We start from the raw sequence: 108334 nt of genomic DNA on the forward strand, positions 1-108334 counted from the left end.
ATTAATCTAGTAATAATACTTAGTGCATATCATAAAACATTACCACTCTTTTCGTGTATATATGTTCAAACTTGAGATTCTTGGACCCTTCGAAAATGAGATTTTCGTTCCTTTTAGGGAACTGCTAAAAAACACTTGAAAAAACCACCGCAAAACGTATGCAATATCCAGATAGCAACACCCAAAATAAATAAACACACTTGCAACATGATTCTGAAAAAACAGATAAAACATTTGTAACATGCGCTTACACATGCGTGTATGACCATTGCAACATATGGAACACATATCCAACATCTCAATCTACTTTTATAATATCGATGTGAAAACACTTGCAACACACGACTGAAACATCTGAAACACTTGAAACATACGGTTGCATCATACGCTTTCAGCGCAATGTCACCAGGCTGCTTGGATGAATGGAGGCCTCGTCGTTGCGGAGCTCGCGATGGCGGCGCATAGAGCTCACCGGTGATCTAGCGGAGGCACTACGCCACCCTGGGCGAGCACGGTGGCTTGGGAGAACACGTGCACGAGGCCGCGACGGGCGAGCTCAGCGGCCTGCTCAACGAGCACCCCCTCCTAGCAAGCACCCCTGCCTGGCAAGCACTGCTGGGTAGAGAGATTTTTTTAAAGGGGCGTGGACGGGAGCCAACGGATAGCGCCCTAGTGAGTGGGAAGCCGCGTCCGTCCTCGATAGAGCACTGTCGTTTCGCGTATATATGTTCAAACTTGAGATTCTTTAACTCCTCGGAAACTAAGATTTTCATTCTTTTTTTTTAGCAGGAAGGTAGTACCACCTCGTATAGGTTCGTGTACTCCCTCATTTCAAAAATAATTGCACATCTCAATTCTCAAGCTAAGTATATAAACTCGTGTTTGGATTTTTCATGATTTTTTTCTTTTTTCCATGTTCAAGTAATAAATATGATAATAGAAATAGAAAGACGAATAAAAATATAATAACGAATATATATACATATACACCTTATTAATATTTAAAAAGTCATTATTTCCGTCGAAGTAATTTTCTTCTACCTCTTCTATCCAACTCGGTTTGTTACCCACGTCACCTGACTGGCTTCGTCTCGGTTTTTCCCGAGCCTACCCGCACGTCCATCTCGTTGGCCTCGCGTGTTTCGCCAGCAGCGCCCCCCCCCCCCGCCTTCGCACCGCGCTCCTCAAAGTCCGTTGTGTCAGCCCTGTGCACCGCACCATGCCCGCGCTTTGTCGGCTTCGTGCCCTCACCATGCCGCTCAACTGCGCGGGTTTCGGTCCCCACCAGCTATGCATGCGCCGAGAGGCCTAGACTCTCTGGCCCCACCGGCCGCACGCGCCCCGTATAATGCAGAACCACCCGTGGCCTGTTCATGGCTATTCCGGTGAGGATGGACGACTAACCCATATGTTTGTAAGATGCTTTATGGGTACCAATACATATTGTCGTCGAGGGTGTCGATATACATTATCGTTGATGGATTTAAAGATGATAGAACCGTGAGTGTGAGGAAGGTGTTAACAACTTACACTAGTAGAGAACAAACATTTGATCCTCGGCCAAAATGGGCTCTAGTCCCGGCATTTTTTGTGCCCGGGACTAGAGATACCTTTAGTCCCGGTTGGTGGCTCCAACCGGGACTAAAGGTCTCTCCCAACTGCTACTGCGCCAGACAGAGGTGGCAGGGACCTTTAGTCCTGGTTGGAGCCACCAACCGGGACTAAAGGTAGACTTTTACTCCCGGTTGGTGGATCCAATCGGGACTAAAGGTCCCTGCCACCTTTGTCTAGCGCAGTAGCCGTTGGGAGGGACCTTTAGTCCCGGTTGGAGCCACCAACTGGGACTAAAGGTCCCCCCTTTATATCCCGGTCGTCTCCTTCTTCCTCCCCGAGCCCGAGCTCAGCACATTTTGAAGCTCACTGCACTAGTGTTCTTGCTTCCTCCCTCCATCGTTCCTCCATCCATTTTTCGATTCCTCCGTCGATTTCTTCGATTCCTCCGTCGGTTCTTCAGTTGTAAAGGTTACCAATCTCATACTCTCATTTTTCACCATTGTCTTATCTTATTTTGTTCACTATATATATATGGTTCTTTATTGTGGTTTTTTCATTTGTAAGCAATTTGAGCTCAAAATCACTTCAAGCTTGCATATTTACATGAACGAAGGTTAAAGTAGCTAGTTGAACTTGCAGACCGTGTTCATCTCGGCGAGCATGTTCTCTGCCAAGCGGTAACAGACGTCAAGGAGGAGCTTTGATTCTACGAGGGAGAGCGGCAACGGTCGTGGAAGACCGTGTTCCCTTCCTCGTAGAATCGGAGCTCTTCCGTGGCCAAGTACGGTGCCGTCCGGTGGAGAAATGCTCGCCGAGATGATCACGTAAGCAAGGTCAACTAGTACGGATGGTTATTTATTCACATGTCCCGATATCGTCATAGTAGTCTGTCAATCACCGTACCTAAACGTAGTATATATATAAATATAAACGATAATCGATTGTTATGTGTGTACACTCCCATTCTTCTGTTAATTTGCGAAAATATCATGTGAATTACTTACCTACCGCAGTAAAAGACGAGAACACAATGACCATGGCCACGGCCATGAAAAATGCCAACGACACAACACTAGCAACTTTCTCGACAAGCAGAGTAATGTTAAACGCTCTAGAAACCTTTAAACTTCAAGCTTGCATATTTACATGAAGGAAGGTTAAAGTAGCTATTAAAAACTAGTATTCCCTGTTCATTTGTAGCATGCATAGCACACTTCATTGTTTAGAGATATAGAGAATTTTAGAGTTTTTTTAATTTTATTTGTTTATAAAATGAGAAATTTATAGTGTATTAAAAAATGAGTATAGAGAGTAGATGGTAACTGCTTCCGGGTCCTCGGCCTCTCATGGGTTTCCAAAGCGACTTAGGCCGGGCCTCCCACTCATTGCATGCGACAAGTGTTGTGATGAGACGAAGATTGTGATGGAGTACCGAGTGAAGAAGGAGGGTCCCAACAAGGGTCGCATTTTCTACAAGTGTCCGGATCGCAATGTGAGTTATTTTATCGTATTTAATGACTATGGTTAGTTTATACCTATTTTCATGATGATTGTAATTAAAGTTCTAATTTTCTGTTTTAATTTCAGTGGGATGGCACTGGATATTCAGGCTTCTACTGGGAGGAAGAGTATGTTGAACTCGTGCAAAAATATCTTGCACAATAGGCAGATATGGCAGCTAATGAGACAGTGATCCAGCCAAAGAAGCCCAAAGATGTTGAACAAACGGGGGATCTGTCTGTTTTAGTTAGGATTGGTCGCGAAATCCTTATGCTGCTGAAGTGCATTTTAGCTTTAGTGTTTTTAGTGGTAGTTGGGATTGTCTACATTGTAGCGATGATTTCTTAAATTTATAGCTTTTGTGGTGGTATGCATGTTGTATAATTAACTAATTATGTTCTAGGTTTTAATACGGTATTTATGTCATATAATGCAGATGAGTTGGCATTGGATGTATAATGCTGATCGTCGCTCCCAAGACTTCATGGACGGCGTGCATTCTTTGTTACGTGCGGCCGAGGCAAACAAACGCAATGGTTTCATGTGCTGCCCATGTGCCGTATGTAAGAATATGGTGGAATATCCTTGTTCAAGGACTCTTCATTCACACTTGTTCAAGTCAGGTTTCATGCTAAACTATATTTGTTGGACGAAGCATGGAGAAACCAGCGTTGTAATGGAAGAATGTGAAGAAGAACAATGGGACGATAATGATATTATTTCCGATGGTGCATGCTTCAATGATACTGCAATGGGAGAAGCTGAAGAAGAGGTAGCCACAGAAGATAAGTCTACTAATGATCTTTGTTAGGTCATTCATGACGCACAAAGAGAATGTGAAAGTGAAAAGGAGAAGATCAAGTTCGAGCAGATGCTAGAATATCACAAGAAATTATTGTACCCAACTTGTGATGCAGGGCAGAAAAAGTTAAGAACCACACTAGAATTGCTGCAATGGAAGGCAAAGAATGGTGTATCTGATAAAGAATTTGGAGAGTTACTAAAAATCCAAAAGAAGATGCTTCCGAAGGACAATGAATTGCCCGCCACTACCTACGAAGCAAAACAAGTTATCTGTCCTATGGGGCTAGAAATCGAGAAGATACATGCATGTCCTAATAACTGCATCCTCTACCGTGGCAAAGAGTACGAGAAATTGGATGCATGCCCGGTATGCCATGCATCGTGGTATAAGATCAGGCGAGATGACCCTGGTGATGTTGAGGGCGAACGTCTACGGAAGAAAATCCCTGCCAAGGTTATGTGGTATGCTCCTATAATACCACGCTTGAAACATCTGTTCAGAAACAAAGAACATGCAAAATTGTTGCGATGGCACAAAGAAGGCCATAAGGTAGACAATATGTTGAGACACCCTGCTGATGGGTCCCTGTGGAGAGCAATCGATAGAGAATTCCCAGAGTTTGTAAATGACGCACGAAACTTAAGGTTTGCTTTAAATACAGATGGTATCAATCCTTTTGGAGAGCAGAACAGTAGTCATAGCATTTGGACTGTTACTCTAAGTATCTACAACCTTCCTCCTTGGTTATGCATGAAGCGAAAGTTCATTATGATGCCTGTGCTCATCTAAGGCCCGAAGCAACCTGGCAATGACATCGATGTGTACCTGAGACCACTTATTGACGAACTTCTCATTTTGTGGAATAAAGAAGGTGTACATGTGTGGGATGAGTACAAACAGGAATACTTTGATCTACGAGCATTGTTGTTCATAACAATCAATGATTGGCCTACTCTAAGTAATCTTTCAGGACAGTCAAACAAGGGATATAATGCATGCACACACTACTTCGGTGATATTAGAGGTATATTCTTGAAAAAATGTCAAAAGGTCGTGTACCTTGGCCATCGTCGATTTTTTCCTGCAAATCACCCCGTAAGAAAGAAAGGCAAGCATTTTAAAGGGAAGGCAGACCACCTGACCAAGCCTCGCAACCGAACCAGTGAGGATGTACTCGATATGGTCAATGATGTGAAAGTCATCTTTGGAAAAGGATATGGCAGCCAACCTGTTCCGAACGACGCTAACGGTCACGCACCCATGTGGAAGAAGAAGTCCATATTTTGGGAGCTACCCTATTGGCAAGTCCTAGAGGTCCACAGCTCGATCGACGTGATGCACCTGACGAAGAATCTTTGTGTGAACCTGCTAGGCTTCATGGGTGTGTATGGAAAGCATAAGGATACATTTGAAGCACGACAGGACCTACGTTGTTTGAGAGAAAGAGACAACCTACATCCAGAGAAGACAGATGATGGACGCCATTACTTACGTCATGCCAGCTACACTCTAAGCAAAGAGGAGAAGGAAATCATGTTTGAATGCTTAAACAACATCAAGGTACCATCTGGATTCTCCTCGAATATAAAGGGTATTATAAATGTGCCAGAGAAGAAATTCTGTAACTTAAAGTCCCATGACTGTCACGTTCTCATGACGCAATTACTTCCAATTGCATTAAGAGGAATTCTACCTCTAAATGTACGTCTAGCCACCGTGAAGCTATGTGCATTCCTCAATGCAATTTCTCAGAAGGCAATTGATCCAACTGATCTAGCTAAACTATAGAATGACGTGGTTCAATGTCTCGTCAGCTTTGAGTTGGTGTTCCCTCCTTCCTTCTTTGATATCATGACACACCTCCTAGTTCACCTAGTCAAGGAGATTTTCATTCTCGGTCCTGTGTTCATACACAATATGTTCCCCTAGAGAGATTCATGGGAGTCCTAAAGAAATATGTTCACAACCGTGCTTGCTCAGAAGAAAGCATTGCCAAGAGCTATGGAACAGAAGAGGTCATTGAGTTCTATGTTGACTTTATTCCCGACCTTGACTCGATTGGTGTTCCTGAATCGAGACATGAGGGGAGACTAAGCGGAAAGGGGACACTAGGGAGGAAAACATATATTGGTACGGAGGATGATTATTTCAATAAAGCGCACTACATAGTTCTACAGAACTCCTCTTTGGTAGATCCATATATTGAGACACACAAGGATCTCTTACGATCTGAGTTTCTAGGGAAGACTAAAGCTTAGATTACGCGTAAGCACATGGAAACTTTTGGCGGTTGGTTGCGAAAAAAATGTCAAGGTGATGAGAGTATCCATGAGCAACTGTATTTATTGGCTATGCAACCATCATGGCATATCGTCACATATAAAGGGTACAAGATAAATGGGAACATATTCTATATAGTAGCCCAAGATAAAAAGAGTACCAACCAAAATAGTAGTGTCCGCATAGATGCCACAGACCTGAATAGGAATAAGCAGACATATTATGGCCGCATAGATGAAATATGGGAACTAGAATATGCACCTACTTTGAAGATCCCATTATTCAAGTGCCAATGGGTCAAGGTGACCGGAGGTGGGGTAACAGTAGACAACGAGTATGAAATGACAACAATAGACCTTAGTAATATTTTGTACAAAGACAAACCATTCGTCCTTGCCAAGGATGTGAATCAGGTGTTCTATGTCAATGATATATCTACCAAACCAAAAAGAGGGAAAAACGATAATGACTCAACCAAAGAGCCAAAGCATCACATAGTTCTTTTAGGGAAAAGAGTCATTGTGGGAATTGAGGATAAGTTGGACATGTCAGAAGATTATAAAAAGGATGATCAAATTCCGCCCTTCAAAGTGAACAAAGACCCTAGCATCTTGGTAAATGATGAGGACACTCCATGGTTACGACGCAATCATAACCAAGGGACATACATAAAGAAGAAGTTCACTGTTGTGCCCACTTGATGATATAGTGATTTCATGTAGTGTGTGTTTGAGATATTATGTAATAATTGTGAATTCAGATGTTTATTATGTCGTGTTTCAAATTAAATCAATGTTTGATTTGGTGGGATTTCTCTCTCGAAAAGTTAAATTAGGATATTGAGTGATGAAAAATTAAAATATTAACGTTAAAATGATGTGAAAACAAATTTCCTGTCCAAAACCAATAGTTTTAATAATTTTAATTAAACACTACATTTTTGCATTAACGAAATAATAAATATTAGTTACATTATGTTTTATAATTATAACAAAAAATAAAAAAGTTAGGTTATAGATTTTTCGTATATGCAATAAAGAAAAAGAAAATCCATATTTTTAACAAAATAATTTTATGCCATTTATTTAATTTACTATGTATTTAACAAGACTATTGCATTTCTATTAAAAAATTGCTCAAAACAGGCGGGAAACGAAACTGCAGCCCACCTTTACTCCCGGGTGGGAAGCCCACCCGGGAGTAAAGGTGGGCTGCAGTTTCGTGGCCCGCCAAAATAAACCTTTGCTCCCGGTGCGTGTTACCAACCGAGAGTTACTCCTGGTTGGTAACACGCACCGGGAGCAAAGTACCTTTACTCCCGGCTGGTGGCTGGCACCGGGAGCAAAGTACCTTTACTCCCGGCTGGTGGCTGGCACCGGGAGTAAATCTTCCTGGTATATAACCGCCAGTGCCTGGCGCAGATCAATCCCCTCGTCTTCTTCCTCGTCAAACACCGCTGCCCTTTCTCTCTTCTTCCTCGCGCCGCCGCCGATTGGTCTTCCCCTGCGCATCAGCCCATCGCTGTGACACCGGAGCCCGCGCCTCGCCTCGTGTGGCCCTCCACCGTGCGCGCCCGTGTGGCCCTCCACCGCCGACGACCTCGTGCGGCCATCCACCGCGCGTGCCCGTGCGGCCCTCCACCGCGCCCACCCGAGGTGAGTTCTCTCGGCTTTCAGCGGCCAGTAGTGTCCGCGGGGTGGTCACGTCGGGTGAGCGAGCAGCTTTGACGGCCATGGGCGGGACTAGGCGGATGGACGGACAGCTCGCCACCCCTGCCCACGCGCATGACGCTGCGCGTGATGCACCGAGTGGGGATCGGGTGATGATGATGCGCTACACGCTTTCCTAGACCTGGAGTGCACGTGTCTCCCTCCCTGGCTCCTAGGCTCCCCCGCCATCTCGATGCGGCGTCTCCGCCCCATGCTGCCGTCGCTTTCTCGGCGCGCCCATCTATGTCCGTTCGCTCGTTCCGAGTCCATGGCGAGCGGCGAGCCGTCCCTGTCCGGCTGTCCGCTCTCGATGCTCGTCTGCTTGCTTGGCAACTCCGGTGCCTTCCTGTTGTCTGCTCTCGAGTCCTTGGCGAGCGGGAGGTTGCGACGATGGTGGTTGTTATTGTTGTCACCAACGGTGCGGCAGCAAGTTTAGTGACCCCGGCCCCGGCCACATTTATGACCAAAGGAGTACAAAACATGTGTTGCATGTTTTCTTCATGCTAAAATGTTGGCTATTCAAAGTTTTGTTCTAATTCAAATTGTTATACATTTTCTGTAAACATGTGTTGCAATTTTTTTTTTATTTTTTGTCGGTTTGCAATGCTATATATTGACGTTTGTACTGTGTTTTGCAAAAAGAAAAAAAAACATGTGGACATGCATGCATGATATATAATATATTCCTTTTGATCACAGCCCCGGCCTGACGCACGGGCGACACCCTCCAGTGCATTGACCGCAGCCCCGGCCCGGGCCGCTCCGCGCCGACGACGCCCTCCACCGCACCGACACCGCCCTGGCCCGCCTCATGTTGTCGTCGTCAGCACGCCGGCCCGCCTCATGTCATCGTCATCAGCACACCGGCCACCGTGCCAACACGTATATATACGTCATTTGTATTCATATGCATGTATATATACGTCGTGGAGCACCGCCGCCCTCGTTCGCCCATGCATTTCTATGTATACGGCAGAGCACCGCCGCCCTCGTTCACCCATGTGTACAAACATATATACGGCAGAGTGGAGCACTGCCCTCTCTCGTGGCCTAGTCGATCAATATTCGTATTATCGTTATCGTTAACGCTAAACAATCACACTAGGGCGAATTGTGTCGGTGACTAGGGCGAACCGCGTTGTTGATGTCACCGACGTGGTTAGCCCTGGTCACCGACGCAATTCGCCCTCGGCCGTTTATGTATAGCCCTAATTCGCCCTAGTACCGACGCAGTTCGCCCTAGTGTGGCGAATTGCGTCCGTGACCGAGGGGCAAGATTTAATAATGCATATTGTTCGTAGATTTTATGCATGTAAGCAAAGATTTGACGTACTATATATTGGTTTTGTTTTTTGAAGCTAGATGGCCGACCCAAGAAACATGGATGAGGAGGAGTTGATGATGAATTTGATCAACACTGGCACTCAAGTTGCCGGCGATGATGGTGCTAAAAATAAGGTGCAAGAGGATGCAGATGACGGGAGTCAGTACTTAGCTCTTGAACAAAATGAGCAACAACATATTGGCCAAGTATATATTTTTTATTATTAGCTATTTATATTATCATATGTCTTATGTGTGCTCATGACATTAAAAATAATGTTTATGTTTTGTAGCCCTCTGGATCGACATCAACAACTACAACGAAGAGTAAAAATGTTCGAGGTCCCAAAAAGCCATTGGAGGGCCGCTTCATCATCTCGGAGTTCAATGTGGATACAGGCGAACCGGGGGGGGCAAATAAAACGAAATTCGTGCACCACTGTGGTTACCTTGTATGGGACCGACTCCCGATCAGTACCCGCGAATGGAAGAAGAAGACCAATGCTCCTCATATCAGTTTTGTCTCCGATTGTGACAAGACGTTAATTTGGAATGATGTCTTGGAACATTTCACGCTCCAAACAGATGGTTATGATGATATAATAGATGGTGATGAATTGAAGGAGCGAGTTAGGGATTGGGCAATGAAGAAGATGGCCACCCAGTTTCAAACTTGGAAGAAACACCTATACACGACGTATGTCAAGAAGAACATAGCACCAGATTTCACTGTCCCAGGCCTGATCTCAAAGCAGAGACCCTATTGGGATGAGTTTGTACAGTACAAGATGTCGGAAGAAGGTGTGAGTCGGGTGATAAAGAACCAACGTAATGCCCAATAGAAGACATACCACCATAACTTGGGATCAGGTGGCTACCCAACTGCCATTAAGAAGTGGAACAAAATGGAAGCAGACCTTCTTGCCAAGGGTATCACACCAGAATCACTCGAGTGGGGTGAGCGTGCAAAAATTTGGTTTTTCGCTCATGGGGGAACACTGGACCAAGAGACAGGGAAGTGCGTTTATGGCGCAAGACTACAAGAAGCAGCAGAAAGATTGTTTTATGCTCAGAGAGCTACTGCAAGTAGTGCGTTCAGGCCCAACAGAGAGAAGGATGAACTGACATACACCATCGGGACTATTGAACACAGTGGCCGAACTAGAGGCAAAGGAAGTGTTTCATGGGAGCATGGATTCCCTCAGGACAGACCTTCCTACAGAAGCCGCTAGAGAAAGAAGGAAGAAGAGGCACAGCGGCTCCAGAGGTTAGAGGAAGCGGTGCGTGAAGCACAGGAGCAGGAAAAAACCTTGAAGCGAGAATGTAGAAGGAAATCAGAAGGCAAGTGTAAATAGCCATGAGTGTAAGCAAGCAGGCATCAGAGCCAGGAATCAACATTAGCCAATCTGTTCAGTTGAAAAGCAGCTGCACTTCCACGGAGATACCAAATCAAGGGGACACAAGACTGCGCTTCCCTATGGATGATGTCACTGAACCTTGTACATCGTGTGAGCTACACATTCCGAAGGGGAATTCCACAATCAAGGTGGCTATCGGTCTTGTTAATCCTATTGACCGAACCAAGACACCAAGGATTCATGGGAATATAATCCAAGAAGGATATGCTACCATCTCGGTAGATAAAGCTAAAAAAGGTTTTAGTGATTTGCCTCTTGACATTCCTGGAGGTGATGGCGAGAAGACTCTACGAGAAGCAGAGAAGACATTCATTCTATGGCGCAAGCGCTACATCATCATTCCCAGGATGTCGCCTCCACCTCCTCCTGAACTACCTCACCATAGGTGCGGATGAAAACACTACATCATTAATTTATATTAGCTTAAATAATTAACAATCTGCTCATAATAATATGTCATTCCTTTTTTTGTAGCAGATCCTCCCTAACCTAAATCCAATTGTTGAATCGCCAGATCATCATAGTGCTCTGTACGATAACAATGTGTTGGAAGGCGAGGCTGCATCCACACCATCTCCAAGGAGGTCTCCAACGCCATAGCCGCCACCTCCAAGGAGGTCTCCAACGCCACTGCCACCACCTCCAAGGAGGTCTCCAACGCCTCCCCCGCCCCCGCCTACCAAGAAGCCAAGTACTAGCAAGAGGCTAGCTCCGCAAACAAAGAACCAGTCCTCGCCGGCAAAGAAAGCCACCATGAAACCAAGGGCTATTCCCAAAATAATATCTGAAGAGAATGAAGAAGTAACTGATGCATATAAAAAAGATATGTCCAGATTCTATGACAAACTTAAAAAGGATCAAGAAGCAAGGAGAAACCCAGAGAAACCGTACTTCTTCGTAGCTCCAGATATTCTAAGAAAAAAGGTGGCTTCTTACCAGCAACAACAGCGGGAATCTCGTAAGCCGTCCAAATCATCGTTAACGGACTATGACCGCACTCTCACCAAGTCAATTGAGGTGGCACAGAAAAAGAAGCGGGTAGGGAAAGGAGTTGCACAACTCGAACAACAATCGCACTAATCAGTCCCCCCGCTAGTTGTTGGTAATGAATATGGTTCGAATTTAGGATTAATGCATCAGGCAAACATACCTCCGGATGTCGATTTGGATCACCTTGGTGAATTTATTGAAGAGACTGGTCTCGACCTTTACCAGATGTTTGGTGATAGAAACATTGCGAGTGCGGCAGAGCTTGATATTTGGAAGAAAAAATTTGTACTAGGCCAGAGTCTATACAACCCTCAAGCCTTAGGTGATCTGGGGACACAAATATACCTGCTAAACAAGTGGTACATGCAGGTGTCTACTGGTGGAGACTTCTGCATTGGTGTCAGAATTAGAGACGAACATTGGTTCCGTGGCGATGATGTTATGTCTGTTGACTTTGCAGAATTTCATCAACTATGCCACCTGACCTCTCTGGACAAAGTTATCATTAGCTGTTATTGCCTATAAGTAATAATTCTTTTGATCTATTATTAAACTCATCATATGTGTGTATATGCATATATATTATCCTAACAAGTACTATATATATATATGTAGATTTACAATGACAGAGCGTAGAAAGGAAGCTTGCAATGAAATTGGTTTTGTTGATCCCCATATAGTATTCAAAGACCTAGTTACTCCAAAGCCTAATTGGAAGTCTGAGTCAGAGAGTAACCTCATGAACTTCTTAGTGAACCAACGCTACAAGAAGGATATACTCTTTCCCTACAACTTCGAGTGTTAATAATGTCAATCATCCTTAATGGCTCATATGTTGATTCTAGTTAATTAATGAGTGTTATGCGTTATATCCTATAAACACATGCAGCAATCACTGGATATTGATAGACATCGATCTGGTGAAAAGTCACTTGATAATCTATGACTCGATGAGAAAACCACAACAAGACTACCAAGATATGATAGATATTATCCAGAGGTAATTTCGATATCTCTAGTAACTATATATACACACAAACATGATGATTAACTATATCTGATAACGTGGCAAATTTTTTGTTGGGCAGTGTTTGGAAAACCTTTATTGAGAAGCAACACATGGAAAAATGCAAAGCGCCACTGAATGTAATCCCTTTGAAAGTAAGTCCCCTAAATCGCATCATCTTTATTAATTAAACATATAACTTTCACCGGATCACCAGATTGGATGACAAATCTTTTTCTCGTAAAGTGGTGTCTAAGGCAGGAACATGGGAACAACTACTGTGGTTACTATGTTTGCAAGTTTATCAAGAAGGTCTCCCAAAGAACTCCTACAAAGAGACTCAAAGTACGTTAAAAATACACTATATATTTATTTAATTATTATTATTGATTGTGTTACTATGTCTTTATATATATATATGTACATATATTAATTTATTTTCCTTTAATTCAAACCTGTAGGCTCGATGGTTGGAGGAAAAGGTCATACGACAAGACCAAATCAAAGCAATTTAAGAGTCTATAGCCGGATTTTTTAATGACCAGGTCATCGATTGCAAAGGCGAGTTCTACTTCGACCCAACACTACCATGGAAGCCAAGCTAGAGGATGAGAGAAAACTTGTTATATCACAACAACTGTAATGCAATCTTTTGTAATATATGCACATAAAATAATATAATGTAAAATACACATATGCATGCATGCATGTAAATATATATATGATGCATGCATGCATATATATATATATATATATATATATATATATATATATATATATATATATATATATATATATATATATATATTTCTATGCTTGAGTTGTGTGATTTAATACGTTCATTGTGCTTGAACCGAAACATACTATACGCGCGTATTAATGTATTATTAGCAGCGTACAATACGACTTCAAAAATCTATTTTGAAAAGAAAACAAAAAATGAAAAGAAAAGAAAAAAGAAACCTTTAGTCCCGGTTCGTATTACCAACCGGGACTAAAGTGTGTCGGCCTCGTGGTATGTCAGGAGGCACCTTTAGTCCCGGTTGGTGTTACCCACCGGAACTAAAGGTCCCCCTTTAGTCCCGGTTCCTGACCCGGGACTAAAGGACCCCTTTAGTCCCGGATGCTTGCTCCCGGGTGGGGAACCGGGACTACAGGGGGTTCCCCACCGGGAGTAAAGGTCGTCTCTGTACTAGTGTTAAGAGTGAAAATAACTAATCGTTGCAACACACGGGCACATTTGCTAGTAATTATATTTCTAAAAATCATTATAAAATATATCCCATCATCATTTTTATGATAATTGTTACATATCATAAATATTAATATTTTCTATCTATATTTGGTTAATTTTTAAAATGGTTGACTACAAGGAATAAAGTGTGCAGTTATTTTAGAACGGAGGGAGTAATTACTCGTGCAAATTGTTGAAGATTGGGTGGCCACCTATTTTATATTCCAATATAATGACAGTCATAATCCTAACTATTGATAGTTTCCATAACTACTACTAAGAAACTATTTTTAAAACTATATCTCCTAAGACAATAGTATCTTACTATATATATGCCCGCGCGTTGCACGGGGTAATGAATTTGTATCCATGTGTATAATGATGCACATGTCTTATGGTTTCGATGAACATATTAACAAATTTTTATCCATGTCTATCACGATGCACATGGCTTGTGTTTTCGACGAACATATTAAGAAATATACAAATTTGATTACATAAAGCATATTTTATGATCTTTATGACCTATATCGTGTAGATTTGGTTTATAGAACCTAATAAAATTGGTTTTGTTTTTTAATAATTATTTGTGTGTTTTATTTTTTACATTTTCAAAATTTAATAAATACTTTTTCTTTTGGACCCGTAAACTATTTCTAAATGCTCGAGGTTTTCCTTCTTCTATGTGGACGTAGTAGACTAATGGGCCACGTTGTTACGTGCGGGCATCAAGCGAATCACCACGCAACAGACTCGTCTGTTACGTGGGGCCAGGAGGTCCGTCCGTTCGTCCCACGGCACGTCGTTCCTTCGTTCCTGCTCCCGCAGGAGGGCAAGCGGGGTGCAGGCGCGCGGCCACACACACACACGAGGCAAGCGGGGGCGCAGACGCGTGGGCACACGCGCACGGGCATGCACTGATGGGCGAGCGGGGCGAGCGTTTGCAGGTGCCTGCAGTCGCTGGCACAGGCTAGAGCTAAGGCGTGCACGCGCAGGTGAAGCGGAGCACACGGCAAGCACGTCGCAGAGCGCGGCGAGCGCCGCGGCCGCCACCAACATATACTGGCATCGCATCGCTCTCGTCCATGGCGAGATGTGTGCTCCCACGTCCGCCGGGACTACGCATGACAATAGGTCGCGGTTGCCCGCCGGCGTCGACACAGGCTAGAGGTAGGTCACGCGGGGGGCGTGATTTGTTTGCGGGGTGGTGGGGCTCGACGAGGACCCATGCGGCGTGGGGCGAAGCGGGAGCGTGTGGGGTTCACGTTCCGAACTCGCCATTAAGCTGTGGCGAAGCGAATAATACTTGGCATTTGGGCAACGTGGACTCTCGGACAGGGACCCACGCGAGCGGGGTGACGCGGGAGCCATAGATTAAGCTGGGCGAAGTAAATTATCTTGGTGTCCGATGATGGCATTAGGTTTTTTTTAAGCGTAGAGATGTAGAGATAGAGAATAATAATTAGATTAGATTTGCAATTGTAGAACATATTTTATATAAGTAGTTCCGGCCCGTACTCGTGATTGGTTATCTTCCACACGTATTAGGCCTTGTTTAGTTGGTGATTTTTTTGGCGAAATGGTACTGTAGCACTTTCGTTGTTATTTGGCAATTAGTGTTCAATCATAGTCTAATTAGGCTTAAAAGATTCGTCTCGTGAATTTCGTCTAAACTATGTAATTAGTTTTATTTTTTATTTATATTTAATGCTTTATGCATACGTCTAAAGATTCGATGTGATAGAAAATCTTGAAAATTTTTGCAAAATGGAAGGAACTAAACAGCCACTTGGCCGGACAGAGCAGGGGCAAAAGCATTAAGAGCTGGGGGACCCACGCGGCAGAAGGGCAGAGCGATTAGTACATCCGACGATAACATTACTACTTTTTATAATAGACTAAGGCCTTGTTTCACCCCAAATTATCAAAAAGTGCTACAGTACCTGTCACATCGAATGTTTGTGGCCTATGTATGGAGCATTAAATATAGACGAAAAAAAATTAATTATACAGTTTGGTAGGAAATTGCGAGACGAACGTTTTGAGTCTAATTAGTCCATGATTAAACACTAATTGCCAAATAAAAACAAAAGTGTTACAGTAACCCCAAATTCCAACTTCTTACAACTAAACAAGGCGTAAGTAGCGTGCCCGAAAGTTCGTACGAAAGCTTGTTCGCTTGCTCATATACGTGGATTATAATTTAGAATATTATTTTTCTTTCATACTAAATCAGTCAGTAGTAAATAATCCACGATCATTTACAACGAAACGAACAGACTGTAAACTTGTGTATTAAAAACACACGGATCACACGATAAGATAATAATATTGTAAGACATTAAACTAATATTTAATCCAAAAAGCAAAGTTTGTAAAATTAACAGTCACTAAGAGCACGGCACCGCAGGCTCACAAACTCTACTATATAGACATTTCCGTGATACGACTAAAATAATGTTTTATATCGGCAAGAAGTCTCCGATATTACAAACTAAATGAAGCAATCAAATATGTTAGACAAACATTGCTCAATCTACATATTTTGAACCTGCTTGACCAATAAAAATGCACAAAATGATTATTATATTAAACTAAATTCATATATATCATCTGTTCAAAGTGCATGTCACAAGCGTGTAAATAATTTTAATATTATTTAGTTCTCTAAATCTATGAGATGCGACACGGTGTCCTTAGTGAATTCTTGAACTCGGTGACGTCTGACTTCATCAATAAGTAGACGATTACGTAGGCCTATAAACAAATAAAAAACTTTTGATAAACTGTGTGCAAGTAGGCAAGATCTTTTATGGCTTGCTGAATATCGCTTCGCACCTATATTTTTCTAATCAAGCTGCAGATATAGAAACTCAGTGACTGTTTATAAGGTCTCAACCTGCACAAACTTCTACTAACCACAATATTGTTAACTAATCTGACGAAGGCTACAGTTAAATAAATTAATTTGAACTCTATGCAAGCTTAATTGAACAAACAATAAAATAAGATAACTAAAGACAAGCAAGAAATGATTATCTAAAGGAAGTCACTGTAGCAGAAAGTGAAAGTTCAGAATCTAAAGTCTGAAACGTGGAACTTACATACTTACTTGATGATAAAGATGCAGTGCAGACTGTAATGGTGAATGATCTGCGCCTCCACATATACGAGGAATATAGTAGCATCTATAGAGTGCGGGATTAAAAAATTATCAGTTTTCCTACATTGATAAGATCATCAGAAATGCAAAGTGTGCAACTAATAACTAAAAACTTACACCAGTGGCACCAGCAAAAGCACAAAAAATCGAAAGAACACCAGTGCAACAACCCACATCCAAAACTACCTGAAGTTATCATTTTCATAGACCACAAGAGTTAACTGAGCAGAACAGAAAGCTATATCATATATAGGAAAAAATCTACCCAAGACTTATACATTGCTGGCCGGCCAGGGGTGTCGGCCAGTGCCGGCTGTGACCAACAGGGTGCCGATTCCATACAGCAGTAGCTTCCCGGGCCATTGCTTCCGCATGCTTGGCAGCCAGGACGGCTGCCCCCCTCATCTGCAAATAAACAGAAGCAGAATAGAATTTGTTACAATCCAGAATTCACATAGAACTACTCACGCAACAGTGATTGACCACCAAACCTATCTCCATACCTCGGTTGATTCCCTCCCGTGCCGGAGTAGGAGGTGCAGCTCGTCCACATCCATTTCCGGCACCACCAACGCCATGATCCATAGCCGTCCTAGCAGTATTACCTCTTTCACGAGTTGTACAATATTCAAACCAGGCAATCTACATTGTCATGCACCAATTTAATATGAAATAGGAGACTGAAAAGTTCCACTAATTTTATTTCAACAGCAAATGAGACTATTTTCATTATTCAGAGATTTCACACAGATGTGATACAAATATATATAGCCCACACACTAAGCAACACCCTGTAGTTAGAAGACAAAATAAGGACATCCTATAACCATCTATGAACTAAATAACTGAAAAACTTAAAGCAATTGTGCCTTGATGATGAACATGCACTTCTTTTAAAAACTAAATCATGAAACTAATAGTGACACATATGTGGTAAATTGTTGTTGTCCCCTCAACCATTTATTTCATAAGAATTTCTGCTACTTACTGAAGGTGCCCAAGTAGAGATAAAAAAAAGGATGTTTATATAGGGGAAAAAAGAAACAAACTAAATTAAGTAGTTGGATCCAAATCAAGTGAAATTGCGTATCTAAATAGACGTAGATTCAAGAATTGATTTCAATAAAACAAATCATCACAACGAATCCAAAAAATGATAAAAGCAAAGTAATGTCAGTAAATAGATAACAACATTATGGAAAGATTAAATTTATAAAAAATATACATATTTAAAATAACAACCTTGACGACCCTTACAAGTTTGTTCTTCCCTTCTGCAACTGTTGTACAACAGATGTGCCTCATATCTCCCAGTGCATCTATGCCTAAAATAATTCTAAAGTGGTAGCTTTTTGTTAATTGTCTACTGCTATACCAGTATACCACAATAATGCCCAATACAATGGCGCTCCTAATAATCAGCGAGATCATCAAAGCCTTCGATGGGGTCGGCACAGGGGCAAGTATTTCGACAGGAAAAGAAGCCTAATGCAACTAATACTTTTTATGGACACCGTCGGCTGTTAAAAATATAGATTTGCAATTATTCAGGGACACCACGTGATACGAAAGAATTGGACAATTTATATAGTAGATATATAGCTGCATTATCAAATATTATATTCTTTTGTCAGGCAAGCCCATCTAATAGAATAAACAAGAATACAAGATGACTATATACTGCAGGAACAAATATATTCTTTGTGCAGCTATACCAAATCGATATCATAAAAACAAATGACTATCAAAGTATGAAATGCAGGAACAAACATCTTTTAGCAAGGCCAATAAAATATTCTAATGTATCTAGTAGCAAAAGGACTTAAGTTTAACGAACAGGCAGAATACAGAAGTAAAAAGAACATGTTAGTTACAGTAGAGTTTTTTATAAAAAAAATAATCGAGAGTTTATTTCAGTAAAAAGCATTGTACCCAGCAAATAGTAAAAGACAAAATTAATCTTTACAGTTCTAAAATGAAGATACCAAAGAGCGCTAATAAAAAAGAACCAAGAACAATGATAGACAATAGACATTTAGATACAGTATACTACAAATTTTATTTAGCAGTTCAGATCTTTTGAAAAATCAGGAAGAAGTCATGGTGAAAAATCAATTCGTTATTTCTAAAACTTTTTTTACTAAACTATTAATGATTAAATTGAAAGTAAGGCTATCCGAATATAAATGCCTCAAGATACTAAACATTAGACAACTTGGCTTGCCTTTTTAATTCATTTGACTCAAGATACTAATCATTAAACAACTTGGCTTGCCTTTTCTAAAATTAAATAGAGTCATGCAGCAAGGTCAGCAATACATGTTACTTATGGCTCGAGACTGTAAGACAAATACATATACATTTGCATCAGAACCAAGGAATTGAAATTAAATTTTTCTAGATTTGCTGATTTTTCAGAAGTGCATTTTGAGATGAATAAGATAAGAAACAGTACAGGAAATCAATATATTGCTGGAAACAGTACATCTTCATGAGTGTTAGAACATCTTCAATCTCTACAAAAGCAGCAACTAAGCCGAATGGAGATCATTTCATTCCAGAGTCACCTACAAGGAAGTGTTAGAATGTTACAACCATAAGTTGGTTTTAGAAGTAGAAATGGATCATGTCAGGTAAATTGGCACAGGACATGTCAGGTAAATAATAAAATAATAATAACACAACATGTGTTTCATGTTACAACCATTGGTTGGGCCTTGTTTAGTTCCAAAAAGTGATACAGTAGCCATCACATCGAATCTTGCGATACGTGCATAGAGCATTAAATATAGACGAAAAAAACTAATTGCACAGTTTGGTTGGAAATCGCGAGACGAACGTTTTGAGCCTAATTAGTCCATGATTGAATACTAATTGCTAAATAAAAATGAAAGTGCTACAGTAACCAAATTCCTAAATTTCACCCAACTAAACAAGGCCTTGGTTTAAAAAGTACAAGATGGTATTAGACCTAGGAATATATACTCACTCTTAACCAAGGGATTATTGGAGATTCATTGTGCATTCCACTGGTACATCTGAAAAAACAGTGATCTTTAGAAGGAAAATGATAGGACAAAGAAATCTTATCATGGTGACAACAAGAGGCCATCTGTGTACATGTAATGGTTTGACGATGATGGAGGCCATCTGTGTACATCTAATGGTCTGACGATGATGGATTCCTCAAACACTAATGCATTTACTATCCAGCAGTACCGTGTACATCTCTTCAACAAACATGAATATTACTGAAAAAAGGGTTTGGCGAGGAGGGGGAAAGCAGGAGTTCCATGTATCGCCCATGTTTACCTCATGAAGAAGCCGTGCCCTGCACTCAAATCTGAATCAAAGCTCGACGGGATGCATCCTGCACTGGAACCATCAAATTGAATCAAGAAGGGGAAGGAAAAGTGAAGGGGAATGACAAGAAGATGATACGGAGGAGATGGAGACGGGATCTGGAGGAGGAGCACCTGGATCTGCAACCGGCGTTCAAGGAGCACACACGGGAACGGCGGCAGCGGTGCACTAGCAGCGGCGGCAGCGGTGCGCTAGCGGCAGCGGCACCGTTTCTTTCTTCCGCACGACAGGAGACTCGCTATGCATAGGCACGGAAAGCATGGGAGGCCGCTTGGGATCCAATGCTGCCGACTTGTTGGGGATCGGAGAAGCCTGCATGGGACCTCTCGTGCCCCCGTGCAGGTACGGGCGTGCGCCCGTGCCCTCGCGCGTGCGAGAGAGATGGAGAGCGAGGACATCAAGGAGCGACGCATAGAGCCACCGAGAAGGCTAGACGGGGGTTCCCTAGCTCTACGCGGCCGGCGGCGGCGCGCCCAGATGCGGGCGGGCGTGGGCGACGATGGTGCGCTTGCGGCGGCGGCGCGGCCTGCTGCGGGCGAGCGCGGAGCAGGGTGGGCGTTTCTTTCCGTAGGGAGACGGGCGTAGGGTGCGCGGAGAAAGATCGCACGGGCGGCAGGTAGGACGATGGACGAATGTCGCACCAAAAAATACCGTTTTGTTCTTTTTAGTTGTAGGTGATGTGGACTCATCCTGAATATTTTATTCAATTATTAACGATGTCCTCTTTATCTTAGGGCGTGCTTGGCTTCTCCAACAAGATTGACTCGCCTCGTGCCAATTTGGCTATCTCAGCTGGACAAGGCAAAAATTGGTCGCACAGACTTCGAGGTCTATAGGTAGGACATCCAAACAAGCCAACCAGGGCCATGTTTAGTTGGGCACCGATTTGGCGCCGCAGATTTCGTGACACTGTAGCGCGCACTGTAGCGTTTTGTTTTTATTTGGTAATAATTGTCCAATCATTGACTAATTAGGCTCAAAACGTTCATCTCGCAAAGTACAACAAAATTGTGCAATTAGTTTTTTATTTCATCAACATTTAGTACTCCATGCATGTACCGCAAGTTTGATGTGACGGGGAATCTTCTTTTTGCATAGTGCCAAATTTTGGAATTTGGGGCATCTAAACATGGCCCAGCTTCCTATCCTCGCTTGGCGAGGCAATAGATCAGCAAGAGATCCAAGCAGCCCCTTACACTCCATTCTATCCGTGAACCTTTTCTTAAGATCACATCTCCGGTCAATTCTGTCTCTCTTTCTCAGTTCTAACAAACACTTGTTCCCATTCACGATAAAAACGCACTATCACAGTAACGTTATCACCACTCCAGAATCCTCCATTACCGTCGAATTTGGCTTCAGAGGTAAAATGTCAGTAGTGACAGGCTGACAGCCATTATTTCTAAGTAGAAAGAATCAATTTATGGGCATTTTTAGTAACATTCATGCATACAGATCCCTACAAACCAGTTATCAAAATAATCGAGTACTCTTTAGGGCCCATTTGATAGGTTCGTGAGAAGGGGCAGGAGAATTTTTTTTTTCTCCGGCTCCTTTATACAAAATAACAAAGTTTTGGCTCCTTCAGGCTCCTTGCGAGGAACCATTTTTTATGGGTGTTTAGTAGGACTCCTTGCAAGGAGCCGCAAGAAACCGGAGTTGAAGTCCTGCTAAATATGACCTTAATCTTAACAATATTTATTTTCAAATCAATACAGAGATGTTTTTATGAAGCAAAAATATTCTCCCTACACCTAGAATTATATGATCCGTCTTTGAAACATCCTCACAAGTCTGATATAAGTTGGGGTCCTATTCAATTTCTCTAAAAAAATCTTCACACTAGCGCCCTGTTCGTTTGGGCTGGTTTGGCTTATAAGCCATGGCTAAAAGTATTGTTGGTTGATTTGGTGTGAGAGAAAAATACTATTCGTTGGCTAATAAATCATGGCTTATAAGCCAAATACGACCAAGCGAATAGGCTGTAGATTGGTTTTGAACACCAACTTGTAGTTCGTTATTACTGCCAGTTGACTAAGAACCCCGATATTGATGCTATTTTTTCTTCATAACCAATTGCCGATTTGAAAACAAACAACGGTGATATAGTTACCTCTATCTGTAATGGTCATTTCTGTAGCAGTGGACGCTCCATACTCCAAGCTGCTTTTACCACCAAAACACCTATTGTTAGGCTGATCTCTACCAACTTAGCCCAACAGGCAACTGAGCCCTTGATCCGCACCCTGATGGGGGACGTCCAACCCTATCTATGGTTGGTGGCCCCCCGTCCCACAACGCCATAAAAAAGAGGTGGGGACTGGGGCACAAGGCACGAGGTTCACCTAAGCCGCCACAAACCCCACCTATATCCTAACCCTAAGCCGATCTAGAGAGGGGGCGCTGCCAGCGACGGGAAGCCGCCACCGCCGCGTCTTCATCGCCACCTCTACGATCGCGCCTCCACTGCGACGTCCACACTGTCGCCGAACTCCACTGCTACTCTACATCAACACCATGGCCAGCTCCTTTGCTAAGCCTGCCGATGGTCGGTAACGCCTCCCCACTCTCATCCTCTCTCCCTATCTCTCTCAGTTTTAGTTTATGTTCCAGGGTTTACTATATCCTAAATGCAAGTTTACACCCGCTAGATCTACTCCTAGTGATCTTAAGTTCTATCAATGGTATCAGTTAGCCTACCTAGCGTGTAGATCTAGACCGAGGAAGAATTTAGAAGGAGATGATTCAAATTGATTCGGGAATTCCTCAAACCCTAACCCTAACCCTAGCAGAAAAGTAGGAGAAGGAAGGGACCTACCCGATTTCCCTCACCGCTAGCTGTCGTCGACACCGAGCGGGAAGAAAGATCGCATCGTCGTTTCGCTGGCGCGCGGGAAGACCATCAGAGCTATGGGCTCAACGGCGCTTCAACACTCCATGTGCGAACACCTAGGGCGTTGTCCCTAGACCGCTCGATGACGACGCACTCCACTTAGAGCGAGCGCGCGCACCGTCGAGGGGACTGGCGGCGATGCTACCATTTCCTCTGGCCACCATGGGCGGCTGCCACTGCTGCTTGCAGCGTTGAGAGAGAAGGGGGAGGGAGAGAGTGAATTACGGTTTGGCGGGATGAAAGGTCCTTGTGTAGTCTTGGTAATTGAGTGATAATCTAGGTGGACTAATTGTGTTTATGTGAGATACACAGATGATTAGCCCATAGGTACATGTGTGTGAGCAACATATGCCATGGAGGTGAAAATGGCTCGGAGATGTTGCAAAGCTCACACATGTGATGATGAAGGAGCTCATTGCAAATGAGACATGACATTGAGTCATGTGATCAAGGTGGAGAAGATCAAGACATGACTTGGCTTGATGGACCGGTTGCAAGCGTGAAGGGAAAGTCGGAGGCTGTGGAGCGATGGACCGCGTGGCGGTGAAGCTTGAGCAAGACTTGGCGCCGATGGATGAAGGCAACGGTGAAAAGCAAGTGAAGTCAAGATCGATGAACCAATATGATCACATGATGATATGAAGTGGATCATATCATTGTTGATCGTGTTGGTGCATGTGTTGCATCGATATTGGAGGAGATGGAATGGAATGCGCAAGGCAAAGGTATAACCTAGGGCATTTTATTTCACCGGTCATAGGTGTGTAGAGAAGTTGATGACCAGGTTTAGGATAGATGGCCGTATTATCAAGAGGGGCAAACTTATTTGCATATCGGTCATCTAGTGCCACTTGAGTGATCTAACTTTGCATCGTCGCTAGGATCGAGTGGTGTGGCAAGTTGAGTGGCTAATCCTTTGGAAAATGTTTGTGAAAAGCTAACACACATACACATGGTGGTGTACACTTGGTGGTGTTGGCATATTTGCAAAGGAGAATAAGTTGGTGAAAAAAGGAGTTAGTCGCGCTGGTCACAGAGTGACCGGACACATCCGGTGTGTCTATCGGACGTGTCCGGTATTCTATCTAGACTTCGAGTTGTCAGATAGAAGTGACCAGACACGTCCGGTATGGTGACCAGACACGTCCGATATTTGGACCTAAGGTGAGTGACTAAGTGTTAGCGACTAGACGCGTTCGGTCGCCATACCGAACGCGTTCGATATGAATCAGCGAGTGTCGGTATTCAGCGTAACAGTTGATCGGACGCTGGGAGCATCTGGTACAGAGTGACCGAACATGTCCGGTCAGCCTAGAACAGCTTTGCGAGCTCTCTAGACTCGATCGGATGCTGTGTCTCTTGCGTTCGGTCTGGAGTGACCGGACACGTCCGGTCGACCCTAGGAGCTTACTGGACTCGACCGGACGCTACAGCTCAGCGTCCTATCTTTATGAACAGTGCGTCTAATGCAACATGTCAGAGAAAGCCATTGGCGGCAACGACTAGTTTGAATGGGACATGTGGTGGGTCAGCTATGACCAGACACAGGAGATCGGACGCGTCTGGTCCAAACGATCTACGCGTCTGGTCGTCCTGAAATTTGCCCAGTGAAGGGATAATGGCTAGTTTAGCCCATGGGGCTATAAATAGAAGGTGGTCTTGGCCATGGCTTGTGCTGAGCACCTCGGGGGACTTTGTGTCTATGCTTGAGAGTGCTTAGGAGCCCTCCATCTCACATATGCTTGATAATGATCATCCGATTACATGAGTGAGTGATTCTAGTGCGATTGCATCGTGAGGTTGCATCGAGTGGCACTAGGTGGTCGTCTTACAAGGCAGTGGTGCTTGTTACTTTTGGAGGTTGCCACCTCCTAGATGGCTTGGTGGTGATCTAAAAGCTCTAGTTTAGTTTTGGTAAATTGATGAAACCCTAAGCGCTAACCTAGTTTATCAAAGTGATTATGAGATAGGTAGCACTACTCCAAGTGGTGAAGCAAATGAAGATCATGACATGATGATGGAAATTCCATGGTGATGATCAAGTGCTTGCACTTGGAAAAGGAGAAAGAAAAACAAAAGGCTCAACGCAAAGGTATAAATGGTAGGAGCCATTTTGTTTCGGTGATCAAGACACTTAGCGAGTGTGATCACATTTAGGATCGATAGCCGTACTATTAAGAGGGGTGAAACTCATATCAAAATGCGATTATCAAAGTGCCACTAGATGCTCTAACTCATTGCATATGCATTTAGGATCTAGTGGAGTGCTAACACCCTTGAAAATGTTTGTAAAAATTATGCTAACACACATGCACAAAGGTGATACACATTATGTTTAGCACTTGAGAGCAAGGGTAAGAAACTTCACCGATGCCCTATACCAGATTTCATAGAGTGGATCGGACGCTGGTCTCAACTGGACCGGTGCGTCCAGTCAGTGGAAGTAGTGAAGATGCTGGCGTCGGTCTTCGACCGGACGCTGACAGGGTGCGTCTGGTCCTACTGATGTGGTAGCACACAGAGGAGATAGAGTGTGACCAGACACTGGGTGAGTCTAGTCAGGCATGACCGGACGTGTCCGGTCGAGAGTGGAGGCTTACTAGAAGTGACCGGACGCTGGGGTCCTGCGTCTGGTCATGATCAAACTGACGTGTCCGGTCGTAGCTAGAACCTTACTGGAAGTGACCAGACACTAGGGTCCTATGTCCGGTCATGGCACTATGCTACGTCCGATCATCACTTGACTATTAGGATCGGGCGCTTAGTATTTGAAGAGAGGGATGACGTGGCAACCATCCATTGACTAGACGCTGGCAGGGTGCGTCCGGTCGATCTGACCAGAGCATCCGGTCACCCTAAGTTATGCCCAGTGAAGGGGTACAACGGCTCTATTTCATGGGGGCTTCTATTTAAGCCCCATTGCTGGCTCTAGCTCACTCTCTTGGCCATTTGCATTGACATAGCAACCTTGTGAGCTTAGCCAAAGCCCTCCCACTCATCTCCATCATAGATTTATCATCTTTGTGAGATTGGGAGTGAATCTAAGTGCATTGCTTGAGTGTTTGCATCTAGAGGCACTTGGTGTTCGTGATTCACTGCGAGATTCGCTTGTTACTCTTGGTGGTTGCCGCCACCTAGATGGCTTGGAGCAGCGAGGATTGTAGAGCGGAGGTTGGTGATTGTCTCCGGCTCCGATCGTGGTGCTTGTGAGGGGTTCTTGACCTTTCTCTGGGGGAGAGCCAAAAGGTAATCTAGTGGATTGCTCATGGCTTGTGTGATCCTCATCTTGTGTTGGTTGTGTGGCACTCTATTGAGGGTTTGGCGTGTGATGCCAATTAGCGCATGAACCTCCAAGTGAGTGAATCGCCACAATGAGGACTAGCTTGCCAGCAAGCAAGTGAACCTCGGTAAAAAAAATCATTGTGTCATTATTTGATTCTGAGGAGATTGATCTTCATTGATATTCATTCTTGTGATTGATTGTCTCTTTCCTCAACACAGTGGTATAACCATCTTGCTCACTCTCTCTACATTACCACAAACTAGTTGTCAAGCTCTTTAGTGTAGCTAGTTGTGAGAGCTTGTTAGTTTGGTTAGTATGGTTCTTTAGTTAGCCTTTGAGAGCACACTAACTTAGTGTAGTGACATAGTTATTGTGTGTATAGAAACTACATAAACTAAAATTGTGGTAGGTGGCTTGGTTTTTTAGTAGGCTAGCACAACACTTGCTTCGCCTCATAATTGTCTAACTAGTTTGTTAAGTGTTGTTGTAGAAATTTTTAATAGGCTATTCACCCCCCCTCTAGCCATTAGGACCTTTCATGGCCTTTGTCGAAGCCCGCAAGAAGCTTGTGCGGTGCTCTAGAGAAGAGCTTTGTGAGGGGCATTGTGCTCGCCCCATGCAAGCCGCGAAGAGCAACTCTAGTAAAGCGAGACGCGAAGGGTGACAAGTGGTCTGGCCAGGTCAAGTGCTAGAGCTTGTGGTAAGCACTCCACATGGGAGAGTGTGACTTGCGGGTCACCACTAGCAAGAGGACCAGCGGCAACCTTGGAGCTTGTCTCAATAGGGACTAGCGTGTTGGCAAGCACGTGAACCTCGGGAAAAATCATCGTGTCATCCTTGTATTCCCATTGGTTTCCATCCTCGTTACAAAAGCTTGTAATTACTTTCATATACATTGTGCTTGTGTAGTTGCTCTTCTAACTAGTTAGCTTGTGTACCTCACTAGTTACCTTATTACTTGTGTAGCATAGAAGTAGCTCCCTTGTGTGGCTAATTTGGTTTGTGTAATCTTGTTAGTCATATTGCTTAGTTTGTGTAGCTAAGTATTTGCGCTCTCTAATTTGGTATTGGTTGCTTTGTTATTGAGCATTGCTAGTGAGCTTAGTTGGCTTTGTGCTTTTGCTTACTAGCATGTGTAGGAGCTCCCCCATTGCTTGAAATACTAGTGGCATTGGTTTGTGCGACCTTGCTCTTAGAATTGGTTAGGTGAGCTCTAGCTAGCCCGACACCTTTGTTGCTTAATTAGGATATTTGCAAGGTGCTAGAGAACATAGATAGAGGGGTGTAGTCTTAGCTAGACCAATAGTTTTAATTCCACATTTGTTTCGGTTAGCCGACGTGATTAAGTTTTAGAAATGACTATTCACCCCCCTCTAGTCGCCATCTCGACCTTACAAGTGGTATCAGAGCTAGGTCTCTCATTTTTTTGTCTTCACCGACCCAAGAGGATGGCGTCTAGTGTGCTAGATGTTTGTGAGACACATTTTTTATGGCACAAACTTTGCACTTTGGAAAAATCACATGCTTGATTATTTCGTGCAAAGGGACCTAAGTTTTGGTGGATTATCACTGGTGGTCTCACCCATGTCTTGGACCATAGAAATCTCACCAAAGCTCAAAGAGTTCTTTATGAACTTGATGCACATGCTTGTTGTTTTTAAATGGATGCATTGAGTTTTGATTTGATGAAACTAGTAAACATCACGGGAACTGCTTGTGAGATATGGGAGTCCATCAAGCGCACCTTCGGTGATTCCTCCACATGGAATGATGGCAAATTCAAGAAGGAGGATGATCATAAGGTGGAGGCACATGAGCGTGTTGAGCATGACCACAATTTGGTAATTGTGGATGATTGCTCCACCTCATGGTCAAGTGATAAGAATGATGATGCTACCACAAAATCACTTGACAAGATTAATGGTGATGCCTCAAGTGATGTACATGATGATCCTACCCCATGCACACTTGATGGTGATGATGGTTCATGCTCAAACTATGATTGTGATGCTACTACAAGCTCATCCACTACACCACATTGCTTCATGTCACAAGGTGACACCAAGGTATCAAATGCTAATGTGGTTGATCATGTTGATTCATATGATGAGCTTGTTAGTAGACTTGCATGTCTTTAGAAAATGAGAAAGCTAAAATAATGAAATTGGAAAATGAAAACTCATTTCTAAAGAACTCTTGTGGAGAACATAAGAAATTATTTGATGCTCTTAACTCTTCACATTGTGACCTAAAATTGAATCATGAGACACTACTTGCATCTCATGAAGAATTATTAGAACAACATGCTTCTCTCATTAAAGTGTTTACAAAGAAACTTAAAAATAATGAGAGCTCATCACATGGATCAAATGATAAATTGCAAAATATTGCTAACCCTTATGATGTAGGCAAGAAGCATGTATCCACCTCTTGTGATGATTTATTAGATATGCCATGCTTTTCATATATAGATGCTTGTTCTACTTCTATATCTTATGAGACTAACCTTTTGAAGGAGAACAATGAGCTCAATGAACAAGTGAAGAATTTAAGCAACAAATTAGAGAGGTGCTACAACACCAAAGTCACCTTTGAGCATATGATGAAGAATCAAAGAAGCTATGGTGACAAGAGTGGCATTGGCTTCAAAAAGAGAGAGGGCAAGAACATGAAGATGCAAGAAGAAAAGATATCTCATCTCATGTGCTACCGGTGCCATGATATGGGACATCTTGCCAAGTATTGCCCAACCAATAAGCCTCAAGTTGAGCCAAAAGCTAAACCCCAAGTTCAAGTCAAGATCAACCATCAAGATGGTGATTTGGGGATGAAGAAGAAGACAAGAAGAGGTGGTAAAGCAAGAGCAAGGCATCCAACTTCTAATCAAGATGCCAAGATGATGAGCAAGAATCAAGATGAAAAGAAAGATTATGCTCACATCAAGTGCTTCAAGTGCAAAGATATGGGACACTTTGCCTCGAAGTGTTCTACCAAGCTTGAGAAGAAGATTCAAGCAAAGGAGAAGAGGCAAGGCAATGAGAAGCAACACATGAGCAAGGAAGAGAAGGCTCAATCAAAGAGAGTTTGCTACTCATGCCGGGAAAGGGGACACATGGCTCATTCATGTCCCCTAGGTAATAATTCTAAGCCTATTTCAATTGATAATGATAATATACTTAAAAAGGATGGTAATGGTACCTCTATGGTTACTATTGCAATACATCCCGCTACTCATACTAAGGCTATGCCTAAGTATGTTGCTTCTAATTTGAGAGGACCCAAAATTGTTTGGGTACCATCAAAAAGTGGATGATTGATTGTAGGTACCATCGACATTGGAGGCTTGATTCAATTGATCTCATATTGATCATCATATGTTGAATCAAGATATGAAGCCTAGTGCACATCCAAACCCAATGCCATGATAATTGAGTGAAGTCCAAATGTGCTACATTATACAAGTGCTATAATTCAAGTTGTTGGTAATTCATTGGATAAATTAGATGGCTTGCAAAATATTTGAGTTGAAGCTTGCTAGTTGAATGATCATGAGCTAACCAAGGTATATCTCTTGTTGATCATTTCATTTAGGTACATATGAGTTGATTGAATTGCATAAATATGCAATGTTGCTTGCTATGAGATGTTTGAATGGATAAATAACTTAGTAATCACGTTTGGATTGATTTGTGTTGGATAAATTTATGAGATGACTTTTAGTAAGTGGATTGAATGGATTTATGTCTTATGAAAGTATTCAAACAAGTTGATTTCAAGTTCGATTCACATTTGATGAAGTATAGCTCAAGTGGTTGAAATCTGTCCAATATTGAAAATCTGAGTGAGCTATGATCTTAGCCATGTTTGAGTGACAAAACTTATTGTATTGGCATAAAAATTTGTGTACATGCTCTAGACTTATGGTATAAGATGCTGTACAAATTTCATGAGAATTGGATAAGAAATGCTTCGGTTTTGGAGTAGATCTTATTAGCTATAGTGCAGCAGTTTTTAGCATGTAGCAGTGATGGATAAATTGAAATCTAGTAGCAATCTAGAAGTCAAACAAAGCTCAAATTTTTATAGCTGCTAGATAACTTAGTGAATCACATCTCCACCAAATTTTGTGGTATGTGGATTTGTACTTTGAGATATATGTTTATTTCCTTGAAGGGTACAGAATCTACCAAAAAAAGGTGACAAATATTGGATTGATCTAGAGTCACTTTGATTGAAAGGTCCTCAAATTGGAAACATGTTTATAAGTAACTGAGGCACCTAAGTTTGGTTTTGAGATGATCTAGAATTATGACAAGCAAAGAGTACAATACCATTTGATTATGGAGTGTACTTTGCACACATTCGGTACTCAAATTGGAAGATCAAGATCAAACTCAAGACGAAGATAAAGTTTAAGTTCTAGTGACTATTGGAAATCATTTGATAGAAAGAAAAGGACTTAAATAAGTAGAAAGAAAATGACTTAAAGAAGGAATCAAGGTTGCTCATCAAGTTAAGTCCATCACTTGGATCAATCAATCAAGTTATTTCAAGTGAGTGTCAAGAATGGTTCTTGGAGAGAGGTCACTTCCCCCTAGTGTAGGGGCTTACCGCCTATGTGTAGGTAAACCAAGTGTGGTACTTGGAAGGCTAACATGAAAGTGGTGATTCGAGGGACATTTGAGATGCTTAGTTGAAGCAATAAAAAGAGTTGATCAAGAAAAGCAAACAACACCCAAAAGAGAGTTAATCATGTTATTTCAAGTGGTACTCTCACTTTGATGCTTTCATGCAAGCATTGATCAAAAGATAAAGCAAGTCAACCACAACAAGAAAGTGCACTTGATCATAAGTGGTATTCATTTCATATGGGTGAAGAATAGAATTCAAAATGGTGTCTATTGGTCTTCACCTAGCTTATAATTGGACTTCATATTGCTATTGAAGTAATGAATTGGAATCTATGTGACTATCATCTACTCCAACATAGCAAAGGTATCATTGTAGTATGCATGATCATTTCATCCCTTACTAGTATGCGATTAGTGCATATAGTACATGCTTCATAGGATCATGCATAACAAATGAAATATTTAAATTCATAGCCTATCACTATTGCTTGAATGATTAATTGATCTAGTGATTAGTATATGAATATGTTCATGAGCTAGTGAACCCAAGTACTTGATTTAAATTGGATTGCTAAACAAGTAACAAGTACAACATTGGCAAGATAACTCTTGCAAGAGGTGTGAACAAAGCTTGTCATTGGTTCAAACCAAACTTGGAAGCTTAGGCAAATCAATTTAGTTCAAGTCAACCATAGAAGCTCATGATAGTGATAAGAGTACAAGCACAAGACAATAATGTAAATGGATATCTAGTTTATTTGTTTCAAGTGGTATCTAGACTTAAGTATTTCATCAAGAATTCACAAGTGATGTCTAGATCAACTCACAAGTGATATCCTATAAGTTGTACTCATAAAGATAGTGAATGTTCAAAAAATGGTTTTTATTGATAAATCCAACAAGTGGTTCCATACTAGAAAATTCCTTCAAGTGGTATCACATCTATACATGGTATCAACCATGTAAGACGATGGTTCCATAAGTGATCCTCAACTTTAAGTGATCATCAAATGTAGAATGCATCCCTCACCTATAAGAGCTCAAGTGTATCAAATAGATGACCCATGCTATCACATAGGGGGAGGTGCCACACAAATTGAGATCAAGATCAAAGATCCTATGTGTGGTATCTCAAGAAGCCCTACACAATATACAAGTGGTACAAGTTACAAGTGGTTTCTACAAGTGGTGTCATTCCAACAATCAAGTAATGTCCATAAAAAATGCAAGATTCAAGTCTCAACCATCTACCCCAAATGCATACCTTTGCATCAACAAGAAGCACACCTTTTATGGAAATTGATGACAAAAGGGGAGAGATTGTACAAAGATATGAAAGCTTTGAGATTGAGATTGTACAAGGGGGAGAGATAAGATATGAAAGATTTGGGAGAGATTGAGACAAAGAAGAGGTTGTACATGGACATGGACAAAGAGGGAGCAACATTGAAGAGAAGAGATGGATCAAAATTCTTGGATAAGAGAAGCACACAAGTAGGGGGAGCAAGCTCATGAACTTTGATTGGTTGCATTTGATATGTGCATATTCATGTGATTGCTTGCATTGCATAAGCGTTTAAATTCAATATGCATGCTTGTGTGGTGTATGCTAGTTGTAGAATTTGGTTGACGAAATGATAACTAGCATGAATAGGATGATAGCTAGACACTTGGTATGCTTTTCAAGTAATGCTAGTACCTTGCTTTTAATGTTGATCTCACGAGGTATCTAGTGCTTTTATTTCCAAGTGATATCTAGCTAACCATAGTGCTAAGGATGAACTTAAAGGTGCAACTCTGATTGGTATCATACTTTAAAGGTTTACTCTATACACCTTAGCATCATTTGGTAGTAATTACTCTCCCACAATTTCAATCTATGCATATGTGTGAGCTTCAAACCAAACACTCTAGCACATATGTAGGGGGAGCTAATACTACCATTTTGGGTTTGTGGTACTTGTTCAAAATTATTTATACATGGTAAATTTGCTTGGGCAAGCAACATGAATCCAACAGAGCTTAATTTCAATATCTTTGTAGAGTTGTCATCAATTACCAAAAAGGGAGAGATTGAAAGGTCCTTGTGTAGTTTTGGTAATTAAGTGACAACCAAGGTGGACTAATTGTGTTTATGTGAGATACACATGTGATTAGCCCACAGGTATGTGTGTGTGTGAGCAACATATGCCATGGAGGTGGAAATGGCTCAGAGATGTTGCAAAGCTCACACATGTGATGATGAAGGAGCTCATTGCAAATGAGACATGACATTAAGTCATGTGATAAAGGTGGAGAAGATCAAGACATGACTTGGATTGATAGACCGGTTGCAAGCATGAAGGGCAAGTCATGAGGTTGCATCGAGTGGCACTATGTGGTCGTCTTGCAAGCCGATGGTGCTTGTTACTCTTGGAGGTTGCCACCTCCAAGATGGCTTGGTGGTGGTCTCCGTCGAAGCCCGCAAGAAGCTTGTGCGGTGCTAAGAAAAGCTTTGTGAGGGGCATTGTGCTCGCCCCGCGGGAGCCACGAAGAGCAACTCTAGTAAAGCGAGACGCGAAGGGCGACAAGTGGTCCGGCCAGGTCAAGTGCTAGAGCTTGTGGTAAGCACTCCACGTGGGAGAGTGTGACTTGCGGGTCACCACTAGCAAGAGGACCGGCGGCAACCTTGGAGCTTGTCTCAAGGGGAACTAGCATGTTGGCAAGCACGTGAACCTAGAGAAAAAATCATCATGTCATCCTTGTATTCCCGTTGGTTTTCATCCTCGTTACACAAGCTTGTAATTACTTTCATATCCATTGTACTTGTGTAGTTGCTCTTGTAACTAGTTAGCTTGTGTAGCTCACTAGTTACCTTCTTGCTTGTGTAGCATAGATGTAGCTCCCTTGAGTGGCTAATTTGGTTTATGTAACCCTGTTAGTCATATTGCTTAGTTTGTGTAGCTAAGTATTTACACTCTCTAATTTGGCATTGGTTGCCTTGTTATTGAGCATTGCTAGTGAGCTTAGTTGACTTTGTGCTTTTGCTTACTAGCATATGTAGGAGCTCCCTCATTGCTTGAAATACTAGTGGCATAGGTTTGTTTTGGTTAGCCAACGTGATTAAGTTTTAGAAATGACTATTCACCCCCCCTCTAGTCGCCATCTCGACCTTACAGGGGTGCGGCGTCGGCCGATGTTTTTTGTCTCACCGAGATCGACACCCAGCTGTCCGATTAGATGGACGGCTGTGAGCAGTCAGGCCAAATTTGGCCCAGGCTCAGGTTGCGGCCTGGGCGCGGGACCGCGGTGAGCATGGCTGGGCCACGGGCTAGTTTCGCCGCTGGGCCGCGAGTACAGTACGAGAAAGCTTAGTTTTATTTTTTTCTAGAAGCACTTTTTGATGAATTATGTTAAGTTTTGACGTTTAAATCTCTGCTCAAATTTGAACCAATGGAATGATTTGTTTAGAGAGTACTTAAGTACATGGAAATGCTTTTGATAATATCATTTTAAGATTATTTTTCATGCTTCCGCTGCAAAGTTGATGTTTATTATCTTCTAATTAAATTCGAACCAATGGGAGGATTTAATTTTGAAGAGTAGTTATAGTATTCAGTAAATTATGATATCGTTATTTTTCTGACCAACGTTGATAATAGTAATATTATAATCTTTTTTTCATGAGTTTTCATGCATTAATTCTATTTCTGCCCAACGGTGATGTAGAATTAGTGTAGAAGAATGTTATATGTTGTATGTTTTAATTTTGACTAACGTTAAATTAAGGCATGCAATTATTAAGTCATATTTTCTTACTATCTCTGATGGTGTTTTTTAGGACTCAACCTTATGGCATTTATCTCACACATACCGCCTCTTGAAGGGAGCAACTATCGTGTGTGGCGAGAGAAGTATGAATTAGCACTTGCACTATCTGAAAATGACCTAGCGCTTACCTCTCTGTGTCCTACTGAGCCAGTGGACCAGGTGAGGGAAGAAAATAAAACAAATGCTGATTTCACTACTCGGCAGCGAGATCATGCAGAAGTAAGAATGAAATATGATCTTGAAAGTAAGAAATGGGAAATTTCGAACCGCAAGTGCTTGATGGTGGCTAAGTCCACTATTTCAGATGCAATAAGGGGGTCTATCCTAGATTGTGACACCGCCATAGAGTATCTCAAGAAAGCGGAGAGTCAGTTTACTAGCTCTTCAAAGGCTTATACCAGTACCCTGATAAAGATTATTCAATGAGAAATACTATGGTGGAGGGAAAAGAGAGCACATACTGAAGATGAGCAACACGGCTTCCAAGCTAAAGCCAATGGATTTGGGGCTCAAGGATGAGTTCTTGATTCATTTGTGTGGGGGATATACCCCTGGGTACCACAAGATGGTACATGGGCCGCACCATCCGAGGTGGCCCGGCCCGTAAGATCAAGACGTATACGGCTAGATTACAAGTTATACCAGATATTGTAATAGTACCAAATAGGATACTTTACTTGTAACCCTCCTCCTCCAGACTATATAAGGAGAGGCAGGGGTCCCCCTCAGGGGGCACAATCATCTAGATCTCAATACAATACACCAAAGACATAGGACGTAGGGTATTACGTCGATCAGACGGCCCAAACCTGTCCAAATCGCTGTCTCTGCGCCTTCTGTCACCATCTGGTTCTTGATTACATGCACCGTCTACCGATAATCTACCACCACGGGCACCCTCCTTGGTGGACTACCGACCATATTTCGTCGACAGTGGCGCACCAGGTAGGGGTCCCCTTTTAGGGGTTGTGCGTGCTGATCTTCCGGCGAATCAGATGGCGATTATCTTCATCAACGTCCTCCGTGGCAACTCGACTTTTTGTGGTGGGTGTTCTTGAACTACAGTATCTACGGTGACTCATCGTAACATGGTCGGCTATGGCGATAGCATGCACCATGTGTCCCGACAGCACCACCATGCTCCTCATCATCGACCTGCACCTAGGCCATAAGCCGATCTACTACTATAGCACCATCCAAGATGATGTGCGATCTACATGCAAGGCAAGCCAAACCAAGATTGACTTGGTATGTATCACGTACAGGCTTGGCGTTGTTGGCGATCTTGCTGCTTGTCACGTCTTCACCGCTTCACACCTCCATGACTACTCCAAACGAGATGAATTATCACCTACGAAGCTCGACGACTCGAGCACAAAGCGAGCTGATTGGCGATCCATCATCACAATCATATTTGTGCTACAAGTTACCAAGGAGGACACGTAGACATACAAGCCAATAGCAAGTTACATGTCGGGCAAGCAAGACCCTCCATCTACTCGAATACGTGCAGACCAGCAATAATTAATCAAAGATATTTGATGCATTGATTGGCTGCTGCATGCTACGCATGCATGCATGAAGATTTCATCATTCCAAGCGGAGGAGTACGTGTGCATCCTATACGCGTATGAAGCAAATCTGCATGCCACATACAAGCCATGCACTAGGTTTTGAGTTTGTTTTGGCTACGTGACGTACCTACCATCAAGCAAGAGACCGGACTCGTCGAGCCACAAGCGAGCCACGCCGAGCCACAAGCGAGCCACATCGAGCACGCCGAGCCATCAAGCGAGCCATGCCGAGCTATCAAGCGAGCCGACTAGCGAGCCATGCCAAACGGCTCCACTGAGCTCCGATCACGTCAACCAAAGACCACGCCAACCATGTCCCGAGTAGCTCCGTCGAGCTCCAACCACGTCGACCATGGACCACGTCGACCACGTCCCGAGCGGCTCCGCCGAGCTCCGACCACATCGATCACCAGACCACGTTGCAATGATGATCACCGCGAAGAATGGCGCTATGACAACCGTGACCACCGTCATGACGACAGGTCAGAAAGCTCGAGGACCGGACGACTTCATCACCGCCGACCAGATTTCTATCAAAGATAAATACACTTCTAATATTTATATTTAACACAATTTTCATTACGACATTTCTCCACAACGTCCTCGTCATGATTATTCTTCAATTAACGTTTGTCCATGTATACCATTTTAAATAGAGATAATTCCTTATTTGACACCAGACAAATGACCTATTCCTTCCTTGGCCCTCGAAATTTTTTTCTTCCTTATTTGACACTGACTTCAACTTTCGTTCCCAAATTGACATTCCGTTGGAATTCCCGTCGTGGAACCGTCAAATGCCCTGCGAAAAGACAAAGTTGTCCATGTGGGTCCCACCACCCTTCTCCCTTCTTTCCTCCCCTTCTCCCTCCTCTCCTCCACACTGGAGCCTCCCCCTACAGCCACGCCGGAGCTTCCCTCCTAGGCGGCCGCACCTCCCTGCGACTCCTCGGCGGTCTACGCCTGCCGACGACGCTCGGGCGAGCACCACCGGTGCCTGGACGTGCATGGGCCTGGCGCATGGAGGTGACTCACTAGGAAGGACAAGGCGAGCCCGGTGGCATGGACTCGTCGGAGGAGGCCAAGGCGGCGCTGGTGCACAAGATCTCCGGCCTGGCCGCCACCATCGCGAAGCTGCCGTCGCTGAGCCTGTCGTTGGAGGTGAACGCGCTCTTCACCGACCTCGTGATGGCCTGCATCCCACGCAACACGGTGGACGTGGAGCACCTAGCCCTAGAGCTACAGCGCATGCGCGCGTCGCTCATCCGCCTCTGCGTCGACGCCGAGGCCCTACTGGAGGCGCACTACTCCGACCTGCTGGCGACCTTCGACAACCCGCTGGACCACCTAACGCTCTTCCCCTACTTCAACAACTACCTACTGCTGAGCCAGCTAGAGCACGGCCTGCTAGCGCACCATGTCCCGAGCCCGCGTCGCCTTCATCGGCTCCAGCCCGCTCCCACTTAGCTCCCTCATGCTCGCGGCGTGCCACCTCCCTACCACCGCCTTCGACAACTACGACATCTGCGGGGATGCCAACGACCAGACGTGCCACCTCGTGAGTGCCAACGCCGCGCTCACTGCGCGTATGGCGTTCCGCACCTCCGACATGGTCAACGTCACCAAGGACCTGGCCGGATACGACATCGTCTTCCTGGCAGCGCTTGTGGGCATGGCCGCCGAGGAGAAGGTCCACGTGGTGGAGCACCTCGGGAAGCACATGGCCCCCGGTGCTGCGTTGGTGGTGCGGAGCGCACACGGTGCGCGCGGGTTCCTGTACCCCGTCGTGGACCCCAAGGAGATCCATTGGGGTGGCTTCAACGTGCTCACCGTGCACCACCCGGAGGGGGAGGTGATCAACTCCGTCATCATCGCGCGCAAGCCTGTCCCCGCCATCGACGCGCACGCCGTCGCTGGGAGTGGGAGAAGGAGAGGAGAGGAGGGAGAAGGGTGTGGAGCATGGGCAAAATCGTCTTTTCATAGGGAACTTAACGGTGGTTGGATGGAAAATCGAACAGAGTGTCAATTTGGGAACAAAAGTCGAAGTCAGTGTCAAATAAGGAAGAAAAAAATTTCGAGGGCCAAAGAAGGAATGAGTCATTTGTCTGGTGTCAAATAAGGAATTGTCTCTTTTAAATATAACATACAGCTATACTTAATGCAAATCCTCGACCAGTCATGTTGATGCTCGATGCCTATAGAGATGGCCCTGTCTCCGGCTCCTCCCTACACGTGCATGAGCGTCTGCCCTCTACGTTATGGGTGGTCGGCAGCGGCTCCTTAGCGATGCTTCGTTCTTCCTACACGTGCACGGGCTCCATGCCCCGCATTATGGTTCACGGGCTAGCTAGGGCTGGAGACTCAGCTACATACTAACTGGTCAGGCGGTTTATATTAAATATAAACACAAACTTCACATTAACACTGATGTTTACAAAGCAACAACTGCTTTATCACATCATGCTCATTTGCAAATAACTGCTGAGCGTTGTTTCTTCACCGCTGATTTTCTCCATAATTTATTATTTTGTACATCATGTACTACCATTCTACATATTTATATTACAGGAATTTTAAGCTATGCTCGGGGACTTCGTCGCTCGCTTCTCGACCTATGCTCGGGGACTGCCTCGATCACTCTCTAACCACAGCTCGGGGACTTCATCGCTCGCTTCTCGACCTACGCTCAGGGACTGCCTCGATCACTCTCCGACCACAGCTCAGGGACTTCATCGCTCGCTCCTCGACCTATGCTTGGGGACCACCTCGGCCACTCTCTGACCACAGCTCGGGGACTTTGCGTCTCAACTACATGCGACTGGCGACTCGCATACAGTTGGGATATTCTTTCTCGTTTAGACCTTGCTACAAGGCTCATACCTCGCCTTCCAGCAAGCTCGGGGACTACATCGGTATGATGCACCTGTCGGTGCATCTCGTATCGCCTGTACGACGATTGGATTCTCAACTTAACTGGGAATTCTTTTTAGACCCTGGCACCACGTGCCTACATCACCTACTACTAGGCTCGGGGACTAAGTGGGCACACTTCACCTTGCGGTGAATGTGCTTGTTTTTCGACCACTACGCCTCTGATGATCAAAGATGCTACGCTTCAAGACGCACTTACATTTCTTTTCAGAAATACAAGTGGGCACACTTCCCAGGACAGAAATCTTTTTCTTTCTTCTTAAGAGCACCATACATTCTTCGGACAACCTATTTCTCTGATGACAACGGTGGTCGGAGATGTCAAGAACTCAAGCCTCACTATTCGGAGAAAGTTAAAATGGCGTGTCGCATCAGAATACATGGCGCTCGGGGACTAGCTGTGGGGGATATACCCTCGGGTACCACAAGATGGTACATGGGCTGCACCATCCGAGGTGGCCTGGCCCATAAGATCAAGACGTACACAGCTAGATTATAAGTTGTACCAGATATTGTAATAGTACTAAATAGGATACTTTACTTGTAACCCTCCTCCTCTAGACTATATAAGGAGAGGCAGGGGTCCCCCTCAGGGGGCACAATCATCTAGATTTCAATACAATACACCAAAGACATAGGACGTAGGGTATTACGTCGATCAGACGGCCTAAACCTGTCTAAATCACTGTCTCTGCGCCTTGTGTCACCATCTGGTTCCTGATTACACACACCGTCTACCGATAATCTACCACCACGGGCACCCCCCCTCGGTGGACTGCCGACCATATTTCATTGACAATTTGTTTTTTGCTTCCTTGCCTAAAGAATATGAAACTTTTGTTGTAAATTACAACATACAGCCCGATAAATGGGATATTGAGAAATTCATTGCAATGTGTGTGCAAGAAGAGGAGAGGCTAAAAAGCTCACAGGGTGACTCTGCTAACCTTGTGAAGGACAACAAGAAGAAGAACTTTAACAAGAATGCCAAACCTTAAGGGAAAGCCCCTCAGAATGACCAACATCAGAAGAACAACAATGCCCAAGTTAAAAAGGATCAGTGCAAATGGTACAAGAAGCATAGACATTACCAGAGGGACTATCTAGATTTCCTAAAGAGCCTTTTGAAGAGAGGTGAGGACTTCATTATATTCATAGATGAGTCATTGTATTTAAGTTATGCAAAATCTACTTGGTGGATTGATTCAGGTGCAACTATTCATGTTGTAAATTCATTACAGGGATTCCATACGAGGAGGACTCTACAAAGAGGAGAAAGAAGAATTAAAGTTGCAAATGGAGTTGAAGCTGAAGTTAAAGCCATTGGAGATCTCTCTCTAGAATTAGATGATGATTTTATACTTCAGCTTTCAGATATTCTTTATGTACCCTCTTTGCATAGAAACTTGATAAGTGTTTCACGACTAGACGATGATAGATATGATTGCCATTTTGGTAATGACAAATGTCAGATTGTGTTTAATAATAAGTGTGTTGGTCTTGCCTTCTTACAAGACAAGCTTTATTTGTTATCACTTTCTAAGAATGTGAATGCTGTGAGCACTGAAAATGAGAATGCTTCCTCGTCTATGAATGCAACAAATAAACGGAAGAGAATTCATGATATATCATCGAAATTATGGCACTGTCGTTTAGGCCATATTTCGAGGAGAAGAATAGAGCGATTGATTAAGAAATCAATTCTTCCGCCTTTAGAATTTCAGATTTAGAACAATGCATTGATTGCATAAAAGGAATGTATGTTAAGAAAATAAAGAAAATGCCAAATAAAGCGTAGGAATTTTAGAAATAGTTCACACAGACATCTGTGGTCCTTTTCCTGTGAAGTGTGTGGATGGTTATGATTCATTTATAACATTCACAGATGATTATTCTCATTTTGGCTATATTTATCCAATTAAATAAAGATCAGAAGCATTGGATAAATTTAGGACATTTAAGGCTGAAGTAGAAAATTAGCATAACTTAAAGAATAAAGTAGTAAGATCCGACCATGGGGGAGAGTACTACGGTCGACACACCCCATATGGCCAAGTTTCTGGACCTTTTGCAAGGTTCTTATAGGAAAATGGCATAGTTGCCCAGTACTCTACACCGGGCGAGTCTCAGCAGAATGGAGTAGCTGAAAGACGTAATTATACCTTAATGGATATGGTAAGAAGTATGATAAGTTACTCTACTCTACTGATAAGTTTATGGATGGAGGCGTTAAAAACCGCCATTTATATTCTTAATCGAGTGCCAAGCAAGTCGATGCCCAAAACACCATATGAGTTGTGGATAGGAAAGGAACCCTCACTTAACTATTTATGTGTGTGGGGTTGTCCAGCTAAGGCTAAAGCCTTTAACCCAAACATAGGGAAGCCAGACTCCAAGATAGCCAGTTTCCATTTCATTGGTTATACAGAAAAGTCAAAAGGTTATCGCTTCTATTGTCCTGACAGACATACAAAGTTTGTAGAAACAAGACATGCTGTGTTCTTGGAGGATGATATGGTCAGGGGGAGCATGATAGCGTGAGAAATTAATCTTGAAGAGAAGCGGGTATACATGCCCACTCCGATGGTTCAGTAGCCATTCTTTATGCTACTTGTTGTTGCTGTACCAACAATGCAAGACACTGTAGTAACAGCACCTATTGTTAGTTCTTCTATGGCAACAATGAATGAACATGAGGACCATGTCGTTCAGGATCCTATAGAATCCGTTGTCACACATGAGGAAGAGCAACAACAACCTCATATAGAATAAGTGTTAACTAACGAGGCCCCTAGAAGGTCTCAAAGAGTCAAGAAGTCAGTCATTCCTGATGACTACGAAGTCTATGAATGTGAAGAATTTCAAATGGAGGGTGATCCCACCTCATTTGAAGAAGCCATGAGAAGCGCTCACTCATCAAAGTGGATTGAAGCCATGCAGGATGAAATAAGATCAATGAATACCAATGGAGTTTGGGACTTAGAAACAATTCCTAAAGGAGCCAAGACAGTAGGCTGTAAATGGATCTACAAAACTAAATATGACTCCAAAGAGAATATAGAAAGGTTTAAAGCGCAACTTGTGACAAAAGGCTTCATGCAAAGAGAATGCATAGATTATAATGAGGCATTTTCTCCAGTCTCATATAAGGATTCTTTTAGAATCATAATGGCGCTTGTAGCATATTATGATTTAGAATTACATCAGATGGATATAAAGACAGCGTTCCTAAACAGGAATTTGGAGGAAAAATTTACATGGCACAACCAAAAGGTTTTGTTGTGGAAGGAAAAGAACGTATGGGATGCCGCCTGAAGAAATTCATTTACAGATTAAAACAAGCGTCAAGACAGTTGTATTTAAAGTTTGATAGTACAGTAAGGAAGTTTGAGTTTCAAAAACATATAGACGACAATTGTGTTTATGCAAAGTTCAAGAATGGAAGATACATTTTCCTAATCTTGTATGTGGATGACATCTTACTTGCTAGTAGTGATGTTAATCTACTACTAGAAATGAAGAAGTTCTTGTCCTCAAAGTTTGATATGAAGGATCTCGGTGAAGCTTCGTTCATTCTAGGAATAGAGATTCAACGAGATAGAGAAAATAGGGTTTTAGGACTATCACAAAAGGCATACTTAGAAAAGGTTCTAAAGAAATACAGTATGTAAAATTATAAGCCTTCACCTACTCCCATAGTCAAGGGTGATAGATTTGGAGAATTTTAATGTCCCAGGAACCAATATGAGATAGATTAAATAAAATCGGTTCCATATGCTTCAGCTATCGGAAGTTTGCAGTATGCTCAAGTGTGTACACGCCCTGACTTGGCATTTGTTACCGGGTTACTTGGCAGATATCAGAGTAATCCAGGAATAGAACACTGGAGATTAGTAAAGAAAGTTTTGCGTTACTTGCAAGGCACAAAAGGTCTCATGCTAACGTACAGAAGATCTGATTTCGTACACATAGAGGGGTATACAGATTCAGATTATACGGGAGATGATAGAAAATCCACGTCAGGATATATATTCACTCTCGTAGGAGGAGCTATATCGTGGAAAAGCTCAAAGCAAATTGTCACTACATCGTCTACGATGTATGCCGAGTTTGTAGCGTGTTATGAGGCCACAGGACAGGTGAATTGGCTAAAGAAGTTCATGTCTAGGTTGAAAGTGGTATACGACATACATAAGCCACTCAAGTTATACTGCAATAATAATTCAGCAGTATGTTATGCTCACAACAATAAGTCAAGTGGTGCTGCCAAACACATTGACATAAAGTATTATGTTGTGAAAGACAAAGTCCGGGATCATATAATTAGTCTTGAGCATATAAGTACAGAAAAGATGCTCGCGGATCCGCTTACAAAAGGCTTACCACTCAACGTGTTCAGAGTACACTTAGCTGGCATGGGTTTAAGGGAAAGTCTATGATTCCTGGACAATAAGGGCCTATATGAGAATCTGTTTCAAAACAGAGAGGTGCATTGTAGCTGTTAATCTAATGACAACTGACCGTGACGATGAAGCACGCCCTATGCACTGATCTGGGATGGAATGGAAAAAAGATAAAGTAAGTTAAGTTTAAGTCATAAGGTGAGATCAAGGGGGAGAATGTTAGATTGATCTCTATCAACTTGGCCCAACAGCCAATTGGGCCCTTGATCCGCGCCCTGATCGGGGGGCGCCCAACCCTATCTATGGTTGGTGGGCCCCGTCGCACAGCGCCATAAAAAGGAGGTGGGGGCCGAGGCACAAAGCACGAGGTTCACCTGAGCCGCCAAAACCCCACCTACATCCTAACCCTAAGCCGATCTAGAGAGAGGGGCGCTGTCAGCGACGGGAAGCCGGCCACCGCCGCGTCTTCATCACCGCCTCTGCGACCATGCCTCCACTGCGACGTCCACACCGTCGCCGGACTCCACTGCTACTCTACATCGACACCATGGCCAGCTCCTCCGCCAAGCCTGCCGATGGTCGGTAATGCCTCCCCACTCTCATCCTCACTCTCTATCTCTCTCGGTTTTAGTTCATGTTCTAGGGTTTACTATATCCTAAATGCAAGTTTATACTCGCTAGATCTACTCCTAGTGATCTTAAGTTCTATTACCTATAAGTTCCCACCCCTTTGTTGCAAAAGTACTTATGGGTTCCCACACCCTTGGTTGCCTAAGCAGGGAAGCCCAACCAAACGGGGCTTCTTAGAATCCAGAATTATACTATCCGTGTGTCTATACATAAAGTCTGTAGGTATTTACATGGTGCTTCTTAGATGTTTGCCGAAGCTTCATGTGCTTCAGCAAAAGGCCTCCTATGTACACCCCCATCAAGGCCTAGCAAGTTGAATTGTGCACCCATCTGTGGATGTTTCATGTATAATGGCCTGAGCCTGCTATATTGCGTTCTTTTTCTTTGACCGCAACGTGAAAAGTTGGTCTCTGTATTGAGCTGGAAAAAAAAAAATAGGAGGAAGGAGATCAGTCGATTAGAAGGATTACTCAAAGTAAAACTGAAAAGAAAAACAGTCTTTAACATTGTAGTTGTGCAAGTCCGCAGGAGCTCACCAGCATCTTTGTAGCGTTCTTCCACTGCAGCGATGAGCATATTCCGGACCAAATCAAACTCTTGGGCCTCACTGCAATGTTGGTCATCAGGCCTGCAAAGTGGAATGGTTGCAGTTGCAGAGTTTAAGAAGACACTTGTCCATACAGGAATATATAAAAAACAGAATTTGTATGTCTACCTGTCAAACCTTGTGATTTGAATGTCGTCAGAGCCTACGTAACTCTCAGCCGCCTTTGGTTGTACGACTTTCAATCCATTGTTATATGCAATACGCCTGTTAACTTGTATAGGGACCTATGGATGAACCACCAAATTGGAATAAGTACCGTACCCAATGAGCAATAGAACAACTTACAGAATTTGTCTGCATATATTATACTAGTGCATCAACTCGTTTAGAATCTTAGGAGATAAAAGTATTATATGTTGCTGTTCAATACCTATGACTAATAAAAATTACTTATATTAATTTACATGTTTTTTTTTCTGTTTGTTCATTTTCTAACACAATCAGCATAATAGATACTCTTTAGTCACTGCTCAGTTATGATAAACTTCTCAACTACTGTTTAATATGTTTTTTTCATTTATATCCATATTTTTTATCCATTGCAAGACACTTTTGTGTCTTTTGCATGTAGTTGAAATAGACCATAGCGGCTCTTGACCTTGTTGCAACATGTGTCTTTTATTGTCATGACTCATGAATCTAGATTTTGATTTTCAAATTTAATCTAATTCGTTGCTATAGATTTTTTTTTATCCTCAAGTTAAGCTGAAACTTCTTTATTAACTCTCCTTTTGTTTCTTTTTTTTGTTGAAAATAAGAATTTTAGGTCGTAGACTGCACTCTAAGTACTAGAATGACATGACGGTTATTTAAAATCTGCACCGTATCACTTAAGATCTGCAACAGAGCTTCAAGTAAGATCTAAGATCGGGTATCGGTGCTAACCTCAAGAGAATATTAATATTTTTCATAATCATTGTTTACCCGAAAAAAAATCTCTAGCGCATATGGTGAGAATTAAGGGGAAGACTCCGTTAGGTCTGTAATTAGTAATAGTAAGATTCCTAAAAGAGGAATTTATCTATCCATATCATTGTATTGGGATCATATCATCCCCCAACAGCAAGGTTTATAGCATCAAAATCAGAATAGAACGGGGAGGTTGCTTTGCTGACCAATCAAAGGAATCATGTTGTTTTGATTCTCCAATTGAATGGTTTATAGTTTATACTCATACGAAGTATATATAATTTACACGGTCACTAGGCCAAAAAGATACAAGGTAAACCTTCAGTATCAGCAATAGGTGTGGTCCACACACAAATATTGTCATCTGGTACTGAAAAGTAAATGAAGCAAATGCATACCTTGCAACGGAAAGCAATGTTGATAGCATCCGATGGCTTGAGGTCGAAACTAATAGTATCTTGGTCATTCCCAATCTGGTGTCATGTTGACATGCTTTTTTTTCAGACCAATAAACTAAAAGGATTGTTTATGTGATATAACTTACTTGGGATTGCAATTACCTTTGCAAGATATAGTCGAGAATAGTATGCGTCATGGACCATTTCTGTAATCCGCACCAAACGCACCTGAAAAGCAGAGTACGTGGCCAAAGTGATCGGTGAGGCAGCATATCGAGCAGCAATGCAATGGTTTTTTTTTTCTCCAACACACCTCATATCCCATCCTTGCAGTCATCTCCAATACCACATTATAGATAGTTGGCCTTGGCTAGAAAGAGTCGAAGAAATAGCAATGTCAGTGCAGTTTAGACACCATGCTTATGAGCACCTATATACAGAAGTTTGTGCAGTAACTAAATCCAGCTCTTACAATTCGGATGTTCCGAAGCGCAGCCAGCAACATGATGCTCGGCGTCTCCACTGGGGAGGAGGAAGAGGAAGGTAGCACGTGCAAGCAACAAGATTAATTAGAAACAAAAGAATCTGCTGCCAACAGCAATTAATGACGTCAATGAGGAATTATTCATCCAAGCAGCAAGCAAGGAACTGGTACGTACTGACGATGATGGGGAGCAGAAGGTCGCTGCCGTCTTCCATCTTGAGCACAATCGCGTGGTGCGGCGCCGAGTCCCGGAGCCTGAGCACTCGAGGGTTGTTCTGCACGCATCTCAGGTTCTTGCCGTCGCGCATCTTGATGACGAAACCGCCGTCCGACATGCTCCTGAGTTCAACTGCGGCAAGCAAGCACGGATTTTGTTGAGCACCAGACAAGCAATGGACGTGATGTGCTCCTAATAATGCTGAAATAAAAGAGATGGATACCAACCGGCCTCCATGACGCTGGAGTCAACGAACTCCTCCCCGCTGGCGTCAAAGTCCGCGGCGGCGGCGCCGTCGCCGTCGCCGTCGGAGGAGGAGCCGCCGAGGGTGCAGCGAGCCGGCCAGCCGATGGTCCTCCCGTGCCCGTGCCGCTGCGGCAGCGAGGAGAAGAACCTACGGGTCGTCGCCTGCAGCCCGGCCCAAGCGCTTCCGGTTCCTCTGAGGCGCACGCGCCGGAGCAGCTGGAGGTGTCCGCTGACCCTCGCGTCGGCGACGGAAGCCGCCGCAGCGCCCGTGACGGGGGCGGCGGCGTGGTAGCGCGGGAGCACGGCGCCGTTGATGATGTCCATCGTCGTTGTCCCCCGGACCGGAATTTAGTTTCGCCCGAGAGAGAGTGATCTGAGTAGCTGTGGACGGACGCCACCGGGTAAGAACAACCAAGAAATCGGCGAGCTAGCTAGCATGACAAGATCGAGCATGGAAGAAATGGAAGAGGATATAATACGTGCAAAGTGCCAAAGTGGATGGATGCATATGCATGAGTACCTCAACGCGACGATCAACTCTCCATGGAGATCAGAGCATGATGGTGCAGGAGCTGCTTTGATTTGTTGGCGCAGGTTATTAGCTGGACTGGAGTGGACTGCAGCAGCCAGCAGGTGCTTGTTGGCTTCCTGTTCAGTGTTCAGTCAGTGCTCGCAACGCTTTGCTCAGAACCTCACATGTAGTAGACTTATCCAAAAACCCGGGAGATATTTTCTTCAACGGACGGCATGCATAAAAGGGGATGGATCGGAGATATTCAAGCCTTGCTTTTTGTGATTTTAACGAGGAGTGAATGAAACAAGAGATATCTCATGCATCACCCATAGAGAGAAGAGATGAGGTATGGGTCTGCAGTCTGTATGTATAAGAGATAGAAAGACAAAACTAAGCGGTCGTACCTAGGTGGTGTTTAAATCCAGGCCGTGTCACATGGGGTTTTAGATATGAGTGTTTGAATAGTAATAATAAAATAGATTATAGAAGTTTTTAGAAATCACGAGACGAATTTATTAAGCCTCATTAATTCATCATTAGCTTCATTGTAACACCTTATTGTCAAATTATGGACTAGGTAGGCTTAAAAAATCCATCTCGTAAATTAGTCGTAATCTGTACAATTAGTTATTTTTTAGTCTATATTTAATACTTCATACAAACATACGATACGATAGGGGGACTAAACTTTGAAACTAAACAAGCCCTGACGAAGCGAAAAGGAGATACGGATACCTCTTGTCAGTTGTCACCTTCATCGGCGACGAGCCGACTCCGATCCAACCTGGTGGCCTGGCCGTCTGCTGATGCAATACAAACCTCGGCGAAGACATTGTCACGAACAGGCTGTGGGCGCGCGCGCGTTCCATGCCGCCCTGGCACCGGCGCGGCAGGCATTGCTCCGCCGATCCTGCCGTGCGCTGCGCACGCACGACAGAAGAAAAACGCGCCCAACACCAGCTTGGTCCAAAGTTTTCCTCGATCGGTCCCCCGCCGGACATGCCGAGCCTGGGAGGTCCAGCTAGCGTGCCGCCGTGCCGCCGGGCATGAAGATGAGCTGAAACAGGAGCGCGCCAAGGGAGCAGGCAGCCACGCACGCACACGTCGCCGGCCTTGAACGCGATCCGGTCCGGCGATGGCCCAAGAGGCCACGGCGCCCCAAGTCTATCCGCGTCCAGCCTGGCTGGCGGGTCGGAGCGACGGAGCCCCACCCCGACCCCGGGCCCCCGTCGGCTCCACAGCACGCGTGGACCGCTCCGCCGTCGTTGCTTGGACACGCACACACGGATACCGCCACGTCCTGGCCCACTTATCGTGTTGGGCCTAGTAGTACCTTCATCAGGTTGCGGCCTAGTAGCACAGGAGAGAAAAGGGTTTTTTTTTCATTGCATCTCACCTGCTCCCTCCATTTCAAATCTCAAATTATATATAATAAAATTGACGTATCAAGAAATCAAAATGAGTTATAATTTAGAACGGAGTGGGTATCAATTTATCATCGTACTCAGGACGAGTATGGACAAGCTGTTCGGCTAATAGTTTTCGTGGCCGATAAGCCGGCTGATGCTGTTTTATTGTGAAAAAAAAACACTATAACATGAGTGATAAGTTCAAGCGAACATGGCCTTATATCCAAGAGATTGACAGTGACAAAACTTTCCTCGGTTCATTCTCCTTATACAAAGGTAGAGCCGTAGAGGGTCGAATGGCGATGCTCATATCCTAGCGAGTTCTTTGTAGGAGAATACAGGGCGTCATGTGTGGCTTCTTAGACCGCCCGATTGTATTTGTATCAACTTTGCTTCTGTGTACACTATATGCAAACTTTGTTTCCTAAACAAGGACTATCAGCGTAGTGATCCTAGGAAATGTAGTACCAGTGCAATTCTAGCACAGTGTCATGGTTTAGTATATCTTAAGTTCGATCAATTATAGATAAAAATGGTATCAATATTTATGATATCAAATAAATATCATAAAACTAATTACGAAATGTATTTTCATAATAAATTATTTTGGAGCCGTAAATGTGAATAGTATTCCCTAGAAATTTGGTTAAACATGAACCACTTTTGATTTCACGTAACCCGTAGTTGCATTCTTTTCTAGACAGATGGAGTATCAGCATGGGCCCATTGTGTTTCATTGTAGTCTATATTTCCTCTTTAAATTCTAACAAATTATCTTTCTCAAAACCTTTAATACCTCCTTGCCTTTGCCTACACTAGAGGTGGTTTCATCAAATTTTAAATAAAACATGTAAAAACCCGCCAAGGCTTTTAAACCACAAAATATGCCTCTAAAATTCTGAAGAAACATTGAGATAGTTTGGACAAGAGAAACACAGAGAAAAATATTTAAAGCCCATAAACATAGACGCTAACTAGATTTAACTATAAAAAACAGGAAAAAATCTAGAAAATCTGAAATTTTCTCAAAACGTTCTAATAGATGTCCAAACGTGTTTTGCAAACTTTCCATGACAAAATCACGAGGTGAAACTAGCAAACACGGATACATTCAACATCAATTATTTTTATTCATCCTGGTTGGAAGAGGCCATGCCACCTGAGAGGGAAATGCATTAGTTAACTTAAAAACCTAATGGTCTTTCAAACCTACTTATCAAAGCCTATGTAGGATATTATCTAGATATGCACTAAAATTTTGTTAAGTGTTTGTTATCTCTGTTTAAAAGAGTTTTGCACCTAAGGCTTCAATTCTATTGACAGCCTAGCAAGGTAGACTAGGGCCATGTTTAGATTGCAAAAAATTTCAACCCGATGAATAGTAGCACTTTTGTCTTATTTAGTAAATATTATCCAATCGTGGACCAACTAAGCTCAAAAGATTCATCTCGTGATTTTCAACTAAACTGTGCAATTAGTTATTTTTTTTACCTACATTTAATGTTCCCTGCAAGCGGCTAAAAATTGATGTGATGGAGAGAGAGTAAAAAAACTTGGAATCTGAAGGTAATCTAAACAAGGCCTAGAAAAAGGTCAAACACACATCGAGGAATGCAAGTAAATGCAGAAAGCTAAATGAATCAGAGAATGCAAACTCTTGCATCAACTTTTTCCCGAGGTATTGAGAAATTAAACTCGCATTTTCCTCTAGTCCTTGAGCGTGTTCGGCTGGTTGGCTGGCTGGCTGACCAGCCCACTCACACGGGCACTGTTTACATGAACAATGTTTTTCAGCCAGAACAATATTTTTTTCTTACAATAATCCAGCCAGAACAGTATTTTGGTTTATTAACCATCCAGCCAAACACTCCCCTTATTGAAGACCCTCGTAAAGATGTCCTTGCTAGAGCAAAAAAAACTTCATATTTCGTCCATGGACCTTGCCCACGCACAAATAGGTCTTCGTGTGATCTTCTTCGGATCGCTCTCCGTTGTATTTACTATCGAGTTTTTGACCAAAATTTTTACGAGCCTCATCTCCCTTAGTACGACAGCGGCTGCTGCACACGTTAGAAGGTGAAGGTCTCATATTCGAATCCATGACATGCACACGCAAAAGCAACGACAATCTAAGTGTGGATAAATCATTTTAAAACAATATGGCTGATCTTTTGGACCATCCTTAAAAATATATTTTTAGGGATAATTATATCGGAAATGTTGTGGTCAGGGCGTCCGATCGTCTGGATATTTTCATTTGCGGGCCGCGACACTAGCCTAACGGCCCAACAGTCTTATCCTCTCGTCCACTCACCTATGTTGTCTCCATTCTCTAGAAGGCTCTTCACCGCGCCGCAACCATGCCCCACCACGACCGCGCTCCGCATGCCACCGTAGTGTTCTCCATGGCGTCCTTGGGGCTGCCGAATGGCATCTCTACCGCGCCCGAGAGTGGCCACCCGCCTTCCTCTATCTCCATCGCGCCTCCTGTCCGCCGCGGGCTTCTCTAGCGTGTGGATTACCTTCTCCACCGGAGCGGTGATAGCTCGCGCCAGATCAGCCGTGGCCTTCTCCACCAGAGCGTCTTCTACATCAGACCTGTCACGACCTTCCTCACCAGAGCGGCGAGCTCCGCGCACACCAACGAGTTGTACTCCAATGAACTCCACATGCCGATGAGCCTTCATTCTCCCAAGCAGCAAGGAGATGTTGTGCTGAAAGCACATATTGTAAACATATATTTCAAGTGTCTCAGATGTTTCAAAGGTATGTTCTAAGTGTTTCATATGATGTTGCAAAAGTAGATTGGGATGTTGCAAATGTTGCGATGGCTATACACGTACGTTGCAAGAGTTTGTTCAAAATCTGTTTCAGACGTATGTTGCAATAGTTTTATCTGGATGTTGCAAAAGTAGATCTGGGTGTTGCATATACATGCATGTTGCAAGCGTATGTTTCAAGTGTTTCAGGTGTTTCATAATATGTTGCAAACGTTTCATCTGGATGTTGCATACGTTTGCAGTGGCTACACATGTGTTTTCAAGTTTTTCGGTGTTTTGCATGTGTTTCAGATGTATGTTGCAAGTGTTTCAACTGTTTCAGACGTATGTTGCAAGTGTTTCATCTCGATATTAAAAAAATAAATATGGTGTTGCACATGTTGTAATGGGACCCACCCGCCGCAGCCGCCCGCCTCAGCTGCTGGGCGCAGCCATGGGCCACCGTGCGGGTGCTTGAGGCCGGCAAATGCATCCGCGACGTGCATCCATAGGCGGGGCAGGTGACTGGGACCCACGTGGCGTTCTCGCGTGCAAGCGTGGGCGCGCGGCGGTCAAGCGAAGCAGAGCGAGTGCGATGGTAGGGCAAGAAGCAGCATGGGGTCCACGCGGTGGGGCACGCGAAAACAAACAGCGTGGGCTCCACTTCTTACGTGAGCGGCACCGTCCGACGCTAGCGCTCCGGAACATAGTCTAGATGCTAGCAAATCCGTAATTATATATACAACCGCTTCTACAAATGCTTTGTTTAGGTAACCTTGTGTAGGGAGTACGGTACATAAATTGTTTTGGAGAAATCATTTATGCGGAGGTTGATCTTATGGTCTGTCCTTAGACGGTTCCGTACCTCTGCTTCATTTCTTGATTGATGTTCCTGCATAGATGTGGTTGCGAATTCCTCTGTAGAAGTTGTTTTTTACCGCGGCTAAGCATTGCGAATTCCGTCTATATAGTAGTGCAGATCATGAACGCTAAAACCATATAACATGAACCGGCATCTGGCACCGAAGAGTGTACTTATACAAATGTATATATTCGCTACTAGTTCAGAATCAAGAATCTTGTGCTAGTTCTTTGACATCTGACATCTCTCTTCTAAACTCGGCGCGCATAAAACCCACAAAGTCAGAATTTGCTTCGCCAATCAAGAACCAAAAAAAAAAAAGTCAGCACGGCAGATCCGGGAAGATGCTCTGTCACTGCACGCTGAAATACGGAGGCCGTTGAACTCATCGATCGGGGGACTAAATTAAATAAACTACTGAGTTACTACCTTAATTTACCACTGCAGACCACATGCATGGCGCTGTCTGTTCATTCGTAATATAAACAAAATTAACAAACAGGTTTCAAACCCCTCGATCGCTCCGTTGCCGACCCAGTTTCTTCAACGCTTGCAACCGGACGCTCACGCCATCTCCGGACGGACCTCGAGGCTGAAGAATCTGCTGGGGGGAGCTGCAATGCAGCCATTCCGAGACGACAGGTAACGAGCGAGAGCGACCCAGCAAGGGCTTGCATGGCGGACACGGACTTGTGAGCGAGCGCAAGCCAACAAGATCCCTGGGACTCTGGGAGCTCCGCCATGCCCCTGCTTCTCTACACTCTACGCTACGCAGCGCAAGCCATGGGGTCAAACAGACAAGTGCTGCTGTGCTACGACTAGGATATGCTGTGTCTGTGACTGTGACTGTGACTGTGACTGTGACTGTGACTGTACTTATGTACTAGACGGCGAGTAGAATTTTCCTTTAGGCAAATGGATGGCGGTGACTGGTAGGGGATTTTACTAGTGGCAAGGCAAATGGGTGCTGGTGATTGGTAATTAGGCCCCGTTTAGTTTCATCCAAAAACCAAAAATTTTTACGTAGTACCCGTCACATCGAATCTTGCGGCACATACATGGAGTACTAAATGTAGACGGAAAAAAAAACTAATTGCACAGTTAGGTGAGAAATCGTGAGACGAAACTTTCGAATCTAATTAGTCTATAATTAGACACTAATTGCCAAATAAAAACGAAAGTGCTACAGTACCCCAAACCCAAAAAATTTTGGATCTAAACACGCCCTTAGTAGTTGGAAGAGAGATTGGAGATGGACATGGACATGTGGTGGACCAGAATCAGCAGGTTCCATCCCTCATTCAAACTCAAATCTTTTTTTTTGGGCATCTTGGCTTGTGTTATGTCACCTTCCTACTTTCTCCGTTTTTTTACAGTATTAACTTCATCCTAAATCAAACATTCGTATCTTGGACCATCGATTTCAAAAAGATTATATGGGTTCATGACGTAAGGTTTATGCTTTTAGATCACTATGAGAAATACTTTCGTAACATATAATTCATATAAGTTGTGAGACTCTAAGTGGTGTACTCCTGGCTGCCTGTTTTGAAAATATGTAAACTTGTAAATAGCTCATTCTTTCATTTAATGAAAAAGAAAAAAAATAGGTAGAGGACTCCCCTGCTAATTTGGTCAAAAAAATTGATGGTTAAAGATAGTAAAGTTTGACTTAGGACAAAGCTAACAAGACATGTAAAAAAATAGAGGGAGTAACTTTGATCATCAATGGATTGGGAGCGTAAGCTTAACATTGCATTATTGAGATCTGTCGAGCAATACTTTAATAATATAAGATAACAGTTGATAATATAATTCATACACGGATATATTGCTAATTAAAGTTTCATATTAGAAACTATGTCATCCTAAGACCATCTCCAAGAGTCCCTCAATACCTCATATCACTATAAAGCTGCCATATTAGAGTTAACTATATTTTTTCTTGCTTCAGTAGTTACCCGATACCTATTCCCCTTTTTTGTGGCAACTAATAATTATCTTATCTTCCCTCAAATAAAAGGGAAGTTGCATTTCTGTAGCAACTCCCCTAATATTTACAAAAATAATATTAGGCTACCTCAATACATACATGTTAGTGATAGATTATTGATAGACTGTTGTAGATGCTCTAATAGACTTATATCATTTTTTATGGAAGGAAATCCTTAATATAATGACGTGAACTCTAGCATGTCCCATAATGGCATGTTTGGAATGCAAGAATTCAGTCTAATTTCATAAAAAAATGCAGGAATAGAAAAACATTACCACATTCCAAACACGACATGAAAAGATAAAGATTAGCATTTGAACCTGGAACCGAGAATTGAGAATACGCACACGACACACCAAATTGCTATTTTGTCCTAAAACCAATGTACCAAACTGTTGTTGGGTATCACCGTCCGACAGAAAATTTCAAATTTTTTGAAACCCAATGAATCCGTCGCATTAAGTAGCTAGCAACACGGAGCAGAAGAAAACAACCTAAACATTCGCAGTAGTCTCCTCTTGAAACATCCTCTCCACTCAAACACCTAGGCTTTGTTTAGTTTGCAAATTTTTTGGCGACATGGCACTATAGTACTTTCGTTGTTATTTGGCAATTAGTGTCCAATCATAGTCTAATTAGGCTTAAAAGATTCGTTTCGTGAATTTCGTCTATACTATGTAATTAGTTTTATTTTTTATTTATATTTAATGCTTTACACATGCGTCTAAAGATTTGATGTGACGAGAAATCTTAAAAAATTTTGCAAAACGAAGTGGAACTAAACGGTACCCTACACTTAGACTCGAGTGAAGTGGAGACCTTGTGAGCCGAGCCTGAGTGAGCTGCCTGCTGCCTGCGAGCATGTGACACACTGCAAGCAACAAGCGAGTAGTCGCCCAATGCACCCTAGCTTGTTTCGACGTGTTGTGCCTGCGACCTTGCCCATGTCCTCACCCAAGTGGCCATACACGACCAAATACCTGTACTACTGACGTAGCTAGCCTCCACGCCTCCATAAAAAATGAGTAGGTTTGCCTTGGACCTTTACTCCAGCCTGCCTCTTGTAGTTTTGGGTCCTGTTTAGTCCCTCTCAAAATACCAAAATTTTCAAGATTTTTCGTCACATTAAATCTTTAAACACATGCATGAAGTATTAAATATAAATAAAAAATAAAACTAATTACACAGTTTAGACGAAATCCACGAGACGAATCTTTTAAACCTAATTAGACTATGATTGGACACTAATTGCTAAATAACAACGAAAACGCTACAGTAACGTTTTGCCAAATTTTCCAGCAACCAAACTGGCCCTCGTATTGTGCAAACTGGCCCTCGTATTGTGCAAGAACGAACCTACCTGACTCTGCAGACGTTTTGCAGCGCGTGAAACAAGCTGATGCTTGGTTTCTTCAGACTTCAGTCAGTTCAGATCATCTCTAGTGTGTGTAATTATTGGTGTTTGATTTCAGATCGATCGATTTGTCAATGATAAGGTCAGTGAGTTGGAGCAAGTGGCAACGCAATTTGCAGCTAATAATCCTGTACTGTGTTAGTACTAGGGAGGAGGGGATGGGATCTTTTAGGGGGTGTTTGGTTTCATAGACTAAATTTTAGTCCATGTCACATCGGACGTTCGGATGCTATTTAGGAGAACTAAATATGAGTTAATTATAAAACTAATTACATAGATGGAGACTAATTTACGAGACGAATTTATTAAGCCTAATTAATCCGCCATTAGCACATATTTACTGTAGCACCACATTGTCAAATCATAGACTAATTAGGCTTAAAAAATCGTCTCGCAAATTAGTCACAATCTGTGCAATTAGTTATTTTTTTTTATATTTAATACTTTATGCATGTGTCCAAACATCCAATGGGACATGGACTAAAATTTTCCTGTAGAAACCAAACACCCCCTTAATCTGATTTGTGAATTGGTATCTAGGGGCATTATTTTAGTGCACCAGGATCTGACTGGAAATGAGGTCTGTCTGCCCTACATGAGCTGACCCTGACCTAGGAAGTCAGTAGTCTTGTCTACGCAGAACCAATTGATCCACATTGGTACATTTTTCTTTTTCTTTTTTAAAATAATATGTAGTTTTTTAGCATAAAAATAATATGTAGCTGAGCAGATTGCTGTTTTATTATCTACTCGTATCCTGAATTCCTGATAGGTAGTGCCCCCTTCAAGAAAAGATGCAATTCTAAAATAGTATCGGGTTAAATCTTCTCAAGTTTGATCAAATTTATATAAAAAGATATTAATATTTAGTAATTAAATATGTATCACTATCATTAGATTTATCATGAAATATTATGTACCTATTTGAAATTATAAATGCCGATATTATTTTTAACTTAATCAAAGTTAAGATAGTTCGACTTGGTCTAAATTAGAATCGCATCTTTTTAGTATGGGGAGGCTTTTACTCCTTGTTCCAGTACATATTCAATTCCAGGGATAGGGAAGCAAAGGCATAAATAATTGGAAGGTACAGCACCATGTCCTGGAGTTTATTTATCTCTCACTTAGACAGAAAAATGGGTGAAGTTTTAGGCTTGAATGCGCAACCAATAACAGTTGGGATTTTATTACGGGAATGGACTAGGCGGTGTTTGGTTGTTTAGTCGTTACTAAAATTTATGTCACATCGAATTTGTTTAGATATTAATAAAGAGCATTAAATATAAATTAATTATAAAACCAATTACATAGATGGAGGCTAATTTGTGAGATGATTTTTTAAGCCTAATTAATCTGTCATCAACATATGTTTACTGTAGCACCACGTTGTCAAATCATGGACTAATTAGGCTTAAAAGATTCGCCTCGTAAATTAGTCGCAAGTTGTGTAATTAGTTTCGTAATTAGTCTATATTTAGGGCCTGTTTGGGACTGCTCTGCTCCACCTTTTGTCGCTCTGCTCCTAAACTTTCCTGCCAAACATGTCCAACTCCACAAACTCTGCTCCCAAAAAAAGATGGAGTTTTGGTCCAACTCCATGTTTTTCGCGGAGCTCCTCAGAGGGTACTCCACAAACCAGCGTTTCGTATGTCCTCGTGGAGTTGGAGGTAATTACCCGCAATTGCCACTCGTTACGCAAATACCGGTTCGTTCTATTTCCTCCCGTCGCCTCTCTCTCCTCTGCTCTAGCCCGTCCTCCCCAAACCACCGGCGAGCGGAGCCCTGGCCGCGCTCGGCCCCTCCGCCCCTGGCGAGCGGCGGCCCGCCCTCGCTTGGCCCCGCCGCCACCGGTGAGCGGCGCCCTGGCCACGCTCGTTCCCTCCACGGCAGCGCTAGTGGCGGCCGCACGCCTAGCACTCTGAGCCCCCAGCAAGCCGCGTCCGCAGCAACCGCACCTCAGGCAGGCGGCGCGTCCCCGACGGCCGCGCCCCCGGCGAGCCGTGCGTCCCTGGCGACTGCGCCCCTGGTGGCCACGCCCGTGGTAGCTGTGCCCTGGGCTTGTCCGCGCGTCCCCGGCCATGCCCCAGCAAGCCACATCCGCATTTTCACCATCCCCGGCGGCGCCCTTCTTCATGTATGCATCTTCTTCCTTTCTTGTCTTTGCGTGGCTCATGCGCCCCTGATGGTCGCGCCATGGCCGCTGTGCTCTCGGCAGGACAACCGCTCACGCCCAGAGGTTCTCCACGAGCCCCGCTGCCTCTGAGGACGACCTCCACTTGCTCGCTTCCTACGACGGCCTCCAGATCTCCACAAGCCCCGCTGCCTCGGATGGATGTGCCAAGGGCATAGAAGGACATTCCACCAAAACCTCCTGTTACCGAAGGTGGAGCAGCTGCATACCAAAACAGTCACATTTGCTTCAGGAACTCCACAGTGGAGCTACTCCATGGTAGAGTGGTGGAACAGAGCAGAAAAAATTGGAGTAGAGCTGTCCCAAACAGGCCCTTAATACTTCATGCATGTGTCTAAATATTCGATGTGACAAGAATTTTAGGAGCGACGGTAGAAACCAAACAGGGCCGGGGAAGAAGAAAGAACACACTACTATCTTTCTTTTTTTTAATTCTGATAAAGGAGGTCAACCGGGGGCCAAGGATCCCCTGGAAATTTCCATTCATTAGAATAGAATGGAGTGGCCCTCTGAACCCTGGAAGGTCCAAGTTAAACTACAAAGAGAGGGAGGTTTTAAAAGGATTACATTACAATAATCGAAAAGACTGTACACAATGACTTATATCATCCTGCCGTCTTGTTCGGCTGATGCTGATACGATCGTATACGATCATAGATTATTACTGCTGGCTGATTTGGTGTAAGAGAAAAATATTGTTCTGACTAAAAATTTACGATCGTTACGACCAAGCAAACAGACGGCTATCTCTACACCAGAGTGTACAGTGTACACCGCCTCCTGCGTCCTCCTTGCAAGCGTGGAAAGCCATGTCTGTGCCTCCAAAGGCGCAATCAACAAAGGAGGTTGGGTGATGGTTGATTGATGTACAGTTCTTGGATGGCAATATTCCAACTGTAACGGATTCAGCATTCAATTGAGTTACCGAATCGTATAAACAGTTCTCTTCCAATTATGATTTCAAAAGATTTCACAAATTTATGTGAAAAAATGCTATCCTTACTCTAGCAAGCAGGTAATACATGAAAAGTACTAGGAAAACATCTGAATTACGAAATTCTTGTGATATTTCAGTTATCCTCCTAAAGCATAACTGCAAGATTTGACAAGAAATTGACTTTAGACCCAATGGACAAAAGACGAGATTCAGACGAGGGCATGAGGCCGAGGACGAGGGCATGAGGCCGAGCAGAAACTCGGCCGGTTCGTTGGTTAGTTTCTGGACTGATTTAAGCTAGTTAATGCTGGTTTATTGTGAGAGAAAAATACTATTAACTAACTAATTTAGATCGGCTAAAACCAACCAGCGAACATGCTACTATTGCCATCGTTCAGCCTGAGTGGCAGCATGGACGATGGATTATTGGATTGGATGGGGCGATGAAAAAAGCTCCCTTGGCCGATTGGATGGGGCGATGAAAAAAGCTCCCTTGGCCCCGAGCCTTTTTGGCGACAGCTCACTGCTTCACGAGGCCTATGCTATGTGGCCATTTGACTGTCCACTGACACGCTGGATTCTCTGTGCAGCAGCAGCTAGGAGTAGATGCACACACACACACGCCTCACCTGACCTGATCCATCCATCCATCCACATCACGAGTGTCATGCCAAGTTGACAAAAGGCAAAGGAAACAATAGTCATATGGATCGATAAAGATAGGCCCATGGCGTGAGACGACCAGAATCATGAAATGGAAAACGTCAATGGATAAACACACAACACCAAAAACACTGTTTGAATGTCAATGCTAGCACTACTAAGCCTGGTTTAGATTGGGGTTAGGAATCCGTATTCGGCACTGTAGCATTTTCGTTTGTATTTGATAATTATTGTCCAATTATGGCCTAACTAGGCTCAAAAGATTCGTATCGTAATTTACAATCAAACTATGTAATTAGTTATTTTTATCTACATTTAATACTCCATGCATGTGTCCAAAGATTTAATATGACGGAGAGAGAGTGAAAAAACTTGTAATCTAAACAAAGGCCCTACAGGTTTTCAATGATGAAAGTCAATGTCAGTTTGGGGTAGGAGTAGTTCTCACCATTAAAATTCAAGCTGATGGAAACAACACATTCGTTCTAAGGAGTAAGGAGTAATGACTATCTAACTTTGGTGGGACCATCTCAAAGATAAGGAGCTCCTTGAACAGATACAAACTTGTTGTATGCATTATTATAACAAATCATCATGAAGTGCAAGAAAAGCAGCACGAAACTAGGCGAAAAGGCCAAAGACAGCTCCACAAATCAGTCAAGAAGACGATCATTGTGGCATGCTTTTGCTTTAACCCCATAGACAAAAAAAAAAAAACTGATGACCAATAACACTGCATTTCAATGGGGAAAAAGTTTCCCTAATAACAAAAAAAGAAAAGGAAAAGTCAATGCACAAGCACTTGTTTGGATGCAGCTGCTGCTTTACAGCCAGCCCACTCTGTTACTACACACTGTAAGGTAGGGCCCAGGGGAAAATTAATGCTACCAAACCAAACACTTTGTTTTTACTTGTGCGTGTTTAGTTCGCGAATTTTGAGAATTTAGCTATCGTAGTACTTTCGTTTTTATTTGGCAATTAGTGTTTAATCATGGACTAATTAGGCTCAAAACGTTCGTCTCGTAATTTCCAACCAAACTGTGTAATTAGTTTTTTCCCGTCTATATTTAATGCTCTATACACGTATCACAAGATTCAATATGATAGCTACTGTAGCACTTTTTGAAATTTTTTTTAAAAACTAATCAAGCCATTGGTGAAGATAGTACACTTGCAAACAAACGGCGGCCCCTAAAATAGTGACTGTCAGTACTTTATTACTCCAGTCCCGAGCAAGAGGTAGGAGGAGGACGGAGGAACAACCAGAAAGCGAGCAAGAGGTAAGAGGACGGAGGAACAACTTAGAAAGCAAATAAGGCCAAATAAGGCCATGTTTGGTTTCTATGTACGTTACTAAAATTCTGGTTACATTAAATATTTAGATACATATATAAAGTATTAAATATAGATTAATTACGAAATTAATTATATAACTTCCGACTAATTTATCAGACGAATTTTTTAAGGCTAATTAGTCCATAATTTGACAACATAGGATCTGTTTGCTAGGAGAAATTATATAAGAATTTGGATGGTTTGGAGAAATGCTGGAGAAATTTGTGAGAGAAAAACACTATTCTAGATGAAAAAAGAAGCGGATCAAATCTGGTTTAAGATCACATGAATAGGACATTAGATTAATTAGATTTAATGCTTTTTATTAGTATTTAATGTTGGTGATGGGTGATGTGCTGCTGCCTGCTAGTAGCTCTTGCAAAGGCAATGAATGCAACCTCCTCTTCATCATGACGCGCTGCATTTAGTGGCATTGAAAACACCTGCAAGGGGTTTGGTGAGTTGAGAGGAGCTAGGGTGTGTGGCTGGGAGCTGGTTTCTGCATCTGCCTCTGAGCTCGGGTTTCTTTCTTCCTCATCTGTGAATCGAGCTGGACTCTGTTCTATCTCCTGTTTGTATGTAGGAGTAGCTGTAGATTTCAAGAACTATTCAGTCATATCTCACCCCACCCCATTCCATTTCATTTACCAAGCGGTTCTTGCTGAACGGCTGGAGTGGCGGAAAAAGTGGAGTCAAATCTTTTGTTTTTCTCTGCTTTCTTTTTCTCCCCTTGTTTGATGCTGTGCTCTTTTCTTTAATTTGAGTTCTTGATCCTGCCAAAAGCAAAAGACCTCACGTTTTGTTTGCAAAGATGAGGGGTGTCCTGGCATTTCAAACCCTCCCCAATCCCTCCCACCACAAAGCTCGAATTTCTGTCTGCAATTTCCTCGCCTCTCAATCCCGTTCCCTCCACGAAAACCTCAGATTTCCACGCCCAGTGCTCCACCACCGCAGTTCTTGATTCGCCCAGAACCAGCTACCCAAAGATCCAGTTTTTCCTCCCGAAACTGCAGTTTTCCTGCACTCGTTGGTCCAAAATCTCCCCATTTCGCACGGAAATCTCGGGGGGTTTGCCCACTCCATGCCTCACTCCGCTCGTTGATCCAAACCGCCACCGGAAAGCTGCGATTTTTCCGCCGGAGAGCGGCGTCTTCTCGATCCGAGGCCCATGCATCTGTCGCTATGGAAGCCGTTATCCCACTGCGCCGCCGTCCTCCTCGCCAAGAACCACCGGCGCCGTGGCGGCGGGGGCGGTGGGCACGGTGGTGGCAGCAACGGCCACCGTGACGACCCGTCCTCCTTCCTGCGGCAGCTGCGGGACGCGCTCGACGCAGCGTCGGAGGATGGCTCCCTCTGCCCGCCGCCAGACACCGCCGGCGCCGATGCGGACGCCGCCGTGTCCCGCTCCCGCTCCCTGGCGCGCCTGCGCGCGCAACGGGACTTCCTCCGCGCCACGGCCCTTGCCGCCGCCGCCGGCCCGTTCCGGTCTCTCTCCGACCTCCCGCTGCTCCCCCACGCCATCGCCACCTTCATCGCCATGTACCCGGACTACGCCTCAACCGCCGATGTCGACCGCCTCCGCGTCGACCATTATTCCCACCTCGACGCCCCCGGTGCCGGCAGGGTCTGTCTAGACTACTGCGGTTTCGGCCTCTTCGACTCCAGTTGGGATTCCTCCTCGTCGTCCTTCACATTGCACGAGCTCAATGCCAATTTGAGCAACCATGCGCTCTATGGCGGCGCTGAGCCCGGCACCGTGGAGAATGACATCAAAGAGCGCATCTTGGAGTACCTGAATGTGCCAGCCAGCGAGTATGCGCTGGTGTTCACAGTGAGCCGTGGGTCAGCGTTCCGGCTGCTTGCTGAGTGCTACCCCTTCGAGACCAACCGGAGGCTGCTGACCATGTTCGACCATGAGAGCCAGTCCGTCAATTGGATGGCACAGAGTGCACGGGTGAAGGGTGCCAAGACGCTCACTGCATGGTTCCGCTGGCCAACACTGAAGCTCTGCTCAACGGAGTTGCGGAAGGAGATCGTCGGCAAGAAGAAGGGGCGGCGACGGGATGCTGCAGTTGGTTTGTTTGTCTTCCCTGCGCAGTCTCGGGTGACCGGCGCCAAGTACTCCTACCAGTGGATGGCGCTGGCGCAGCAGAATGGGTGGCACGTGATGCTTGATGCTGGTGCACTTGGCCCTAAGGACATGGATTCACTGGGGCTCTCCCTATTTCGGCCAGACTTCATTATAACTTCGTTCTACAGGGTGTTTGGTGCAGACCCAACTGGGTTTGGTTGCCTTCTGATCAAGAAGTCAGTAATTGGGACACTGCAGGGGAGAAATGGGTGTAATGCATCAGGAATGGTGAGGATTGTTCCAGTGTTTCCACAGTATCTCAGTGACTCAGTTGATGGTTTTGATGCATTTGATGGGCTTGAAGATGATGCAGGCGTTAACAAAGATGAAAAGCCGTCTTCTAATGCTCAAAATGGGTCGCAGCTGCCAGCATTTTCAGGTGTCTACACGTCTGCTCAGGTTAGAGAGACTTTTGAGAGTGATCCTGGTCGGGACAGCAGCTCAGACAGGGATGGGGCAAGCACCATCTTTGAAGAAACTGAGAGCGTCTCTATGGGTGAGGTCATGAGGAGTCCAGCCTTCAGTGAGGACTGTTCATCAGAGAACTCTTTCTGGGTTGATGTTGGCCAGAGCCCATTGGGGTCAGAGAAGTCTGGTCAGTTCAAGAAAGGGAAACTGGGTTCACCATTACCATCTTCTTGGTTCAACGGAAGAAAGTGTAACAAGAGGATGTCCCCAAACTTAACTTCCAGGATATCTAGAAGCCCACTTTATGATGGTCATGTGATTTCCTTTGATGCAGCCGTGCTATCAGTCTCGCAAGATGCAGACTGCCTCAAGGAAGACCCTGAAGAAGAAATTTTTGAGAATGGGCGGAGAACTCATTTCAGGCAGGTTAGTGAAATCCAAGAGGAGCCAGAGGTCGAAGAGGTGGCATGCCAACGTGCTATGAATGGTGGTGCAGAGCACAAAGAAAGTGCGATAAGAAGGGAGACTGAAGGGGAATTCCGGCTGCTGGGAGGTAGGGATGGCAACAGCAGATTTACTGGGGGGCGACTCTTCGGTGTTGAAGAGATTGATGGAGGTTTAAGCATGGGGCGCAGAGTTTCTTTCAGCACGGAGGCTAATATCATTGCTGACAGGCTGAATCGGGCCTCAGATGCTGCTGAAGCTTCTGGATATACATTCCGTGATGATGATGGTTGTGCAAGTGATGGATATGATGATGCTCAGGACTGGGGCAGGAGGGAGCCAGAGATAATTTGCAGGCACATTGATCATGTTGATATGATGGGACTCAACAGAACTACTCTTAGGTTGAGATACTTGATCAATTGGCTAGTAACTTCACTTTTGCAACTGAAGTTGCCAGACTCGAAAGGTGGTGATGGAGTCCCTCTTGTACACATCTATGGTCCCAAGATTAAGTATGAAAGGGGAGCAGCTGTTGCTTTTAATGTGAAGCAAAATGATGGAACGTTTGTTAATGCTGAAGTTGTTCAAAAGATTGCTGAGAAAAACGGCATATCTGTTGGCATTGGTTTTCTCAATCATATAAAAGTAGACATGAACCAGAAACAGTTAAATGGCATGCTCGATATACCTGAGGCTTCATTTTATAAGAATGGACGCAGAGACAATAAAAAGGTGACCATAAGAGTTGAAGTCGTGACTGCTTCACTTGGCTTCCTTACTAACTTTGAAGATGTTTACAAGATGTGGGCTTTTGTTGCCAAGTTCCTTGATCCTTCATTTCTTGAAAGTGAACGCCTCACCATTGCTGCTGACCACTCAGAAGGACAAAATTAAGCATGACATGTAACATAGCAACAAAAAGTGAGAGGAAGGTGATTTCTCCTTCTGTTGAAGCATATGTTGTCTTCTATGCTTTCAAGGGGTAATCAGTAGTGGATTTAGCAGATTTGTTTATTCTTTGCCTAGTTCCTCGATATGAGTCATATGACTTGTTTTTATTCATGTAGAGTTTGCTCAACTCAAATATGTACCAGCAGCTCATCAGTAGAGCTCTTTCCCACGGAACAATGTCTGTAAAGCAGCTCATTGGAAATGAAATAGTTTGAGTGGTTTTGTGCAAGTTCAATTTAGTCAGATACTCAGTCTCAGATGTGTGTTCGTAATGTGGTTTTTACATCTTAGCAAACATTTCATTTTGGTCAACTTATGTGCGTCTCTTGCTTAAAATTTGTGATCTGAAAGTTTGAATATGTTCTGTGGTCTGTGGATCCTCATAACATATGGATGTTGCTGAATACTTCTTATCTGTTCATAAAGTAAAACCAGAAACTTAGAATGCTGTGAGTTTAGGTTCCAATATTCTTCCAATTTGCATCTAGGGCTGCTTAATCTGCACAGTACATGTTTAGGTTTCATAAATATAATAGTAAAACATCCAGTTGGGTTTGAAGTTTGAGTGCAGTACCATTGTTTTCTTTATGAGCGCTGAGCAAATATCAACCACATATTGCCTGTATTGTATTATGCCATTTAAGTTTCTTGTGATCACATAGAAACAGGATATTTTTTTAATGTTATTTTTTTATCACAATGAAAGTTGAATGCCTTGATAACTATATTCTAGGATGTATAGTCAGATGCTGCTGTTTCTGCAGCCTGGGACCATCTTTGTTCAATGCAGCCCTGAAGTCTTTTCATATCCTACTGTCAGTCCATGGCATACACATTCCTAGGATCCTCTCTGAAATGGAGACGGTCTCATGAATTCATGATATAACATGGAGAAGGTCTGATACAACCTTAATGTTCCCTTTGTGCTAATAAACCAAAATCAGGAAAGCAAACTACAAATTTGTTTTGTGCTTTGCTTTTAACTATCCAGGAAAGGTAACTCCTATTTGAACTGTTCCGATTTCAGTTTGTTCATGACTTTTGATGGTCCCCATTCACCGCAAGGCGATACTCTGGAACTTTATTATAGTTCCCACTCTGTGATGCCATAATATAGATCCAGGTAGTGGTCCCTTCTCCTTTATGCTAGTAATCAAAATTTTGAAGCTCATACAAATTACTGTCTTATCTGTGTTAGATACTTAGATGCTAATGCTCAGTTGTAATTTTTTTGGGATGCTCAAAGAATCTGTGATCTCATGGGTTTTCCTTCCAAGTACAAATGATGGAGTATACGAAGTGAACTTGTGATACTTAAAGCAGACATAGTTTGCTCTTGCCTAGTCCACCTTAGTACATAAGGGAGATGTGAATCCGGAAAAAGGTGATTGATGTTTTCAATATTTTAAATTTGAATTGTATCCCATGTAGCATTAAAATAGTTAACTTGGAAACTGAGTTAACAATGGATTTCAAATGAAGGAATTTTATTGGTTCCAAATACATTTTTTTGTTTCATTTCAAAATCTTCAGTTTTTTCCAGTTTAGTTGAAGTAAGGCAATGTCATCATAGGTTTGAAGTCTTTGGCACAAACTGTCTGTTTCTTACCTGACCAGGGCACCAGGCCTTGCTGATTCTGCCATGCCATGCCTTGCACTGCTCGCTCAATATGACAGCCAGAGGTGCAGAGTTGTTCAGTCTTGTTGAAAGCAGAGATGTTCGAGCTCTATGGCTGAAAGCCCTGGATGATTCTTTTACTAGCTTACTAGGTGTCTATGCTTTATCGATTGATTTGATGCTTGATAGGTCATGCCTTTGCTCAGTCAATTTCACAGTTAGAGATTCTGGGATATCTCCCAATGTCAAGCAGTGTGGTGTCAGTTTCTCAGGGTACTAAACAGAGGCACCTGGAGGATCAATTCAGGTCTGTATCTCTCCGTTCCCTCATCCCTTCATCCCATTCTTCTCGTTTGCATGGTGGGTGTTATTAGTTGCACAAATAAATTTCTTTAAGTGTCTGTTAACTGTTTGGAAAGGGTGGACTGTGGTCAGAGGCGGAGGGAAGGGGGCACCCCCCCCTAATCCTCCAGTTAAAACAGAAGAACACCTTTGATTCTTATGCTAATTATTAAGGCGTATTAAGTGAACTTGGACCCTCCTGCCAGCTAACCAATGCTTTGTTGTTGACAATGGTCCCCTCTATATCAATTTTCTGGCTCCGCCCCTGACTGTGGTCCAAATTCAGAAATTCTTAAGGTTTAAACAGTTTGAAGTTGAGGTTCCTAGAGCTTGAGTGTTGAATTTGGGTGATTCCCCCTTATTTCTGTGATTTTTTTACTTCCACTTTTGAAACCACTGCTTTGAAGTTGTGAGTTTTAACAGTTGATGTCTTGCAATAGTCCTGGCAATATCTTGTTTTGGTGTCTTTCATTGTATTGCAACACTAGAAGACAAAATCTACATCATCATTTTTTTTAGAAAAAATGATTCTATTCAATTTCTCGGTAAACAGTCTGTAAAACCTTACCGAATCAAAACACCCCCTGCGGACTAAACTTTTATGTCAGCAGATTCCTTGCAGCTTTTGGTGCTTGAAAGTCAATATTCTTGTACCAGTAATCATGACGGCCCTATATCTGGAGTATGCGACTATGCTGGGGGCCGGGGCTTTCCATGACTAGTTTCGAAGCTGCCTCCTTATGGAAGTTGTAGTGCTTCTTGGCAGGAGGTATGGGCCTCTTGTCTTTTTTATCATGAAGTGTTCGCTGTCCTGCATTTATGCATCCTTGAGGTAAGGGCCTCTCGAATATGCACTGAGAGAAGACATGGATTTGATTAAATGCATTTCGTGAAGCACTAGTTCTTTGAATGCTTTTAGCTATCAGGGGTGCCCTTTGATTTATTTGAAATAAGACTGCTGTTGGCAGGTTTTGATGACCGTTTATGCCATTGCAGTAACTAAGAGTGCAGTCTAAAACCTAGAACCTTATTTTGATAAACAACTACAAAATGAGTATTTTGAATAAAAGGTATAATCATAAGCACAAGAATTTCAACTTAACATGCAGGCAAAAAAGTTTAGCAACTTATATGATCAAAATTTAAAAGTCAAAATCTAGTGCAAAACATCATGAGACATGGGCACTGCCATAACTTTAGCTATGTTTTAAACAAAATATATATTGAAGATACTTGAAGGTACAATGCAGAGGGAGTCAGATGAAGACTTGCAGCAGACCTCTGATATTTTGGCCTGTGCAATCAAAGACTTCCCGTGTACCTATTTGGGTTTGCTGCTGACCTTGAGAAAGCCAACTAAGGAGGTGTTCCAGCCCTTCATTGACAAGGTCGCGGACCATCTACCAGGTTGGAAAGCTTCACTGATGAATAGAGCAGGCCGTTTGGTTTTAACACGGGTGGTTCTGACAGCCACTGTAATTTACCTTCTGATTGCGGTGGATCTTCCCAAATGGGTTATCAGAGCCATTGACAAGAAACGGAGGGGATTTTTATGGAGAGGACAGGAAAAGGCTAATGGAGGAAATTGCCTGGTAGCCTGGGAAAAGGTTCAGAGGCCTTTTGAATATGGAGGGCTAGGCATTCACAATCTGGAATATTTGGTTGGGCACTTCGGATCCGCTGGCTTTGGGCACAGAAAACAGATCCATCAAGACCTTGGGCTGGTCTCACCATTCAGGTACCACAAAAAGCTCAAGCCTTGTTTCATATGGCGGTTGATGCAATAGTTGGAAATGGGGACACAATTTTATTCTGGTCAGATCGCTGGATAAATGGCAACACTATGGCAGAAATAGCTCTCAACCTTTATAAAGCCATCCCCAAAAGGGTGGTGAGATCAAGGACAGTAGCACAAGCTCTAAATAATAGGGTCTGGGCGTCTGACATAAAAGGGGCTCTCACTGTCCCAGTTCTGATGGACTATTTTAGGATTTGGGACTTGTTGGATAGAGAAGTTCAGGATCATTTTCGATGGAAGCTGACCCAAACTGATACATATAGCAGCAAGTCCGCTTACGAGGCCTTCTTTGTTGGTTCCATAAAATTTGCAGCATGGCGAAGAATCTGGCGGAGCTGGGCACCTCTACACTGCAAATTCTTCATTTGGTTGGCATTAAAAGGAAGGATCTGGATGGCGGATCGCCTGGCCAAGCGTGGGCTGCAACACCCAGACGCCTGTCCTCTGTGTGACCAGGCACAGGAAACAGCCCAGCACCTTCTTTTATCATGCGTGTTCACTCGTCAGGTTTGGTTCTTCATTTTCCAATATCTGAACCTGGTCATCGACTTGCCCACGGCTGAGTCCTCTAGTTTCTCGGCCTGGTGGTGCAACACCAGTTCCAAAAGATATGCGGAAAGGTTTGAACTCTCTCATCATACTTGTGGCCTGGGAGGTTTGGAAGCACTGCAACTCCTGCGCAATGTTTTCAAGTCGTCCAGTTGAACCTAGTCGCCATGGGACCGACCAAGAGACTAATCATGATTAGTCGTCGACCAGGCCGATTAGTCGAGCCTAGTCGACCCCTGGTCGTCCTATATATCAGGACATATATGTTAGAATTCTAGGCATATTTCGGTATATTTTAATTCCAAAATTAAACATGTAAAATATTATTATGACTATGTTGAGTGATTCAGTGACCAGATAATATGTGCTAGTGTTCAAGTTTAAACAGCTAATAAACAAGAACAAATATGTGGTAGTGTTCAAGTTTAAACATCTAATAAACAAGAACAAATATAAGCACAGATGAATTAGGTTGTACCCTGAGGCGGGGCCAGTGCCGAAGGCACCGGAGGCGCCGTTACCATCTGGACTAGTCATACTAGTCGTGGGAAGCCTCAGTCGATGCAGTCGTACAACAATGATGCAGGAAGAGGTCGTTGCACTGCAGTGTCTCGAACGGCCTCCAGGAAGAAGAGGAAGTAGTCGATCAGTGCTGCGCCTCGGCCACCAGGAAGTAGTTGTTGTAGTCGATCGGTGCTGCGCCTCGCCCATCAGGACGTAGTCGATCAGGGAGGGAGTGAGCTGTCGCGTTCAACGCTTTCCAAAAACCTTATCGCCTGCCTATCCCGAGCAGGATCTCTGGCAGAAGGCGAGGTTCCGGAGGCTCTGCTCTCGCCAGAACTTGTGCGTGCAGTGCTGACGATGGGAATACAAGAGCGCAGCAGAAGACAGTGGGAGAAGAGAGAAGTCTCCTCAAAGGAGTACTCGGTGCTCGTATGTATTTCAGGAAGGAAGAGGAGAGTGCCTTATATAGACGAGCAGTGAGGGAGGGGAAATGAACCTGGACGCCTGGCATTCAGCACCGTCATCAATTTGCGGCAATCAATTTAGTAACCGTTGGAATATACCAGAGATTAGTACGTAGCCGTTACTAGAATGAATTCTCTCAATTGACGACTCTGATAACCGGCAAAAGATTCACCGTACTGCATCACGTCGCTTCGCTCGCTCGGCTCGGCTCGGCTTGGCGCGTCGCCTCGCCTCGCTCCGTCCAAGCCCGGCTCGGCGAGGCGAGCTAGTGCGCGCGCGTGTGGCACGCCAGTCTCCTTGATTGACTTTGCAATAGGTGTACTCAGAGTCCACCATTTAAGTCAGTTAAGATCTTCCTCAAATCCACTTATCTCTCTAGCATTTATTGGTGGGCTTTTAATTCTTGAATTGAATAAATAAATGGGCCAGCCCATATATTCCAACAATCCCCACCAAGAATTTCAAGCCACACCAAAAATGCTCTCAGATCCACTGTAATCTTTGATATACCAGTATTTGATGGAGACTGTTAAGTTAAACTTCCATCTAGAACTAAGGCTACACTTATTCACAACTGTACGATGGACTATGCCTTAATTGACAGTCTTGTGCAAACAAGTTTGACTAGAGTCCTTCACTGATACTAGGCTACGAAAGCATCCCCGCGGTTTGGAGCTTATAAGTCATACTCCAGGCCTTTCATGAGTTTCTAGAGATCACCCACATCTTATAGACTATGACCAGTAGTCAGACTCATATAGGTACATTCTTCAAAAGATATTCTATAGGACAACATCTTTGCTTCAAAGAAACAACTACCTTGTTTCAAAGAGACCACTCGGAATGCATTAAGGTATAAACCAACCTGCCATACAGGATTGAAGAGAAATGCATCTTTTACTAGAATGAGCCTATTCAAAGGTTCTCTTCTCTCAGCTAGACTATAGCTTGTTTCACCATCCTACTTCATGGTATCTCCGATCACATAGAATAGGTTACCACTATAGAATAACTCACGTGGGTCTCAAGCCCAATTCCATAGATGCATTGTCTATCACATTTCATGAAAGACCCTTTGTAAATTGATCTGCCAGATTCTTAGCTGTTTGAACATAGTCCAAAGCTATAACTCCGGAGTTTCTCAATTTTCTGATAGATTTCAACCACCTCTTGACATGCCTTGACGACTTCATGTTGTCCTTTGAACTGTTCACCTTGACAATCACAGTTTGGTTGTCAGAGTTCATTAGAATTGCCGGTATCGATTTTTCAACTATCGGCAAGTCCATTAGGAGTTCACGAAGCCACTCAGCCTCTACAGTGGCGGTGTCTAATGCTATGAGTTCGCTTCCATTGTTGACCTCGTTAAGATGGTCTGCTTGCAAGACTTCTAGGAAACAGCGCCACCTCCAAGTGTGAATACATATCCACTTGTGGCTTTTATCTGATCAGCATCAAAGATCCAATTTGAGTCACTATACCCTTCAAGTACCCTTGGGTGACCAGCATAGTGAATCCCGTAGTTCACAGTACCTTTTAGATAGCGCATTACTCTCTCCAGAGCATTCCAATGATCATCTCCCGGATTTGAAACAAATTGGCTTAGTTTGGTCACAGCAAACGAGATGTCAGGCCTTGTAGCACTAGCCAAGTACATAAGTGAACCAATAATTTGAGAGTATCTCAGTTGATCTCTCATTATCCTTTTATTTTTCCTTAAAATTATACTAGCATCATAAGGTGTTGAAACAGGTTTGCAGTCACTATAACCAAAGCGACTTAGAACCTTTTCCACATAATGGGATTGCAAGAGTGTAACCCCACCATCACCTTCTCTTACTAGTTTTATATTAAGGATAACATCAGCTTCTCCCAAATCTTTCATCTCAAAGTTTTGAGACAAAAAGTTCTTGACTTCCTTAATCACATTAAGGCTTGTCCCAAAAATCAATATGTCATCGACATATAAGCACAATATCACTCCTTCACCTCCACCAAAGCGATAGTACACACACTTGTCGGCTTCATTCACAACAAAGCCAGCGGACGTAAGAGTTTTATCAAACTTCTCATGCCACTGCTTAGGAGCTTGCTTGAGGCCATACAAAGATTTTAACAGCTTACACACCATTCCTTCTTGACCTTTTGCTACAAACCCTTCTGGCTGATCCATATAGATCTCCTCCTCCAACTCTCCATTTAGGAAAGCTGTCTTAACATCCATTTGATGGATGAGAAGACCATAAGAAGTTGCTAGGGAAAGTAACACTCGAATTGTGGTCAATCGAGCAACAGGTGAATAAGTGTCAAAGAAGTCTTCTCCTTCTTTCTGAGTATAGCCCTTAGCCACAAGCCTTGTCCTTGTACTTTTCAATAGTACCATCAGGCCTAAGCTTCTTCTTGAACACCCACTTGCATCCTACGGGTTTACACCCATAAGGACGTTCTACGACTTCCCTAAGTTCCATTAGACATAATAGAATCCATTTCACTCCTTACATGCTTCCTTCCAATAGTCAGCATCAGGAGATGAATATGCCTCTTCAATGGTTCTAGGGGTAGTCATCCACGAGGTATACAATGAAATCATCACCAAAGGACTTTTCAATCCTTTCGTCTCTTGCTCTTTCTGAGAGCTTCATTGTTATCCTTCTCAGGATTTTCCACAAGTGTAGGTTCACTGTGTTCTATCACATCGGTAGAGATATCCTTCTCGATAAACTCTTGCCTAGATGAACTTGTTTCATCTCTCATAGGAAAGATGTTCTCAAAAAATGTAGCATCTCTTGACTCCATTATAGTACCAACATACAAGTCAGGTACTTCTGATTTTACTACTAAAAATCTATAGCCAACGCTGTGAATAGCATAACCCAGAAAGACACAATCCACAGTTTTAGGTCCAAGCTTACGTTTCTTAGTTATCGGCACACTAACTTTTGCCAAACAACCCCAAGTACGTAAGTAAGAAAGTGTTAGCCTCTTCTTCTCCCATTCCTCGAATGGCGTTATTTCTTTATTCTTTGTAGGAACACGATTTAGGACATGACAAGCAGTCAATATAGCCTCACCCCACCATTCCTTGGATAGTCCCGCTTGTATCTAACATGGCGTTAACCAAATCAGTTAGAGTGCGGTTCTTTCTTTCGGCAACCCCATTTGACTGAGGTGAGTAGGGAGGCGTCCTCTCATGAATTATACCATGTTCCTCGCAGAATGAAGTAAAAACATTTGAGAAGTATTCGCCACCACGATCCGACCTAATTCGTTTGATCTTCTCTCTAGTTGGTTTTCTACTTCAGCTTTATAGATTTTAAAGTAATGTAATGCTTCATCTTTTGACTTCAACAAATAGATGTAACAAAATCTAGTGCAATCATCTATCAAAGTCATGAAATATTTTTTACCACCTTTTGTCAACACACCATTCATTTCGCACAGATCGGAATGAATTAATTCTAAAGGTGCCAAGTTCCTCGCCTCTGCAGCCTTGTGAGGCTTGCGAGTTTGTTTTGATTCAACACAAACATGACACTTAGAATTTTTGACAGAGGTAAATTTTGGAATTAAACTCAAATTAGCTAAGCGCGTCATACAACCAAAATTAATGTGACAAAGCCTCGAAATGCCAAACATTTGATTCATCAACATTAACAACGTTATTCACACCTTTATTACAATCATTAGACAAAGACAAGCGGAACAAGCCTCAGCTATCATAACATTTTCGAATAAAAGTACCAAACTTAGACAGAATGCATTTATTGGACTCAAAGACTAACTTATACCCATCCCTACACAGTAGAGATCCGCTGACTAGATTCTTCTTGATAGTGGGGATATGCTGCACGTTCTTCAATTGCACGGTCTTTCCCGAAGTAAGCTTCAGATTGACCGTACCAGCACTAAGAACACGTGCATGTGATCCATTTCCCATTAACAAGGAGCCAGTCCCTCCGACCTGGTAAGAAAAAAACAAGGAGATATCAGCACACACATAGATATTAGCCCTCGGTGTTAATCCACCACTCGGGTGAGTAACATACTGAAAGAACTGTAGGTAATAAATTACCGTACCCCGATGTTCCTCTAGCCTCGCTTATAACCATGTTGGCAGACTTCCTGCCTTTGCGATTCAGGACACTGTGAAGCAAAGTGATCCGGACTCTCGCACACAAAGCAGACTCACTTCTTCTTCTTTTTAGCCGGTGCAGTTGTTTGTTTAGTCTTTCCTTGGTTCTGCGGTGGCTTCTTTCTCTTCTTTTGGGAATTGGAATTGTTCTTCTGAACAAAGTTGGCACTTGAAGCTCCAACAATTCCTTTTCCTCGTGTGTCTTTTGCTCTCGCCTTCTCTTCAACATCAAGAGTCCCTAATGAGATCAAAGATACTGAACTCTTTCCTCTTGTGTTTTAGAGAAATAGCAAAGTCCCTTCAAGAAGGTGGCAGCTTAGAGATAATAGCTCCGGCCACAAACTTGTCGGGCAACACACAAGGAATCTCTTTGCTGCAGTCTTTGAGATCTTTTGATAGCGCCTGAATCTCATGAGCTTGTTCAACTATAGGACAGGTCTTCAACCATCTTGTAGTCAAGGAACTGCTCCATGAGATACAGCTCACTGCCAGCATCAGACACTCCAAACTGAGCCTCAAGAGTTTTCCCACATCTCTTTGCCAGTTGGCAGCGAAAGGTACGTGTCAATAAGATTTTCAGCTAGAACACTTATGATGGCGCCACTGGAAAAAGCTGTCAGCACGATCAAAGGCATTTGCATCCTCTGACGTGCTGCCCTCGGGCTTTCCGGCTACGACATGCATAACGTTCATGGCTGTCAACCACAACGTAAGCCTCTCACGCCAACGCTTGTAATTGGAACCATCAAATACGTTTGGCTTAATGGACGCAGCAAAACTAGATACCGAAAGCCTATCAACAATATAAGGTTTTTGGATTGTTAGAATTCTAGGCATATTTCGGTATATTTTAATTCCAAAATTAAACATGTAAAATATTATTATGACTATGTTGAGTGATTCAGTGACCAGATAATATGTGCTAGTGTTCAAGTTTAAACAGCTAATAAACAAGAACAAATATGCGGCAGTGTTCAAGTTTAAACATCTAATAAACAAGAACAAATATAAGCACAGATGAATTAGGTTGTACCCTGAGGTGGGGCCAGTGCCGAAGGCACCAGAGGCGCCGTTACCATCTGGACTAGTCATACTAGTCGTGGGATGGCCTCAGTCGATGTAGTCATACAACAATGATGCAGGAAGAGGTCGTTGCAGTGCAGTCCCTCGAACGGCCTCCAGGAAGAAGAGGAAGTAGTCAATCAGTGCTGCGCCTCGGCCACCAGGAAGTAGTCGTTGTAGTCGATCAGCGCTGCGCCTCGGCCACCAGGACGTAGTTGATCAGGGAGGGAGTGAGCAGTCGCGTTCAACGCTTCCCAAAAACCTTATCGCCTGCCTATCCCGAGCAGGATCTCTGGCAGAAGGCGAGGTTCCGGAGGCTCTGCTCTCGCCAGAACTTGTGCGCGTAGTGCTGGCGATGGGAATACAAGAGCGCAGCAGGAGACAGTGGGAGAAGAGAGAAGTCTCCTCAAAGGAGTACTCGGTGCTCGTATGTATTTCAGGAAGGAAGAGGAGAGTGCCTTATATAGACGAGCAGTGAGGGAGGGGAAATGAACCTGGATGCCTGGCATTCAGCACCGTCATCAATTTGCGGCAATCAATCTAGTAACCGTTGGAATATACCAGAGATTAGTACGTAGCCGTTACTAGAATGAATTCTCTCAATTGATGACTCTGATAACTGGCAAAAGATTCACCGCACTGCATCACGTCGCTTCGCTCGCTCGGCTCGGCTTGGCGCGTCGCCTCACCTCGCCTCCGTCCATGCCCGGCTCGGCGAGGCGAGCGAGCGCGCGCGCGTGTGGCACGCCAGTCTCCTTGATTGACTTTGCAATAGGTGTACTCAGAGTCCACCATTTAAGTCAGTTAAGATCTTCCTCAAATCCACTTATCTCTCTAGCATTTATTGGTGGGCTTTTAATTCTTGAATTGAATAAATAAATGGGCCAACTCATATATTCCAACAATATATACCTACTGTATATATACCTTTATATACTATATAGTATACACAATAAAGCAAGCATCAAGACTACATTAGTGTTTGGCTGGTGACTTACTTGTGGGAGTTGTTTTCTTCTCTTTTCTGCCATGTCCAGAGGTCCATATTCCTATCCCAAACTCTATTTCTTTGCTGACTTGCTGCTGGAAGCCTAAAATACCAAAGAAGACCATAATTAGCAACACTAATGTAGTCTTGATCTTGACACAGCTCAATAGCAACACTGCTGCAGTAGCAAATAACTAGCATTTAACAGTTAGCACATAGCAGACCATAGCAGTCACACAGCCAAGATATTACATAACCAAACAAGTTCAGTACACATAAGCTAAAGTGTTCGACACAGAGTCACAAACATTGACATTTAACAGTACAAAAAAAGTAGGCAACTAGTCATCTAATTAAGCAAATCAACATTAAAAGTAGGCGTGAGCCTGCGTGCCTCCTGCTTTTTTGTGTCTATTCTAACCCTAACAGACCAACTTGCAAGCCCAATAGGCCACATATAGGCCTGGTTAAACAGGCCCAAAAAACAGAGCAACCAAACTAGTCGTCCCTGTCCTGGTCGGACGATTAATCGTGATTACTCTTCGATTAATCGGACGACCAGCTTTCTGATCGAGCTGGTCGCCTCGGTACCCCAAATCGGTCACTAAGGACCGATAAGGATGATTAGTCGCGATTAATCACGATTAATCGGATGACTTGAAAACATTGCTCCTGCGTGTTTGAAGGAGCACGTCCAAGCATCCAGATACTACTCCAAACAGTGGCAAATGAGAGCTCTTTGTGGTGTATGGCTGGGGCCTCAAAGCTCCAGGAGCTCCTTACTAGGTCGTTGGTGCTGGGCACTTAGGTGCCTTGGCTACCGGTCAAGTCTGCGATTTTTTGTTGGCAATTTTTGTTTTCTGTTTTGGTGGGTGTGTTGGTGTGCAAGGATTGGGGGGGTCTCCCCTAATCTTTTGTATTTGTTCACTTCTTTCTTAATGAAATGACGCGCAGCTTGATCTCCTGCGTAGTTCGAGAAAAAAAAATGCAGAGGGAGAAAAACTATAGATATATAAAAAAAAGGGCAGACCTAGTGCCGGAGGCTCCCACATGAGTGGGGTCTGGGGAAGGGATAAACCGAGACAAGCCTTTCCCCCGCAAAATCTACGGAGAGGCTGCTTCGAACCCACGACCTGGTGACTCAGTGAGACAGGTCTCACCACTGCACCAGGCCTGCCCTTCTAGAAAAACTATAGATATGGATGAGAAAAATATATAGAGTAATTGATACATTTATCATAACATGATAGAGATTAAAGAGTGTCTATGTTAGATATTTATTAGAAAAATAAAAAAGAGCACAAATATAAATTACTTTAATTACTTGTAAACATTAAATTTATCCACAAACTTCTAATACCTATGTCTCCATAGATTATAGCTCACAGGAGCTTGTGTTAATATACTAGTTGTATTAGTTCTCAATACATCTCTCGAATATGCAGAAAAGTTGCATGTAAATTGATTAAGACGAAAAAGGTACAAAGAACCGACACCAAATATTTTTTTTATTCAATGCTTACATAACGAGTGAAGCAGTTTTGTGAAAGTGAAAACAAGGTGGTCATCATCATCATATGTCTGCAACCTATGGCAGAACCGTGGCTGATTCTGATCTGATCAGTGATCACTGAGTTGTCACACTTGGCACTTCTCACTCGGTTGGCAGCCAGAGATGCTGGAGAATCTCTGATGATACCTTCAACTTTTTATACTATAGTACTGTAAAATTGTTCAGTTTAGTTGTTAGCAGATTTTATATATTCATTCAAAGGTTCATGGAAGAAAACACTGCTGTACTCGATTAGGCCAAGTTGATTTGACCCTGGTGACTGGACATGCCATGTTCTGTTCCATCAATTTCTCTGTCAGAGATGCTGTAAAATCTCCCACAGGCCACAGGATACTGAGAGGGTGTTTAGTTGGGCGAATTTTGGATTTTGGGCTACTGTAGCACTTTCGTTTTTATTTGGCAATTAGTGTTCGATCATGGTTTAATTAGGCTCAAAACGTTCGTCTCGCGATTTCCAATCAAACTGTGCAATTAGTTTTTTTTTCCACCTACATTTAATGCTCCATGCACGTATCGCAAGATTCGATGTAACGGGTACTGTAGCACTTTTTTGGAATTTGGGTGAGCAACTAATCACGGGCTGAAGCAGTGCAATGTCATCGTCTTCATTGGGATAAAAAGAGCTCAGTTTCAGTTCAGTTCTATTCCTCCCCTCTTCCCTATCATTAATGACTCTTTTGTACCAAGTGGGTTTTAATCCACATAAATAATTATTTTAGTGTTATAAGTTCGGTTACCTAACTTTAGGGCTTCCCATTACTACGAAGACCTTTGGGGTTTGGTTTGCCACTCTTGAATGTAACCCATTAGTTCATCAACCCATGCTTCATCGATAAATATAGTAGTATAATTAATTAAAACTGATTGTCTTCACTCTCTTCATTTCCTAATACAACCAATTTGGATAATCTATAATTCCCATCCCGTTTGTTGTGATAAATTTACCAATTACTCTATATATGTTTTCATCCTTTGCATTGTACCCCTGTAAGTTTTTATTGGTGCACCGAGAACCCGCTTGCAGAAGAACCGCTTCTCTCTTGCTCATTGTTTTCCAATTCATTTGTTATTGGTTGCTGCATCTATTTGGATATTAGCATTCTCCTTTATAATAATTTATTTAGTATATGAAACGAAGTGTCACTAGCATATTTCATTAGATTCCTCGCAGCCTTTGGTTCTCACTAACTCTAGATTCCCAGAATCCCAGTGGAAGTAATCATGCATGCCATTCTTTTTTGTGCGTCAATATTTTCAGTAGAAGTTATGATTACCTACATTGGCTAATGTGCTAGAGAGAAATCACAGGAACGCAGGTACAGTATCCACCATGTAGGTACTAGGCAATGTGAGCCTGTGAGGCTGGCCTTGCCCTTAAATAGTCTGGACTGGAGCTGGAGTTTGGGCATCTGGTGTTGAGGCTACTTTTCTGAAGGTGCAACGACTTGTGGAGCTCCTTTCCAAGGTTAGTGGCCTCTTCATCTTTTCTAAATCTTGATCACCTAATGAAGTTCGTAATTTGCTTCTGGCCGGGTACCCATTTTGATTTTTTTATTTGGCCTGAAAAATCTGAATGTTATGCGTAGTCAGGAGCACAAAAAAATGTTTTTTGTTTTGTTGCAGTTGCATTACCCTACAAACTAAAATTGTTTTGAGTTATTGTTCAGTCAACATGATGTTTATGTATCTTTCTCCTTTTTGGGGGCAAAGGAGCAGCACTGAGCTGTGGGTCCTAAAAATATTTGATTTACATCCTCACAACTTTGGTACAATGACCGACCAACTACTTATCATGCTATATTTGCAACATACTTGCTGCGGCTATCATTATAATTCTGAAAAAATGGCCGATATATTTGGGTTATTTCTCTTGTACTTGCTTAGTCAGGTTGTGCATGAGTAGGGTAGGTGCATGCATTGGATTTAATATTCCCCTAATAGCTTCATCTCAAATTACATTATTAGGAGAGGTGGTAGGATGAGCAAATCTGGGACAGTCTTCAAAGAGTGCATTGCACATCATTATTGGCACCACATGGATAATCGGAAGCGTTTCGTCAAGATTATGATTGGTCATTTCAAAAATGGGGTGGTAAGACATTCTCCGTGACCCTGTTCGTTGCAATCTTGTGCACAGATATGTTTCTTTTATTTTCGCAAAAAAAAGAGATCTTTTATTTTGATGGAAAACCAGAATATTCCATTTTTGAATCCAAACGTGAAAACTTTATATTTATCCTCTAACCACATGTGCTCCCAGAGTCCCAGTCCCAGTTCCCTTAAAATGAATGATGTAGAAAAGGATTCTCTTGAAATTAATGATGTAGGAAAGGCGACCACAATATCAACCTGGCTGTTAGAAAACTACAGGTGTGATGAATAGGCTTACTCTATATGCTCTAGTCATTGGTTCTGTTTGGACTGGCTGTATGCACTTATCTGTAAGTGCAGAGATCGGAATGTTTGTTTTCCTTTATCTAAAAAAAGTCAGTACTGATTAGTAGCTGTGGTGGTTCCTGGCCCATTTTTTCACTTGTATTTACCTCAGTCATTAGTGTTCACCTCTTTGTGATGTAAAACACCTAATTCGCTAACTCATGCAGACCATACCGAAGAAGTTTGTGGCCAACATCAGAGAGCAAATGTCTGAACAAGTCACATTCAAGGTGCCGAATGGCAAGACATACACCGTTGAGGTTGCTAAGGAACAACAGAACAAGCTGGTCCTTCGGTCTGGATGGGCAGAATTTGTGAGTGCTTACAAACTTGAACAAGGTGATCTTTTAGTGTTCAAAAACAGTGGGAGCTCACACTTGAAAGTCCGAATCTTCGATCCAAGTGGCTGTGAGAAAGAGCTCTCCTGCGTTCTGCTGGACAGCACCCCTTGTATGCAATAAAGGAAAGGTTCTCATGGTAAGCAAATGCAATCACCAACAGGCAAAAGGTTGGCAGTTGGTAGCCCAAGCGGCAGCAGAAAGACTCCGAAGATGAACCCAACAGACTCTCCATCAAAGAAGAAAAGCAAAGAATTTGATGTGTGTAATGTACATAAAGTTTCAGCATTTTCTTGCATTCTTTGTTTACTACTAGTCTGCTAATAATGTTTCTGAATCTGATGACCGTCCATGTTTGTGACTGGGCTTCTCTGTAGGACATGTGTCTCCTACTAAGAGGCATGGAGTTGCTAAGCCTCAATACATGCTCCCACGGCACACATCTCTAACTGATGAACAGAGGAGTAAAGTAGAAGAGAAAGTTGGAGCTATCCAGTCGGAGACTCCCAAGATGAACCCAACAGACTCTCCATCACAGAAGAAAAGTAAGAATTTGCTGTGTGTAATGTACATAAAGTTTCAGCATTTTCTTGCAGTCTTTGTGTACTACTAGTCTACTAATAATGTTTCTGAATCCGATGACCGTGCATGTTTGTGACTGGGCTTCTCTGCAGGACATGTGTCTCCAACTAAGAGGTATGGAGTTGCTAAGCCTCCATACATGCTCACACGCCACACATCTCTAACTGATGAACAGAGGAGTAAAGTAGAAGAGAAAGTTGGAGCTATCCAGTCGGAGACTCCCAAGATGAACCCAATAGACTCTCCATCACAGAAGAAAAGTAAGAATTTGATGTGTGTAATGTACATACAGTTTCAGAATTTTCTTGCATTCTTTGTGTACTACTAATAATTTTTTTTCCCTGGTTGGCAACTTGACATTATGCAGCTGGACATGTCCCATCTTCTGAAGGCATTCATCAGGAGCCCATCAATTCAGGTGTCTCCCAGAAGCTCATCAAGTCTTGGATAGCATGCAGTATGACAAGTGAGCAAAAAGCTAAAGTTATCGCCCTTGAGCAGAAAATCCAACCCAAAATTCCTTTTTACATCACGGCAATGTACAAGGACAGTTTGGCTTCTGGAATTCTTTTTTTTTTGGAACGCAATGGTAGAAGCTCTGCCTTTCAATTAAGATAGGGAAAGCAAGTTTATGTACAATCAAAGGCACTCGAGATTAGGTTTTCATCCCCCCCACTAGCATACAAAGTAGGGAGATACACAGGCCGAAAGGGTTGGGGGCAACAACTAAACATAAGCGAGTGCTCTCTTCCTTTGCTCTATGTCTTTCTTTATCCTTGCGGCCACTTGCGGTACCGTTTCTATCTTGTTGTCGAAGATTCTCCTATTTATCTCTTTCCAAATATTCCAAAAGGTGTAGATTACTACCCCGTTAAGCCGCCTACGCTCGGATCTTGGCACTTTCCTCGCCACCTCTTCCCACCATGAACTGATATTGGTGTGCTCCACCTGTGGTTGCTGTAGAATTTGATTGAAGTTTTCCCACGAAAGGATTTGATCCCAAACCGCCTTTGCAAAAGGGCAACATAGGCATAGGTGGAGGCTGGTCTCTAATGGTCCATTGCAGAGCACGCATTGTTGTTGGTGTGGCCACCCTCTCCTCTGTAGATTTTGCGCTGTTAGAATTTTATCTTGCACTAAGATCTAGGCGAAGATCTTGCATATGTTCTCCACATGCGCTTTCCAGATCAAATCCGTACGGAAGGGGACAAGGGAGCCTTTGAATTGTATTATGTAGGCCGAGCGGGTGGAGTAGTTCCCGTCATTGGTCCATCGCCAGATGATGGTGTCCTGGACGCCATGTTGTAGGTGCACATCTTGTATCCGTATCCAAAGGGACACAAACTCCTCTATGTAGACAGCAGAGGTGATTTTCCTTCCTAGCTTGTGCATCCAATTGTTGTTCCAGAGCTCTTGTTGCACCGTTCGGTTTGTCCTTGCAACTAGGCGAAACAAGTTTGGGGCTAGGTATCTAGGAGCCTATCCATCGAGCCAATTGTGGTGCCAAAACTTAGTCTTTGCACCGTCCCCAAAGTTATAATGATTGAGGAGTTGAAGAGGAGACGATCATCATCAGAACATGGAAGCTGGGAGCCGCTCCAAGGCTTGGGATCGTCCACCCATTCCTGCCAAAGCCTTTGCAACCGGAGGGCTCTCCCAAATCTATCAAGGACGGGGACGCCTAAACCATCGAGGTCTTTTGGCTTGGTAACTGTGCGCCAGTTAACAAGGCAGTGCCCGCCATTGGCATTCTCCTCCCCCGTCCACAGGAACGATCTCCTGATTTTGTCGATCTTTTTCTTAGCCCATGCAGCCAGAGGAAACACCGTCAGGTGGTAGGTTGGCATGGAGGAGAGGACAGAGGTCACTAGAGTGAGGCGTCCCGCTCTGTTAAGCCATCTTCCTTTCCACTTGGATAACCTCTGCCCAATATGGTCTATGAGAGGTTGCACATGGATCTTTTGCAGCGATCTGATGTGGAGTTGCAGCCCCAAATACTTGCATGGGAAGCTCCCTCTAGTACCGGTGAAAGGTGAGAGAACTTGGTCAAGGTGTATGTCGATGTTTTACCACCGGCAACCCGTCACGGGGTACCCGGGACGGTGATTTGTTCGGAGGGGTATCGGCGTTTGTAGGAACTCGATGGTAAACGTAGAGAGACAACAATTTATACTGGTTCGGCACGCCGAAAAGTCACGGCACCCTACGTCCAGTCTGGTGTGGATAGTATATTGCGCCCTGCGCTATTTGTTGTGTTGCGAGGTCTGTTGTGGTTGTGAGTTCTGTCGGTTATGTGTGTCCGTTGATCTAGGGACCTCTGCCCTCCTTTATATAGTCCAGGAGAGGTGGGAGTCCTAGTCGGTTATAAAGTAGAGATCCTAGTAGGATTACGTGTAACTAGTCCTAGTAGGATTACATGTAGGGAATCCTAGTTGGACTAGGTCTTCTTCTCTCTTCTCCATGGGAAACCCCATGGGTCCCGCATCGACAAGCCCCCGAGCATTTCATGGATGAGCTTCAGAAGCCTTCTTGTTCTTCTTGGTCTTCGTTGAGTTGTTGTAAATCCGTTCCAGGTTCTTCTGAAGTAAAACCTTGAGATGGTCTTCTTTGTCTTTTCTTCGGCTGATGTGCACTTTTGGACAAAAGTGCACTCAGTGAGTATAGCCCCCGAGCCTCTTGCTTGTTGAGACAAGAAGCCAGAGGGTCCCTTTAGTCTTCTTGGTTGCTCCGAGTTCTTTTTCGGTGGGTGCAATTTTTCGTAAAAATTGCACTCATTGAGTGTAGCCCCCTGAGCCTCTTGCTTTTGCTTGCAAAAGTTGGAGGGTCTAGATTCTTGTCTTCAAAAAATTTTTGGGGTTATGTATCCCGCAGCCCCCGAGCCTTCTCTGAGTACTTTTCTTTAGAATAGAAATCGAATGAAGGGTCTTGATGTGTTGTCTTTGTTGTAGTCTTGAGTACTTGTATTCTTGGTCTTTCATCCTTTTCGAGTTGTTTTTATTCATCTAGGTCGTTTCTAGACTTCTCTGGTTCTTGATGTACCTCTTCCAGGTTGTTTGTACTTCGTCCAGGTTCTTTCTGAACTTGTATGTACCTTATCCGGGTTATTTTCTGATCAATCCGGGTTCTTTCTGAATTTGTCTTGGTACTTGCAGCACCTCTTTGGGGTTGTTTTCTGATCGATCCGAGTTCTTTCTAAGCGTTTGTCTTGGTTCTTGCCGCACCTTGTCGGGGTTCTTTTTTGATCAAACCAGGTTGTTTCTGGGCTAGCTCTCAAGAGCGTGTTTTTCCTGATCTCATGGTACAGATGTAGCTCCCCTTATCCGGGTTGTTTTCTGATCAATCCGGGTTCTTTCTGAATTTGTCTTGGTACTTGCAGCACCTCTTCGGGGTTGTTTTCTGATCGATCCGGGTTCTTTCTGAATTTGTCTTGGTACTTGCAGCACCTCTTCGGGGTTGTTTTTTGATCGATCTGGGTTCTTTCTAAGCGTCTATCTTGGTTCTTGCCGCACCTTGTTGGGGTTCTTTTTTGATCAAACCAGGTTGTTTCTGGACTAGCTCTCAGGAGCGTGTTTTTCCTGATCTCATGGTATAGATGTAGCTCCCCTGCATGTTAAACATAAAAAATATGTTGTAAATGACATTCCAGATATGAAGTCGAGAGCATGTCCCATATTTGAATAATTAATCAGGGGCGGGCCCTGGCATCATAAAATGCATATAAACTTTTTTTCGCGTCTTGCTCTTGCCAGGCCATGCAAATTCCTCAGGTAGTGTCCTGTTACGTTTAAGCACTTGAATCTCACGTATGGTTCAGAGGTTCTTTGACGTGACCATCCGTATGGTTCAGAGGTTCTTTGATGTGACCATCCGTATGGTTCAGAGGTTCATTGACGTGACCATCCATTCGAGAAAACAAGCTTCACGGATTAAGGCATGTTCTACCTGAGGACTTTAGCTACCATTAAGAGAAGACTTAGAGCACTATGTTTGCTCACATGATGATTTTACTTAGAGCACTATGTTTGCTCGCATGATGATTGTAGAGCACTATGTTTGCTCGCATGATGATTTTTTGTGTCTTCCCTTGCTAGGTCGGTTAATTTCCTGGGTAGTAGTTTGTTACGTTTAAGCACTTTAATCTCGCGTATGGTTCAGAGGTTCATTGACGTGACCACTCCGTATGGTTCAGAGGTTCTTTGACGTGACCATCCATATGGTTCAGAGGTTCATTGACGTGACCATCCATTCGAGAAAACAAGCTTCACAAATTAAGGCTTACTATCCGAGTAAATTAACAGCCGTTAAGGGAAGATGACATGGCCATAGAGGCATACGAATAATATCCAGAATGTATTTAAAAATTTAAGCGTCACTTAGCTTGGTTCATGGCAGAGTTGTTGACCACCGCAGCTGGGTAGTCGATCGGTGCGCCGTTCAGCCTAGTAGCTGGTCACCGTAGTCGGATATCGTATCCGAGTTGTTTGCGGAGGTCGTGTGTTCCTTTCGCTTAAATTGTTTCCGAGTACTTGGACTCCTCGGCTGAGTAGTCGGTCTTGGCTTGCTTGCTATCTGGCTTGGATGACTTGTTTCTTGATTCGGCTTGCTTCCGTGTTGTGGTAGCAATCGGTTAGATGCTTGGTACTTGGCTGCTCACGACTTGACAGCTTGCTTGTTGACGTAGTTGATTCAAGTACAAGATGATTCTCCCGTACGACCATATGTTGGCATAGTGACGGATCCAGACGTGATGCATGCATGGGCACTCGCATGTTTCTTGTATCTTGTATGTATATGTGTATATATGCCTCAATATTTAATTGGCTTGCATGCTCGTCTCTGATTAATGGTATGGACTTCTTTCTTGCGTCATCAACATGTCATGGAGCTTGTAGAGCATGAATAATTTGCTTGCTTTTTTGCTGGCTGGATCCGTATTGTAGTCGGCTTGCTTGCTAGGTTGCTCGGTGCAATCGGACATGGTGCTTCTGGATCAAACTTTGGATATTGATGTGGCTGGATGTCGTAACTAACATGGGGTCTTAATTTAAGAGTCTGAGTCATCATCGTGACTGCTTGATCTTGTCTCTTGTGTATGAGTATATACACATATATGCTAGCCTTGCTTGCTTCCTCATCCTTGTCGTACTCCTCTGTTTGATTGGACTGGTGAAAATTTTCGTGTACTCATCGTATCAGAGTAGAATTAGTATCCGAATTCGAGTAGACATCACCATGACTTCTTGCCGTAGTTGATGCTAACCGATCCTTCTTTGGCTTTGAGATGTATTGGACTCAGATGAATTGCGGTGCTGATTGACTTGTTCTAGGGAAAGCTCTGACTTGCATGTTGCTTGATCGCTTGTAGTCTTCAGTGGCAGTGCTTGTTGACCGGCTGCTGGAGTTGGGATCCCTTGTGGATGTTATCGTCCATGTTGATGAGAGTTGTAGCGAGTTGTCGATGAAAACCGCAGTGAGTTGTCGACGAGAGCCACGACAAATCTTGATCTTAAGGTCCACCGAGCTCTCGAACGCAAAGCGCCAAGAGTCCCCTACCTGGCGCGCCAGCTGTCAATGTTTTACCACCGGCAACCCGTCACGGGGAACCCGGGACGGTGATTTGTTCAGAGGGGTATCGGTGTTTGTAGGAACTCGATGGTAAACGTAGAGAGACAATGATTTATACTGGTTCGGTGCGTCGAAAAGTCACGGCGCCCTACGTCCAGTCTGGTGTGGATAGTATATTGCGCCCTACGCTATTTGTTGTGTTGCGAGATCTGTTGTGGTTGTGAGTTCTGTCGGTTATGTGTGTCCGTTGATCTAGGGACCCCTGCCCTCCTTTATATAGTCTAGGAGAGGCGGGAGTCCTAGTTGGTTATAAAGTAGAGATCCTAGTAGGATTACGTGTAACTAGTCCTAGTAGGATTACATGTAGGAAATCCTAGTTGGACTATGTCTTCTTCTCTCTTCTCCGTGGGAAACCCCATGGGTCCCGCATCGATAGTGTACGTTTGTGCAGCTGATCGGATGCACCGAGCTCTTTTGTAGGTTAATATGGAGACCCAAGAATGTGCCAAATGCCTCTAGGATGGATTTGATGGCTTCTACATCGTCTTTTGTCGAGCTGATGAAAATGGCCGCATCATCCGCATACATGGAGGTTCTCCATTTTGCCGCTGTGATTGGTAAGGGGGTGAGTATCCCATGTTCGGTTGCCCGGTCAAGCAAACGTTGAAGCGGGTCCATAGCTAGGATGAATAGCATGGGTGAGAGTGGATCTCCCTGCCGGACACCTCTGGCATGGCTAAAAGCGGCACCCTGCCGCCCATTAAGCAAGGGTGTGGAAGTGGATGTACGTAGAAGGATAGAGATCCATTCACGCCATCGCTGTCCAAAGCCCAGAGCTTGAAGAATCACTAGTAGGTACCCCCAATGGACCGTATCAAAAGCTTTGTGAATGTCTAGTTTCATGAACAAAGCCGGTATCTTCTGCTTGTGTAGCCTTTGTACCGCACCCTGGACGTAAAGAAAATTATCATGGATGCTTCTCTTTTTTATAAATGCGTTCTGGCAGTTGGAGACAAGGGAGTTCAGTCGAGGGGCAAGTCTGTTAGCTAACACTTTGGAGAAGATCTTTGCAATGCTATGGACGAGGCTGATGGGTCTAAAATCAGTAATTCTTGTTGCATCCATTCTTTTGGGTAGAAGGATGATGCAAGCCGAGTTTAGCCATTCAAAGCCCTGGGCATTCAAAGTGAATAGGTTGTTCATGGCTGCCATAAGATCATCCTTAATGATTTCCCAACAAGCTTTGAAGAAGGCACCCGTGAAGCCATCCGGTCCTGGCGCTTTGTCGGAAGGTATGGAATATATAGTGTTTTTTATCTCTTCCTGGGAGAAAGGCACCTCCAGATCAGAGAGATCATGTTGGTTGTAGCCAAGGGATTGCCAATTTACTGTGGAAGCTCTCGGAGCCACGGAGCCAATGTGATTTTTGAAATAATCTCGAATCACCTTTTCTTTCTCTTGATGAGCCACCGCAATCCCCCATCCATATGTAGACAATGTATGTAATTCTTTCTCTGGCGTGCATTGGCTCTACTGTGGAAGAATTTAGTGTTAGCATCTCCACACCGTATGTATGTTAGTCTCAATCTTTGTCTGATTCTTGATTTTTCAATGGCTGCGAGCCCAGTGCTACGGTCTTTGAGGCGGCGACATAGGTGAAGCTCCATGGCAGTGAGCAACCTATGCTCTTGGGCTGCTTCTAATTGTAACAGTACTTCTTTCACTATGGCGAGCTGCATCCTCATATCCCTATCTTGTCTTTCTTCCAACGCTTGAGACCTTTTGCCACATGTGCCAATTTGATATGCAAGCGTTTCATAGGAAGAGCGGAGGCGACCGGTCTATTCCAAGTGTTTTGGACAAGATCTTGAAAGCCTTCCATCTTGGTCCAGTAATTTTCGAAGCGGAAGGACGTGTTGTGATGATGGTCAAGTTCTCCCTGGAGTAGTAGCGGGGTATGGTCCGACATGAGTGATGGAAGGGAGTGTAAGAAACATGAGGGGAAGAACAACTCCCACTCGGGGGTACATAGTAGTCTATCAATTCTAGTGAGCGTCGGGTTGTCTTGTTGATTGCTCCAAGTGAAGCGGCATCCGTTTAGCTTGATTTCTTTGAGCCTCAAATGATCGATCATCGCTCTAAATGCCCCCATGAGTCGCCGGTTTAGATTGGAGTTGTTCTTGCCTTCTGTCTGGTAGATGAGATTGAAATCTTCCAGGATGAGCCATCTATCATTCTCTGGTGGAGGAATGCTCTTCAATTCTTGGAGGAATTGAAGTTTGGCCGCCTCTCCTTGCGAGCCGTATACCACTGTAATTTGCCACCTTGTTCCATATGCCCTCATGTTGATCTGTGCGGTTATAGCGTTTGAGGTAAGTACAATGTCGGAGAGGTCGAAGAAGTCTTCATTTACCGCAAGGAAGACGCCCCCTCGGGTTTGTTCTGCCGGCAGCACAATATAGGAGTTTACAAATTTCGCTCTGTTGATGCAAGAGTGGATCTGCAAACACAAAGGGCTAATACCCGAATCGATATCCAAAGTGTGCCAGTCGATTTGACCTGTTAATCGACAAGGATGAAGATACGAGCACTTTGGTCCTGACAACAGCGATACGCCCGGAAGTCACGGCCAAGAGGTACTCACACGGAACTCGAGAATCGCCGAAGGTCGCACTGAAGCTATGCAACTCACCGAATCAATGAGAACTCGTAAAAAAGGAAAAAAACATGCAAATTGACGAAGTCACCGAAAAGTAAGTAGATGCAAATAGTAGTAAAAATTGGTTTTGATATTGATTGATATATCTATTACATTGCCCCTCAATCTATATTTATACCCTGATCTAAAGAGACATAACCAAACACAACTAGGACACCAAGACCATATCTAAGGAAACACGCGACTCTTACATGAATCATACTCTAACAAATATAGAAAAGGAAATCAACTCCTATCTATTTCCCTGTCCGCCTTGATTACGATGGAAATCTCACCGACCTCCTCTCCATCGGCATACTTCCTGTTCCATCGGCAGTAGTCTTCAAGCCTTCCTTCATCGGCATCGACAATAACATTTCCAACCTTATCGGCAACGCCTGAGTCTAAATCAACCTCTCCATCGATCACCACCATTCATCGGCAACCATCTTTACAAGCTGATTTTCATCGGCTGTCAGTGTATACAGTAACTTTCCTCCTGCCGATTAGCTCACTCTGATCATTTTGACACGTGCAAAAAACGGTGTCAACACATGCCCCCCAATTTCGGAGTATAAAACCATTAATGCTCCGAAATTTACTCCAGATAACGTTTGCCTTCGCCCAATTACTGTAACTCATCCTTCAAGCCAAAACTTGATCTGTTATTAAATCTAATCAAATCTAATCCTGATTCACGCACCTCAGTAAATATCGCACAATTGCCAACCACTCTTGCCTTGATTATGGTTAAGATACCGAAACAATAATCCATCGGTAAGATCCTAACATAATAATACCGCCACTTTCAGAATTAAAATATCCTGCACCGATATCTCTTCCAAGTCATGATTACTTGCCATCAACTCATCTGTACAATCCCCTGATCGTCGTGCGAACAGTTACCATATCCATCTGAACCACCTCGACCTACATGCGCGCGGCATAGAGATAAGTCCAAAATACCCCTACTCCAAGCGGCTTATGAATAGATTTCTCCGGAATGCTCGTCTTCTACCCTCAGACTCCAATCTTTGACATTTTCTCTTTCCGGCGGCGACTTCGACGAACAACTGCGCAACCTCAACCAACAAGAACTCTTCTCCAGCATCAACCTCGAGTCTCCAGCTCGTGCCCCCATCTACCTCAAGATAATGACAATCAACTTCGATGTCCCTGCGGTTCGTTCCACTTCCGTTACCTTTTACCTCGATTCCTCTGGTCTTTTGTGAGTTCATACAGTTGGTAATTTTTCTTTTCTTTTGTTCTCCGGATCCTCTAAACTTAGGAACTGCGCAACAAATTAGTTATTCCAACCGATCAGCCGCATGTCCAATGCCTAGGACCAATGGGCAACCTAGATCCAACTGATCTGATTAATGCAGAGGTTAACAGAATCCCCTTTAGAGCCCAAAATTTCTCTCTGAATTTATGGAAAGATACATTCCGATCTTGGCCCAAAACCACCAAAGGGTGGAAAAATTGGTACTTGAGGGTTAATAGGTCGATGCAAGTACACTGGGCAGAACGGAAACTAGACCAATGCATTAGGCTATCTATTGCCGATATGCAAAAGAATGAGTCAATGATGATTGCAGCTGCTTACTTCTGGTCAGACACAACAAACACTTTCATGTTTGGACATGGCCCAGCTACTCCCACACTTGCCGATGTCTACATGCTCACTGGCTTGGATATTTCAACTGCCGATGAAGGCTCCATTTATGGCAGAAAATCTGAATATAGGGTGAATACCCGCAACATCGACGGTTGGACAGGATACATTCAAGAATGCCAAAAGACCGAGACAGTTAACCAGAGGGAACATGCCACATTCTTGAATATGTGGTTAGAAAAATTTATCTTCTATGGTCGATCAGTAGGACCAACCAACGCCTTCCTCCCCACGGCTGAACTCTTGGCCAATGGTGTAAGGTTCCCTCTTGGCCGATACCTTCTAAGCTCCACTTATCATCTTCTTCATCAAGTGTCTCAGAAACTTTTGCTTGGCGAACCCATCGGCAACTTAGGAGGCCCGTGGTGGTTTATCAACATGTGGCTGAATACCCATATGCACAAACGTTTGCAATGGGACTTCTTTGCCCAACAATTCCCACGAGAAATTGCTGAAGACCATGTACTTGGGGATGAGGAATCGGCAACACGCTCACCCCTCAATTTTGGTGAAGCCATAATTGTCCTCCCTGGAACAGAGGCCAATGAAGACCAGATTGGCAGATTCTTCCAAAGCTTCTACAATGGTCTTTCTCGTGATCATAGGGCCTGGGTACCTTATATTGACGAAGAAAACATATTCCCCCTTCTTTTCAACTTTGCCGATGACACTCTAAATTAGGATAATGAACTCATGATGGCCATCATTACTCCCAGGGCAATCCCAGTAAACACATTCGGTAGCGGGAAAAACACCAATATCACGTATGAGTTTTACAATCCATCGGCAGTATCCCATCAATTGGCTTTTGGGCAACTGCCAATCAAACTTTGTTTTGCCGATATGATCAAACCCAGAGAAACAATCACCTGTGGAATAGATTGGAACAGGGTAGTGCGACTCTCCCCCGATGCCGATACTACAGATGTCGATCTATCCATCTGGACACCAGTATCTTTCATCACCGAATCATATAAGCAATGGTGGCGAGAGTGGAGGGAACAACTGTTTGCAACATCTGCTCACACATATCGGCACATGATCGACCCTGAATACGCCATCCCTGATGACGCAGTAAGTTTCTTTTAACTCCCTTCTGCTTTTTCCTTTCATATATCGGTAACTAATTTTCTCGTGATAGGTTAACAACCTAGCACCATCTATGAGCAAAAGTGGAAAACCCTTCGATCTTTGGCCTGTCTCCCCGATATCACCGATCGGCTACAATGCCCCCACCTTAGCTGCTTTGACTCACCAGAAGACCCGTGCCAAGACCATCACCTCCAAGTCCAAATTGGCTACAGCTAGGGCCACTCCATTGGCTGCTGCTACAACCCTGGTCAAGGCATTCAAGGTAACAACCCTGTTTATTTCTACTCATGCTGATCACAAACTGTATTAACATTAATCATCAGGGTGTAAGAGCCGCTGCTGGATCGTCATCGGCAATTCCTCCGATATCAAGCACCACTTCTTCTGACAAACCTTCAGAGGTATCCCTTTGATTTCACATTTTATCTGTTAAACATCATACCTTACACTTGTTTTGCAGCAACAAATGGGTACATCGGCAAGCGTACCAGATGTCCAAGCTTCACAACCAACAAGTACCGATGCCCCCAGCCAACCATTGTTGATGCCCAAGCAAAGCGCAAAGCCTTAATAGATGCTGAGGCACAGCCAAAATGACAGAAGTCCATGCCGATCCCCACATTTGCCCCAATGTCTGCAATTCGCCCAAAATCAGTCGATGCAACTAAGCAAGCAGTTAATCCTCCTATACAGGACATACCATCGGTCATCATACCCCAAGAGCCAACCACCGATGAGGTCACAGAGGATATCTCATTGGCAAGCTCAGCCGATCCTCCACATGGCATACTCCAGGCTGCTTCCTCCAGTCAAGTATAGGAAATTGCCTTGAAACAGGTAAGCCGATTGACCTAGTCGATTTGTAATATTCATACTTATTCTTAACTGACCTCTTTTTCTTTTCCTCAGGAACAAGACTCCCCAAACAGCCTATTTTCCTTTGCCATTGACGTTCTTGACGATGATGGAGAGGAAACAAGTTCTTCCCTTGCACTGGGAACAATATCGGTAGAAACTAAGTCCAAGTTGGAAGCTCTCCTGAACTTGTTACAGCAGGATACCGCCCAACTAGTAGATGACTCGGACCCCGCAAAGGTAATTTTCAAAACAATCCGTGGCCAGGTCCCTACCGATGTTGAAGAAGTACTCTTCCCAGCAGCCCATTTAGAAAGCCGCCAACTGCAATATCAACGGGCTGCTCAACGCATTGCCGATAGAGCAGCTCAAGCTCAACTCAAAGAAGAGATGCTACAACTGAAACAAATTGCCAATGAGAAGCACAAGGGCATCGGCAACTTGCAGACTTCGGGCGCTGAACTTAAGTAGAAAATCTTAGATTTATCGGCAAAGAAGATGGCTCTATTGGCTGAATTGAAAGAAGTCGAGGCAGCCTTAACTCATGCTCAACAAGAAGAAAGCTAGCTACCCAATGCTATCAAGGCCCTTCAGCAAGAAAGAGACACCTAGGCTCGCAAAGCCTTGGCCATGAAGAAAAAACTCAAGCCTGTGGAGGGTGCTGCCGATGAAGACATCAAAGAAATGAAGAAAGCCAACCAGATTCGCCTGCGTACGATATTGGCTATCCAATCCTTGTTAAACTTGTAAATCTTGTCTATTGCATCGGCACTTTACGAGACATTGACATCCTTGTATAATTCTAGCCGATAGGACTGTTATCGGCACTTATACGTTTATGCATCCATCCAGATACTAGGGTAATATTTCTTTAAATATTTTCCATTTAATGCTCTAGGAAACACGACCCCTTCGAGGGTTTCTAGAATATATGCTTACCAGGAACAGACTGATTTATCCGATATGGACCTTCCCAATTGGGAGACCACTTTCCAAACTTTGAACTTTTAGTCCCAATCAGTAAAATCAATTTCCAGACCAGATCTCCATCGGCAAACTCCTTTACCTTCACCTTCTTGTCATACCATCTGGCTACTCTTTTCTTATTTTCTTCGATGCTAACTAAAGCCCTTAACCGATGACCCGCCACATCTTCCAACTCATCCTTCATAAGAGTATCATAATCATCGGCTGTCAGCTGATTTTGAGAACGTATTCGCCTAGAGCCAATTTTAATTTCCCAAGGTAATACTGTGTCGTGTCCATATACTAACTGATAAGGCGTTACTTTGGTTGCACCATGACATGACATCCGATATGACCACAAGGCTTCATTTAATACTGTATGCCACCTCTTAGGATTTTCTTTAATTTTGCGCTTAATGAGTTTGATGATCCCTTTGTTAGAAGCCTCAGCCTGACCATTAGCTTGAGCATAATATGGAGAAGAATTTAAAACTTTAATTCCCATACCTACAGCAAACTCATCAAATTCTCCCGATGTAAACATAGTACCCTGATCGGTAGTGATAGTTTGAGGAATACCAAATCGGTAAACAATATGCTCCTTCACAAAATTGATCATATTAGCCGACGTCACCTTTTTTAAAGGAATTGCCTCAACCCATTTTGTAAAATAATTGGTAGCAACCAGAATAAATTTATGTCCTTTGCTCGATGGCGGATAAATCTGACCGATGAGATCGATAGCCCATCCTCGGAACGACCAAGGTTTAATTATAGGGTTCATAGCTGATGCAGGCGCTCTTTGAATATTACCAAACTTTTGACACCCCTGACATCCTTTAAAATACTTAAAACAATCTTTAAGAATAGTCGGCCAATAATATCCATTCCTTCTGATCATCCACTTCATCTTGAAAGCCGATTGATGCGCTCCACACACTCCTTCATGAATTTCACCCATCAAGCTTTTCGATTCATCACTGCTAACACATCTGAGTAAAACTCCATCTATAGTTTGATAATATAATTCATCATCGAGGAGCACATACTTGGTAGCTTGAAACCTTATACGTCTTTCAACCTTTTTATATGGATCCTTTAAATAATCGACAATCTCCTTTCTCCAATCATCGGTATCGACCGCCAATGTTAGCACTTCCTGAATAGGCTGATACCCTGAAGCATGCTGAGCTAGTCGATTAGCCTCTTCATTATGCAGTCGAGAAATATGTTCAAGACGAAAATCTCTAAACCCTTTCAACAATTGCAAACATCTTTCATAATACGAAATTAAAACTTCACTTCGGCATTCATAGATCCCAGCCAATTGATTTATAACTAACATAGAATCACCAAAGATTTCAACAGCATCGGCACATATCTCCTTCAGCAATTCTAACCCTTTTATCAAGGCTTGGTATTCAACCTGATTGTTTATCGACGTAGCAACAATCGGCAATGAAAACTCATACTTCCTTCCTTGAGGTAAAATCAACACAATGCTGATACCTGCTCCTTCACCACATGTGGACCCATCAAAGAAAAGTGTCCAAGGAGCAACCTCCAGAGAGTCCACTGTATTACAATGCTGAGTGACAAAATCAGCCATAACCTGCCCCTTAACTGCCTTAGTCGATTCGTAACGTAGTTCAAATTCTGATAATGCTAAAATCCACTTGTCGATTCTACCACTTAATATCGGCATCGACAGCATATACTTGACTACGTTGTCTTTGCATATGATCGTACATTCGGCAGATAACAAATAATGTCTTAATTTGACACAAGAAAAGTATAAACACAGACATAATTTTTCGATGGCCGAATACCTTGTCTCAGCATCCACTAATCTTCTGCTTAAATAATAAATAACACGTTCTTTCCCTTTAAATTCTTGAATAAGAGCTGAACCGATAACGGTATCATCAGTTGACAAATACAACCTGAAAGGTTTCCCGTGTTGAGGTGGAACTAGCACTAGAGGATTTGTTAAATATTTCTTAATTTCATCCAGGGCTAACTGCTGCTCAGCTCCCCATACAAATTCTCGATCGACCTTCAATTTAAGTAATGGATTGAAAGCCTTGATCCTTCCCGACAGATTAGATATGAATCTTCTAATGAAATTAATCTTACCGATCAAAGATTGCAATTCAGTTTTATTGGCAGGAGCAACCACCTTGTTAATTGCATCAATAGACTTCCTACTGATTTCAATGCCCCGCTGATGCACCATAAAACCCAAAAATTGACCTGCCGATACACTAAATGCACATTCATTAGGATTCATCTTCAATCCATGCTTCCTTGTGCACTCCAATATCTTTCGTAAATCGGCTAGATGTTTTGTGATATCTTCAGACTTAATCACTACGTCATCAATGTAGATCTCCACTAATGTGCCGATGTATTCATGAAAAATAAAGTTCATAGCTCTTTGATAAGTAGCGCTGGCATTTTTCAAACCAAACGTCATGACTACCCACTCAAACAACCCTACATGACCTGGACATCTGAAAGCAGTCTTAGGAATATCTTCTTCAGCCATGAATATTTGATTGTAACCTGCATTACCATCCATAAAGCTGATAATTTGATGTCCGGCTGCAGCATCAATCAACAAATCAGCAATCGGCATCGGATAGCCATCCATCGGTGTGGCTTTGTTAAGATTCCTGAAATCAATACAAACACGAAGTTTTCCATTTTTCTTATAAACAGGAACCACATTAGACATCCACTCTGCATATCGACACTACCGAATAAACTTTGCCTCAATTAATTTAGTTATTTTGGCCTTAATATCAGGAAGTATATTAGGGTTGCATCGGCGCGCTGGCTGCTGATGTGGCCGAAATCCAGATTTGATAGGTAACCGATGTTCAACTATCGATCGGTCTAATCCAGGCATCTTAGTATAATCCCGAGCAAAACAATCTTTATACTCTTTTAACAAATCAGTCATTTATTGCTTACACTTGGAATCTAACTTAGCACTAATAAAAGTAGGTCTTGGCCTATCGCCATCACCAATATCTACTTCTACTAAATCATCTGCCGATGTGAACCCTTGACCTAATTTTCCATCGTCGGCAAATCTATCCATTAAAACTCTTCTTCAGAACCGACTGCTTGGATCGGTGGAATTTCATAATCAGCAACTCTAAGGAACTCTTTTTCCCAAACTTCTCCTGATATGCATTTAGTTCGCTCATAAGTATCTGATTCTGCCGATGCGATGATATAAGAAGAATCACCAGGAACAACCTCAATCTTATCCTCAATCCACTATACGAGGCATTGATGCATTGTAGAAGGAACACAACAATTAGCATGAATCCAACCCCTCCCTAGAAGCAGATTATATGCACCCTTGCCATTAATAACAAAGAACGCCGTCGGTAAGGTTTTGCTGCCGATGGTCAATTCAACGCATACTGCCCCTTTAGCCGGTGACACATTGCCTTCAAAATCCTTCAGCATCATATCGGTTTTGGTCAAGTCTTGATCTCCCTTACCAAGTTTCCGATACATCACATAAGGCATAATATTAATCGCAGCCCCTCCGTCGATAAGTGTCTTAGATACAGGCTGCCCATCAACTCTGCCTTTTACAAACAAAGCTTTAAGATGCTGTCTCTCGTCATCAGTAGGTTTCTCAAAAACAGCCATCATTGGATCTAGTGTCAACTGAGCTACTTGATCAGAGAGAACAACTTCGTCCTCATTATCAGATAGTGCCAAAAACTCCATCGGCAACATGAATACCATATTAACATCCGCCGATGGACCCTTATTTTTGTGTTTTACCTACCACTGCTAATGACCGGACCTCTCATTGGAGGAATTTTCCTCTCGGTATAAATCCTCTTGATGCTCACGTTGCATCCTTCTTTTCTGTGTCTTTGTTAGACCCTCCGGGCACCATCTAGGAAACTTGGTTTTCCAAACCGGCTGATAACAGGTCCCAGTTGATTCTACATGGCGTATATTAGGGTCCCTGTAGAATATTTCTTCATCAGGAACTCTTGCGTTTGCCATTTCCTCAAGCTCCTCTTGATTCCTTGGAAAATATCCAGCGCGTTTACCAAGCCTTTCATGTACACTAAGTCTGCCCCCCAGCCGATCATGCACTGACGCTCTGCCTCTGATCGGCTCATTGATAAATAAACCCTGATTGCCAGGTTGAAACCTCCTTTCTGACCGATTGACCCCATAATAACCATTGCACTCAGGGCAATTTGCAACAGTTAGCAATTTAATACCTTCTTCCCAACAATGGATGAAAAACGGGCACCTCCAATGATTTTTATGCCGATACCATTCTTCCCGACGTCTCTCTTCTTGCTGTTGTCGATATCGGTCCTTATGCTGACGCCAATCCTCTTGCTGCCTTCGATGGGTAATCACAATGCCAGGTCGAGGAGGGTTTTTGGAACTACTGCTTTCTCCCAGCAAACCCTTACTTTTTGCATCATCGGTAGTTATCCGATGTTGGGGATCTACTGATGCGTTCTTCTCAGCAGCTTCTAACGTCAATACCTTGGTCTTCCCTTTGGCCTCCAACATATTTGCTGGAAAAGGGTGTTGATCAATTTTCATCGGCTTCTGGGCCTTGGAAGTACCAAACTTAATTCTCCCAGATTCAATAGCCGATTGTAACTATTGCCTAAACACCGTTCACTCATTTGTATTGTGTGAAGTTGCATTATGCCATTTGCAGTACAAGATCTTCTTTAACTCTTCTGCCGATGGGATCACATGATTAGGTGACAGCTTAATTTGGCCCTCTTGAAGCAGAAGATCAAATATCTTGTCGGCCTTGGTGATATCAAAGGTAAACTTTTCTGGTTCTTTCTGACCAAAGAGATAAGATATCGGCTTTTTATTCTTAACCCACTCAGCTAAGCCGATAACTAGTTCTTCATCAAAATCAGAATCTCCTATTTCTTCAACAAATGATACTTTTTTACTCCAATTCTTTTTAGGCTCAAAAACCCTAGTATCTTGATCAAAGATCCTTTGCACAAGATGACTGAGGCTTTCAAACTCCTGAGAAGCATATCTGTCTTTAAGATGTGGCAATAACCCTTGGAAAGCCAGATCGGCAAGCTGCCGATCATCCAGCACCAGACTATAGCACTTATTTTTTACATCTCGTAGCCTTTGCACAAAGCTTTCCACCGATTCATCATTACGCTGTCTCAATTTTACTAAATCGGTAAGCTTCTTTTCTTGGATTCCAGCAAAGAAATACCTATGAAATTGTTTTTCTAGATCAACCCAAGTAATAATAGAATTTGGTGGTAATGAAATGAACCATGTAAATGCTGATCCAGACAAAGATGATGAAAATAATCGAACTCTTAATTCATCTCTGCTAGCTGCCTCTCCACATTGAATAATGAAGCGATTGACGTGTTCCATTGTTGATGTATCATCTTGCCCAGAGAATTTAGTGAAATCTGGTACCTTGTACCGATTTGGGAGAGGAATTAAATCATATGCAGGAGGGTATGGAGTTCGATAAGAATAAGTATTGACCTTGGGTTTTATTCCAAACTGATCCTTCATAATCTCTGCTATCTTATCAGCCCAAAAAGCATCAGCCTCCTACTGATGGACTGGCTGAATTTCTACGGGAGGTGCCTGCTGATATCCCTCCACATATCTTTGTGGCCCACAATCTCCAGCAATCGGCATATTTGCCGTTACTTGTGGTCCATTAACCTGTTGGAAAGGATTCATCGGCTGAGCTACCGATGCTTGATTCTGGAAACCAGCTTGCACATGACCTTGTTGAATCCCTGCAACCTGCTGATTTTGCTGAACTGTATGTTGAACAGGTAACTGTCCTGACCAACCATTATTAGAATTATCGGCACAAAACTTACCGATGGCTGATAATTTGCTGACATTACTGGATAATTATAACCAGCTTGAGGCATGAGCTGAACCCCAGTTTGACTCATAACAGGGGCTTTCTGCTGCATCGGCAGTAAGCTTGCCGATGGACTTGAATTGGGTGTTTGAACCAAAGGCATCTGGAAACCTCCTGGAGTTGGTTGCACAGTAGTTGCTGTGGCATATTGAGGCACTTGAGCCATCGGCGAAACAGCCGATGGTATAGGAGCTTTTCCTACTGCATCAAACACTTGAGGTAACCCAGGATTGAAAGCAAATGACTCCGGAGGCATACCATATCCCCACCAATTTGCAGGAATCTGGCTATTCTGAGACACATGGCCTGACATAGTTGATGCCGCTAGATCTGTATTAAGCTGAACTCGTCCTCCTGGTAGTACCGGATCTGATCGTATCGGTGTAGATTGAATATTAGGTAAGCCTGCCGACACTGGAGGAGAAGTAACTTCTGCACCCACAACGGCCGAGGGAGCCGATGGAGTATTGACAGATGCCAGCTCTGGTTGGTGATAGGCAGGCCCAACGTAATGCGGTGACGCTTGTCCTTCTTTGAGAGTTCGAACCACAGCATTATGAACAGTATTGGACAGTACATTGGAATGATTAATCAAAGCATGATTTACTACAGAATTAACCATCTCTTGAAGTTTACCAGGATTGGAGTCAAAGGTAACCTGTCGAGGCAACGACAAATCTTGCTTTTGGATGACTTGTCCACTCTTGTTCAGGCTAAACGATTTCAGACAAAGCTGCCTGTATTCTTCTACAGCCTTTTCCATAGCCTACCTCTGCTCTTCCTTAAGATCTTCTTCTGATACCGCGATAATGTTCCCCGAATCGATCTCGGAATTGAACATATTGATCGGATTGATTGGTCCCACCGAGCGTGCCAAAAGATGTGTTGATGCAAGAGTGGATCTGCAAACACAAAGGGCTAATACCCGAATCGATATCCAAAGCGTGCCAGTCGATTTGACCTGTTAATCGACAAGGATGAAGATACGAGCACTTTGGTCCTGACAACAGCGATACGCCCAGAAGTCACGGCCAAGAGGTACTCACACGGAACTCGAGAATCGCCGAAGGTCACACTGAAGCTATGCAACTCGCCGAATCAATGAGAACTCGTAAAAAAGGAAAAAAACATGCAAATTGACGAAGTCGCCGAAAAGTAAGTAGATGTAAATAGTAGTAAAAATTGGTTTTGATATTGATTGATATATCTATTACATTGCCCCTCAATCTATATTTATACCCTGATCTAAAAAGACATAACCAAACACAACTAGGACACCAAGACCATATCTAAGGAAACATGCGACTCTTACATGAATCATACTCTAACAAATATAGAAAAGGAAATCAACTCCTATCTATTTCCCTGTCCGCCTTGATTATGATGGAAATCTCACCGACCTCCTCTCTATCGACATACTTCCTGTTCCATCGGCAGTAGTCTTCAAGCCTTCCTTCATCGGCATCGACAATAACATTTCCAACCTTATCGGCAACGCCCGAGTCTAAATCAACCTCTCCATCGATCACCACCATTCATCGGCAACCATCTTTACAAGCTGATTTTCATCGGCTGTCAGTGTATACAGTAACTTTCCTCCTGCCGATTAGCCCACTCTGATCATTTTGACACGTGCAAAAAACGGTGTCAACACGCTCCGACTGTTCGGCGCACCACATTATGATCCATAACTTGCATATTTGTTTCTTGTAGACAAACGATGGTGGCACCAGTAGTTCTCACTAACTCACTGACCGAGTCTTGCTAGGCGCCGTCATTCAAACCCCTGACGTTCTAGTTAAGTAATTGACAATTCAGATGTGCCATATGGAAACCAATGGGCCCCTATTTAAGGTTATTCCTTGGAGGGAGACAAGTAGGAAGCCATCTAGGGCTGTGGCACTGGCGATGAGCACAAAGATAAACACACAGAGGCACATGGTCATAAAAGCATCAAATTGGAGTGGCCGATGCATCTGAAAGCCAGTGGCTGTCGGCTTAGTGATACAAAGCAAGCATTTATTACTCACCGAGTTTTTGTTATAGCTAACTACCAGATGAAGGGTCGTTGCAGTGCGGTGGGGAGGCGACTGTAGGCCTCTGGCTGTCGCCCCACGCAAGCACCATGACTAGACGCTCACAAAAGATGCGGAGCTCCTGGAGTAGTGATCGATTACTAACATTATTACAATGCTCTACCCATGCACGACAGCAGCTATCTAGGCGTGCATAGCGGGCAGCGCTGCCACAGCATCGAGGCCACACAACGCTGTCAGCTTCTTCATGGTGTCGTCGGTGAGTGGTCCCCTGAACAGGCTGAAGTAGCGCAACAACGCATCGTCATGGCTGAGTCCTTCCACGTCGAGGATGCCAAGCCTTTTCATGAGCACTTGCCTGGCCTTCGCCTGAGTGTCACCCCTTGGCCAGTTCATGGCAGCTATATGGACGCTCCTACGTGCCAGGACCAGGGGCCTCTTGCGTCGTTGTGGCGGGCTGGGCTGGCGCACCGGGACCTACAAGATGGGTGTAGGCAGAGGCTGTGAGATCCCCTATAGGAAATCTGACACCGCCACTGTGTTGACAGTAGTGCTTTGGCCAGCGTCATTCACCTCTAGAGTGTCATTGGTGTGCTCCGGCTGTTGGTGCTGGAGGTCAATTGTCATGCATGGACGGCGAGAGTAGGTGCTTGCCGAAGCTTGGGCACAACGTCTGGAGTAGACAAGTCTAGGGCGGAAACACACCACCTGGGTGCCTTCGGCCTGTTGTGTGTGGTTCCGGTGCCTGTGGGGAACATATGGCCGCCTGGAGTAGACCTAGCCCATGCGGAAGCGACGTTCTGCAGCGAGGTGGGAGCGCTGCTGCGTCGCAATGTCCCGGTCGCCGACGGGAGGAACCTGCAGTTCATTCAGGCAAGATGGAGATAAAGTGACCGTCAGCGGTTCCGATGAAGAGTTGCACAGTGGTGCGGCCTCGCTAAGCGCTGCGGTATCAGGTGGGACGTTTGGCTCGCAGGTTGGAGGAGGTGAGACCGAAGGGATGAAAGGCAGCTCTTCGGAATTATTGTGGTTAGCACGCACCTTGGGAGGACTTGGTGATGGGTGGTGGTTGTTGCCGTCGCCACCGCTAAAATCAGGTGAATTGCAGCGCAGGCGTGGCGACAGGGATTCTAAACACGTCGTCACGGTCCTCAGCTCCGAACGCGCACGCCTGTGCGGCCTCCAGTGGGGCATCCGTTCCCTGCTCCGGCCCCTGGCTCCACGATGAACATCCACCTGGCGGCCGGGGGCAGCGGGCCTGGTGAGCTACTGCCGAGCCCTCATGTTTGCGCCTGCAGCGTCGCCTAGGGCAGCTTGGCGAGCACCGTGGCCAGCAGCGACGTCGTGCAGTGGGTGTCGACGACCTCCATGTTCTGGGCTCCGGTGTCGACAGCCTCCGTGCCTGGACTCCGAGCGCTCCCGCTCGTGGTCCTTGGGCGCCCGCGAAAGGCTGCGGGTGAGCCGCAAGTACCAGTTGTCACCCTGGCGTTCACGGCGTCCACGACAGGCGTTGTCATCGTCGCGATGGCTGCCGTGGATGTCAGCAGGCGGAGGGTCGTGGCGGTCGCGTGGCGTCCTTTCTCCATCAACGACTCCATAGTCCCACGTGTACACTCGGGGAGCAGCAACACGCTCGTCTCTGTCTGGAGGGTCCTCCACCAGATCAAGGTGCACCAGCACCCTGAAGGTGAGTCCCCGGCGTCCACGAGCAGGTTGCGAACTATGGAACTCGGCTTTCCTGCACGACAAGGTCAGCCAGGTTACCTTCGGAATGTCGGACGGGTTGTGTGTCTAGGCCTAGACACAGAGTGCCCTGGTGTCAGCACGGTCTAGCGAAGACTTCTCAACGTAGTCAAGGTCGTAAGCTCTGGCGACTGCCCTCTTGGCGATGCTCTCGTTCCAAGCATGGAGGGGGATGCCCTCCATGCATAGGCGAATGCGGAACTTGAGGTCGCAGATGTCGCCGTGCGTGACCAGCTGCCACGACCTTGTGTGGATGTCGAGGTTGCGATAGGGGAAAGTCCCCTGCGCCACGGCCTCATCGCGGTGGTGGCGGTGCTTGAAGTCGATGAAGAAGTCCTCGGGTACGTGCCTGACGACGGTGACATCCTCCGAACGGACCAGAAACTGGTGGCAAATGGCCCTCTTGATGACCTCAGGCCCCACCACCGGGCGGTTCACCCCAGCCATGCCACCATGCCATGCATGGAGAGGCGATCGAGCTCATGGTCCATGCTCTCAACGGAGAAGGCCACGACACAGGTGTCCAGGGGACGGACAGAGGGGTCCCCAGGCCTGGCCATCGCGCTCGAACGTAGAGGTGGGAAGTTGGTGTCGTCGAGGGGTGGAGGAGCAGTCTTGGGCGGGCGGGCGGGGGGGGGGGGGGGTTGCTGCCTAGAGGCTGATGGTCTGCCATTGCACGCATAACTTTTATGCCCCCAGCGGCCACAAGAGAAGCAGCGCACCGGGTCCCTGCAGTCCGCCGCAGCGTGGCCAGGGGAGAGACAACGAAAGCATTTACCTCTCAAGCGCCGCTGCAGTTCGTCGCTGTGGTGGTGGTGGCGCGCCGATTTGACCTGGGTGGTTGAGGGTGTTGAATGCGTCGTGCTTTTGAACTCGGGGAGACGCCACCAGCGTCTCAGGCGCACCATTGACCATCCGTCTTCGTCTTCTAACGCGAGGCTCGCGCGTGAATGCGCCCCACCGGCCTGCTGCCATGCCCTGGTGACAGCCCTGAGCCGCCCCCTCGGTAGGGGAAATCCCCTTGAAGGCAGGGCATTGCAGACTGGAGTGGAGGAGTTGAATGCCCGGTGGATTGAGAGCCATGCCCTACTGCAGCGGATCTGAGGCAAGATTTGGTAGGCGTAGCGCTGGCGGAGTAGTAACACCTCACCGGCCGGTTGCAGAGGGGGGAGGCGAACTTGACGCGCCTAGCCGACGTGCTTCCTGTCTTGTCCGACCCACCAGCAGCAGCAGCGGGAGTCGCGGTGGTAGCGCCGAGGCGGAGGTCCGGCCCCGCAGCCACCAGCAGCAGGCGCGCCAAGGCGGAAACTCGGCCACACGGCGACCTGGCGGCGGGGAGGAGACGCACGGGGTGGGGAACGGTGGGAGACGGGCTCGATCTGTGGCTGTGAGCCACCGCGGGCGATGCGAGTGGGATGAGGAGGGTGACCGCGGGGAGGGGAGCGCGCTGTAGCACGCGGCGACCGGGGGCCGCGGCCGGCGGCAGCGGATCTAGGCTGGGGGGCGGCGTGCGGGGGCGGGGGGGGGGGCGGAGGAGGGGGGAGCGTAACGGTTCCATCCGTTTCACTGAATCATTATGTGGAACCACTCCTTCACTTCACACTCTGGCTTCTGGAATTCTGGTCAGTAGGTGTTCATGCATTTAAGATATGCTTCACTTGTGCTTCATGTTTGAGTATCGAGCCTTCACCTACACTGATCAAATCGAAGTTTGTAAACTAATATAGTTCTAAAACCATTTTGCTAGCCCATCTCCAAGAAATATGTCATTAAACACCTCACAAACGAAAATGGGACCATCCAGCTCTGTCAACTTGATGGTAGCAAGGTACGGACCATCGATTTTGACATAACCACCGATGACCGCTGTGCTGTTTCTACGGGCTGGATGGGCTTCATTCGCCACAATAAGTTGCAAGAAGGTGATAACTGCATTTTCCAATCATCAAAGAGCAAGAAGGGAGTGAAACTGATATATCATCCACTTGTACAAAGCCGCCGCCTGCAGCCACAAGGTTATATATAACTATATAAGTATTGCATTTGGTGTTTCCTATAGATTTATATATATATATATATATATATATATATGGGGGGAACATGCTCTGACTCTGATGACGATGCATGTTTGTGAATGGGCTTCTCTGCAGGATATGTCCCTTCAGCCAAGAGTCCTAGGCATGGGGTTGCTAAGCCTCCATATATGCTCCCATGGAAAACGTCTCTAACTGATGAACAGAGGAGTAAAGTAGAAGAGAAAGTTGGAGCTATCCAGTCGGAGATCCCTGTATATGTGACTGTCATGAAGAACAGCAATGTTAACAGCAGGCTGTGCATTCTGGTGAGTCATCATTTCTCTCTTGTGCGGTGCTATATATATATATATACAAGTAAAAGAAGAAAACTGGCTTTTCATTTCCGAAGGTTTATTCTTGTTCATTTGGTAGTCAAGTCAGACACACCATGTCAACATTTTGTGAGTAAAGTTGGAAAGGTCTCTTTGATCAGATCAATTCACTGCAACCTATTTCTGTGCCTGTATTATCACCGAATTCTTTTACATCTTCCATATGTTACCAGGGAATCGGTTCAGAGTATGCAACAAAGTATCTTCCAGGTGGCGACGAGAACCAGCTGACTACGACTATGAGGCTTCGGTGCCCAGGTCGCAGCAAGGACGATGCATGGGAGCCTGAATTCCAGGCCAAGCACGGGAGGCATCAGATCTTTGGTGAAGGCTGGAGGAAGTTTGTGACTGACAAGAAGCTGAAACCAGACGACATCTACCTCTTCAACCTGAGGAAGGACACCAAGATGCTGACGATGGACGTCCACATTATCCAGTAGAGATCGGTGTAGTTGGGCATGATCAGAGCTGTTCGTTCTGTCAAGATTGCGGAGCTTTTGTGTTTCCAGTGTTCGTTTGCTGTTTCCATCCAGATTCTGACTCCTAAGAGATGGAGGTGACTGGTGTTCCATATATAACCTGTCAAATCTCCAGCATGAAACTCTGAATGCGATGTACTCTGAATAAACTTATTTCAACCAATGTGTTGCTTATTTTATTGCAATTCTAGGTGGGGGGATTGCGTTGGATGGTACAGTCAGTCAACAAAGCTAGTTTAAAACTAGTTCATTCAGAATGTTTTGAGCACCTGATTTGTATGATGGGATAAGTCTATGTGTTGGCTGGTCTTTGTGGGGCTGCAACATATGGTCCTTGTGGCTGCATGGTGGTCTTGCTGCCCATCAAGGACAGCATCCTTGACTGGCTAAGACAACATCTTAGCATCTAGGACAGCATCTGTTTTAGGACAGCATATTAGCATCTAGCATCTTGGCATATGCTTGGCTGACTAGCAGCCTATAAATATGTATCCCCAACCCCTCAGGTTGGCATGACATTTGTGTGAGAAATAAACAAAAAAATTACCCAAACTCCTAGTGTCATCCTCTCTCGATGAGAGTAAGAATTCTGCTACTACCAAAAGTAAGAATTCAGCGACTAACAACTGATATTAGAGCCGTACTATCCTGTAGCATGAGCATCTCCTGCTCATCTCCTTTTCCAGCATCGCAACAGCCCCAGCTGGGAGCAGCAGCAGCTCCGGCCGCTCCGGCCGCTCCTGCTCACTCCTCTTCCTCTGCGCAGCTCGTCTGAAGCAGCCCTCTCCCCACGCAGCAGCCCCCCGGTAGCGCGTCATGTCCGCAGGACAGTCTCAGCGTTCGGTCGCCTCGAGCACGCGGCGTCGGCAGGAGGCCGAACTTGCCGCGGCAGAGGAACGCGAGCGAGCGGCAGCAGAGACCGTTGCGGCGGCGGTAAGGGCGTCGAAGCTGGCAGCGGCGGAGCTGGCAACAGCCAGAGCGGAGGCGAAAGCTGCGGCGGCGGCGGATGCAGCGCGTGCGGCGGCAGCGGAGGTCGAGGTTCTGCGCGGCAGCATCAGCAGCTCCATTTCTGCTGACAACAGCACTAACGCGGACCTCGAGGCTGGGGA

General features: G+C 44.1%; 3 protein-coding genes, 2 long non-coding RNA genes and 1 pseudogene across 7 annotated transcripts; 5 read left to right on the forward strand and 1 right to left on the reverse strand.

Moving 5' to 3' along the window:
* Positions 1-37598: 37598 nt before the first annotated feature.
* LOC136507667 (nicotianamine synthase 3-like) lies at positions 37599-38655 on the forward strand (annotated as a pseudogene).
* A 5982-nt stretch (positions 38656-44637) lies between these two features.
* LOC136508543 (bifunctional nuclease-like) lies at positions 44638-48062 on the reverse strand. Of its 3 annotated transcripts, none has more exons than XM_066503233.1 (10): positions 47882-48062; positions 47343-47742; positions 47074-47247; positions 46887-46936; positions 46728-46784; positions 46577-46642; positions 46415-46489; positions 45225-45331; positions 45037-45128; positions 44638-44920 (listed from the first exon to the last, which is right to left on the reverse strand). In XM_066503233.1, the coding sequence occupies exons 2-10, from the start codon at positions 47683-47685 to the stop codon at positions 44865-44867; spliced, it is 1020 nt and encodes a 339-aa protein (XP_066359330.1). In that variant the 5' UTR covers positions 47686-47742; positions 47882-48062; the 3' UTR covers positions 44638-44864. The 3 variants fall into 3 exon arrangements, with proteins under 3 accessions (XP_066359330.1, XP_066359329.1, XP_066359328.1); XM_066503232.1 differs by having other exon boundaries at positions 45216-45331; positions 47343-47792; positions 47882-48059; XM_066503231.1 differs by having other exon boundaries at positions 45216-45331; positions 47882-48058.
* Positions 48063-61832: 13770 nt separating this feature from the next.
* Positions 61833-65610, forward strand: LOC136506808 (uncharacterized). Its single transcript, XM_066501705.1, has one exon. The coding sequence runs from the start codon at positions 62613-62615 to the stop codon at positions 65322-65324; it is 2712 nt and encodes a 903-aa protein (XP_066357802.1). The 5' UTR covers positions 61833-62612; the 3' UTR covers positions 65325-65610.
* Positions 65611-66909: 1299 nt separating this feature from the next.
* Positions 66910-80475, forward strand: LOC136509615 (uncharacterized). The gene is made up of 4 exons (XR_010772401.1): positions 66910-67306; positions 67953-68110; positions 79721-79877; positions 80378-80475. It is a non-coding gene; the product is annotated as an uncharacterized lncRNA (long non-coding RNA).
* Positions 80476-81029: 554 nt separating this feature from the next.
* LOC136509614 (uncharacterized) lies at positions 81030-82407 on the forward strand. Its single transcript, XR_010772400.1, has 4 exons — positions 81030-81447; positions 81564-81731; positions 81861-82028; positions 82136-82407. It is a non-coding gene; the product is annotated as an uncharacterized lncRNA (long non-coding RNA).
* A 23817-nt stretch (positions 82408-106224) lies between these two features.
* LOC136509613 (B3 domain-containing protein LOC_Os12g40080-like) lies at positions 106225-107342 on the forward strand. The gene is made up of 3 exons (XM_066504358.1): positions 106225-106354; positions 106490-106680; positions 106920-107342. The coding sequence occupies exons 1-3, from the start codon at positions 106228-106230 to the stop codon at positions 107184-107186; spliced, it is 585 nt and encodes a 194-aa protein (XP_066360455.1). The 5' UTR covers positions 106225-106227; the 3' UTR covers positions 107187-107342.
* The last annotated feature ends 992 nt before the right edge of the window (positions 107343-108334 follow it).

Source organism: Miscanthus floridulus, chromosome 15, assembly GCF_019320115.1.
Source record: "Miscanthus floridulus cultivar M001 chromosome 15, ASM1932011v1, whole genome shotgun sequence".
Taxonomy (NCBI): Eukaryota; Viridiplantae; Streptophyta; class Magnoliopsida; order Poales; family Poaceae; genus Miscanthus; species Miscanthus floridulus.

Bases quoted from the DNA above. Each gene is read 5' to 3' on its own strand.
- LOC136509613 (XM_066504358.1), top strand. From the start codon at position 106,228: ATGGGCTTCATTCGCCACAATAAGTTGCAAGAAGGTGATAACTGCATT. The intron at 106,355-106,489 runs GTTATATATAAC...GCTTCTCTGCAG, and splicing joins CCGCCGCCTGCAGCCACAAG to GATATGTCCCTTCAGCCAAG. The intron at 106,681-106,919 runs GTGAGTCATCAT...ATATGTTACCAG, and splicing joins ACAGCAGGCTGTGCATTCTG to GGAATCGGTTCAGAGTATGC.
- LOC136508543 (XM_066503232.1), bottom strand. From the start codon at position 47,685: ATGGACATCATCAACGGCGCCGTGCTCCCGCGCTACCACGCCGCCGCC. The intron at 46,643-46,727 runs GTGTGTTGGAGA...TCTGCTTTTCAG, and splicing joins CTGCAAGGATGGGATATGAG to GTGCGTTTGGTGCGGATTAC. The intron at 45,129-45,215 runs GTAGACATACAA...TCCACTTTGCAG, and splicing joins CAAATCACAAGGTTTGACAG to GCCTGATGACCAACATTGCA.
- LOC136506808 (XM_066501705.1), top strand. From the start codon at position 62,613: ATGCATCTGTCGCTATGGAAGCCGTTATCCCACTGCGCCGCCGTCCTC.